This window comes from Desmodus rotundus, chromosome 4 (assembly GCF_022682495.2).
Source record: "Desmodus rotundus isolate HL8 chromosome 4, HLdesRot8A.1, whole genome shotgun sequence".
Taxonomy (NCBI): Eukaryota; Metazoa; Chordata; class Mammalia; order Chiroptera; family Phyllostomidae; genus Desmodus; species Desmodus rotundus.
The window spans coordinates 43539963-43684141 of NC_071390.1; the positions used below are offsets into that span (position 1 = coordinate 43539963).

Consider the following 144179-nt stretch of genomic DNA (forward strand, 5'->3'; position numbering starts at 1 on the left):
ACCTTTTAAGTTTTGGCTAAAGCAGAAAGGGCCAGCCTCTTCTACCTGGGTTTGATCCTAGACTTGGTCCTGCTTTCACCTGATGAGTCAGGAATGACAACTGAATTTCATCTTGCACATTAACAATCGGGGAAGAAAAATCCTATCAATGAGATCATTTCATAGGAAGGTGCCCTGTGGATCTAACAAGTGGTTGGACCAATCAGGGCCTTGTCAGGTCAGAAACGTGAAATGTGCTCACTCCTCTTCCCCTTCAAACATTTGCTTGCTCTTCAGCTCTTACTGCTCTGGCCTCTGACTCTGGATTTGGGCCCCTGTATTCTTATCTCACTCCCCTGCTATCTCTAATCATATTAATTAGTAATAGCCTTCTTACCTGTGTCTAACACTAACCTTCCTCCTTATTAAGAGTTGGGGGTTTATAACCTCTATAGAGCAGGGACTGTTTCAGTCTTGTTACTTACAGCTTGGCAAAGAGTAGGTGTTCAATAATTATTTTTAGAAATTGCTGCAGAAAGACCCTGCAATTTAAAAAATTGCTGCCCCCTCTCATGCAGGAAAATAAGATGCATGTACAAAATATCTTGGGAAGGTAAACAAAATAAATTTGCCAATTTCAATAATTTGTCTACATTATTGATGTAGAAAACAACTCTGAGTCTCTTCAGGAGACATAATATATTAGGGTCAGGAACCCAAGCTAGTTTGTGTTATATATAAGATTCCACGATAGATGTTTAAATTTACTATCTCTAACCCCCTCCAAGTAAGTATAATCCCCCTTTTACATGTTTAAAAAAATAATAAAAGAGGCTGTATTAGTCAGGAGTCACCAGAGCAACAACACAGTGTATGTATTTTTGTGTATCTATATTTGTATGGAGAGAGAGAGACAGAGAGATGTGGTGGTGCAGGTGAGATTTGTTACAAGAAATTGGCTCATGAGATTATGGAGACTAACAAATCTTAAACTCTGCAGGGTGAGTCAGCAAGCTGGAGACCCAGAAGACCTGATAGTGTAGTTCCAGTCTGAAGACCCACAGGCTTCAGACCCTGGAAGAGTGGGTATTCCGGTTCAAAGGTAGTCAGGCAGGAAGAATTCTCTCTTCATCTGCGAAAGGTCAGCCTTTTTGTTCTATCCAGGCCATCAACTGATTGGATGAGGCCCATGCATATTTGGGAAGACAACCTGCTTTACTTAGTCTATTGATTTAAATGTTAATCTCGTTTGAAAACGCCCTCATAGATACATTAGAAATAATGCTTGCTCAGATATCTAGGCATTCTGTGGCCCAGTCAGGTTCACATAAAATTAAGCATCAGAGGCCCACAGAAAATTATTTCTTTGAGGTCTCAACTAATTAGCGGCAGAGCAGGGATTTGAACTGAAGCGTGATTCAGAAGCCCATGACTGTTGCACCCGTACCCACTCCTCCCAGAGAGGTAATAAATGCAATTAGAAAGCCTTACAGACCTGGCTAGTGTGGCTCAGTGGATTGAGTGCTGGTTTGGGAATCAAAGGGTCACTGCCTTGATTCCCAGTCAGGGCACATGCCTGGGTTGGGGGGCCAGATCCCCAATTGGGGGTGTGCAAGAGGCAACCATATATTGATGTTTCTCTCCCTCTCTTCCCCTCTCTAAAAATAAATAAATATAATCTTTAAAAAAAGAAAGCCTTACAGAAGGATAAATGCCAAGCCTTCATAGCAGCTTTCTCCTCTCCCAAAGCAATGCCCACAGACTGTAGACACCCCAATGCCACACTTCTTCTCCCACTGAAGTATAATGCATCATGTGCTTACTGTCGTAAAACAAGCTGATCTGGGCAGCAGTAGTGTTTGTTTGCTGGGTTTCCTACTAGAAGTTCAGGCACAGAAGTATTAGACTGAATTATAGTCAATCTTGTCAAGGTAGGAAAGCTATACAGTAAATTTTCCTAGTAGGCATGTTCAAGAGTCTGTAATATTGGAAGTAGAGGAACAAACTTGAAAAACATAATCAGGGCCTGAGGGCAAAACAAGACAAAAAACTTTTTTAGCAATTATTTTTCGATTTTTTAAAAAATACACTCATGCCCTGCTGGCTGGTGGCTCAAGGTTGCAAATTCCATCCCCAGTCAGGGCACTTACAAGGACCAACCAATAAATGTATAAATAAGTGGGACAACAAATCTATGTCTCTCTCTCTCTCTCTCTCAAATCAACAAATAAGAAACATTAAAAAATACAATACCATTCAAATAAACAAGTACTTGTTGAGCACCTGCTATGTACTTGTAACCATTCTGGGTAAAGAATATATTGTTAATGACCAAACTTTGAAATTTTCTTTCTTAGTGGTTAAGAAAAAACGAGTCCCACGACATTACCAATGACTTAGCAAACCAGATTCACGTGGAGTCACAGATCTGTAAGCTGTAAGCTGTTGTTAAGTGACCAGACTTTTGGAGGTACAAAGGTACTTCAGGATTAGGGACTTAAGTGTATACTAAGAACTGTAATTTATGGCTGAAAAATTTCATTTTCAGACTCTACACACTAGGTGGCGTCCATGGTCAGGATGGAAGTAGTAACCAGCGAATGTTATTTTAGCTTTTGTGCTAGCAGCAGCTTCCAGGGGATCCTAAAAGAGAAGGCATGCTTTAAGTGATGACTAAAATGTTTCTTGTTGGAATGGATGCAGAGGTGAAGAAATAAGAAAGAGGTTCATGTGATAGCTGCAGAATAGACTGCAAATTAGAAAGATAAAGGCTGAGAAATTTTATTTTATTTTCAAGATTTTATTTATTTTTAGAGAGGGAAAGGGAGGGAGAAAGAGAGGGAGAGAAACATCAATCTATTGCCTTTTGTAGATGCCCCATCTGGGATCCAAAGTAACAACCCAGGCATATGTCTTGACCTGGAATCAAACCAGCAACCTTCTGCTTTGCAGGTTGATGCCCAACCAACTGAGCCATACCATTCAGGGCAAGGTTGAGAAATTTTAAGTAAAATCGTTAATGATATTGAGGTGAACACACAGCCTTATTGTCTAGAATGAGGGGGAGGAAGCCTGTGTTAAGCAGGGGGTTGCTCTGCAGATGGAGTACATAAATGGAACTCTAACTTCCATAGTTTGGAGATTTTGAAATAAATTGAACAGATTTGGCTAAGTTTACTGGATAACAGAACCGTAAGAGAACTCAGCTCTCATATCTATCTTGTAAATTGAGTTAGACGTGCCACTGCTTAAGCCAACAATGAAAATGTTGGTCGGCAGCATTATTGGCAATGGCCCCCCACAAAACCCCCCGAAACAACACAATAGGCCACACTATTAAGACAGGGAGCTAAAGCAGCTTTACCTAATATACAGACAAACACAGGGGGGCTGCTAAATTGAGGAGACAAAGAAATATGGCCCAGCCCTGGCTGCTGTGGCTCAGTGGATTGAGTGCCCGCCTGTGAACCAAAGGGTCGCAGGTTTGGTTCCCAGTCTAGGGCACATGCCTGGGTCGCGGGTCAGATCCCCAGTGGGGGCCGTGTGAGAAGCAACTACACATTGATGTTTCTCTCCCTCTCTTTCTCCCACCCTTCCCTCTCTAAAATTAAATAAAATCTAAAAAAAAAAAATATGGCCCAAATGAAAGAACAGAACAAAACTCTAGAAAGAGAACTAAACAAAATGGAGATAACCAACCTATCAGATGCAGAATTCAGAACCCTGGTGATCAGGATGCTCAAAGAACTCAGTAAGTATGGCAACAAAATAAAAAAGACCCAGGAAGAAATGAAGGTTACATTAAGTGAAATAAAGATAAATCTACAGGGAACCAACAGTGGAGGGTATGTAGCCAAGATTCAAATCAACAATTTGGAATATAAGGAAGAAATTAGCATTCAATCACAACAGCAAGAAGAAAAAAGAATTATTACAAAACAAAAACAAAAAACAAGGTTAGTCTAAGGAAACTCTGGACATCTCCAACTGTACAAACATCCAAATCATAGGGATGCCAGAAGAGGAAGAGCAAGAAATAGAAAACTTATTTGAAAAAATTAATGAAAGCAAACTTCCCTAATTTGGTAAAGGAAAGACATACAAGTCCAGGAACAAGTTGGACCCAAAGAGGAACACACCAAGACACATGATAATTAAAATGCCAAAGGTTAAAGAAAAAGAGAGAATCTTAAAAGCAGCAAGAAAAAAGCAGAGAGTTACCTACAATGGAATTCCCATAAGACTATCAGGTGATTTCTCAAAAGAAACCTTACAGGCAAGAAGGGGCTGGAAAGAAGTATTCCAAGTCATGAAAGGCAAGGACCTACATCCAAGATTACTGTATCCAGCAAAGCTATCATTCAGAATGGAAGGGCAGATAAAGTGCTTCCTAGATAAGGTCAAGTTAAAGGGGTTCATCATCACACAGCCCTTATTACATGAAATGTTAAAGGGACTTATCTAAGATGATGATGATGATCAAAAATATGAACAGTAAAATGGCAACAATTCACAACTATCAACAACTGAATCTATAAAAACAAACTAAGCAAACAACATGAACAGGAGCAGAATCATAGGTATGGAGATCAGTTGGAGGGTTATCAGCTGGGCGGGGAAAGGGGGAGAATGGGGGAAAAGGTGCAGGGATTAAGAAGCATAAATTGGTAGGTACAAAATAGACAGAGGGATATTAAAAATAGTATAGGAAATGGAGAAGCCAAAAAACTTATATGCATGACCCATGGACATGAACTAAGGGGTGGGAGGTTATTGGAGGGAATGGGGGCACTGGGAAAAGGGGGCTAAGGGGGAACACTGGGATAACTGCAGTAAAATAATCAATAAAATATATTAAAAAACACCCCCCCCCCACAAAAAAACAATTTACCATGCTTACCATAATGAGCATGTAGGGAGACGGTAGATGTTCAAAATTACTTTAAACATAAAAATAAAGCTGGGAATCTATACAACCCAAGTCTTGACAGAAATTGACTTCTGCTTATCCATGACAGGTTGGAAGAACTAGAAAGAAACTGAGTATCCTCAGGCATTTTATTACTGAAGGTGAAGAAGGTCTGTTTACACAATACCTACCTGAAACATTCTCGGCTTGGCACTTTTCTGTTCCAGTTGTTTACAGACCTAAGGGGTGACACCCTATCAATATCCCTAATTTATATCTTAATCATATTCATTGATTGACGGATTAAAATTTTATTGCCAGTCTTCCCCCTTTGGCAGGATTCCTGGCAACTTCAGTTAATATATGCAACTCTTTTATGAAGTACTTCTTCACTTAAATCCAGAAAAAATATAGACTTTCACAGGAAACGCAGATGTGCTGTTAACCATCCTTTGCAAATCACCATGTTAAAATTGTAGGTTGTGAAGGGTTTGGGATGGATTGGCATTATCCTTAGCTTGGATCCATGATGGTAAATAGAATTAAAAAACTATTTTTTAACATTAATCATTTTGTATGAAGTCTCAATGTTTGTGCTAATAATCATATATAACAACTAAGTATTAATATCACACTATGTTTTAATATCTTTATAAAACAGTAAGTCTGAGAACTGTATATAGGACCTTGCTTAGTCACTCCCACACTTAATAATCTTATAAAAATTAAATTTTAGTTGATAACCTTCTATCAGCCTTTATCCCCCCTTTGTGGATGCTGAAAATTTAGTCTTGGCCTACATTTTGGGAATAATTGCTTAAAATGCCATTTAGTCCAACTACTTCAATGCAAAGGGTGACAGGTGAGTGGCTTTGCTTGAAATCAGTGTTAACAGCAGGGACACTTTCTAGTAGACAATTAGTAGAGAATCCTCACAGACACCCAACACTAAACATGCTGCTAATTAGGAACTGTAATTGATGTATTTTATCCGAAAAACAAAGCCAAAATCTAATGCAAAAATCAAATAAATTCACGTACGTAGTAAAAGACTGTATACATCACTATACCTGCTGTAATTTGTCAAGGAAAATAAACACCAAATCAGAAGTTATATAACCTATGTCATAAATGATATAATCTAAACTGTAAGCTTTTAATTCTCCAGATGTTTCATTCTCAATTACATAGTCTAGGGTCTATATGCTTAATGCATGTTTGGTGAGACAAAGTCATTCTAAATCACAGCAAACAAGTGTCTTCATAACATTAGAAAATTCTCAACCTAGCCTAAAATCTTATTTTGGAAATCACTGGAACATAAATGACATGGAGGATAAAAAGATGGTGGTGCTGTGGGGAAGCTCCACTTGCCTGATTTCCCAATCAAATGAAAAACAATGAGGAGCTTTAGGATGCTTAAATGAAAGTGACTTTTGTGTGAAAACACATTAACTTAACCACACCCACTTGACTTTTTACAATAAGTAACATGAAAAGGTTTTAATTTCCAAAGAAACTCTAGTTCAAGAGCATGTAATAAAATTTTAACATGACCCCCAAAGTAAATTTACCTAATTATTTTGGACTTGATGCTATGGTAAATCTGCAGTAAGGTGATTATTTCCAATTTCACCATAAACACCACCGCCCCCCCCCGCAAATAATCTTACACCTTTGAAAAATAGTTTTGAGAATTGGTATTACTTTTTTCTCTTCCACTTAACTATAAAAATGCATGACTAATATTTCAAATTCAAAATTAAAAGTTTAGTCTGTTAAAAAATGTCCCCTTATCAGAAACTTTGGGAGTACATGGATTTTTTTTCTTTGAAACAACCTTTTAAAAGCATGATGCTCTTTTTGCTGATCCATTCGTACTTATTTTAAAAGGGGGGAAGGGCACAGAAAAAATTTTACCCTAAGAAACTGATAGGCAGAATCCAGGTTTGTGATATTTTAGATTTTGTGCTGAAGATGTGCTTTAAAGACATGCCCAAGTCAGTCACATGGGATACTTAAAACCAGGATACATAATCTGGGCATCAACTTTATATACCATAATACACAAAACTGTACATTTAAAAAGTATCAGTGGTCACATAAAAATGCTAATGTTCGGTTTCATTGATTCCTATAACTTCCAAGATAATTCTGGATTTTAGCAAGTGGAAGCTTATGATTTACTATTACTGAGAATTCAAGTATACTAAAAGAAATGATAAGAATGTTTATCTGGATGTGGCTGGTGTTGCTCAGTGGATTGAATGCTGGCCTGTGAATCAAAGGGTTGCCGGTTCGATTCCCAGTCAGGGCACATGCCATGGTTGTGGGCCAGGTCCCCAGCGGAGGGCATGTGAGAGGCAACCACACACTGATGTTTTCCTCTCTTCCTTCCCCTCTAAAAATAAAACCTTTTTTAAAAAAAAGAATGTTTATCTGATACTTTTGTCAATTTCAAGTTTTTTGCCTACATTACATACGTTTTACCATGTTTTTTTCTTCTTACCCATAATATCCAAAATTCTCTTAAAAAATGTTTATTCCTTTCTTCTTTTATTGCTCCTAATTACTTAAGTTTTACATTTTCATTTTTCTGAATTAGTAATGAATGTAATATTTGTGGGCTGAGTCTTTGGGAAATAAAAATGTTCTCATACCTTTCTTCTTGCCCTGTGATCACCCTTTGTCGGGGATGTGTGGCTTGGCATTCAGGCGACTTGACATTATGTGCTCCAATTAAATGTCCCCGTATTGGTGTGTGCCACTCCTTGGGCTATAATTCTGGAACATTATATTTTAAGGCTTCCTTCATGACTACTTTAAATCTGTTCCCTTTGTAGCCTAAATCGCTAGTGGGTGCTTTAATGGATCAATGAACTATCTTTGAAGATGACTACAAAGAAGTTACCGCCCCTTTATTATTGACCCGTCCCACTTCTAAATAAGCAGAATAACATTCAAAGTTCATTTTGATTAAAAACTGGGAAAACACAGAAGCCGTATTTTCTCAGTGTAATTACCATTGTCAAGAAGAAAATCAAGGTCATAACAGGTTTTTTCCTAGATTGTATTGCGATTAATGTAGCTCAACCACACCCAATTTACTTTCTAGGTTAACTAAGTAATAAAAGGTGATAATTTTTCTTGAAAATTATAAGTAAATTTGCATATTCACAATTTTGAGAATAATTTATTACTTTAACTTCAACATACAACTACATTCTAATGTGATTACATTGAATGTAAAGAAACGGATCCTTCCAAGACCAAAATAACCCACAGGCCATGATGTTGCTTTCATTTCCCTTTTTTTTTTTTTTTTTGTTTAAACAAATGTGTACCACGGTGGCTCAAAAAGTATGGCAAATGCCATGAATATGAAAGCAGCAGTTTGCAATGGATTGCATCTAGAACCCAGAGAAGGCGAATTAGACAGAAGTGGTAGTTATCTAATTAAACAATCAGGACAAGTTGGTTTGCAGCATTAAAACTGTTGATTTAGGTTTCTTTTCTCTTAATGATCAAAGGTCCCACGTTGTCTCCAGTCTCTTCATTGTGTTTTGTGTGAGATCCATCACAGAGTGGGAACTAGGAAGAGAGAAAGAGAATGTGAAGTGTCAAATCACAAATGCAGTATTATCTTTGGCAAGGAGGGGGTGACGTTCAATTCACATATATAATGTGGTAACTCAATATAAAATAGCATTTCCTTTTGTGATATTTGATTATGGATTTTGAAAACCTTTTCCATGTTTATATACTAGTAATCCTTTCTATGTCCACTGCTTATTTATGTGTAAGAGTCTAGGTTCATTTATTTAAAATCAATTTGTATATTATCCTTTGATTACTTTGTACAACTTTTTCCCTAAATCTTTTTGTTTTGCTTATATTTTTTATGCCCTTAATTCCTCCACTCTCATACATAAGGCCTTTTTAATATCCCACATTTCCCTTCATACATTTTTTTATTGTTATTCAATTATAGTTGTCTGCATTTTCTCCCCATCCCTCCACCCCACCCGAGCCAAACCCACCTCCCTCCCCTGCCTCCACCCTCCCCCTTATACATTTTTTTTTAACATGCTTCATGGAGACTTCTTTTTCTAGAAATGTGGTGGATTTACATTTGTTTTCATGATTAAACATTTTAGATATAACATTTTTGTGTCCAGTGGGAAGGAAAGGGACAAAACTAAATTTATACCAGCGTTTCCCAGAGTGTGATCCAATGAAGTGCTGCAGTATATTCTGATATGGTTTCATTATGTGATTAAAAAACATACATACCTATTTTGTCTCACAACATACATTAATATTTTGCAAGAGCTTCTGATATTAAAAAAACCCTATTTTAACCCACTCTTTTTTTATATCCATCGTTTATTTTTAAGTACATTTTATTGGTTATGCTATTACAGTTGCCCCAATTTTTTTTCTCCCCTTTATCCCCCTCCACCCTGCACTCCCCCCACCCTCCAAAATTCCCCACCCCGACCTTAGTTAATATCCATGGGTCGTACATATAAGTTCTTTGGCTTCTCCATTTCCTGTAGTATTCTTTTTTAAAAAATATATTTTATTGATGTCATTTTACTGTTCATATTTATCTTTTTTCTTAGATAAATCCCTTTAACATTTCATGTAATAAGGGCTTGGTGATGATGAACTCCTTGAACTTGACCTTATCTGAGAAGCACTTTATCTTCTGTTCCATTCTAAATGATAGCTTTGCTGGATACAGTAATCTTGGATGTAGGTCCTTGCCTTTCATGACTTGGAATACTTCTTGCCAGCCCCTTCTTGCCTGTAAGGTCTCTTTGGAGAAATCAGCTGACAGTCGTATGGGAACTCCTTGTAGGTAACTGTCTCCTTTCCTCTTGCTGCTTCTAAGATTCTCTCCTTATCTTTAATCTTGGGTAATGTAATTATGATGTGCCTTGGTGTGTTTCTCCTTGGGTCCAGCTTCTTTGGGACTCTCTGAGCTTCCTGGAAGTCTACTTCCTTTGCCAGATTAGGGAAGTTCTCCTTCATTATTTGTTCAAATAAGTTTTCAATTTTTTGTTCTTCCTCTTCTCCTTCTGGGACCCCTATACTTCGGATGTTGGAACGTTTCAAGATGTCCTGGAGGTTCGTAAGCCTCTCCTCATTTTTCTGAATTCTTATTGCTTCATTCTTTTCTGGTTGGATGTTTCTTTCTTCCTTCTGGTCCGCACCGTTGATTTGAGTTCCAGTTTCCTTCGCATCACTATTGGTTCCCTGTACATTTTCCTTTGTTTCTCTGAGCATAGCCTTCATTTTTTCATCTAAATTGTGACCAAATTCAACGAATTCTGTGAGCTTCCTGATTACCAGTGTTTTGAACTGTGCATCTGATAGGTTGGCTATCTCTTCGTTGCTTAGTTGTATTTTTTCTGGAACTTTGATCTGTTCTTTCATTTGGGTCATTTTTCTATGTCTTGGCGTGCCTGTTACATAAAGGGGCGGAGCCTTAGGTGTTCACTGTGGCGGGGTAACGCTGGTCGCTGCGCTGTGATGCTGTACGTGGGGGAGGGGACTAGAGGGAGCAATTCTGCTTGCTCCATTCTCTGCTGGATTTCAGTCACTCCCTCCGCTACCCACAATCACATTGGGCCCTTCTAGTGCTGATTCCCGGATGGGTGGGCTTGTGCATGTTCTAGGCCCCTGTGGGTGTCTTCAACGAACTCTCCTGTGATGCTGGGAGTTTCTCCTGCTACTGCCTCAACCCCTGTGGGTGTTTTCAATCAGAGATTTGAGGCTTTATTTCCCCTCGCTGGAGCCCTGGGTTGCAAGGTCTGTCGCCCGGTCCACCAGCTGCTGCCTTGCCCGCCAGCTGCACCTTTGCCCACCCCGTTCCACAATCCACCACCTCCCTGGGTCTGCCAGCTGCTGCCTTGCCGCAAGTCCTCTCTGCCCGGCTGCCTGTCTCTGCCCCTCCTACTGGTCTGGTTGAATGTTTCTTTCTCATCTCCTTGGATATCGGACTTCCTTACAGTTCGACTTTCTGTCAGTTCTGGTTGTTTTTAAATTGTCATCGTCCTTCTTTTGGTTGTGCGAGGAGGCACAGTGTGTCTACCTAAGCCTCCACCTTGGCCAGAAGTCTCCTATAATATTCTTAACGTCCCCCTATTTTGTGCCTACCTATTATGATTCTTATTCTCTGTACCTTTTTCCTCCATTCTCCTCTTCCCCCTCCCCACTGATAACCCTCCATATGATCTCCATTTCTCTGATTCTGTTCCTGTTCTAGTTGTTTGTTTAGTTTGTTTTGTTTTTTTAGGTCAAGTTGTCAATAGTTGTGTTTGTCATTTTAATATTCATAGTTTTTGATCTTCTATTTCTCAGATAAATCCCTTTAACATTTCATATAATAATGACTTGGTGATGATGAACTCCTTTACCTTGACCTTTTCTGGGAAGCACTTTATCTACCCTCCCATTCTAAAGGATAGCTTTGCTGGATAGAGTAATCTCGGATGTAGGTCCTTGCCTTTCATGACTTGGAATACTTCTTTCCAGCCCCTTCTTGCCTGTAAGGTTTCTTTTGAGAAATCAGCTGATAGTCTTATGGGAACTCCTTTGTAGGTAACTGTCTCCTTTTCTGTTGCTGCTTTTAAGATTCTCTCCTTATCTTTAATCTTGGGTAACTTAATTATGATGTGTCTTGGTGTGTTCCTCCTTGGGTACAATTTCTTTGGGACTCTCTGGGCTTCCTGGACTCCCTGGAAGTCTATTTCCTTTGCCAGATTGAGGAAATTCTTCTTCATTATTTTTTCAAATAAGTTCTCAATTTCGTGCTCTTCCTCTCCTTCTGGCACCCCTATGATTCAGATGTTGGAGCATTTGAAGTTTTCCCACAGGTTCCTAAGCCTCTCCTCATTTTTTTTGCATTCTTGTTTCTTCATGCTGTTCCAGTTAGATGTTTATTTCTTCCTTTTATTCCAAATTGTTGAGTCCCAGTTTCCTTCCCTTCACTGTTGGTTCCCTGTATATTTTCCTTTATTTCACTTGTGCAGCCTTCATTTCTTTCTTCATTTTACAACTGAACTCAATCAATTCTTTGAGCCTCCTGATCACCAGGGTTTTGAACTCTGCATCTTACAGGTTATCTATCTCCTCATCACTTAGTTCTTTTTCTGGAGTTTCAATCTGTTGTTTCATTTGGGCTGTACTTCTTTGTCTCAGCCCACCTGTAACATGGTAAGGGGTGGAGCCTTAGGTATTTGCTGTGGCAGGGTAAACCTCTTTGCACAATGGGGCACTGTCTGTGGGGATAGGGGTCAGGGAGGGAAGAATGGTGCTTGCTGGATTCTTGCTTTCCTTCCCATCACTACACTCGCTTCCCACAGATTGTGCCCTTTCAGGCACTGATTTGCAGGTGGGTTGGTGTGTGTACATTTTAGGACCCTGTGGGCCTCTCCAGTGAACTCTTGTGTGAGACTGGGGGTTTCCCCCACTACCACAGCCCTCACAAATTTCTTCAGCCAGGGATTTTGAGTCTTTAGTTTCCCGTGCTGAAACGCTGGGTTTCTGTCTTGCTCTCCTGTTGTTCCTCCCAGCTTATCTTCACGTGAATGTGGGATTGCCTGCGTGTTCTGCCACCTTGCCTTGCTGCGCATCCTCTCCACCCCGGCTGCCCATCTCCACCCCTCCTACCAGTCTGGATGAATATTTCTTTAATTCCTTGGTTATTGGACTTCCATGCAATGATTTTCTGGCAGTTCTGGTTGTTCTGTTTTAAATTGGTTAACCTTCTTTTGGTTGTGTGAGGAAGCAAAGTGTTTCTGCCTATGCCTCCATCTTTGCCAGAACTCCCAAACTCTTCTAAACTGACTAGATTATGGAGACTTTTGACTTTATACATTATCACAGTGTTCTATAGAGCATACTTTACAAAATGCTGTTCTAGACCTTGTTGCTTCAATATTATTAGAGGTTGCTTCCTAAATTGTTTTACCTTCATAATTTTATCAAAATAAAATATAAAGTGCCTATATATAGTTTCAAGATTATTATAGTCATCAACCTACTCCACTGGGATAATAATTGTGTTTAAAATATGCTTAAAATTGGGCTAGTTTTCCTTTATACTAATCGTCTTTACTAAACCTTTCCTGTTTCTCCTTTGCCTGTTTATTCTTCCAGATAAACGTGAGAATTTTTTTTGCCAAATCCTATTTTATACCTCTTGTACTTTTTGCTCTAAGGTCTCATGCATATTCTGACAAGATTGTTTGTTTTATTTCTTCAGTTATTATAATTAGGTGTATTTTCATTTGTGACCTCTCTTTATACGAGGCCTGTCCAGAAAGTATCCAGCCATGCACTATGAAAACTAGATATGCTTATTGAACAAGGTACAAGATATAAGAAACATTGTACACAGGACAATGAGGCCTCAGTCCTCTTCAAACTCAACACCTTAGGACCTTACACAGTTCTCCTATTCACCATCAGCTGCCCTGTTGTATTTTACTGAATCTCATCAATAACCTGAAATCTTTTCCCTTTCAAAGGTGATTTTAGTTTTGGGAAAAGCCAGGAGTCTCAGGGTGCCAAATCTGGGCTGTACGGGGCTGAGTCACTTCAATGATTTGATATTTTGCCAAAAAACTGCACCAGGTGTGATGCACGAGTGGGCATGTTGTGAATGATGAAGCTGTAAGTCACCAGTTGCCCATAACTGCAAACTTTTGAATCATCCGAATACTTTCCATGGAGGAATGTTCAAGCTTAACACAAAATCTGATGGAGATTCGTTGTTCTACTTGCTCAGTCACTTTGAATGTGATGGCCACACAGTACACATGCTCACTCAATGGCATCTACCAGCCCCACTGACTAGTCCCGTGAAGTCATCACTGTTCACACATGCACATTCCAGTCCACTCTCCTTGGCGGCCAGGTTATATCGATGTTGCACAAACCATTCCTGTTATATTAACAAGAGTTGGACTTTTTCTGGACATACCTCATATACATTACTGGTTTTTGCAAATATATCCTTCCTGCTGATAAATAAAAATAAGAATTCAACAGTGTTTTAGGTGTCTTCTCTAGATTTTACCCTTAGAAGGTCCAATTACCAATCAGTTATTTGTTTCTTTCTTTCTATATGCATAGCTCTTATTTCTATTTCATGTGAAATGATGATAGCTAGCACTTTTCTTTTATTTTTGATGTTTGGAATGTACTTATACTCTAGAATCTGGAGTCTCATGTTTATTATAAGGTACACTATTGTACTGAAAGAGTTTAGAAGAGTAAAGTAGCACGAATCTTGGCCGTAAGGGTAAAGTTGCTTTATTACTCACAGCGAAGAGGGGTCTAAGTTTCTAATACCTGAACCTAGACAATGATGTATATAATCTTAAACCTTGATATTAGAAGTGTCTAGTATAAAATTAAAATAATACTTGGTTGATGTTAAAGATACTCATTTTTAATTTTACTCTTTATATATAATTCTAAGTTAAAATTACAGAAAATGTAATGTTTTTCAGAATACCTTTTATATTCAGGTATAAATTACATGTTGGTGTAGATGGCAATAAAAATGTAATGTATATAAAGCTTATGCTATTTCTTTTTTTAGGTCAATAAGATACGGTACACAATTTATTCATATTAAAAACAAGTCCTTGCAGCAAAATTATAACCCCAAGCTTTCAGGTTATTTGGCACAGATGAGGAAAGAGGCCATAAAAAAAATCAAGCTAAAATGTATCCTACCACAAAGAACAGCATTTCAAAGTGACATGTGTTAGATAAACAAACAGATGATTATACAGTGAGAATAAAAGTTTACATTGTAAAATAATCCATTTTTATAAATAGCTCACACAAAACATGTCCCAGTAAAGTTTTATGCACAGATTATAAAACGTATTTCTAGAAAATGAAATATCTGTAAATTAAAAAGTCTCAAAGAATGTAGTGATGTAGCATGTTCCACTTTTATTTCTTTTTTAATCTCATTGTTAAAAATACTAGGAACTAATTAATTTTCTCAAATTATTTTCCTCCATACATAGAATCAAGAATGGGAGAGAAATCTCTAGAGAAATCAAGAAAATCTTATAAAAAATTAACAAAGCCATACATCAAAAATAAGAATATACTTTTTATAATCTGTTTCTGCCTAAAAACTAAAATTCATGTTTCATCATGATCTTAAAAGTGAATAAGTGAAAAGTAAATATTTCTTTAAAAAGTAGTGAATAGAGAGCCCAGAAATAAACCCAAGTCTATGTGGTCAATTAATATTCGACAAAGGGGGCAGAAGCAAGAAATGGAATAAAAATAGCCTCTTTAACAAATGGTGTTGGGAGATCAGGACAGCTACATGCAAAAAAATGAAACTCTACCACCAACTTAGATCAGACACAAAAATAAACTCAAGATGGATAAAAGGCTTAAATATAAGTCGTGATACCATAAAAGTCCTAGAGGAGAAGATAGGCAGGAAAATCTCAGATATTCCATGAAGCAATATTTTCACTGATATGTCCCCTAGAGCAAGGGACATAAAGGAAAGAATAAGCAAATGAGACTTCCTCAAAATAAAAAGCTTCTGCATGGGTAAAGAAAACATTAGCAAAATGAAAAGGGAACCAACTGTATGGGAAAATATATTTTCCAATGGTATCTCGGACAAGGGTTTGAATTCCAAAATATATAAAGAACTCACATGACTCCACACCAGGAAGACAAACCATCCAATTAAAAAATGTGCAAAGGACCTGAAGAGACACTTCTCCAGGAAGGACATACAGAGGGCCCAGAGACATATGAAAGGGTGCTCAGCATCACTAGCCTTCAGAGAGATGCAAATTAAAACCACAATGAGATACCACTTCACACCAGTCAGGATGGCCATCATAAACAAATCAACAAACAAGTGCTGGCGAGGCTGTGGAGAAAAGGGAACCCTAGTGCACTGTTGGTGGGAATGCAGACTGGTGCAGCCTCTAAGGAAAACTGTATGGAATTTCCTCAAGAAACTAGAAATGGAATTGGCTTTTGACCCAGCAATTCCACTGCTGGGATTATACCCTAAGAATCCTGAAACACTAATTCAAAAGAACCTATGCACCCCAATGTTCATAGCAGCACAATTTACAATAGCCAAGTGCTGGAAGCAACCTAGGTGCCCATCAGTAAATGAGTGGATCAATAAACTATGGTACACTTACACAAGGGAAAACTGTTCAGCAGATAGAAAGAAGGAGCTCCTTACCCTTTGTGACAGCATGGATGGAACTAGAGATCATTTTGCTAAGTGAAGTAAGCCAGGTGGTGAAAGACAAATACCATATTATCTCCGCCTCTAAGTGGAACCTAATTAACAAAATATACAAGCAAGCAAAATATAACCAGAGACATTGAAATAGACAACAAACTGACAATAAGCAGAGTGGAGGGGAGAGGAAATTAACGTGAGAAAGCACGGAAAGGGTCATAAATGAACATGTATGAAGGACCCATGGACAAAGCCAAAGGAGGGTAGGATTGAGGGTGGGAGGTGGGAGTGGGTAGGGCAGGGGAAAGTGGTGGTGGGAAAATGCAGACAATTGTATTTGAACATCAATAAAATTTTTTTTTTAAAGTAGTGAGTAGTAGATCCTATTTATTAAGGAACTTTCATACTTTCATACGTAAAGCTTTTTTGCCTTTAAAATGTAAACTAGTTATTAAACATCCGTTCGTTCAGAGGCACTGCTATCTTTTATTTATTTATTTTTATAGAGGGGAAGGAGAGAGAAGAGAGGGAGAGAAACATCAATGTGTGGTTGCCTCTTGTGGGCCCCCTTCTGGGGTCCTGGTCTACAACCTAGGCATGTGCCCTACTCTGGGAACTGAACCAACAACCCTTTGATTCACAGGCCGGCACTCAATCCACTGAGCCACACCAGCAAGGGCAAAATATTTGGAGTGATATCTTAATATTAATGATAATTTCTGTTATTGCTTAACCACAGAAATTATCGACTTAAGTCAGAATCATCTCCCAAAGTTCATGTGAAGATCAAGTATCCTCATTATATTTATACATTAAGGATTTCTCATTTTAAGTTATGAAACAAACATTTTATTTTCAACCAAAAGCCAAAATCAGTTATTTCAAAAGAAGATTAGTAATTTCTTAGAAATGCTTGGTACATGTCCATGGGATATTTTATTGAAATTACTTCATGATCCTTAATATAGTATAAATAAATGGTAATTAGTTGGCATTAAAATTCAAATAGTAAATTATGTAACAATATGTTTTTTAGAAAGTGTCTTATTGTAACATTTTTATTCAGGAGAAAGAAAATGAGTGATAAATACTTTCAAACATAATCTAGGTATAGTAGTTTTTGCAATAAATAATAATGTAATGAAAACATGAGAATTTTATTAAACTTACTGCATTTAAAATTTTGAAATTTGTTAAATTTGTCAAGCCAAGAGCTGAAATTTAAAAATACAAAGGGTATACTGAATTCAGTTCACGTAGTATCAATACTTAAAGATCAAATAATTGGTGAAAAAAGTTTAGCTCATAGTTAACTCTAAAATTTGTTCTAAGGTGGCAGTCTTTGTTTATTAACACATCCTGAAGAAAAGTTTGTGAATTAAATTGGCTGAGTTTCTTCAATGTCCAGAAAATATTCTATTGTTTGTTACACCAATGAAAAACTTATACATCTACTAATCTCAAATATCTTTAAAACTAGGGAAGAGTTACGAGAAGTTGGAATAAATGTTTGGGAGAAAAAAAAAACACCAGGATCCTTTTTTTCCACTTGGAAAGCTGACAACATTATCAGGGTCTTCATAAAAAACACAAGATTTGTTTCTTTTTAATGGTCCCGTACCTCAAGTTATGATATTTCTGTTTTTAGGACGATTCAAAATGGAAATAAATACACATTCCTCCTTGAATTCTCTCTTCTATCTGTAACAGCTAAGGACAATTTTTTATTTTCCTTCTCCAAACTTTGTATTTTTAATGAGAGTTTGGATTATATTTCCCAAGGAAGTTGTCTGGGGCCATTCTGGCTCATTACCATAAACCACTCTGTGAAACATGATTGCTTTGGTTGAGAAAGAAAACAAAAGCAGTGAGATCTTTGAACTTCCTGAGAGAATATGGCATTTTATACCATTTTTATGTACTCACTTTGGTAAATGTAAGATAGATATAGTAAGAAAATGTATAAACAGAAATTAAGATTTTACAAAACTGTCCTTTTGTGGATTGACCAACACTCAGAAAATATCCTATTAGTGTTTTTTAAAAAACTTACTGATTTTTTAGAAAGGGGGAGGTAGAGAAGGTAAGAGGGGGAGCGGGGAAGGAGGAGGGAGAGGGGGAGGAGAAAGGGGATGGGGGGAGGGAGGAAGAGAGAGAGAGAGAAACATTGATTTGTTGTTCCATTATTTATGCATTCATTGGTTAATTCTTGTCTGTGCCCTGACCAGAAATCAAACCCACAGCATTGGCATGTTGGGACCTATTATGTTTGTTAAATATTGTTTCTATGAAAAAAGTGGACTCAGTGCAACCCACTTCCAAACCATTAATAGGAAGGAGACTTTCTATAGCACATACACCCCAAAACAAAAACAAGCCCAACACTAACAAAAAAACCCCCAACTCAATCCCTGAAGTTGTAAATAAAAGAAAATGATTCTACATAGTATGTGAAGTAGCACATCTCTTCAATTTCAGTTGAGTTCTGGATGTCAACTGGAATGGCTTTCCTCTATTTCTAATTTCTTAGTTTGAATTCTTCTCCTGCCCTTGCTCAAAGTCTCTCCTGCCTTCCTGCTGGCCACAATACAACTGAGCAAATGATGTAACAACCTACCTGAAATAAGTGGAGGTGGGGTGGGAATCTAGCAAGACTATGTTGCATACTCTTCTCTTACATCAACGATCCTTTATCTTCTTGTTTCGAAAGTAAGACTATCTTTCTTCCTTTTTAAGTCTGAGTTTCACATTGTGCTTAGTCTCATTTCCTTCCACCCTGTTTCAAGACATCACTGTCTCAAAGTCTCAAATAATATCTTTCCCTGTAGTTGCTTTAATTATTTTCTCTATTAGTGTCTTTCCTTCTCACTTTACATATGGATATCCCTTTTGTGAAATATGGAACGAGAGAATTTCTGAAACAGCAGAGAGGGCATACCAATCTTGGGGGAAGAAGGAAAATGAGATGTGTTAAAAATTATTTTCTACATGTTACTAAGAGATCCAATTCATTAGGTCTGGGAAAATTGCTCATGTTAGATGCACACAACAAACCAGCAATTGCACCTTAAGAGTGAATTAGGATTAAAATAAAGTTTATATTGCATATAACATTTTTTGGAAATAGGTAAAAGAGGCATTTACATTTTATTGTAAACACAACTGGGTTGTATAAGGAAAAATTACTAAATATAAACTCAATACAGCTATCTAATCAAAGGTATTAATTACAAGTCTTTTGTGCATTGACATGTGTGTGACTTGGCACCTGTGTGATAATCTTAGGAACCTCAAGAATGTGGGGAGCTTCCAAAGTAGCATGAAGAAAAGAACATCCATTAACCTGAATATTATTCAAAGTGAACTCTTAATTCACTTTGGGAATAAAAAGTACTCAAGATTCAGTCAAAATTCAGAAGTGACAAATGCTAGATGTAAAGGGGATCACTAATGGCATAAAAGATAAATGAATAAAAAAGGCTGATAAGATTGAAAATAAAATGATTGGACTGGCATTCCTTTCCTTAAAGTCCACCTATGGGAAACAGAGATCCCTAGTTTAACCACTGGGAAACTCTAAATTGTATCATGCAAGAATAATCTTGGAATGTTATGTTGAATTATAAAGTCTAAATAACATTTAAATCACTAGCTCCTGTACATTTTTGTTTCTTCCTGAAATGCTTGAGATCTTAGTCCATGAAAAAATGTATTTACTTTATTGGCCCTTTACCTTCTGGGAAAACCCAACCAAGGTACTACACTTGACTTGACCTCAAAGCTAAGCATTAGAGCTCACTAAAGCTGTTTGTTATCTTCTCTTTCTTTCCATTCACTGTCACACTTACTGAAAGTTTGACATATACTCAGACTTCCAGCATTTCTTTATTAGTAATTTACACTTAAACCCACTTGGACACAGCTTCTATTCTATTCTTCTGTTGAAATGACACCAAAAGGTCAACTGACTAATTGTTTAATCCAACAGTCTTACTGTAATAGTCTATTCACCAGGTTGATTTTGCACAAGCTGATGTTGACAACCAAACCTTTGAAACTTTCCCCCCTTTCCACTGTAAAGCCACAATATTCTTAGTTTTGTTTTAACAGGCCCATTTCATCTCCTTTGTTAGCTCTTATTCCTCTTTCTAAAATGCAGAAAATTCTCGAAGTGTTCATACTTAATCCTTGATTTTCATCTGTATCAGGGATCTTTTGGTTTCATTCCTATGTTTGACTCATCAGTTTTGCTGATCTCTATCTCTCACCCCCATGCCTCAACTTTAGTCCCACATTTCAGATGGCCTGCTGTGCATTTCCACTCAAATGTCACCTTTAATCCACTCTTTGAAACTGAACTCCTTACCACTGTCCTAGGAAATCAGCTTTTCACCCTGAATTCCTTACTTCTGTTAATGGCATCCCCTCTTGTAATCCCAAGTGTAAGGCCTAGACACTTCCATGATCATCAGTTTTTCCCCCCAGTCCTCCACACAAAGCGGTCACTGCATTTGGCTGATCCTTTCTTCAAAATGCTTCATGTATCTATTCACTGTTCTCTGTTCCCACAGCTAGCACCCTGGTATAAGGATCATAACTTCTTATCTCAAATCCCTAACAAGAAGCTCCCCCACGTCTGGAGGCACAAACTCCTCACTGGTATACTCAAGACTCTCTTCCATTTGGCCTTGTTTCTGGGGGGAGACAGGTGCTAGGACCAGACTAGATTCTTCACTGATCCCACCTTTGCTCATATGAGTCTTTTTCCAGATTTTGAGAAAGTCTCCAATACTTGCTAGTTTATTCAAATGCTATCAATCTTTCTGGGGCAATTTAACTCCCATGTATATCACTATGCCTTCCCAGAAAATTCTCACCCACAGTGGAAGCTCTTCTTTTTATACAAAGTACTGTATAACCTGGTACTGTAACCACTATACACATCTATGATACCTACTGTTTCACTATTTAACTTTTGTCATGCATGCATCTATAGTAGAGATGAAATGAATTAATTAAAATCACTGACTAGCCCTGGCTGGGTGGCTCAGGTGGCTGGAGCATTGTCCCGTGCACCAAAAGGATGTGGGTTCAATCCACGGTCAGAGCACATACCTAGGTTGTGGATTCAGTCCCCAGTGGAGGTGCATATGGGAGGTAACTAACTGATCTCTCTTTCCCTTCCTCTCTAACAATCAATAAACATATCCTCAGGTGAGGATTAAAATAATAACAATAAAAAAATAAATAATATCACTGACTAAAGAACTATTACAACTCTGACTTAGAAATTCTCTAATTTATAAAGGTATTACTTTCTATATTTTGGTGAGTAACGAGAATGAAACCTATATAGGCATAATTTTAAAAAACAAATCAGAGCTAGTATACAGAATATTACTGAGGATTACTTTCTAGCAATCCTACTAGTACTTCCAAACAACCCCACATTCCTAATGAACAGTGTTCTTAAGCTATAACTTGTTGTAACGGCACTATTATTTTTGGTTCATACTCCATACGCTCATCAGGCGTTTTTGAGACACAATGTCATAATCCAAGCACTGTATCACTGGATTATACAACATCAATTGTATTGGCAGGAGAGGGTCAGTAGAATATGCTTCCCAGTGCCTAGTATGTGATATGTTGATTTGTGATAACGGCTCTCCACTGTAGGGAGGGGTCCCTCACATAATGTGCTTTTAGGCCTCACATAATGTGCTTCCCGAAATAGATACATTGTGTATTTTTTTTTTTTAAATCCTCACCTGAGAAAATGCTTCCTGATTTTTAGTGAGGAAGACGGGGGTGGGAAAGAGGAAAGAAGAGCGAGAGTGAGAGAGAGAAACATCGGTGTGAGATAGAAACATCACTCAGTTGCTTCCTGTGCACACTCCAACTGGGGATTGAACCAACAACGCAAGCATGTGTCCCAGCCTGGAATTGAACCTGCAACCCTTTTGGTGCGTGGGAACATGCTCCAACCACCTGAGACATCTGGCCAGGGCCAGATACATCATTTGTATTGTCTATTTTCTTAGTCCTAATGAAGTCATCTTTAGTGAAATCCATTTTATTTAAATGCTAACAGTGGTAATACATACAGTATTTTCACCATACACCAGAAGTTCTGAAGTCATTCAGTGTACAAAGCTTTTCAAGATGATTTTAGAAGAACATTTTACCATCCTTAGATCAGCGGCTGTCATCACTGTCTAAAAGCTGTGGGTATCAAAGACGATACTTCCCAACAGAACTTAATTAACTGCAATTCTTACAGAAGAAAATAAGATTTTTAAAACTCTAATGTTATAATTTAACTACAGAAGCTGCTGCTTAAAGAAAGCTTAGGATACAGAGTCAACGTTTACCAGATAAAAATTTTCAAGGCTAATTTACCAAAACTTTATCTTGAAATTTCTAAAACTTGTACTGGAATCCAGGAGCTAAAAAGCTCAAGAAAAGAATTTACCTCTTATGTTTCTCTGTGTTTACGCTGCATATTTCCCTCCATGGGATAGTGGAAGGCTAAGATCCACTTGAGGAGGAAATCTTAAGAGTAAAAAAGAGTTCTCTCTTCTTTGGCTAAGAATGTGGTTACATTCACCTAAACTCAGTGAGAACATGATGTAGTTTTACTTTACAGTGGTTATACATTCTAGTACCAATATTCCTGAAGAGTACATGAAAAACAGAGAAGAATAGGTTCCATTAAAAAAAGGGAAAAAAAAAGCTGTGTCTTAACAGTATCTGGTGATGCCAGTTTGATAGAATAGTTTAAAAAGAAATATTACATTAAAGATGGTACTAATATAAAGGACTTGTTTTCCTCACCTTTTTGGACCTCCAACAACGGCAGTACACAGCTTTATCTCCCAAATCCTCCATGTCAAAAGCATGTACGACCTTGGGGTTGTCTTTCTGAATGTTAAGGTTAACCATAGATTTGTTGCGATGATCTTTAACATAAAATCTTTTGTAAGCTAGATAACCAATTGCAGCTGTCCCAGCAGCAATGGTCACTGCTGCGATCCATTCAACTAGAGCAGGAAAGAAAAACAGGAATAATTATAAAAACCAAAATATATGCTAATAATCTAACACAGATGTTCAGGAAATCCAGTTTTCTGAGTATTAAGCATCTCAATAGTCAAAGTTGGTTTTTAATGTTAACTGAATGATCAGAACACAATAGTGTAAGACTTTGTTAAGATTTTCCCCAGCTCACATGTAAGCAATCGTGTATTTTCGGTTGAGACATGATAGATAAAATAAAACAGAAGAGGGAAACTTAAAAATCATTTTATAGGTAGAGAAAGAAAAACAAGGATTAATAATCTTTTTAAGAGTTCACGAAAAGACTTAAAATAACATGTGAGCCCTGATCAGTGTGGCTCAGCTGGTTGGGCATCGTCCCACAAAGCGAAAGGCTGCGGGAACCTGTCAGGGCACCTGCCTGGGTTGCAGGTTTGGTCCCGCTCAGGGCACATGCAAGAGGAAACTGACCTATGTTTCCTCTCTCACATCTGAAGTTTCTCTACCTCTTTTTCTGCCTCCCTTCCTCTCTCTCTAAAAATAAATAAATAAATAAACACAATCTTAAATAAAAATAACACGTGAGCCTGCAGATTCCTATTACTTAAAAAAAATTTTAAAAATTCAGATTACAAACAGGACAGACCCCCACCCCACCCCAAGTCAGGTGGTGATTATGTGAACAAAATGACTCCGAATTCATTTGAATAGTAGGTCCTTTAGTGGTTTTAAAATGTGTAACCAAAACAGGATTGGTATCCCTAGAAAAAAAAAAAAGGCCAATAAAACAAAATCACCCTTAACATTAAGCATTCAAAGGAATATATCTGGCATGATTCTGGGCTTCAAAGTCCTTCCAAATTGTTTTTTGTTTTTTTAAATTTCAAAGTGCTGTCTCATTAACATAAAAATCAGAATGTACTAATTTCATATTAAACACATTAATATTACAATTATATTCTCATTTAATAAATTCTAAATTTCCATTATCTATCAGTGGAAGATTATCCGAATTCCCAACAAACTTCATTTTAAATTTAATGACATTTTGGAGGCTTGGGGGTTGAGTGAAAAAAGCGAAGGGATTAAGAAGTACTAATTGGTAGTTACAAAATAGTCACAGGGATGTAAAGTACAGCACAGAGTATATAGTCAATAATACCATAATAACTACCTACGGTGCAAGTGAATACTAGAAATATTGGGAGGATCACTTCGTAAATTACACAAATGTCTAACCACTAAGCTGTGCACCCGAAACTAATATAAAATAATATTGAATATTAACTGTAATTGAATAAAAAAGAATAATAAATTTAATGACATTTTTCTACTCAATTATTTGCTTGACTAACAGGCCACCTATTTATTCTTTCAACAGAGCTTTTCAAGTAGTCCTTAGAAACCCAAGCACTTAACAACTACCCCATTTCCAGAGAATGCTGGAGAGGAGAAATCTCTGCACAGTCTGGTTAGCCTCAGCCTCAGAGGAGAGCTGTCTATTCCCAGCACGGAGTGGACTGCAGGAAGAAGTTGAACAGGGGTCAGGATAAACACACTGGACTGCTTCCCAGCACTTCCTGAGTCAGATCTTCACAGTGTTTGAAATAAGTTCCCAGACTATCAAATAAAGCCCTAGAGACATAAGTATAAAAAACACATTCCAAAGCCAAATAAAAACATATAATGAATAATGAACTTTATGGCTTAGTTTGCAATATTGAGTCAGATTTCTTATTACACTAATGCGATTAACCACTGTACCCAATAGTGCCTTACATAAAACTGGAGCTCGCCTTACAACATTCTAAAGGAAAGGAACAGCCATTCTCACACTTAAGTTTCTTTTATCTTGGCCTTCTCTTAGCTTATTTAATAATTTAGTTTTTATCAAGTTTCTAATTAGCATGTTCCTTGGATTCTATTTTCAACCACAGTATTTTTCTCTACAAAGTAATTTAGTGTGTTTTCCTTCCCTCAACATTTCTATTTCTCCTTGCTATAATCCCATAAAATAAACATTAACACTATGCCCTTTCCAAGTGCTGCATGACTGAGAAAACAAGTTAATAAGTCATCTGACAGCTTCAAACCTTTGGCCTTACTGGACGATGTTTTTTAACTGCACATTTTGTGAAGATTTGTCTTGAATTTTAGTACTGCTTCACAGTATTTCCCTGTGGCAATTCCAAGCAGGGCTGAAACTTCGCTCTGATTTCTAGCTTCATTCATGATCTTCCTTTTCGATGCATTATTTACCATGGAACCCCCTTGAGAAAATATTCTGTGTCAGGAATTATGGCAATCCACTTCTCCCATAGGAAAGCCACTCTGAACAGTTAACATACTTATCATAAAGTGGGCTAAAATACTGCTTTGTATAGTCTATGTTCAATTATGTTTGCTGAATGTTATCTTTAGGAAAAATCTGAAAGGAGGAATATCCCGAAAGACTAAAATAACACAATTCCTTAAATGCTGTTGATCTTAGTTACCTTACTTTTTAAGCAAATTATTAATTTGTCTCATGATATAAAAAAGAGACTCCGATAGAAATTTCTACCTTAAACTTAAAAAAAAAAATCCTCCTTATCCATTAAAACATTCTTCTATCCTCTTTTGTCTTATTACCAACTGAATCCACACGGTATGGTAAACTTTTTTTAAAAAAACATAGATTTACTTCCCCAGGATATTTTAATGGGGGAAGAAATGACAGAATAACTGACACAGAAAAGAGGCAACAGCAAATGAAAGAAATGGGAACTGACTCCATCCAAGATACCATCCAAGAGTGGCTGGCCCATGGGGAATGGGAACATGCGCTGTGACCCTACTTCTTAACAAGGGTCACTTATAACTCTACATAAATGTCACACACACACATACACACACACACCCATGCTAGAAAAATTTGCTCCAGTGAGTTTTTAAAATTACAGAAGACTGTCCAGTTCTTCTTTTTCCCCTTCCCAAATTCTAATTCTCTCATCTCATTAGAGACAAATGTAAAATTTCCCAGAGTAAGAAAAATTACTGCAGCTTCAATCAGTCTTTTCTGGCAAAAAGCTGTGGATGTTACTGACAACTAGGGAAAAGAAGGAAAGGAAACTGTATAAACATAGATAAGAATCAAAAGTCAACAATTATAAAGGAAAAAAATTAAGAACTCAAGTAACATTTAGTCCTTTGTAATATATATGCCTACTAAGAACCAGAGACAACAAAGGACAACCAAGACCCAATTTTTAAAGATATTTCAGTTGACATCCAACTTCCAGACATTCTGGAGTCCAGAAAAATCCTGATCATTATTTCTGTCTCTTCTGGTTTATACTCACTTGCATTTTCTATAGACATCTCTCAAGGCACGGAACTCCTGTAGTTAGATCAAACCCTAGCTTATCCACCCTTATTTAACAATGCTTTCTATCTACACAAATACCATGAATAAGCCAATAAAAAGAACAACATACAGAAAATACATTGCTAAATAATCCCTCCCTTTCTTACTCTTCCCTTGGCCTACTACTATGTAATCTCTGGCTTTCTCTATTAGAATTATTCAGAGATAGAGAAATGAACTTGTCCCCAAATCCTACACACTTGTTTATAACCTATTCCTCTGCTTTTCTCTAGTGTGGGAATTATTTTGCTAATCTCACCCTGCTTCTTTTCCTTTAGCCCCTTTTCTGCCCCAAACTGTCCTCTCCAGCCCAGTGTCAACTGCCACAAAATCAGAATGTTCCTTTCACCTCAGGAGAGGGGGAGGGGAGCTGTGTTTAAATCTTTCCCTCCCTTAAGTCTCCCGATTAGTAGGCTGTGACTGGTAATGTTTTCTCTCAAGGCCTGGCATACAGGTAGTGTTCAATATAAATTGAGTAAGAAGAAATAATAGATTACTAATTTGAATTTATGCTCCCCCTGCCCATCAGACCAACACATTGCTCTTACACCAAATAACTTATCTTTGGCCTCATCTTAACCTCTTGTATCAAAGTATGAAATGTAAGTATTTCCTGAGATTAAAAATAAAACTTTATTATGCAACATTTCAGATATACACAGGGAATATAATGAACTCAGCTCCACTGAACTCAGCTCCATTGACTCAGCTCCAAGGAACATCAACTCACCATCAGTCTTGTTTCCTCTGCATTCCTCAACACCCTCCCCGCCCTGTTATTTGTTTATAACCCATAGGAACTTCTTTATTCACAGTCAGATCTGCACTGTCTTTCTCAAAAAACCAAACCCTTAAATAGTTACTTTAAATGACTCAATGCATTTATTGAACCCAAATGAATTAGTTGTATAAAATAGACAAGGATATAAAAGTCAGAGAATAAGAATTTATGAAATTTCGTTTTGGTTACATACATTGTAGCGTTCAAGGTTTGGGATGAATAAGAAAGCACAAGGTAGACAGATGAACACCTATTTTGCAGCCTGAGGATAAAGCAAACTGGAAAAAAAAAGGGACTTGAAGGGGCAGCAGATTAAAGCAGGCCTAAAATATTTGGTTAAATTGGATTTTTTCTTCTGAATATAAACAAGAATTATGCATGCACACATATACCCTTTTATTTTTTATCTAACATATACAGCAGTTACCATTATCAAATACCATTCTAAGCCCTGTATAATTATTAATTTATTTAACTAAGTAGAGACATGGTCATCTTCTCCAAAATCAAATGATCTAAAATGATTTTCAATCTGTATAAACTAATAGGTTTGGTTTAAAAATTGAGAAAATAACTTGACTCTAATCATTATGAGGTGGATTCCCAAGACATTGTGTGTTCCTACTTTGCCACACAAATATATTTGAGAAAGAAGGTGCTGGAAGAAAAGATTTACAAAGGCTCACGACAGTCCTTACAACAACCTTTATGCTTTTAGGTGAAATAAAAGTAGCTGCTTCTCATAACAAAGTTGAGTACTTCAAGATTAATAACCCTCTTCACCAAGCAATTTCCCATCCCTTAGAAAATTGCAAACTAAGGGGAAAGTCACCTTTCCCCTAGGGGGGAGGGAAAGTCACCAGATTCCCCTATGGTTAGATTTAAAAACAGAAAACAAACAAATCTGTGGTGATTGCAAGAAAGATTAGCCTGTAGGTTGTATTAAGAAGCCCTAGGGTTCACCGATTTCATATTTCAATAGTATGCTGCTTCAATAGAGTTTAGTGCACGCTTACACAAAATGACTCCACATTTAAAAGACATATTTGGAATCTTTTCACCCATATCACAGAAGTGCAAACTGTCTTCCTACAATATTACCAGTGGCTCACATCACATGAATATCTTATTTTATACAATTGTCTTATTCCTGAGAAAGTACAGGTTTGGATTTTTAAAAAACAAAACATAACAGAAATCATTCCCTACTTTAAATATAGCAAGGTGCCTCAATTTGAAATTGAGGATATGATAAGTATCCTTACAAATAATTTTTGCAAATAATCACCTCCTACATGCCTCATCAGTAACTTAAAGATTCATGGACTCTGTCACATAACTTTTGACCACAGAAGTGGAATCCTCCAATTCATAGAAACTACTACAAAATTAAGGCTCATAGGAGTAGGAACCTTTTTACAGATTCTAGCACTGTTGATGCTCAATACGTACTAAATAAATTAATGGGCTACTTTTAATTCACTTCTAGACAACCTCTTTACCTTTACTTATCTACTGTTACAGGTGTCCAAATGTTGAGGTGTGGCGTTTTATATTGGGCAAAGAGATCACATATTATCACGTAGCTGGTTCACAATATTATATTAATAATTGTACTACCACCACCAATTTTTGTGAAATGAAGTTCGCATTAATTGACTTCTAAATTTGACCTTCTGTGAAGTGACGTTTCCAATAGCTAGGTACCAGCCCAAGGGAAGCAAGGCTGAAAAAACTGAAGGCTCAATGAGCTTGGTTTTCAAGCCTGTCTCCTGGACTACTGCCACGAAGCGCAAGATGCCAGAGGCATAATGAAAACCTGGGAAAACTTAAGATCCCGAATTGGGTTTCTTCCCTTAAAAAAAAAAAAAGTGCAAAACTAAGATGTGATTAGTCATACATCTCTTCGGGGTTGCTGACAGTACATGCTCTGACTACACAGTGATTTAAACGTGAGAAGAGGGAACAGGTTTTTTTTGTTTGTTTGTTTTTCCTTTCCTTTTTCCCAAGCCCCATGATTTCAGAACACAGAAGTGTCTCAAGGGAGAACAAGAAAAGCTAGCATTGGTATCATTAGGTTTTAGAGTTTGGTTAGTGCAAAAGTGATCCAGACCTGGGTAGATGCCTGCATGGCCCCCACGCCAATTCCGCCCGCGGATACCACCGATCCACACCACTTTCCCGGTTCGGCCCAGGGAGCCCGCAGGTCGTCCTGGACCATGCCCTTAAGCATCTCAAGGTTACAGAACCGGCGGGCACGCAGAGCAGCGGTAACAGCCCAGAGAGGTGCTGACGAAGCTGCAACTGGTGCGCAGGCCGCCAGCCTCACCCCCTCCCAGGCCCCACTTCACCTCGTACGTTGGAAGTCAGACTCATGGCGCAGTCGCTTGCAAGGAGTGCAGAGGACACTGAAAACAAACAGGATAGCGCTGACAGACCAAGTCAAGGTGCGAAAGGCGGCCTACGGGCACCGACTCCAGGCAACTACAGCGCAGGCGCCCCGGCAGTCCGTAAGCACGTGCGTATTAGCCACCCTAGCGGATGCTGAGCATGCGCGGAACTGCGTCCCGGGCCTCACGAAAGTCTACAGTCCAGATTTTGACAGCTGCAGGAGGTGGGAGGAGGAAGAGACCTGGAGAGGGCGCAACTGAGTTTGCGCAATCTTGAGGGGCGGGGTCCTGGAGCCCCGAGGCAGGGCTTTGGGAATAGATAATCCAGGCCAGGTTTTACGTGTTTCCGAGGTGTGTGGGGGTTCTGGAGGCTTTGTACAGGTGTTAGAAGGACAGTTGTCATAATCAGATATCTAAGATTTTTTACTTAAACATTTCGTATCCAGTCTGGTACCTGCAAGGCAAGGTCTAGGTTTCGTATAAAATGCCAGTGGAAGACGCAAGTCGAGCATAGTCCCATTCCATAATCTCTGCTTGCTCCCGGTGTACACCCCTTTCTCGGCCTTTGACCCAGTCATCGGTCGAGGACCTTTGAACCTGCGCTAAGGGTCGAGTGGGAGAGACTTTTACAGTCAGTGTCGGTTCCAAACTTTTTTTTTTTAAGTAAGAGCCGTTTAGGGGCACCAATTTAGGGAAAGGCTAGGATTAACTTGAAGGGTGTTTTGAAGGCGCGTCTTCTAAGAAGCTGCCTGGTTTTACTTCTGTCGTTTCTGCGTGGGGTGGGAGTTTGAGGGAGTTGATTGCAGTTAAGGAGTGGCCCCCCAGGCCACCCTTGGCGCTGCAGCTGCCTCCTCACTCTCCTGACACGTGACTGACCGCTCATCAAAACTAGAAGCCCCAGGCCTTTGAGCCTGTCCCCAGAACCGCTGAAACGCGCCCTGAATGAATGAAAGCACAACAGCGCTCACGGCCTCTTACTCTGGCCGGGGGTCTGGGGTGAAGGACCGCCGGTGTGCTCGCCCCAACCAGGTCTCCTCCTCCGCCGCGGCCCACCCTCCCGCGTCCTACCCCGCCCCAGGGGTCCCGTCGGGCGGCCCGCGGGCATGCTCAGTGGCGGCGGCGGCGGCGCGTCGCGCAGTCGGAAGCTCTCGCCCGCGGCGGTGCGGGCGGTGCTGACGCGCGCGCGGCTGCGGAGGGGACTGGAGGAAGGCGGGAGGGGGCGGGGGCGCAGGAGGTGGGGCCGCCGTCTCCGTCAGGGCCCGAGGGAGCGCCTCGGCTCGGTTCCGACGCTGGGCTGCGCCCGGGCTGGCGGCCGCGGCGGCAGGGCAGTGGGACCCGGGATCCGTGCTCCGCCGGGAGTTGGGCAGGGCAGCGCCCCTGCCTCCGCGGCGTCATGGGCCCCCTCCCCGGGCCTCAGCGGGCACCCGCCGCGGGAACCCCCGGGCCTCCTCACCGCCGAGTCTGAGCGACCCCAGGCTTCCCCGGCTCACCCTCCCTCCGCCCTATTTTTTTTTTCCTGCCCTCGCTGCCGCTATCGCTTCAGCTCTCGGTTATGGCAACGGAGCCACCATCCCCCCTCCCGCTCGAGGCGCCTGGTCCCCCAGAAATCCGGATCCCACCGGCGAGCGAGGCCGTTTCCGAGAGCGCCCCGAAACCGGCGGGTGGCAGGCTCCGCTTCCTCAACGGCTGCGTGCCCCTGTCGCATCAGGTGGCCGGGCACAAGTACGGGAAGGACAAAGTGGGTAAGTAGGGGTGGCGTGGGGCTCGCCGCTCCCCTTTCGTCTCCCTGAATCCCCGGCCGGCGGAGGCAGCCTGGCGCCCACTGGCCGGACGCCCCCCTGGTCTTCGCGCGGGCCTCTTCCGCTCTCCCCCAGAGCCTCGCGACCCGTGCAGCAGGGTGTCAAAAAGTGGGGCGACTCTAGGGTGTGGGGCGTCAGGCTTACGCTGTTAAGTAGAAGGTGGCAGGGAGAGGAGTGCTTGGTCCTCTCCCCCGGGAGGGTGGGTGTTGATTGGAGACAGCGTCTTTAGTGAAAATAAGGAACTTCAGTTTTACTGGACGGGGAAGTAAATTCTCCACCGAGCACGAGGTCTGTTTATTATAAATGGGTAGCTATTGCAAAAGAGAAGGAATGAAATGCAGATGATGCTAATCTAGTGCCTGTTTTTCAGTGCATAGCAGGAGGGGAGGGAAAAACAGCTCCCCGCCCCTCCCCCGCCTTTATTTTATTTTATTTTTTTGAGTTCTTGTCTTATCTGAGATCCCTCCCAGCCCTTGGGAGGTTTTCCTGATATCTCCAGGAGGCGTGGTTCCAGTAGCAGAAACTCGGATTCTTGGTAGGAAACTACACCCTGCTGTTGTACTAGAATGGTACTCGGGCAGGACATTCAGTTATTCTGGATCCATCTTTATATCAGATTATCGTGGCCTGTGCAATACATTTTTTTGAGCTCACAACGTTTAAAGCACAATGTAGGGCCTATCTCAGTTTATTATCTTGATGACGTACAGTTCAGTTTAGAAACTGTAGTTCACCTAGCGTACTCACCTTGCTTCCCCGGGGAGTCTGGTGGAGGAGTGTGTTAGTAAAACAGATCTTAGACCTGAAGGCCACTAGAGACAATTCGGCTTATGCTGGTAAGATGATTTGAGTTTAGGCTAGTTAAATAATACATTTTTGGATGACATAACTGATGCCAAGTCTGGTTAAGTGACAAGCCTTAAGCCGCACAACTGCAGTGTTCGAATCAGGAAACCAAGGGTCCTGCCTCAGAGCACGGTTTTTCCACCTTGTATTGTGCTTGCAGATGACTCAAAGAGTTTGAAAATGGATGAATACTTGTTTGAATGCACAGTATGTTATTTCTCCAAGAGCAGCATTTCCCACTACTTTTATCTTTTCCTCCTTTCGTTGAAAGCTGGGCCTTAATGATGTCATGTAGTTGATACGCTTTCTCCCCACCAAATTGTGAGTTCCTTCGGTTAGACACCCAATCTGTTTATCCCCTTGTACATTCAGCTCAGTTGAACTCCGGAAGGAGTGGAAGGGGGAAAATGCCCATTCCTTTAGTGCCCCGGGTAAGGAAGCAAACATCATTCTCAAGGTGTTTAGCACAGATGTAAGGAAACAACGTCCTCAGGATGCTTAGCATATATATTCTTGTGTGTCACTTCAGGTAATGAGAATGTGAGAGTACCTAAGGAATTATTGTTAATAGGTTTAGGTGCATACCAGTTGTTTTACATTGATGAATTGTAGTGATAATATTCCCGATACTATTCTAGAGGCCTGAACGAAAATTGTTTCCTAAGGGTCCCTAGAGATTGACTTCTGTGTAAAGGAGAAGAGAGGGAAAGATCCCAACATTAACACAAAAGCGATGACTGGCACTTAAGGGTGTAACTACTGCTAATCAGAGTATGTAATATGAGCCTTTTCAGAGAGTTATCTCTGACTCATTACAAATGTACCTTGAGTGTGACTTAAAACTACATGGCAAACAGTGGATGAAAGAATTTGTCACCCAAATTACCTAATTAGAGGAGTAGTTTAGATTCTAGAGGAAGGAGTCTAAACTTTAATTTATTGCATTCAATTTAAAATAAACTTCTTTTTCAATTTTGTAAGATTTTTTTTTTTGTAAGACTAAGGGACTGTCTTTGTATGACCAGTGCACAGTGCCTCAAACATTCTGTGTTAGCAATTTAATAAATATTTGATGAATTTAATTCTCAGCTATTTACACAGTCTTGCCTATAGTGTTAGAGAAAGGACACCATATGATAATCTTCCCTATTTATAAAATGGATAACAAGATAGTACTTCAGAGTTTAGGAAGTTATGTCTTTCCAGTATAATAAACCACTTACAGTTCTAAAGTACCTTATGTATTAAATCACAGTTTGGTTGGGCTATCAAGTGAAATTCTCAGAAAAACACTTTCTTAAAACGTTGTGTGGATATTTGCTTTTAAAAATGTTTGTTACTATCATTGAGTAACCAGGGTTTTTCGATTTAGGATTCATATCTTACCTATTTCCAAAAGAGTTGTTGGTGTGGATGAAAAAAGGGTTCTGGAAAGTAACCTCACAGGGTGATCTGATCATAAAAATGGGCAGGCAGGGTGGGTATATAACTTAGTAAAAGATTTATCTTTGCGTTTAGCAAGCCGTGTCCATTGTTTTTTGCATCTAAGATTAACACACCTTTGAAATACCCAGCTTCTAGAGGGCAGATAATTTTGTTTACTATCCTATAATTCAATTTTCTTCTTGCTTTCTTCCACCTTCATGTAATCGTCCTTAATTTCAAAAGCATACAAGAAACTGCAAACTGCCATTCTGAGGAGCATTTGAGATCTTGCTTCCCAGCAACTGTTACCAGTTTGGGCTGAAATAAACTCTTATAATAAAAAAATCCCTACTGGTTTGGTTATTTCTTACATCAACATTGGCTTTGTCAAAAATTAAAGACATAGAACCAATAACAGTACTTGAACAGAAAAATAGATCTTGTTATAGTTAAGTGACAACAGTGTTACAGTTCTGATATCTATTATATTTTATGTTCTCCACTGTAATCATATTTCATCAAAGTACATTGAAATCTTATTTCTCAGAATACAGTTTTTTCCCCCCCGCTTTCTTTAAAATTATAAAACTAGTACATGATCTTTTAAGAAAAAGAACTTGAAGAGTAAAACAGTATAGTAGTGCCCTTCCCCCTACTTGCTCTCTCCCCAGGGCAATAGCTGGTAACTGTATCGGGTGTGTCCTTTCAAGCCTTTGTTTCGGGACACATACATGAACACAAAATACAATTCTGGTTTTTCGTAGAAACATGTATATCAGCAACTTTTTGTTTCCAGTCTGTATTATATCATGTAGTTCATATATCCATATTTTTATATTTATGGTATACTTTATTCTTTAAAAAACTGTTATATTCTATAGTGTGGGTATATTTTTTCCTCTAGTGTTGGATTTTTAGATTTTCACCATTTTTTTGCTATTATGTTATATATTAAACATTATTGTTTATTATATACCATGTGCATTGTATAACCTTTTCTATAGGAAAGTTTAGCAAAAGTGTGATTGCTACCAATTAAAATTCCCAAAGCTCACCAAAGTTAGCATAAGGGTCCCTTTTGTTTTAATACATGACATGTACCATTAATTTCTTTCAGAAGTCCTTAAAGATTAAGACAAATAGTTGAAATCTGGTATTTGTGTCCAGATCCAATTTAGGATATAGAATGAGGTAGTCTATAGGGAAAAGGGATTTAAACTGATAACTGTTTTTTGGGGAAAAGCCATAACTTTTTTGGTTTACTGGCCTATGTTATTAGATATCCTCTGAAACTCAATTCACTTTAAATGATTTCAAACTTACAGAAAAGTTGCAAGAACAATACAGAGAACTTAACATTTTTCTGAATGTTTGATTTTGCATTTATTTTTTTCCTGAACTATTTGGAATAGGTTGTATGCCCCTTTATACATTAGTACTTCAGTGTGTATTTCTGTAACCCTTATAAAAAATCCATTTCATCTCTTGGTGGACGTTAGGTTGCTTCCACCTCTTGGCTGTTGTGAATAATGGATGCAAAGAACAGGGGTGCAGCTGTTTTGGCTGGGGTGGGGGGGATTTAAATGATAGTTTTCTGAGACTGATGCTCCATAGACCTTGGATACTTGCTTATGATTTTTTCCACTCGTTTTTTTTTCTTCTTTGTGTTTCAATTCGGAAAATTTCTGTTGACTTGTTATCAAATTCACTGATTCCTTCCTCTGTTATTTTGTGTTTACTGATGAACCCGCAGAAGGCATTTTTTGACTCTGTTATCTTGTTTATTTCTTTTTATTTTAAGATTTTTAAAATTATTTTTAGAGGGAGGGGAAGGAAGGAAGAGAAAGGGAGTGAAACTTCGTGTGTTTGCCTCTTGCACGCCCCCTACCAGGTCCGACTGCAACCCAGGCATGTGCTCCTGTTGGGAATCGGCAGTGATCTTTGGTTTGTAGGCCGGCTCCACTGAGCCACACCAGCCGAGGCTCGTTTTTTATTTCTAATGGTCCACTTGACTCAAATTTTCTCTCTGCTGAATTCCCCATCTTTTCATGCATTTTTTTGCCTTTTCTAATATAACCTTTAACATATTAATCATGCTTATTTTAAGCTCCTCTGGTAATTTATAACATCAGTGTCATCTCAAACTGTTCCATCCACTGCATTAACTCTTGACAGTGATTTTTTTTCCCCTTTTTTGTATGTCTTGTAAATTAAAAAAAAAATTTTGGACATGATGTATAGGACTGAAGCAATTTACGCACACAGTATTTTTGCCTGAAATTAATACGCCTCTTCTGCTAGGCTGTTAATGTTGGTGTTTGAACCAATCTAGTCAGTAGTAGAGTCAAGTTTGAATTTTGTTACTGTTACGTTTATCTTCTGTTATGGACTGAATGTGTGTCCCTTAAAATTCAAATGTTAGGGAGAAAAAAAACAAGCCTCAATATGATTGTGTTTGGACCTAGGGCCTTTATAGAGGTAATTAAGATGAATGAGGTCACAAGGATGGGGGGCATGATCCAGTAGGATTAGTGTTCTTATAAAGAGACAGGAGAATGTTCTTGTTCTTGTTCTTGCTCTCGCTCTCTTCTCCCCCTCCCACTCCCTCCTTCTCTCATTTCCTTCTCCCCCGCGCATGTGAGGACAAAGTCAGGAGGCTACAAGCTGAAAGACAGCTGTCACCGGGAGCCAACATGACTGGCACCTTGATCTGGGACTTCTAGCCTCTAGAACTGTGAGAAAATAAGTATCTGTTGTTTAATCCACATATTTATGGTGTGTTGTATAGAAGACCGAGTAGACCAATAAACCTTTAGTGCACCATGGGCTTGAAATTCCTCTGTTGCAATCTTACTTTAGGGAGGCTGACTTGTGAAAGGATTTTTTTTTTTCAGTATTCCTGTTTAACTCTTTGTTCTAGGTCTTTTTAAAAAATTTCAATTTCTCTCCTGAAATACCTCATCTATTCAGCATTTATATCCATTTTTCTATAATTTTTACATGTTTATAATTGTTTTAACACCCTCGTTTGTTAATTAAAATTACTTGATCAAAGAAAAATTACTTGATCATTTGTCAGTTTCTATGTTTGTCAGTTGTCTGTTTTCTCTTGATTATGCATCATATTTTGTTGATTTTTTGGACGTATCTTTTATTGTATTTTTTTATTGGATTTTCACATTTTATTTAAAGAACAGTGGGGAACGAAGTGTACTCTTTTTTGTTTTGTTCCACAAAGACTGAAAGTCCTTCCCTCTGCTAGGGTAAGAGGCTGATAGGTCATATTCTTTCTAGAATTTAGTTAAACTGATCCTGGGCTGTGGTCTTAGATTCAGTATATCTGTTACTGGTTCAGTCTTTCAAGATGCTTTTTTTTTTTTTTTTCCACAGTTTTTCAGCTGGGAGGGATTTGTCTTCAGTTTAAGATACTGTTGGTTTACGTTTGAATCCTTGAATTCACGTCATAGGGAGAATGCCTGAAATTACTGTCTTCTCTTCCATCCACTTCTCTTCTCTTCCACTTTTTCTGAAAACTTAGATGGGATGTGTTGCAGAGTGAGTAGTGTAGGAGAATAGCTGGACCAAACAGTCTGTTAGGACTGTTGTGTCTAATCCATCCTGCCACACCACACTGTTGACTACAGGCAAGCTCATTGTTGCTTACCTGATAGAATATTTGTTTAATGGCAGGTGTACCTGTATATAGACTAGCTGCCTGCCCCAAGAGAAGCTGCCAAGGTTCTCTCCTCATTTATGAATTCTCCATGTTCTCCACCTTTTGGAATTAAGTTCATCAAGGTTTCTTTTCATCTACCACTCTTCATTGGCCCATAGAAATTATCTCTTACCGTGGGAGAGAAGATCTTTCTTGTTCTACATATCACAACCTTCAGGATTATAATTTCTCTTTACTAATTTTTAGTTATATTAGACTACATCTTAAAGTCCCCAAATCCTACCAACCAGTCTTACCCGTATGGATTAATATTTACCTATCCTATATCTAGGTATTAAATAACTTGATGGCTATAGTCTTAAATTGAGACTCTCTGCTTCTGTTGATTAAATTCTGCATTTTTATCATAATTAGAAATTCCCTACACTTCAAAAGAGTAGAGTGGTGGGGGAGGGTAGGGGGGATAAATGGTGATGGAAGGAGACTTGACTTGGGGTGGTGAACACACAATACTGTGTACAGATGATGTGTTGTGGAATCGTGCATCTGAAACTTGTAATTTTGTTAACCAGTGTCACCTCAATAAGTTCAATTTAAAAAAGGAAGAATAGAAAGAAAAAGAATTCTGACACTTGTCAATAGCAATAGAAAGTGGCATACTTTATTAAAGTTATAAATAGGTTTATTTGAGCCTTATTGTGTTCTAACTGGCATGATTTTGTGAAAACTCAATATATGGAAATTTGAGATTTTAACATAAATTTGGGAATGAGTCTTCATGGTATAGGGATAGGGCCAGCACTAGTACATATATAGTGACTTTAGAAAAAGGCTCCTTCTTTTAGAAAAAGGGCAGATTATAAAAAGATGCCCTTTCCTGCTCCAGGCTTGGTGCCCTGACTTTTCCCCTTGGCTAGGTGCCCTTAGTCTATCTCTACAGCTGTACACTGTGCATCTAAATCAAGAAAAAAAATTGTTTGCTTTCTTATAACAGATAAGAGAAATAAATACAAAGCAGCAGATTCATATAGGACTACTGTTAACATTTTTTTCTCTTTATAAAGGTGAGATGAGTTTTTGCTGCTGCTGCTGCTTTTAACTTGCTTCTTGTTAAACTATAAATTAACATCTGAAAAGTCTGTTACTGAAGAATTTCTATAAAAATTTATACACATTTATTAGAAAGTGGCTAATAGGGAAAAAGTGGCTATAAGGGAAATAGTTGGGGACAATGAAACCAAGCTATTTAGAATTTATTCTGGTGCTTTGCATATAACAAGCACTGAAATATGTTGGTTGAATGTTAAAATTTCTGAAATAAGTAAAAAGAAACCCTTAAATTTATGAAAGTGGTTTATCTGTAACTTCAGGAACAAATCTATATCTATCCTAGGATGCAAGGTACACAATTATTAAAGCATTAACAGATATCCAATTTTTGTTCGCAGGTATCTTGCAACATCCAGATGGCACGGTTTTGAAACAGCTGCAGCCACCTCCAAGGGGTCCAAGAGAGCTAGAATTCTATAATATGGTAAGTGAGGTAAGATTTGTTTTGTTGAACTCGAAGTGTTTTTCAGTTTTCTGGTGGGGCAGACGTAACATCTAATTACACATATGACTAGGGCATTTTAAGGTACATTTACATTGTAGTTTACATTTATACCGTGTTCCTTTTTATGGCTAATATTCCATTTACTTACATACCATACTTTGTTTATCCATTCATCCACTGATGGACCTTTGGATTGTTTTTTGGCTTTTGTAAGTAGAGCTGCTTTGAACATTCAATGTACAAGTATTTATTTGAGTGCCTGTTTCCAATTTTGGGGGATACATAGCTAGGACTGGAATTGGTAGGTCCTATGATAATTCCATATTATCTTTTTGAGGGACTGTCAAAGTGTTTCCCAAAGTGGCTGTACCATTTTATATTTCCACCAGCGATGTATGAGGCTTATGATTTCTCTACATCCCCATCAACACTTGTTAGGTCCCCCCCTCACTGTTGTACCCCCTTAATGGCTGTCCAAGTGAATGCATTTCTCTAATGACCAATGATGTTGGACATTTTTTCATGTATTTAGAGACTGTATGTAAACCTTCTCTGGAGTAATGTCTGTTTAGATCCTTTGTTCATTTCTTCATTGGGTTGTCTTTTTTATTTAGTTGTAGGAGTTCTGTGCATATTCTAGATACAAGTCCCTGATCAGGTTTTGACTTGCAAATATTTTTCCCCATTCTTTGGGTTGTCTTTTCACTTTTTTCCTAGTGTTTTTCAAATATTTTTAAATATTAACATTTTTAAATATTAAAGTTCAGTGTATCTGTTTTCTTTTGTCACTTGTCTTTTGGTGTCATATCTAAAGTCATGAAGATTTATGCTTATGTTTTTGTCTAAATTTTATGGCTTTAGCTCTTAAGTTTAGGTACAAGTAAAAAAAAATACATGCTAAAATAAACATACAAGTATTGTTATAAATGCTTTACCATTATTAAGTCATTTAAGCCTCACAACTCTCTGTGAGGTAGGGACTGCTATGTCCCTCATTTTATACATGTGCACTCTAAGGCATAGTTTGTTTAAATAATGTGATCACGATCATGCCAAAGTACAGGGCGGTCCCAGGGTTTGAATGCAGTTTGTGTAGCTCTAGAACATATGCTTTTCACTGATACATACTGCGTGTTTTTGAAGAAATTATTTTATATTTACTCTGTAGAAGTCTTGTACAGAATTTGTCAGATTTATTCTCGGTACCTTATTTTTTGTTTCAATTATAAACAATATTTTTTGAATTAAGTTTTCAAATGATTGCTAAAATATAAGAATGAAAAAGATTATTTGTCTAGTGTTCTTATATCTGGTAGTCTTGCTCAACTATTTTTAACTTGTATTTATCTGAGATTCTCTTAACAATTTTGATTATTTTCTGTATAGACAATGATGTCTTTTGTGACTAGAGGTTTTGTTTGTACCTTTTGAATCTATATACTTCTTATATACTTCTGTCAAAGACTTCCGGTCTAGGGCTCAATAGAAGCTATGATGGGGGGATATCTTCCTCTCATACAACAAAGTGCTTTTAACATTTCCCCGCTAAAGTATGCCTCTCTCTTTGGGGTTTGATGGATACTTCTTCCTAGGTTAAGGAAATTGCCTTTTGTGTGAGTCAAGGTTCTGTCAGTAAACAAATGATGTACTCTGTTAGTTTAATGAAGGGATTTTTGACAAAGGTGTTGTCAGAGTTTAAGGTCGCCTGCATGAGAGAATGCTGTAACATCCCTGGGCCTGTAAAGGCAAGGAGAGGGTGTGGTTACTGGAACCCAGGGAACATAACTTTATGAGAAGATAGGATCTGATAAGGAGGGAACTAGAGAAGTAAATAACCTGACTTCAACTCTTCTATCTTCCACTCTTGCACCAGTAAGAGACAATGACAAGAGGGCAAGGGACCCTATTGATGCCTTTGATTCAGGTCAGCTTCTTGGGTAGAATATTGTGGAAGTGGAAGAGAGAAGGTATGCAGCATCCTTTCTATTTTTAGTTCAGAAAACAATTTAAAGTATGACTAGGTATTGAATATATTCCAGCTACCTTTTTTGTATCTATTGAAATGATCATATGTGTTTCCTCCTTCAATCTATTAATGTCATAAATGCCATAATAAATAATCTAATGTTACATCACCTTTCATTTTTTGGAATAAAACCTACTAGGACACGTCTTTTTATTTTTAATAATACACATTACTGAATTTTGTTTGCAAGCATTTTATTTCAAATTTTTTAGAGTTATGCTTTATAAATGAGCTTGAACTATTTTCTTCACTTATTTTCCTTGTTTGGTTTTGATATCAAGTTCCTTTTAGCTTCGTAGAATGGGTTGAGGAGCATTTCGTGTTCTATTATGTGGAAGACTTTGTATCGCATAGGGATTTTGTTCATTAAAGGCTTGATAGAACAACTATAAATTCATCAGAGTCCTTTTCCCATCTGTTTCTCTTTATTCCTTTCCTCCTTTCTATCCTTCCTTTTTCCTTTAATTCTTTTCTTTGTTCCTGGCAAGGATTATATTTTTAACCAGTGATTTGGTTTCTTAAATGTCCTGATTTTTTTTTTTTGTTAATATGATAGTAGAAACATAGTTAATTAGATTTTTATACAAGATTGCCCAGTTGGTGAAGTTGTTTATAGTATACTTAAAAATCTCTGCTGTGTCTAGTTGTGACTCTTTTTATTTCTTAACTTGTTGTGGCTATTTCTCTCTTTTTATTCCTTATCTTGTTGTTGCGATTTCTCTCTTTTTCTCAATCAGCGTGGCCACCAGCTTTCTTGCAGTGTGGTGGGAAGGGAGAAGGATGCCAAGGTTTTTTTTTTTTAATCCTTACCCAAGGGGAGATATATATATATTATATATATATAATATATATATTATATAATATTATATATATATAATATATATATTATATAATATTATATATATATAATATATATATATATAATTTTAAATTGATTTTAGAGAGAGAAGAATGAGGAAGAGAGAGAGAGAGAAACATTGACTGATTGCCTCCTGTACATGCCCTGACTGGGGATCAAACCCACAACCTTTTGATATACTGGGATGATGCTCCAACCAACTGAGCCACCTGGCCAGGGCACATGCTAAGGTTTTTAACTATTCAGTATTTAGACTTTTATTTGATCGCCCTATTTCAATATAACTCTGTCCTCATCTATGCCTGGACCTGAAGTTCAGAGACCCTTTGATTCAAGTCTTAAGTGTGGACCTCTATGAAACCCACACGTCATTGCTCAGGTTAACAGTTTGGTTTCCTCTTAATTTTAAATGCCTATGAATTTCCTTTCTTCCCTTGGGAGCTCAGCTATGCACTTTAAAAATATTTGTTGTATACTTTCCTACATTTCTAAGTAGAAAGGTTTTTAGGTTACCTTGTCTGGCATGTTGTAGTAAATGCCAGTTCTAGTACTGTAAAAAAAATATTTAAAAAGAACAAGTTCACCTCTCTATTGTCTAATTCTTTTATATTTTTCACTTATAAATGTATCATGACCTTCTTTAGGTCAGTACATAGAGATGTACTTGGGTCCTCCATCTTGTTACATCGTGAACATTGCCCTCACTGTCATTGTGCCAGGAACAGAGGGTAATAAAGTACACTCTGCTCTTAATTACCTTGGCCTGGGAGTGACTACTGTCGCTTCTGCTCACTTTTCAACAGGGGAGGCTGGGAAATACAGTGTATCACGTGGGTATTTGGTGAGTCACCTGAGTTTATTCTGTGGAACTCTTGTATGTAACTACTTGACATGAATATGGTTTCACATATGTAAGAATTATAATCATTAAGATTTCATAAGCATTTTACAGCAGTGAACTTCAATGGCTTTAGATAATAGGTAGACCATATTTGAAAGATTTAATTAAATAAAATATCTTACAAGTTGTTTTTAAAACAAAATATTTTCTCTCCTCGTCAAGGAAGAAAATTAAGAATCTAGTTCCAGGATATCTAGACATTTCTAGTATTTTCTAGAATTATTACTGCTTATAAATTGAGGAATTAGATGAACAATGATTAGATGTACAATACATTGAGCTAATGGATATGTTTTTTAAAAGGGTAAAATCACAATTCTCTTACAGGTATAAAATAAGTGTGTGGTATAAAATAAGTGTGTGTTAAAGATTTTGTTAAACTTATTATTTAATGAGGGAACCAGGTAGATGGTAAAATTGGTTCAAAAGAAAAGTCAAAGAAGCAGAATTTTACGTGGACTAAAGGGAAGTTGAAATGAAGTCATGTATGGACACAAAACTCCTCCCTTCCATGGGGGTGGAGGGAAGTCCATTGAATTTTCTCTGGACAGAATTTATTTGCAGGTATATGGACAAGAATTACTTTGTATTTGCTAAGAGTTATTTACAGCTTGCTTTGTAAAATAGTTCAAGGACGACGAAAGGCTAGAATTAGATCATCAAGAATGTGCTCTAAACAATACATAGTTTTCATTGGAAACAGAGTACTCTTTTTTTACTTGTTCAAATTTACTTCCAGTTGAAACTTCATGCCAGATAAATTATGATCATCAGTATTATTTCAGTTGAGAAATGTGTAGGATAATTATAGAGCATTATAAGAAACTAACATGCAAGTTATATTTTCCTATTTCAGGTTTATGCTGCTGATTGTACTGATGGTGTTCTTTTAGAGCTACGAAAATATTTGCCAAAATATTATGGCATCTGGTCACCTCCCACTGCACCAAATGGTAATTTCTTTTCCTAAAAATTTATATTTTAGTTTTAATTCAGGAGAGTGGCTTTTTAAGAGGCTTTATATAAAAGTAAGCCTAGTATTATAAAAACAGAATACATGTGTGTTTTCCTTCCTAATCATTCTCTACTTTTGCCTTCAAAACCAGTTTATTAAATGGCATATACAAATTAATGATCAGTCTAATTAAATGAAAATAATGTATACCAAATACTATATTAATTTACAGATGTTATTTTTATTCTACTATGTGGGCAATTTTCTTTTTTGCATTTTGAAGAGGAAAAAAATCAGGAAGTGTATTTTCTTTGCTTAACTCCCCCCCTTCCCTTGCCATCTCCTATCCCACTCTTTCCTCCTCCCCCCACTGGGCTTTAAATTGCAATATTTTAAAAAATACCAGTAAGTTTCATAGAGGGCAAACTGTGATCTACGTAAGGGCACAGCATTTCTCTCTCTTAATATTAGTTAGTACTTGAAGCTGTATTTGCCACTTCAGGGCCTTTGACTGAGCAGACAGAATTTAATTAAACAAACAGTTTCACTGTGTAGCTATTGAAAGTTCATGAATAGGGTAAGAGTTTCAAAGTTGACTGAGTTGAAGAATAACCCATAGGCCGGTTAAAATGCAAATTAATAGGCTTAACGCCCAGACATTTTGATTATGCAGATTTATGTTGGAGTTCAGTGATATGCTTGTTAAATAAAAGCTATAAGCTTTTTAAATGTAGATAGTACTTGAACTCTATTTTGAGAATTGGAAAGAGGGGAGCTCCAGTTTGACCTTGTTCTTTTCCTCAGTTCTTTGTCTTCCTTTGATTCATTGTGTGTCAAGTTTCATTAATAGGGAATCATTGTATCTCCCTGTGAGTATCATCAGATAGTATTAATCCATGGTTCCTCTGGGTATTTAGGATTCTCCTGTACTTCAGCCATATGGAAGGGGGAAAAAGTAAGCCCAGGCTTCCTCTCCTTCCCTTCCTTCCCCTCCCTTCTTTTTTGTCTTAGTCCCAGGTACCTGTTTCTGATACAGATCACCATGTTGCTTAGATTATTTTAATTCTCATTATGATCATAGGAATTTCCATTTGAATGTAGGATAGCTGGATTTCAATTTACTTTGCTACTGATTGATGTTTAATTTAGAGCAAATCATTATTCCTCAAGAAAGTGACATTGAAAGATTAACAAAGGTTGCCAAGGATGGTGTTAGATATCTAGATAATTAAATGCCCAGTTTTAAAAGATTGTTTAGAAGAGGTAGAATAACTGAGCAAACATCATCTTTATTTTGAAAAGTAGAGTATACAGAAAATTTGGATAAGAGAAAAAGTCTTATTAAAAATCACATTTTATAATTTAGGATTAGTAGCACATGATTTAAAAATCGATGGCTTGTTAGCAATCAACAACCTTTTTTTGTCTTCCATACTAAATAACCTTGAGGAACACCTGCGCTAATACAGAAAGAGCAGTACCACTGAAGTCAAAAGACTTGTCTTAGTTCTTGCTTACTTCCAAGTTTTGTGAACATGGCTAATTTATTGACCTTTTTTGAGATCTACTTTTTCATCAATACATTGACTAATACCATGTAGAGTTGTGAAAATGCAGGTTATGTTATATGAGAATGCTTTGCAAACTCTAATACTCTTATTTCAGTATGACTGGAAATATTGGTGCTGCTGAGATGAGAAGATGAAGTGAGGAAAGTGAGAGGAGAAAATGGAAATAGAAGGGGGGAAGGGTAGGGAATAAAAAGTACACATGTATTATAGAGTGGTTCCATATAAGAACAGTTGACTCGGGATTTTCCGTTCCTTTCCTATTTTGTGGGCTCTGGTCAAGAAGTTGGATGAAACTGTTGCACCATGCAGGTTGTTTAACTTTCATTTTGTTGGAGAGCTCATGGACTCATCTTTCTGTTTTTTTCCTTTTGATTATAAATGAAACAAATAGAAAACCAGAAACCTTTTTACATGCCTAGCCCACAGGATTATGAAAATAAATACAGTTGACCCTTGAACTATGTGAGTTGTTGGGGTGCTGACCCCAACCCCCACCTTCCCGAACAGACAAAAATCCGTGTACAACATTTTTGACTCCCCAAAACTACTAATAGTCTTCTGTTGACTAGAAGCTTTACTGATAATGTAACACATATTTTGTATGTTATATGTATTATGTACTGTATTCTTACAATAAAGTAAGCCAGGGGAAAGAAAATGTTATTAAGAAAGTTGTAAGGAAGAGAAAGTATATTTATAGTACTTACTGAAAAAAGTCTAAGTGGATTGACCTGAACACTTCAAACCCCTGTTGTTCAAGGGTCAACAGTATATTCTTTAATTTTAGTAGGATACTGTTGTTTGTGTTACTGTACTTTACATAGTATTAAGTTAATGACATGATTTATTTACTGATCCTTTTTATTTGGCCATCTTATGTGCTTTTATAAAGCTTGAAATGGTCCTTATAATCCAAAGTAGTAAAATGTAGAAAGTACCTACCAATTTTTTGAGTAAACTATTGTAACTTGAGAGAAATTTAAGAATGTGTTGTCTTTTAAAATTTTTGACAGTTTTACTGAGAGAAAATTCACATACCATAAAACTCACCCCTTTAAAAAAAAAAAAAAAGAATGTATTTGCTAGAGGGGAAAGGAGGTAGAAAGAGGGAGGGAAACATCGATAGGCTGCAGCCAGGCATGTGCCCTGATCAGGAATCGAACTGGCAACCTTCTGGTTTGCAGGACAATGTCCAACCCACTGAGCCACACCAGTTAGGGCAAAACTCACCTGTTTAAAGTGTACAATTTAGTAGATTTCAGTATATTTATAGAATTGTATAATTATCACTATTAGCTACTTGTATAACACAGCCAATGGAAGTCTCTTTTAAGAGAAACATTTATTGGAGATTATCTTCGAAGATTTTGGGCTAGTTTAAATGTATTAAATCTTATTTGTACCTGTGTATAAGCACACAAATTCCTAGTACATGTACCATCAGCGACCTTTTGTTGATAGTTATTTGGAAGGTAGAAAAAGCATTTGTTTAAGCAGGTTTAAGCAAATTGAGAATTCTCAAATATAATGTGCAGCCTGATTGATCGTAGGTTTCTGGATCCAGTAACTCGTCAGGTTTAAGGAAGCATGTACTGACATTAGGCGGCCTACATGTCTGTTCCCTCTCTCCCTCTTTACCCCAAATTTAGAGGCTCAGTATCTCCATTTATTTTTTTAAGATTTTTATTTATTGATTTTTAGACAAGGGAAGGGAGGGAGAAAGAGAGGGAGAGAAACATCAGTATGTGGTTGCCTCTCATGTACCACCACCCACGGGGGACCTGGCTGGCAAGCCAGGCATGTGTCCTGACTGGGAATCGAACTGGTGATCCCTTGGTTTGCAGGATGGCACTTAATCCACTGAACCCCACCAGCCAGGGCTCTCCTTATTATTCTCCTTTCATCTGCTGCTGCTCTCAGAACTGGCTGATTATTGATGTGAAAAGCACAGCAAAGCTTTCTGTTTTTCCATTTGGCTTCGTAGTTGGGCAGGTGTTTCCCACCTGGCCTTTTCTTCTTCTTTTTGGGAGCTGTAGAAATAAAGATGATATAGTCAATGCCTGTACACTTTCTAGTTATGGTAGGAAGAGCTCAATGAAACTTGGAACCCATATTCTTCTAATTTATACAATCAGTGATACTCATTAATAAGACACCTAAATAAGCTTTCCTTCAACTCCCTAAGTACCCTTTTCCTTGTCTTTCTTTAAAGCAGGGGTGTCAAACTCATTTTCACTTGGGGCCACATCAGCCTCGTGGTTGCCTTCAAAGGGCTGAATGTAATTTTAGGACTGTACAAATGTAACTAACTACTCCTTAACTGGGTAGAAAGAAGGTGGCGGGCCTGATAAAACAAGGTGGAGGGCCGGATTGGGCCCGCAGGCCTTGTGTTTGCCACGTGTGCTTTAAAGCAACTAGTTACTCATCTTTACTATGTAGTTATTTGTAGTTCTTTTGATTTTTCCACGATGCTTCAAATGTTTACATTTTTTCCTCCTTTGATACTGGGAAATTGTCTGCTTCTCAGAGTGTAAGGACTGTATTCCAACAGTAGAAAATTTGCTATAGGAATTTTTTATGATTAATATATTATAAAACAATAATTTCTGTACAGGGCGGGACCGAAGTAGGTTTACAATTGTGAGTACATGGAACACAGTTTATTCTTGTATTATTATTTATTAATTGTATTATTTTCATTTGAACAACTGTAAACCTACTTTTGTCCCACCCTGTATTTAATTTATATTCAAGATAATTACATTTAATTATATATCTTAAATAGAAATTATATTTAAAATACACAAGCTTCCTTCATTCTTAGTAGTGTATAATCTTACACTGTGATCAACAGCATGAAGTATATAAATCTTTGGGCATGATAACCATGTCATTGGTAAAGCCACTGAGAAATCTTACTTAATAGTCTGCTTATAACAGCATGAAGTAGTGTATTTTGCCTTATCTGGTAGTTATTTTCATGATCTTTACCTCAAAAAATTAAGGAACTATAGAAATTCTGTACATACTTTCCATAAATTAATAGATAAATAATAGATTTATCTCTTACAGCCATAGCCTCTTAAACTTAACTATATTTCTTGTTAGTGTAACCTCTTGTAATGAACTTCATGTGTTTATGAAAAGTAGATGTCCTTTTATTTCTTACACAAGTACCAAAACTAAACCTTTTAAAAAATATATTATATTGATTATGCTATTACAATTGTCCCCACTTTTTTCTCCACTTTATTTCCCTCCACCCTACACCTTCCCTCCTACTAGCATTCCCCCCCTACCCCTTAGTTCATATCCATGGGTCATACATATAGTTCTTTGGTTTCTCCATTTCCTATACTGTTCTTAACCTCCCTCTGTTTATTTTGTATCTACCAATTACGCTTTTTATTCCCTGTACCTTCCCCCCCGCCCCATCCCTGCTGCTAACCCTCCATGTGACCTCTATTTCTGTGATTCTGTTCCTGTTCTAGTTGTTTGCTTAGTTCACTTTTCTTTTTTAGGTTAAGTTGTTGATAGTTGTGAGTTTATTGTCATTTTACTGTTCATATTTTTGATCATCTTCTTTTTCTTAGATAAGTCCCTTTAACATTTCATGTAATAGGGGCTTGGTGATGATTAATTCCTTTAACTTGACCTTATCTGGGAAACACTTTATCTGCCCTTCCATTCTAAATGATAACTTGGCTGGATAGAGTAATCTTGGATGTAGGTCCTTGCCTTTCATGACTTGGAATTCTTCTTTCCAGCCCCTTCTTGCTTGCAAGGTTTCTTTTGAGAAATCATCTGATAGCCTTATGGGAACTCCTTTGTAGGTAACTGTCCTTTTCTCTTGCTGCTTTTAAGATTCTCTCTTTATCTTTAATCTTGGGTAATGTAATTATGATGAGCCTTGGTATGTGTTGCCTTGGGTCCAACTTCTTTGGGACTCTCTGAGCTTCCTGGACTTCCTGGAAGTCTATTTCCTTTGCCAGATTGGGGAAGTTCTCCTTCATTATTTTTTCCAATGAATTTTCCGTTTCTTGCTCTTTCTGTTCTCCTTCTGACACCCCTATGATTTGGATGTTGGAAAATTTAAAGTTGTCCTGGAGGTTCCTCGGCCTCTCCTCATTTTTTTGCATTCTTGTTTCTTCGTTCTATTCTGGTTGAATGTTTATTTCTTCCTTCTGGTCCAAATCATTGATTTGTGTCCTGGTTTTCTTACCTTCACTGTCTATTTTCCTTTATTTCACTTTGCATAGCCTTCACTTCTTCCTCTGTTTTATGACCATACTCAGCCATTTCTGTGAGCATCCTGATTACCAATGTTTTCAGCTCTCCATCTAATAGATTGGCTATCTCTAAGTTCTATTTTTGGAGCTTTGATCTGTTCTTTCATTTGTGCCATATTTTTTTGTAAGGGAGCATTAGGTATTTTCCAGGGCGGGGCAACCCACTTGGCTGGCATGTGGTGCTATATTTGGGGGAGGCGTCAGAGAGGGAACAATGCTGCTTGCTCAGCTCCTTTCCAGCTTTCAGTCACTTCCCCCGCTAACCACAAGCAAATTTGGCCCTTGTGCTGATTCCTGGGTGGGTTGGCTTGTGTACATTCTAGGACCCTGCAGGTCTCCCAAAAGAACTTTCCTTTAAGGCTGGGAATTTTGTCTGCTGCCACAACCCCCATAGGTTTTTACAGCCAGAGGTTTTGAGGCTTTATTTCCCTGAGCTGGAACCCTAGGTTTCGTGGTCTGTCTCACTCCCCAGTTAATTCTCCTGGTTTATCAGAATGCGAATGTGGGACCACCTAGTCTGCCAGCTGCTGCCTTGCTGTGGGTCCTCTCTACCTGGGCTGCCCGTCTCTGCCCTTCCCACCAGTCTAAATGAATGTTTCTTCTTTAACTCCTTGGTTGTCAGACTTCCGAACAGTTTGATTTTCTGGCAGTTCTAATAATTTTTTATTTTTAAATTTGTTGTCTTTCTTTTGGTTGTACAAGGAGGCAAAGTGTATCTACCTCTGCCTCCATTTTGGCCAGAAGTTCAAGACTAAGCCTTTTGGAATGTTACGGAATAGCTCTCTTAAGATCTGAGGTCACAAATGCCAATCCCAATCCTTGGGCCTGTGGCGACCAACTTCATCAGGATCTGTTGTACTGAATAGAGCTTTCTAGAATTTGAAAAAGTAAATCTAGTTATTATGCTGTCTATCTTCATGATTTATATATACATAGATGTGTGTATATATGTAAAACCCTGCTCTCTTCATTTTTTTAATATTCAAAATTCTATCTTTATATGCAGATTATATATCAAGTAATATCAATTATTTTCTAAGGTATTTTCCAGATATCAAATTAGTGTAATTTATTTCCTTAACCTGAGAATGAACCTAAACTATTCCAGATAGGACGTTTATCTTATTCCATCAGACTTTTTGGATGAGTTTTAGAACTTATTTTCTGTTTGCCTAAAAATTGAAAAATACTGCAACAATATATACCCAGAGAGACCTAGCTAAAAAAGTGTCCCCTTTTGTCCAGTGTGTGGTATTGCCTTGTGAAGCTTCCCTATAGTAAAATGCCTTAAACTCTAGAGAGATAATCTCTATTAGCAATATTAGTATTCAGATTTATTTCTAGTGCTGATGACCTGTAGAAAAATCAGTAAAGATCTCAAGACTAATATCATGCTCCATTTTCCTATTTAGTACCTATTTCATTCAAAAGCACCTGTGGCAAGTTGCTAGATACATAACGTCATACTCTTTCTTAAAAACTCTACATCTCCAGAGCTTTTGGTGATTATAACCTAGAGGGTAAGATAGAAATGAGGATCTGAAATTTTTTACTTTCACTTTAAAAAAATTGAGGCTGGAGATCTAAAAGAAAACACTAAACCAGTTCTCAGTAAACCTTAACCTAAGGGTCATTTCCTTAAAGCTATAAACAGTAATCTAGCAGTTCTTTGGGAATTCTAATCACATAAAACATATCAAGAACCTGAAAGTAAGGTAAAGAAAAACACATTTGGCTAGTCAAAAAAAAAAAAGTTAAATAAACCACTCAGGTTTAGTTACTGAAGGAGTGACTCAATTATTATAGTGTGAGGAAGGCCAAGCCCAAAGCTCGACTGGGCAGTAGGAATGAGAAGGGCAAACACTCATTCAATGAACATAGATTGTATCCCTGTCATACAAGGGAGGACCCCAAAAAACCAGAATTATTTTCTGGAGGGGGGCGCCTTGTAGTACAGGCTTCCCCTGCTAGGTGAGTGTTCTAAGAACCATCTATCAGTGTACCAGCTGGCATTGTTGTGAGAGGCTGTGTTTACCTTCAGTGATTTTTTTTGGAAGATTCTTTCAATGAAGTTACCCATTTTATGATGGGTGATTTACAAATATGCCTGTCCACACGGTGATGAGTGTTCAGCAGTTTTTGACCAAAAACCGGCATGACCCCTATGCCCCACCCTTCCTAGTCACTCGATCTCACCCCATACAACTTTATTTTGTTTCCCCTGGATGAAGAAGGGGAATCGTTTTGCTGATGTGGAAGAGGTAAAAAAAAAAAAATAGTAGCAGCACTAAAAAGCATCAGAATTGATGAGTTTGAAACCTGTTTTTGAGACCTTTCGAAAAAATGTCTCGATTGGTGGATTGCATTAAATGGAGAGTACTTGGAAGGTGACTGGCATTGAAACGTGTAAGAATAAATACACAATTTTTTATAAATTCGGTTTTTTGGGGAGTACCCCTTCATATATAGAGTTTGCATTTACATTTTCCTTCTTCCCAAGGAGAAAAGGAAGAAGTAGGGAGAAGGAAGAAGTAGTATTTTTTTATATTCAGATTTTCTCTACTCTACTGTAGCTTTTGTTATTTCTATCTCATTGTGTAAAAAAAGTTTATTGTTTGTTTTTAATCACTATCAAATTGGCAAGTAGAAAATAATGATGAGTAGATAATGAAAGCTGTGGTACATTTACACAATGGAGTCCTATTCAGCCATAAAAAGAATGAAATCTTGCCTTTTGCAACAGCATTGATGGACCTAGAGGGTATTATGTTAAGCGAAATAAGTCAGAGAAAGACAAATACCACATGATTTCACTTACGTGTGTAATCTAAAGAACAAAATGAATAAAAGAGAAGTAGATTTGTAGACACAGAGAATAGACTGACAGTTGTTGGAGGGGAGGGACTACGGGGGCTGGGTGAACAACTTGAAGGAATTAAGCAGTACAAATGGGTAGTTACAAAATAGTCCCAGAGATGTGGATTACAGCACAGGGAACATAGTCAGCGGTGACGTGATGACTCTGTGCGGAGTCAGCAGGTGGGTGCTTGAGGCATTGGGGGGAGCACTCTGTAGAGTATATGATTTTCTGTCCACTTTGCTGTACACCTGAAACTAATACAGAATAATATTGAATGTAAACTGTGATTGGAAAAAATGTTGACTTAGAACAAATACTAAGTAAATAATATAGGTGGTTTGTAAAAAGAATAATTATAAGTCTCTAGTGGGATAGGGGAAAAGATATTAGAGGGTAAGTCTTTTTTTCCCTGGTACCTTTTTTTTACCTCATGCAAAATGTACATATTTTCTAACTTTATATGTTACTTTCATAAAAGCAGATACAATCTCTCCTGTCTTTGAGGAAAGTTTTTAGGAAAAATGTTTCTTATTATAATCATAACTTAAAATCGCAATATCATTCAGAACTTTGGGCAGATTCTTTCACCCAGGAATGGGAGGAAGAATTTTTTTCCTTACTTCCTTCTCTTGGTGCACGTGGACCCTTACTTTCAAGCTAAAGTTGTAAATAGTTCAGCTAGTGTGATAACTGAAGCTTTTATAATTTTTTACTTGAATTGTCATTTGTGATTTTCTGTAGGAAGATGTATGCAGGTTGGCAACGTGGTTTATAAATGAATTTATGAGGGTTGAGGATATTTGTATTCTAAAAAGCAAGTTATTTGTTTTTCTTCTGAGACTAGTGAGAGTGGAAAGTATATTTGACAGTGACCATCATTGGGATTGATTTATTTTTTTTTAAGACTTTATTTATTTATTTTTAGAGTTGGGGAGAGGGAAGGGGAGAAACATTGCCTGGTTGCCTCTCATTCCTAACTGGGGACCTGGCCTGCAACCCAAGCATGTGCCCTGACTGGGAATCTGACCGGTGACCTTTTGGTTTGTGAGACATAGCCCAACGCACTGAGCCACACCAATCAGGGCCGATTTACCTTTCTTAACCCATTTTTCTATTGTATACTCTGTGGGAAGGATTTATTCCTGTTACTAATTTTAAATGAAGAATAAGCTTTTTAAAAATTATTAAAATGCTAAGAAATCTGCTAAGGCATACATGACATAAATTGTATTTAAAAGGGGAATTCATTCTATAACAACTTTTAAAGTAATCTCATTGCCTTTTTAATGTCCTTGGAAACCTTATATCTACTTCATACCTTTTGCTTATGGTTGTATTTGTTTAAACCACCTCTTGCAAGAGTTTCTCTGTGATATTTATATACTAATAGTTGAATGTGGAGTTATTTTGACTTTTTTCTCAGTTTTATGTTTTCCTCATTTTATTTCCATAGAAGTTACTTGAGTAGTAAAATGTTTGCCTATCATTAATTAAAGTTTTTCTTTAATAACAGATTTATACCTGAAACTGGAAGATGTGACCCATAAATTTAACAAGCCCTGTATAATGGATGTAAAGATAGGGCGAAAAAGCTATGATCCTTTTGCCTCATCTGAGAAGATTCAGCAACAGGTCAGCAAGTACCCATTAATGGAAGAGATTGGGTTCTTGGTGCTTGGCATGCGGGTAAGAGTGATTATTAGTATAATACACACATTTCTTTTACATGTTCTATTCTTGAAAACTATAGATATCATTATAATACTGAATCAGAAAATGATATATTTTAGATTTTGGTTGTCTGTAACTCCCCAGTGTGGGCAGAGATTTTTATCTCTTGTTCGCTGATATGTTCAGTGTCTGGAATGACTGTGACACTCAGTGTGTGATTAACAAATAAATGAGTGAATGGCTGACCCTCAAGACTCCAACTCTGGTAATTTTGTTGTAAAGAAGCTTTAAGTTTAGCTGTAACACAAATAACATGATAAGTAAGTGTTATTTATGATTTTCCCATAAGGAAAGTCCTAAGTTTATATATTCAGTAATTTTTCTGTTTTTAAAATAGGAAAGGGAAACTAAAATTCAGTCACTGTTTCAAACTGGTTTAAAAACAGTTATTTTATTTGCTCATGATTCTCTGGGTTGGCATTTGAGCTGATGTCAAGCAAACAGTTCTGCTGATCTCACCTCGGGTCCCTCGTGTGGCTGCGTGCGTCTGATGGCTCGCCTAGGGCTAGATGGTCTAAAGTGACCTCACACTTGTGTCTGGGAGTTTGTTCTAACTTTTGGATGGGCCTTTTCCCATGTGGTCTCATCCTCCAGAAGGCTAGTTGGAACTTCGTCATGTACCACATTCTGAGAGGGCAAGTGGGAGCTACAAGGGCTCTTGAAATCTAGGTTAGGAAGTTACTTTCTGGAATTTTATAGGTCCAAGTATATCACCGGATCAGCCCATATTATTGGTTGGGAGGAGAAATAGACTCCATTTCTGATGGTGGGAATAGAGAAGTCACAATACAAATGGCAGTGTACACAAAGATAAGAAGGATTATTAAGGCCATCTTTGCAAATGATATACCATGATTAAGATGTAGAGCCATGGCTGGGTGGCTCGTTTGATTGGAGTGTCCTCCTATAAACCAAAGCATTGCGGGTTCGATCCCTTGGTCAGGACACATACCTGGTTTGCAGGTTCCATCCTGGGTCGGGGTACGTGTGAGAGGCAACTGATTGTTGTTTCTCTCTCTCGCCCTCCTCTCCTCAAATCAGTGAAACATTCTTGGGTGAGGATTTTTTTTTTAAAGACGTAATGTAGAACAAAATTATCTAAACAAATGGTTTTCAGTATATCTTCTAGAGGTGTGGAGGTTAAATTTGATAAATGATTATGTACCTATATAAGCATGGTGAGGTAGTTTTAAAATTCATAATAAAAGATGATATATGGATCTCTTGAGTTTTAAACAGGAAAGTTAATAGGGAGCATTATAGATGGATTGTCAATGTGATGGTTATAACAGCACAGTTGAATTTGGCATTCTGATCAAAGAAATTGTTGATGTAGTTATTTCATTTAGAAAACTATAAATGTGAGTATATAGTAAAAGGGGGAAAGGTTAATGGCATAATGTTAAAACAAACAAGAAATAAACACCCCACAGGAATCTGACAGGGCAACTGTTTAAACCTTAATTGTTTTCAGATCTTACCCTCCCAATTTCTTCCTCACTTTTAGCAGAGGACTTTACCTCCTGCTACAGAAAAAACAATTAAAGCCATCAGTCAGGAATTCCTTTAACTTCCTGCCAACAAATGTATATATCTAACCTGCAAGTGCTTCCATTCCCTCTTTATTCCTTCCTGTCATATCGAAGAGCCTTCCATCCTGTCTAAGCAGAGCTCTTCCCTGTGCCCTCCAGATCTCATTCCCTTCCACCTCTTCAGGAATCTAATACTATTGATTCTCTCTTGTCTTTTATCTTCAACTTCTGTCTCTCTTTCCTGACTCTTTTCCTTTTGTTTTATATATGTTCAGATCACTCAATTAAAAAAAAGCAACTCCCATATCAAAACCACTTTTAACCTGTCTTCTCTTTACAACCAATCTAGTTATTTCTGTTGCCTTACTTCCCATTTAGTATTTTTAACCTCCAATCTGGCTCTTGCACCATCATGCCACCAGATTATCTCCTGACTAAGGTCCCGAATGACATCTTCATGCCACTAAATACAAATGGCATTTTCATTACTCACCTTACTTCACTTTGAAAAGCAACTTCAAAGCTAACTAGGTCTTTCCTCAAAATATTCCTATTGGTGTTCATGACACTACACCATCTCCTGGTTTTTTCCAAAGGCTACTTGTAGTTTTCTTTGCCAGCTTGTTTATTTTCCATTTATTCTTTAAATATTGAGGTATTTCTCTCTGTTCCATTTTACTGACTCCCTCTCTTTTGTTTCTCCCTTTGTTCTTGTTGGTCCAGTTTCACTTACACTAATAATTCCCAAAGGCATATCTTTAGCCTCAGCTTTTTTTTCTTTGATCTCCTAACCTGTATTGCTATGGTCCTACTAGAAATTTTACTTGGATGACTTAAAAACATCTAGAACTAATATATAAAAAAGTGATCCACTCATCTCTCTCACAACCAACAGCAACAATAGCAACAATCTCTATTATTCCTTATTTCAATACATGGCATCACTAGTTTTACAAACTGGAAACCTTGTAGCTACCATATCCTCTCAGAGCCATCCATCAATCCTATTGATTTTAATTCCCAAGCATCTGAAATCCCATTATCATCATTATTCTTCTCCAGACTCTAGTTTCTTAACTGATCTCTCAAGTTCAGTTTTTCTTTCTTCCAGTCTGTTCTCCAAACATTGCAAAATAATCATGGCATTCTCCTATTAAAACCCCTTCAACTGGGTTTGCATTGCCTTATGGTACATACACAGGGTGCATAAATAAGGCATTGCATATGTTTCCCCAGACAAATAGAGGGTCCTCTGTGTGATGTATTTTTTAAAATAGCATTCATATGATTTAACTACCATTCAATCCACTCATTTAAAGTATACAATTCATTGGTTTTAATATATTTATGGAGTTAGGCAACCATCTCCATATTCAACTTCAGAACATTTTTATCACCCCCCAAAAAATGCTGTACCTATTAGCATTTGAAATCCTGCCATTTGAGACAATATGGGTGGACCTTGAGAGCATTATCGTAAGCATAATAAGCCAGACAAAAAACAGCAAATACTGTATGGTATTACTTTATATGGGAAAAAGAAAAGAAAGAAGAAGAAAAGCTGATTTCATAGAGACAAATTAGAATGGTGGCTTCCAAGGGTTTGGGGGGTGAAGCTATGGGAAATGTAGGTCAAAGGGTGCAGATTTTCAGTTATAAGTTGAATAAGTTACGAGTACAGCATGGTGACTGTAGTTAATAATACAGCATTGTATATTTGAAATTGGCTGAAAGTAGATCTAAAGTGTTCTCACCACACACATGCACACAAGATAATAGGTGTGTTAATTATCTTGATCTCAGTAAGCTTTACACAGTGTATATGTACACCAAATAACCACATCGTACCTTTAAATGTGTACAATTATAATTGTCATTTATTCCTCAGTTACATAAATGAAGTATATTTTAATATCTGGTAGGATGGCAAGGTTAGTCCCTCCCTATTAATCTTACTTTGATTTTTCCTGTCTATTCTTGCTTTTCTGTATGAACTTTAGCTTATGTGGCTATACAAATTGTTGATGTTTTATTATAATTTCATTTTAGTTGTAGATTAATTTACTTGGAATTCATACCTTTTATGTTGAGTCTTCCTCTCTGAGACCATGGTGGTGTGTGTGTATGTGTGTGTAGGTCTTAGGAATTTGTTAAAAATGCCTTTATGTAGATTATACTTTTATTTAGTTAATTTCTACATTTTGTTTCTTTTTTGCTGCATTTTTGTAAATGGGGTCTTAATTACGTTTCTAACCAGTTATTAGTATACAGCTGTATATATACAAATCTGTATACTAATATGTATTAGTACATAGCTTATTTCCTGTTTACTAATTTTTTTTAAAGGTAATGATTTGGTTTCCTTTCTTTTCTTTCTTTCTTTTAGATTTTATTTATTTATTTTTAGAGAGAGGGGAAGGGAGGGAGAAAGAGGGGAAGAGAAACGTCAGTGTGGCAGAGAAACATCAATTGGTTGCCTCTTGAACACCCCCAACCAGGGATCTGGCTGGCAACCGAGGCATGTGCCCTGATTGGGAATGGAATGGGCGACCTTTCTGTTTGTGGGATGACGCCCAGCCAACCAAGTCACACTAGTCAAGGCTCTGTTTGCTAATTTGTATTCATTCAGCATTTCAAGTTTTTATTGTTTGTATTAGCTTTGTAGTTGATTTTTTAGTATATAGCCATTGTTTATACAGAGTAATATTTTTATCTCCTCCATTCCAACTTATCATACTTCTAATTACTTTTTCTTGTCTGTTTGCATTTGCTAGAGACTCCAGAACAATATTAGATAGTAGTGATGATAAGAGACATTGTGGTAGAATACTTTTTTTGGAAGCTTTTTATATCTTAGGACAAGGGCTTCTTTATACCCACTTTAAACTTGAGGCTAACCTTTGGTGGATTGAGGTAGATGATTTTTCATATTGGAAATACTCATCTATCCTTTTAAAGAGTTTTCATTGATAGTGGATATAAATTTGTTAAATGCCTTTCAGAATCTATTGAAATGATGACATGGTTTTTTAAAAATCCATTAGAATGAGTCATATGAATAGATCTTCCCATCTTTAACCATTGCTGAGACAAATTCCGCATGGTCAAGGAGTATTCATTTTTATATTCACTACTTTTTCTGACAGGTTTATCATGTTCATTCAGATAGCTATGAGACAGAAAACCAGCACTATGGAAGAAGCTTAACAAAAGAAACTCTAAAGGATGGTAAGCATTGAAAAACCCCATTTCAGTGCTTTTATTACTGCACAGTTATCAAAAGTAATTCTGAAGTGATTTTGGTTTTAATTCTCTTTTGGTATAATGATTGAATTCACAGAATTGGCCTGATCATAATCCCTAGTTCATGATACACCAAAACCACGGATCCATGAATGGTCCTCTTACATTTTCCTTCCTCTTTTAATTTATTAATGTAATAAAAATGAGCATCCATGAAACAACCATGTAGTCCAAGCACTGGAACTAGAGGTTGTCTTTAAAACCATTGTCTATGGATCATAGTATATTAAAACTAGTTGCTACATAAGAGACTTCAAAGTGTGTGTTGTAGCATGTAATTTATTTTTATTGAAATTTCCCTTTTATAGTTGAGCTATATATTATTAGCTTCTAGAACTACATTATGAATAAACAAGTAGCATTAAAAGTAGTTTAAATAAATCTGTTAACATGTGCTTCTAAACATATTTATGGACTAGATAAAAGCAATGATATCCTATATGTCTGCAAATAATATTATATTGGAAGTTTATTCTTAGCTCTGCCTAAGGTGGGGAACAGGTTATGTGTAGTATAAAGAGTTTGAAGAAGAATTTTTATTTTATGTGTAGAAAACAGGCATCTTACAGTATGATCTTAATTAGTATTTGCCTTGGCCAATAGCAAGATAATAAGAAAATTGACTCTGTATTAAAATAGTTCCCAAGTTAATCTGAATATACTTTTTAGCAGTTTCTGTCCCAGAGTGGGGAACATAAATAATTTTAAAAGAGGCCTAATGATCTGATAGGTTAAAACATTTAAAAGTCTCAATTTTGGATAATACACTCAAACTGGAATAGTGCTAATCCCCAAAGTGAGCTTAACTTTTATGAAAAGACAGGCTTAATCAGTATTATTGGGAACAGAAAAAATTCAGGACAGCTATGGTTTGGTATTTTGGTAATGGGCTGTTCACACCATTCAGAATGTTATGATTTGACTCCAGGTTTTAGATTAGCTCTTAGATGTGACTCTAACAAACAAACAAGCTTTCTATAAAATCCCTCACAGCAAATGAAGCAAATCTTGGAATACATTCCTTAAGAGAATATATGTAGAAAGAACTAAACTACCAGTCTATCTGTAATAAATACTTCTGTCTAAACATGATATTGCACTCTACATAAGTGTCACTTAAATGTTTTCTAGTAAGAGCATCTTCACCACAAATTAAGTTGAGGTCAAGGTTTCTATGTCTGACTATAGTTCCTACCTGTTTGGTTAATTGCGAGGGATGATGGGAAAAATTGAAGAATTGTATCTAAGATAAGTGTAGTTCCCAAGTGGTAGCTGTTTTAAATTATAATCATAATAATATATTACAATATTATTATATTTTCCTTTTTATAGGAGTTTCCAGGTTTTTTCATAATGGATTCTGCTTAAGAAAAGATGCTGTTGCTGCCAGCATTCAGAAGGTTGAGAGTATTCTGCAGTGGTTTGAAAGCCAGAAGCAGCTTAACTTTTATGCAAGTTCATTACTGTTCGTTTATGAAGGTTCATCTCAGTCAACTACTACAAAATCAAATGACAGAACTTTGGCGGAAAAGTTTTTGTCCAAAGGACAGTTCTCAGACACAGATGTACTGGAGTATAATAATAATTTTCGAGTGTTAAGTTCCACAACAAATGGAAAAATAGAGGCTTCAGTAGGCAAAAGCTTGTCTAAGATGTATGCTCGTCACAGAAAAATGTATTCAAAAAAGCATCACAGTCAGACTTCATTGAAAGTTGAAAATATAGAGCAAGACAATGGGTGGAAAAGCTTGTCACAGGAACATTTGAACGGAAATGTACTTTCCCAACTGGAAAAAGTTTTCTATCATCTTCCCACTGGTTGCCAAGAGATTGCAGATGTAGAAGTGCGAATGATAGATTTTGCTCATGTTTTCCCTAGCAACACAATGGATGAGGGATATGTTTATGGGCTGAAGCATTTAATTACTGTACTGCAGAGTATTTTAGACAAATGAATCCTTTTCTGCAGTCTTTTTAAGGGGTGGGGCAATCATTGTGAAGAGCAGCAGTCTATCTCTGCACTTGTAATGCTATGTAAAAAGTTTATATTGTGAGTCTACATTCTATTTGTCTTTATACTTTTGGTAGAAGGGTTAACTTTTTTATAATCTTACTCAGGAAAACTAATTATTTGTTCATTAGAAAACTATGAAGAATAAAGAAACTTTGGAATGTTAAGCAGGGAATGTGGTGGTACATGGTTGAAACATCTATTTGGCTCAAGTAAAAATGCAAACTATTATTCAGTCATTAAGTGCTTAGTTTTCTGTAGCCAGTTTATCATGGAATCTCTGTCCACCCAGCTTTGACAATGAGCCATATCTAAACTTATTACATTACGAGAACACTTTCAAAAATCAAGAAAGCACAGGTTGATGTCGTTAGTATTGCTATACAAAGTAATTAAAACTGGAGAAAATTCTACTTCAGAAATAAGTACTATTTAGGTTTTATATTAAAGTTTAGATCAGCATACCAAATGGTGCTTCTTATTGAAATGATTTTGAATTATTACATTTCAAAAGCAAATTTTCTTTTTAATTTTCATTTGTGTTCATATTGGCAACATGTTACATTTCATGAAAAGGATAATTGAAATGGACAACAACAACAACAAAAATCTTGAAATTAAGGGCACTAATGATTAGTGTTGCTGGGGCAAGAAGAAAGTACTTGGAAAGAACAACATGTTTTTCCTTTAAAATCTTTCATTTATGGGCAAATTGGAATATGTATTTACCACTTTGTGAAAAGTGTTATAAACTGTATAATACCTTTTCTTTTAACTGCAGCTTCAAAATGTGGATGATTGAAGGTTTGTCTTATATCTCCTTTAAATAACTTGAATTTTTAAAAAAGTTATATATTTTTATGTGTCCATGTAGTTAACCAGTAGTGTAAATGTATGTTGCTAAAAATGGTGTTTTTCAGAATACTAATAAGCAGTGAAGGACAACATCCAGTATTGAGTATTATCAAAAATACTATGTAAATTAATACATCATAGAGAATGGTGCATATCTAAGTCCACACTTCTATTTCATTCTTACTCAAAATAGTTTTTTATTATATTCAAGAGAAATTTTGATTTAGTTTCATGGGGAGGGGGCAATGCTATTTTTTCTGGATAAATTAGATTCTGTGTTATTTGTGTTTCACATTCACCATCTTTTTAAAAAATAAGCATTCATTATTGGTAACTTTTAAAACTTTAAATTTGCAAATATGTTAGTTGTTTATGCTGTCATTGTTTGCATTTTGACTCACTAATAACACAACTAAGTTGTTAACAGTTTTGTCATCTTAGAGAATGCTTGAGAGTTGGGAATTGTTAGCCCCTCCTACCCTTTCCCTAGAATTACAAACTAAACTTTTAAATTTAAGCACCTCTTTCTGGTGTGGAGGAAAGTATCACAATATATGTTTATGTTACCTTCCCAAACCTCTCTGAGGGTCACTTTGCAGGTATCTGAGCACAAACAGAAGTACCAAATGCACTGTGAATTCTATGCTTAATAAATCTATTAAACCTGAATAACTTTAAAATTCATATGCATTGTGTTATAGCAAAATTCAGTTGTTTTTGATTTTTTATTTAGAGTCATTGTAAGTTTTCTGTAGGGACTTCATTTTTTTTTTCTACTGCCTAAATGGATATTGGCTTTTGCTTTTTGTGTAGGGATGAATTTCAAGTCATAATTAATAGTCAGAAATTTTCTAATTTTACTTGATTTCTCCTACAATACAGACTTTTGTTGTTGTTGTTATTTGGAGAGTGGTTCAGTAAATCTTAAGTTCAGATAATTAGACACGATTTTGAATCTGAACAAAACAAGAGGCTTTTATTTTTTATTTTTTTGTAGGGAATGGTATCAGCCTGTGTAAAATGAATTTAATACATTTAAGTATTATCAGGGTCTTTTTGCACATTTTAGCTCAATAAAGTGTGAGTCAACTGTTCCAGATTTTTCTTTATCCATATTTGGAAATACAGTTTTGTAAAATGATGTTTTATTTTAATAAAACAAGAAGTGCTTTTTATCTTTTGTTTTTCAGGGAAGGGATTAACATTTAATTCTGTTTACATTTTTTATCACTGTTATCCTATGCTCATTTTATGTTGCTTTATAAGTAAACTTACATATAACAGAATAAGTGTCTGTTTATGTAATCTACATGTGACTGTTTTACTATGTAGTCTAGTCATGTAGCATTATGCTGAAATATACCACTGTGGGAATAGAATGATCAGTATTCACCAAGCATATTTAAACATATAAATGTTTAAGAAATAAGCATAATAAGGATATAGTTTGGGTTAATAAGGTTATCAAATTTTTTCACTAGGAAACACAAATAATGGTTTTAGTGCATTTCTTATGGAATGCACTCATAAAAAGAACTTCAAGAAATTATGAGTGAATAATACATTTCTCTAGTAAAATTTTAAATTGTATAATAGTTTTATAATAAAGTATTTACATTAATTGATATTTTAATACAGATGGACATTGCATAGATTCAAGTAAAAATTGATGATAAATACTAAATATTTTATCTAAATAGTTTTTCAAGAAACAGTTGTGAAAATGTGTATATTAAATAGCTCTAACTGGAGCTTATGGTATTCAACTCAGTATTCATTATTTATGTGTCTGGAAAGGTAGTACTTACTATGTATGTCTCTTACACTACAGTTTGCTGTTGTGGGGCTTTAGATTGTGCTAACTGAATAAGAACTTTTTTTCTGATTTTGATTGAGTATAATTTACTGTTTTATGGTTTTCAAGATTATATTCTTCATATCTATGACGTCTATCAAATTTATAACATGACTTAAGAAAAAAGGAATTTTCAGAGTTATTTTAATTGCATTTTTTGTTTCATGTAACTGAAAACATTTGTTCCTAGGAATTCAAATATTGTTGAAGATGTAGGATGAAAGAAAATGGTAAAACAATGAAAGAATTTTATTTGTGAAATTACAGAAATTTTTTCCTATAAAACTATTTTAAAGCATTGTCATCATTTTAGTACCATTTTCTAATAGCATTTCAGCATTTGATACTTTAAAACTTGATTTGCTTTACAAATTGTTTACAATGCTTTGTAATAATCTTTCTGATCCAGTGCCTTTAACCTTGGTTTAATGTATGTGTAGCCTCAGTTGTCCTTCCATTACATTCTATGTTATCATAGCATAGACATCAGTTTCTTGTCACTTTAGTGTGTTAATGCTTTGGGAAAACAAGTAGAGTTGCCCGTGGAGGCCAGGCTTCTTAGTTAATTCAAAAATATTTACTGGATATCTACCATGTGCCAAGCATTTTTAGCCCCTGAATATACAGTTGTGAAGCAATCAGACAAAGCTATAACTACTTCCAGTATTCTGTGTAGATGAGGTGGGGTTGGGGCTGAATTAAAATAGGGATAGTATAGAGAAATATTCATTTTGAGATGATAAAATTAACTAGCATTTGAGCTTGTGTAAAGATAAGGTAATTATTGAGTTGAAATGAAGCAACTAACAATGTTAGGTTGAAAATAATACTTTGCAGCATTGTAACCTCTATTTGACTTTGAGTTCATGAAGTAACTATAGATAGCATCCAAAGGCCTTAATTCTTCGTTTTCCTGCTGGTAAAGGTACGTTTACTTAGAGTGTCCATTTAGAGTAGTATTTTAACATAACATTACTGTGAAAAATGTTCCACTATATTTCCACAAGCAAATTGCTGCACATTTTTTATATTGTATTTTATAATTTAGTACAAATGTTTTTGGCCCCAATCTTCAGATCACTGGTATTTTAAATTTGGCGATGAATATGATATTTGTGACTTATAGATGATTTTATCATTACCTAAAGTGCTGGTTAATATTTTAGGAAGGTTAGAGTTTCCATTTTAGGGGAGTTAATGTTTAAATTTTTATTTTGATAGCACCTAGTAAGAGGAAATAGTATTCATATGATTAAACAAATTAGATAATACTCAAGAATTCTTTTTAATTGTTAAACTTTCTCATCATCGGGGTTAAATTTTGGCCTGGTGTTCACTTATAATATATATTAACAAGTTTAGTTAGGACGTGAAATAGTCAAGTATGATGTGTGACGCACCTGCATATGAAAATGGCGTGCACAGAGACACTTTACTGTGGGAGCTGTACTGGAAGACTTACGAAAGCATGTGAAATTGCACCTGAAATTGTGTTGTTAGTGACTATGCTAAGTTTATTGTACTTGATGATTGAATGTATTTAGTCAAAGTTACTTTGGTTTAATGTCTCAAATGTGTTTGTAATTTGTACTATCAATGGGGGGTATTCTTGGACTGCAGGGGTTATTGTCAATGTGTGATTTTATTTTATAGAATCATAATGTGATATACCAATTTTTATAAGTGATATTTAGATAATTCTAATACTGTATATTTGACAGCCTATTAAAATGTTTTGCATTGGAGCTCCTTTTTTCTTTAATTGTAATATACTAACAAACTCATGGTAGTTTAAAAATAACTTATTCAAATATTTGAGTGCATAGAAGGTACCAGAAGCTATAAGAATCATTAGGGATTCAAAGGTGTTAAGACAGGATGTTAACAGAAGCATATGTATTGGAAATGGAAAACTGTGTAAACCTTTACATGAATATTTGTTTATTTTTCTATCATATGGACTGAAATCTTTGGAATCAACCCAATAGAGGTGGACTATAGGAGAAACAAATTGACTTGGCTGTGAAAATATATGCTGTAATTTTAAAACTTTAGAAGTAAGTCAGCTATTCTAGTAAGTAAGGGCACTAGTGAAATCCTGCCCTTTACTGGGCAATGTGTTTGGTTTTGGAGATTTTAAAAAGTTGATTAAGAGATTCAGTACCCATCTTCAAGATATGTACTGTCTGGTAGGAAGGAATAAAACCCCATATATGTATAAAATGTTACTGGGGCTATGACTGATTTCTCAACATACAGTATTGTGTGAAAGGGGAGTCAGTCTGATGCATATAAGAGGAGGAAGAATCCTGACTGGTGTGGCTCGGTAGATTGGGTACCAGCGTGTGAACCAAAAGGTCAGTGGTTCAATTCCCGGTCAGGGCACATGCCTGGGTTGTGGGTCCATGGTTGGGGCTTGTGGGATGCCACTGATCAATATATCTCTCACCCACTGATGTTTCTCTTCCTCTCTTTCTCCTCCTCTCTCTAAAAAATAAATCTTAAAAAATCCGAGAGGAAGAAGAGGGTGTGTGGTTCGAGGCCTCAGTAGTTGTGAGTCAAGGCTCCAGAAGGTGGTATGGCTTTCCTCTTGTGCCTGCCGTGTGCACTGTGGGGAGGAGCGATTTTGTGTGAAGCAGTTTTTTTTCTCTTTAAGACCGGCCGCTTATTTGCTGAAAAGAGCAGGGAATCCCACAGCCATAGTCTCCAATAACCACTTGGGGGTTTTGCTTTAAAAAGTAGGTTCTGATTCAGCAGACCTCGATGGGGTCTGCGATGCTCCTTGTCCGTGGACCACACTTTGAGTAGCAAGATTTTGAAAAGTTCTTGGAGAGTGGAGTTTGCAGTAGAACTTGGATCACTTTGCTACAAGCAAGCAGAACCGTTTGAAAAGTCAGGAGAGAATGCTGAGAAAGAAATGGATTTAGAATGTGGGGAAATACAGCTAGCAAATAGCTTAAGATGATACCATTCTCCATTGGAAGAAAAATTTACCAGCTATGTCAGGCCATTAAAGCTTCTGCAGCAGTCCTTAAGAATCCTATAATACTAGACTTGTCTTCTAAAATTATTTGTACCATTGACCTTTTTGTGTGTGTATGGTGACTATGCCAACTGAAGAAAGCATTTCTGCATATGCTTGTTAACTTTGCTGTACTAGCCTTCTAACAAAAATCTAAAGGTGATTTAGGTATCAATGACATGCTATAATTGGTTTGGATATTCCGAAATGTTTTAAGTCAAATCTATGGAAGCATCATGTGGACACTTGTTAGTCTGTGGAAGACTAAGTATCAATCACCTCATGCATTTTGAAGGTTGTAAACTTATGGTAAATAGGATTAATTTATAGCTTATATGGCTTGGGTCCAGTTCAAAAAATATTGTTATTGTAATTTGTGAGAAAACAATACCATAACTTTTCGTTCTCATCAGTCTTCCTGTCCATTTTCCACTCGCTATTATGGTTGACCCTAACCCATTTAGGTTATGCCAGAGGCAGACAGGACAGTCTAAGTAATGGGCTAGCCTGACCACTCTGTCAGCAGCTAATGCTGCGCGACACCCCAAACTCAGTTGGGTGGTTCTGCTGCTCTTGGCTGGACTTACTCATGAGTGTTTCCAGTCAGCTGGCAGGTCACCTGAGTGGGGACGGGGTTGCTGGGTGCCAGTCTCCAATCTCAGACACTCACATAGGGCCCCAGGAAATTGAGTCTTGGCTTGTCGTGACCATGGTTTAATCAGGCAGCATTGTCAGGTCAAAACTAGATATTTAATTCAGCTGATCAGCACAGGCAGGACAAGCAGCATATACAAATTAAAAATCTCTTACTCTATTTTTTAAAAAGTTTGATCAATGTTTCTACCCCTCCCCTTTCCTAGGTAGAAATCACTGGGTAGTTTGCACAGTGTTGCCATCTTCAATTTATATGACTATGTTGTTATAATCTTGGGAGTGGCTTTGTATCTGAAGCCATCTTATCTCGTCTTATTCATGCGCTTCTTTGGTGAAAACTTGAATGACAATTTTCTTTCAAGTGTGTGCAGACTTAATGTTTCTATGACAGAAATGCAAAACCAGGTACTTTCTATTATAAAATATAGATACCACTTCAATTGATGTTAAAACATTTTTTCATTGAACCAGTTTGGGCTCAGTTTTTAGGGACGGGCTACTTAATTCTAAAATACCACTTGAACCTGAATATGCTGTTTTATGGTCAGTTTAGTTGCATTTCAGTTTCCCTATATCAGAATTTCACATCATTAATTGTCATTTTCTCCCTACTATTTTTTTCTATTATTGATATATAATATACCAGTGAGGGTGAGAATCCTTGGGAAGATTGTCTGTTTACTTAGTAATTTCCTTTTTCTATGCGTTTTCCAATCATTTTACCCAGAGGGCTTACTATTATGTTTTTTACTCTTCTAATTTGTTCTGAATATATTTCTTGGCAGAAATAAAATTAGTAAATCTTTTAAAAATGAAAACACCTAACACACTGGACTTAACTTATCCAAGTGAGTTTATTACTAATTTCTAGTTTCTAGGTCTATGGTAATTCTGTGTAGCCTCAAGTAGGATGATTAATCAGACATGTGCTCAGTAACTTCATAAATATATGCTATGTAACTTTTCCTGGCTGTTTAATTTTTTTTTTCTTTACAGCTTTTATAGACACTTTGCTTTTACAAAAGGGCTCAAGTATTTGTTTGAGTATCATATTTATTACTTTTCAATTAAGCCATAAATAATATTAGAAGCATGGAAATCTATAAATAACTTCAAGTATCACAGTGTTTTTAAAATATATTTTATTGATTATGCTATTACAGTTGTCCCATTTTTCTTCCCCTTTATTCCCTTCCACCCTGTACTCCCCTCCCACCATCATTCCCCCACCTTAGTTCATGTCCATGGGTCATACATATAAGTTCTTTTTAAAAATATGATTATTTTATTGTTCAATTACACTTGTTTGCATTTTCTCCCAACCACTCCTCCCCCACCCCAGCCAAACCCACCTCCCCCCTTGCTTCCATCCTCCCCCCTGGTTTTGTCCATGTGTCCTTTATAGTAGTTCCTGAAAACCCTTCCCCTTGTTATCCCTTCCCACCTCCCCTCTGATTACTGTCAAATTGTTCTTAATTTCTATGTCTCTGGTTATATTTTGCTTGTTTTTTTCTTTTGTTGATTATGTTCCAATTAAAGGTGAGATCATATGGCATTTGTCCCTTACCGCCTGGCTTATTTCACTAGCATAATGCTCTCCAGTTCCATCCGTGCCATTGCAAAGGGTATAAGCTCCTTTGTTTTCTCTGGTGCGTAGTATTCCATTGTATAAATGTACCATAGTTTTTTGATCCACTCATTTACTGATGGGCACTTAGGTTGCATCCAGCAGTTGACTATTGTAAATTGTGCTGCTATGAACATTGGGGTGCCTAGGTTCTTTTGGATTGGTGTTTCAGGGTTCTTGTGATATAATCCCAGCAGTGAAATTGCTGGGTCAAAAGGCAATTCCATTTTTAGTTTTCTGAGGAAATTCCATACTGTTTTCCACAGAGGCTGCACCAGTCTGCATTCCCACCAACAGTTCACTAGGGTTCCCTTTTCTCCGCATCCTCTCAACACTTGTTTGTTGATTTGTGTCTGATGGCGATTCTGACCGGTGTGAAGTGGTATCTCATTGTGGTTTTAATTTGCATCTTTCTGATGGCTAGTGATGCTGAGCATCCTTTTATATGTCTCTGGACCCTCCGTATGTCCTCCTTGGAGAAGTGTCTGTTCAAGTCTTTTGCCCATTTTTTAATTGGGTTTTATGTCTTCCTGGAGTGGAGTGGTGTGAGTTCTTTATATATTTTGGACATCAAACCCTTGTCTGAGGTATCATTGGCAAATATGTTTTTCCAAATGGTTAGTTTTCTTTTCATTTTAATGCTGTTTTCTTTGGCCTTGCAGAAGCTTTTTAATTTGATGAGGTCCCATTTGTTTATTCTTTCCTTTATGTCCCTTGCTTTAGGGGATGTGTCTGAGGATGTTGCTGCATGGAGTGTCTGAGATTTTCCTCCAGGACTTTTATGGTGTCACAACTTATATTTAAGTCTTTTATCCACCTTGAGTTTATTTTTATGTATGGTGTAAGTTGGTGATCGAGTTTCATTTTTTTGCATGTAGCTGTCCAGATCTCCCAACACCATTTGTTGAAGAGGCTATTTTTACTCCATTTTATGCTTCTTCCTCCTTTGTCAAATATTAATTGACCATAGAGACTTGGGTTTATTTCTGGGCTCTCTATTCTGTTCCTTTGATCTATGTGTCTGTTTTTATGCCAGTACCAGGCTGTTTTGATCACAGTGGCCTTGTAATACAGTTTGATATCAGGTATTGTGATCCCTCCTGCTTTGTTCTTCTTTCCCCAAATTGCTGCAGCTATTCAGGGCTGTTTATGGTTCCATATAAATTTTTGAAATGTTTGTTCTGTATCTGTGAAACATAGATATAAGTTCTTTGTCTTCTCCATTTCCCCTACTATTCTTAACCTCCCCCTGTCTATTTTGTACCTGCCATTTATGCTTCTTCTTCCTCGTACCTTTTCCCCCATTCTGCCCCCTCCCCCTCCCTGCTGATAACCCTCCATGTGAAACCTATTTCTGTGAATCTGTTCCTGTTCTGGTTGTTTGCTTATTTTGTTTTTGTTTTTTTAGGTTCAGATGTTGATAGTTGTGGGTTTGTTGTCATTTTACTGTTCGTATTTTTTATCTTCTTTTTCTTAGATAAGTCCCTTTAACATTTCATATAATAAGGGCTTGGTCATGATGAACTCCTTTAACTTGACCTTATCTGGGAAGCACTTTATCTGCCCTTCCATTCTGAATGATAGCTTTTCTGGATAGAGTAATCTTGGATGTAGGTCCTTGCCTTTCTTGTCATGGTGTTTTTATACTGTTTATAGCTGCCTTTCCACATGGCATATGTTGACTATCTCCCATGAAATATAATTTAATTGTTCTCAATGTCAACTGGTCTTACTGACCGTGGAACATTGTCCACTGAGAAATCTCCAGCACGAAACTGTGCAAACCATTTTTGACGTGTTCAATCTGTTACAGCACCTCTCCATACACTGCACAAATCTTTTTCATGTGTTTCACTTGTGTTTTTACCTTTCTTGAAATAATAAAGCATACTATGCCAAAAATGTTACTTATTTTCTTTTATCTTCAATATTACTGTAGCTACAGAAAAATTCACCCATTGTTAAGTTTTGTTTTTAATGCATGCTGATATGACAGCTGTCATAACCCAATCTAACAACATTGTTTTGAGTGAAGTTAAAGACAACTAAGTGCTACTAGAGCAACATTACGGAAAAACCAAATGAACTTTTTGGCCCACCCAATGTTTTCAGGAGAGGATACTGGAGGTAAGTGGTGGTTGTTTCCCCATACCTAAATACTTCAGGCCAGGAGGTGACAGGTGTTCTGTAGCTGCTGCCAGAATCATGGTTAGTCCTGCCTCCCTCCCTAAACAAAACAAAGCAAAAGCCCAACTCCTATGAATGACTGGCTCTCCTTCCTTATTGCAGTCATGTCTTCACTGTCCCTCCAGTGATGTGACATATGGCACCTGGCTTACAGTCATGGTGTCCACCTGCATTTTTTGAAGTTATTCTTGGTGATTTCCACGGGCACATAATTTTCCCAATACCCTGCCCTCTCAGCCCCTGACCACTTCATTATGATTTTGTTTCCACCCCCACTTCAGCCACCACTCCTTGCTATGGGCATACCCTAGACATTACCGAGTACTATCCCACTCTGACTACTTCCTGTACTTTCAGTTTCCTGTCTCTACTACTTTTAGGTCAACTTTTTTTCCCCTCCACTAGGAACTCTGGTGCATTGATCCTAAATTTCCCTTGTCCATCATCTTCACATCCTCACTTTCATCCTTACACAACAACTTGGATTCCAGAACCCTTCATACACACAGCCACAAACTCCCTAGCCCAATTTCTGCCCTCATATTCACCTGGCAAATACTACCTTCAGTGTTCCCACCAGCTCAATATCTGTACCTCAGAGCTAAAAATGGTTAAGGAAAAATACAGTACAGCTATGGGACTGGTGCCACTTGAAATGCATGTGATTTCAGCCCCCACGTGGTCTCAGTACTGTCAAGGCAATCCTACAGCTCCCAAGTCCATTCACTCCACCACTTTTCCAGACAGCTGATCATGCATCCCCCCTCAGCTCTTAGTTCATGATTTCACTAAGTTCACGTTTACACTAAGAGTGGAAGCAACTAAAAGAAATTTCACATCATTTCCCCCCGAAGTTTATCAATCAATCTACTTCCTTCTAGACCCATACATTTTTTAAAAAACATCCCTGGTGCAATTGTACATCCTCCTGAAACTTGAATTTGTCCCTCTTTATTATTTTCATCAATACACAGGTGAGCTCATCCACACGTATAATAACCCTACTGAAACATCTTTTACTGACTTCCTCCTTGTCTCTCCATCTACCACCCCCTTCCCTTTGTCCCTTTTCAGCAAATTCCTCAACTTATCTCTAATTCTCCTCCTAGACTTTGCAAACACACTCCATTTAGGCTTCCTCTCCCTCCCATACACTCATACCCACACTTTGCCCTATGTGTCTCTTTATAATAAAACTCTAGTCATATCTTAGTGCTTTCCTGAGTTCCATGAGTCATTCTAGTGAGTTATTGAACCTGAGGGGGTCATTGGAACCCTAAAATTTGTAGCCAGTAGGTCAGAAGTGTGGATGGCCTGGAGCACCCCAAACTTGTGGCTGGCGTCTGAGGTAATGGTTGTGTTACTGGGGACTGTGCCTTTCACCTTTGGAGTCTGACACTAACCTGGGGTGACAAGTGTCAGGATTGTACTGCAGCACCCTAATGAGTGTTTCTGTTTAAAGACACCTTAGTTAATATATGTTGTTGCTTTATTAACACTGAAATTATGGCCAAGAGCACTATAACTCATATCTGAGGAGAGCTTATCTGACGTGTATTTTCTGTGTGATGCCTTCTTCACTGAAGTACACTCGACAGCAGTTCAGCACTACGCTTTGGGGGCCATTTTAAACAGCAATATCACCCCCCAAAAAGCACAAGAATGTGAAAAATGTAGCACTCAATAAACCGCAAGAGACGCATATTATAAGAGCTGAAACAAGAAGGCAGAGCATTGCCATGGTTAACCTCAGCTGGGAACATAAACATTGGGCGACACAAGTTTTTTCCTGCTCTGTGATGTCTGCAAATGACCGCAAAAATGCCACACGTTGTTTGGAGCTACAAGTGAATTTTAGTGAGTAGGTGATTTCACAGATATAGAATCCCTGGGTAGTTAGGCTCAACTGTATATGTATAGTGTGTGTGATATCAGCTACTGTACTAGTAATTTATGATTCCATCTATAACCCAATTCTTTTAGTTTGGGGTGTAAATATAATTGATCAAAGTCATCTATCCCACATCCTATATAAGAAATTCAGTGTGCTTCCAAAGACTTCTGTGAAATCCTGGAGGCATGCATTTGATAACTGGACCGAGGTCATCTTCCTCCTACGACTTTCATCTTGTTTGTCCCTGCGGCTGCTTTCCTCCATACCAGCCCATGGTGTTATTCAGCTTCTTTGCCTTGATTTTCTCTGAAAGACTCACACAGGCCTTTCGTTCATATAGCAGGCTTTGGGGGAGGCTTGGGAATGAAAAACTTGGTTACGTGCCATAACACAAACAAATTAGAATATTAAACATCCTTGTCTTAAACTTCAGTGCTTTAGTCCCTGCACCCCAGCTAATGAAAATTTTAATAGTTGCTATATCTGAGTCTTTGTTAAAAAATGAGAGGCTACTTACCTATTTCAGATTGTAACCTTAACATCACTGGCCAAAGCTTTCCACCTTTTTTTTCATCTTTCCTAATAGTATCTGTACATAGAGAACAGATTTAGTTTTACTAAAATGGATTATGATCGCTGCTCTTTGAGAGACATAATTGCTATGGTAGTTTTAGTAACATTTTTTTCTTCTATGTTACTGATGTCAAACCCAGTTAATCCTCATGAAATATCTGAAAAAGTTTAATTCCAAATTTATAGGTTACCTAAAGGCCCAGACATGTTAAGTAACTTGTCCAAGTTAATAGAGCTTATTACAAGGAATTCATGCTAGGTCTAAGAGGCCAAACCACCACACTGGATTTGCTTACTTCCCAGTTCTCTAACTTCCCAAACAAGGGCTGTCTGGGTTAGTAGGAATATGCTGCACCATGTACTATAATTACAGAGAGACATCTATGATCAAATTGAATGCTGAAAATATCCAAATTAAAAACACAAGTTTACTCTTCCTGTTCATGAAGATATGTTACTCTTCATGATATACATGTTAAAGGAGATGTTGAAAGGCCAGAAGTAAAAATTGAATTGTCGCTCTTTATACAGTACTACATAACCCAGGAAAAGAGATTTTAAGTGTGTACTTAATTATACTGGTTAATTAGTTACATGCAGCATTATAGTGGTGGTCTGATATTGTAAGGCAACTTTGAAAAGATACAGATTAAAGGAATAAAAGTAACAATGGTTGAAGCACTTCAGGTTTTATCAATGAATTTAAAATTTTAACTTGTAGCTAAGCACAGAGCTTTCTTCTGAATAGATATAGTATAGGAATGCACTTTTTTGTTTTCACACTTTTATTCAACTACAAGTCAGGGCTTCTTAGTAAGTTTGTGATTTAAATTTGTGAGCTATCGTCACAATCCAGTTTTAACTTTTCTGTCACCCCCACCCCTTATTTCCCTCAAGCTTATTTGCAATTCGTTCACTGTTCTGAACAGGCCTGAGAGAGGGAAGCACTTAGTGACACACAATCATTTTACTACTTGAAGAGAAAAGAAGCATCACCTGGTACCACCTGGTGTGGTTTAAGTGGACAGCAAGTTGATGTCTGAAGTCCTCAGAGTTGAGATTCTTTCCATGGGCTCACTAGATCAGCTACACATATTTATGGTATAAAACTGAAGCTCAACTTGAAAATATCCACAATTTACCTAAAATCTTCACCTGATAAAATTTTAAAGCTTTAATTTAAAAAACTAATGATACCTTTTCTTCCAGTAAGAGTACTTGGAGCCCCAACAGAGCTGATCTATGCTTAACAACTTAGTCTGAAGCAGGGGTGGGGTGGGGGTGCTTCAGGATCGTGGTCCACCTGCTCCCACACTCACCACCATTAGCTTTATAAAGAAAAGACTGTGGCTAAAGACACACAAATAGAAAGAGTGGTTATCTTTGGGAACTGGAAAATAAGGGAGTTTTTCCTTTTGACTTTATTTTTCTTGCTAGTATGTATTTATAATGCAAAAATTGTAATAAATTTTATTTTAGAAAGTAAATACTAAATTTCAAAATATTGCCAAAATGCCTAGCGAAGTCCCTGAGTTCCATGGCTATCACTGCCCTCCTGGAATCCGCCTGATTGGTGGCAGTAGTTCATGGGCTAAGTCGGAAGGCAGTGCTTCAGTGGGGGAAGCTTGCCTTAGGCTCAAAATGTGGCTCCCTTCCGGGGACTCCACCTGTTGTTACCTGGCTTCATGGGAGCTCAGTGCCTCAAGATTAATTACATTTCAACCAACAGTGTCCATATGGTGAAATGCAAAGTCATTCTGATAGTGTTACTAGAAAATAGTGCTTTATCACAGAAAAATTACTCAGAGAAACAAGAATTTGGGCAAGCAGTTGTGCAATTACATCAAATTGAATAAAAGTAATAAATGTAGAGTTTATATTCCAATTCTGGCTCTGATTTTTACTATCCACGTGACCTTGGGTAAGCCACTTGATGTCCTTCTGAATTTGTTTCTCAACTATAGGCTGGGGGTAATAAAAACACCTACATTGCAGGTTTGCTATGAGAATGATGTAAGCGTGGGAAAGGTGGGGCGCCGGTGCTGTCCTTGGTCCTGAAGCTGCCATCAGCAGTGCGAGACTGGAAACCTCAGGGAACGCGGGCGCGCAAACACACATTGCCGAGCTCGGGACCCAGGAAAGTATATTGAAAGACGCGGATTCCCACTGGCTGAACGGAGATCTATCCCTATGGCATAATAAATTACCGACCTGGGGCTGGGCATTGGCTCTGGCAGGCAGCCCATGGCGCCCCAGTGAAGACATAGCGTTGCCACTTCCTATATTCTTCTCCCTTTCGTGCTCTTCCCGAGCAAATGCAGTGTTTTAGATTGATTTTACTACATTTCTTTGAGTGGTTGAGGGAGTACAGAGGAGAGGTGTAATAGCAAATGGTATTTCTTCCCTGTGCAGACAGTGGGGGGAGGATCTTGGGCCTGATGAACTGTGGAGTGATTATAATGATCTTGAACTCTAATACTGGCACCCAAAGCAGAACAGCTGTTAGCCTTTTATCACAACCCTCCTCCCTCTTGGCTTTTACTTTTCTCTGTATTCATTCTCATTTTCCTGCTTACTTCTGTCTATCACAAATCATAGTTGTCAAAACAGGTTTCGTAATTCTTTCAGCCTTTGACTGAATTTTAAGCAGTTGGCTTAAAGGTTGGAGAAAAAAGTATTTCTGAATAAAGAAATTAGGCTATTATAAATTGGTAACCCTGGGTCATCTTGTTTCTTGGAACATAGCTGAAATTATTCTGTAAGAAGAAATTAGGGCATTTCATCTGTTGGTAGGAGTCAACTCTTCCAAAGAAAATATTCTACTCTGAACTTAACTAAAAATTAATTGATTTCAAATGTCCATTCAGTTTCCAGATTGTGTTCTTGACACAAGAGGTATTAAAAATCCTTGTCACTGCACTTGAGGAGGTTTATATTCAACCTCCTTTTTATAGTTTATTGCTTCTAGTTCTTTTTAGCATGTAAAGAATTGAAAAAGATGAAACTACTAGTAAATCATGGAATATCATAAACAGAAATGTAAACATTCTGATTTTTAACTGTAAGTGCTTGGCTGCCATCTACCCTCCAGGCTTTGAACTAACTATCATTTCCACCTTTTAAGGCCAGATAGCATCACATCAAAAGCTCCATAAAAGATACATGCTTTAAAAGTTTCAATTAATTAAATACTAGATTAAATAAAGTTAACAATAATTTCTTAAAGAAAGGTTTGCATGCATGTACTTTTTTCTTTCCAAGCTACTTTTGGCCTATTTCTGAAATTCCAGATTTTGAGCAGCAAAGACTTTTTCACAACCAAATGAACAATTGAGAACATGTTAGGGGCTGGCTCCCCCATAGAAGTGTGAGAGTTCAAAAAATTTCACATGAGCATATCATATGTGACAAAGGATGTTGGCTATCCATTCAGTGTCTTTTCTCTCTCTCTTTTTGACAATAAAAGAAATGTTAGTTTTCCTCTTGGTACATGGGAGCCTTGCAACAAAGTATACATTTCCCAGACACCCCGAAAGCTGTGAGGTGTTGTTATGTGACCAAGTTCTGGTCCACGGGATGTGAGCTGTGGTTAGGCATGCATTTTTCAGGCCATGCCCTGTTAAAAGGACGGGGTTTCCCTTTATTCTCTACTTCTTTACTTCTTTTTCCAATGGCTGGAATGCAAATATTATAGTAACAGCCATCTTGGACTATGCAGAAGCATGTAGCAAACTAGCCTTTTACCTCGCTGTTTTTCATTTACTTATCTTTGAGTACCAATGAAGTTGCACATCTTTTTTTATATACTTACTAGTCATTCAAACACAGTATTTAACTCAATGAGTTGAAAATGATTAACAAAGTACATCCAAAGAGATAAGAAAAAGAATAACAAAGATGTTTTTTTAACCTTTCTTAACTCCTAATGAGTGCATGTAAAACAATAATTTGTTCATAAGTACTGTATTAACTATGTCAAACAAATTTTTATATGAACTATGTTTCATCTGTATTCAGAATTACATAGAACTTAATTTCCTTTAGGATTTATTTTTAATCCTCTGGGTTGTTTGGTCATATGTTATTTGGTCTCCAAACATTTGAAATGACTAAATAGCTATATTTGTGGCATTAATTTCTAATTTTATTGAAATATAATTGGAGCAAATAGTCTGAATTATATACTAGTATTTTGGCATTTATTGAAATTATTCCAAGGGACTGAAATGGTTTATTTTTATAAATGTTGTAGGTGTATCCAAAAAGCCTATATTCCTCATTGTCTCTGTGTGTGTTTGTGTATTCCAATATATATTTAATACATTTAATATATTTAATAGATCAATTTGATATTGATTATTCATGTCTTTGATAGATGCTCTTTGAAGAATAAACAAAGACAATCTTGTCTCTTTGTTATATCAGTTTCTGAGAGAATTGTCTTATAAATCCACAACATAATTTTATAATTATAGTTGTTCTTTATAGGGTAAAGCTTTTTCCATTTATTTTGAAGATGTCTTATACTTATTTTGGTGTTTCCAAACAATTTCAGAAATTTATTGCCTTTACATTTTGGCTTGATTAGGTTTTTTCAATTATTGTGGCATTTGGAGTGCATTCTTATTTTGAGAGGGAAGTTTTATTTTAGTTATTATTTCTCTCTCTCCTGCTGTGCTCATCTGTTCTCCTATAATTGTCTTGTGACTATAAAAAGAAGGGTGGAATTTCAATACAAAGAGACATTTTCAAGGAGTTTCACCCAGAGAATCCAGAATCACCAAAAACTTCTGCTGAAAATATGGGACAGTGCAGAATGAAGGTGTAATTATGCAGGAATCTCTGGGAGGTGAGTCTGGAAATGGAGGCTGGAATCATAATGGTGAGAATCTTTGAAACAGAGCTCTTCATTTTATTCTTAAATACTTTGCTGTCTTGGCTTTGGTTCTTTACTAATAAAACAGGAAGAATATTTACTTAATATTATTCTCAAAGTTGCCATGATTTGAAGATCTGAAATTATACACTCTCAATGTCTAAAAAATTATCTCATTATTTTTCTGAAAACTGTATCTTCGGTAAATGCCTAATCTATGTAAGTGGTGTGCTTGACGTCTCTGGCTACCTCAATTTTACTTTTGTCATTATTTAGCAGTATCCTAAAGCTATTCAAGTGATGTGCCTAAACCAGATGGCTGCCACAATTTTACTGTTATCATTATTTAGTATTCTTTTGTATCAATAATTACCTAATTCAGCAGTGTTATCAGGAGACCAATTTGAATTTTAGCTGCTTAGTATTCCAGATATATAGAGTCAAACACTCCATCTTCTTATTTTGTCTTATTAGCACTTAATAGCTTGTATTGTATTACAAAAGTTTATTTAAATTTGTGTGGTAAAGACTTTTAGTTTTCCCCAAGTATTTATCCTCCTCATCTTCAATAGTGATATTAAACCCCAATTTTTGGTTTGGTGAATGGTTATACAGAATAAAGATCATATTTTCCAGCCTCCTTTGTAGCTAAATATGGCCAATAACTATGTTCCACTCAATGGGTTGTAAATGGAAGTTATTTTTAAAGGTAGGAAGGATCTCTACTTCTTGTACATGTTCTTCTATAGGTTGGGCAGAGTAAGGATGTGATAGCTGGAGCTGCAGCATCCATATTGAACTATGAAGTGATCGTTAGAATAGAATGGAAACCCCACAGTGGGTAGCAACAAATAATTGAGCCTGGATCTCTTATGTTCTGGAGTGCCTTAACAGTTCAGACTACTATTGGGCTTCCTGAATGTGTGAGAGAAATAAGCCTCTATTTTTGTTTAAACCACTATGATTTGGGGTTATTCTGGCACTCACATCCTAACATAATCTTAACTAATACTCTCACACTCTACAGTGTTTTTGCATGTCCAGCAAATTACATTTCCCATGCTTCAGGAACACCATCCTGTATTTATGCTATGAGATGAGACTGCCCTTAGTACCCCAATTTCAGGGAAGGGATTATGAGCCTTGTCTCACCAATCATAGCATTCTGTCCACTGGGCTTCAGTGATTGGTTCATGGATGGTCACATGAGTCATACCAGACTAATGAGATGTAATCTGTGGCTTTTATTACAAGTAGTAGGAAAGAGAAGCTCTCTTTCCATCACAGTTGCTCAGCTATGAGGACATAAATGTAAGGCTCTAATTAGCACAAAGGAGGACCCATCTGAAAAAGCAGTCAGTGTAGGAAAAATGCTGGAAGGGAGTTCACACACACAAACACAGAAACAGACTCTGACGGCACTTGAGCATTTTGATCCAGCCATTCCTGAAGCTAAACATTCCTGTGCTTTGATCACTTCAGTCAGTAAGGCTCCTCCCCTTTTGGTTGTTTGTTTAAGCCAATTGGGGCTGTCATTTGTGACTAAAAAATTCATGACTATCACTTCCCCTATTTATTTAGATTGTTACAAAATGTTTCACATGTGTCATTTTACTTTAATTCTCAAAACATACCTATTCATTAGGTAGGAAAACAAAGACCGACTCTTACCATTTTCATCCTTCTCACAGGGCAGAACACTGTTTGTGCAAAAGAGCAGGTGCTCAGATGATCAACAGCCTGCTCGACTGTTGCCATACATCTAATTCTGTTTCAATAGGCCAGAGCTGATGGAGTGCCTGTGATTATTCTCAAAGTATTACCTTGGGGCCTTTCAATAAATATTGTTGCCAAAGTTAGTGCATTTTGAGAAATAGTCTTATGAATTACCTTCAAAAATCAGAGGCATTTTTTTTCTTTTTAACTCCATAGTGATAAATGGTCATCCTATGAAAATGACTTCTCTTGTCAGTAGCCAAAGCTCGGTTGAAATTAAGCCTGGTAAGTCTGGAAAGAAGGCGACTGAAGGGTAAAAGTTAAATAAGAGGAAAGCAGAAAGGAAATGAACTTCTACTAGGTTTTGTTAAAACTCATGAAAACCTACCAGTAGGCACTATTTTCTCCAGTTCACCTGTGAGAAGGTGTATGACTGGCTTAAGGATACACAGTCCCTGCTCCAGGACTCAACCCCGGACCTGTCTCACTCCAAAGGCTGGGGCTTTTCCTTTCCCTGCCATTCTGCCTCCTGAAGGCTGACTCTATTTGGAATAAAAACTACCATAAAGTGAGGAGACTTAGTTCCTCTTGAGTTTTGTTACATAACTGTCACGTCATAGATCTGGGACACACACATGGGGTAAGGTGTGTGACAGAGTGAGGTTAACTGGGGAAGGTTTAGCAAAGGTCAGCTCATGTGGGTAGGGTGCGGACTTGAGGCACAGCCGGATGCACTTGGAAATGCGCTCATGCGAAGAATCCCGCCTCGGTATCACTTTACATGGATATGGAGAAAGATGTGGTCTGAATTTCTGTGTCCCTCCAAAATCATGTTAAAAACTTAATGCCCAAGGTAACAATACAGTAAATCTTTACTTAATATCGCCAGTAGGTTCTTGGAAGTGGAGACTTTAAGTAAAAGGACATATAATGAAACCAATTTTACCACAAGCTTATTGATATAAGCAAGAGTTAAATTCCTAGGGCATATTGATAGTCACAAAAACATCACCAAACTTCTAAAGAAAGGCCCAAAACCCTGCTAATAGTAAATATTGAAATAAATGTGAGCTACACGTACATTTAAGAAAGATGAATAAGTATTATTCTCCAACTTGCTTATTCCAGTTCAAGGTCAAGGGTGATCAGAGCCTGTCCTGGAGACCCAGGAAGCCACAAAGTGGAACCAAGCCTGGACAGGATGCCCTTCCAAACCAGGGCCACGCACACCCATGCCCACACTGACTCAGATGGGTCAGTGTGGACAGGCCAGTTCACCTCATGTACACAGTTTTGGGACGTGAGAGGAAACCAGAGTCCCAGAGAAAACACACGCAGACATGGGGAGATCATTCATTCAAAGACCACACAGATGGTGACTCCAGATGGGAAGCTATTTTTTTTCTTGTCAACTGTATAAGGAAAAACGTCGATTGCACCAATGTTATTTGAGGAAGTGCTGTATTTAGGAGGTGGGGCCTTTGGGAGGTGATTAGGTCATGCGAGCAGAGCCCTCATGAATGGGATTAGAGCAGGAATAAAAGAGGCCCCAGAGAGCTAGCACACCCCTTCCCCTGGGCGAGGACACGGAGAAAAGTGGGCAGTCTCCAACCCAGAAGTGAGCCCTCGCCAGAACCCGACCATGTTCACATCAACCTTGGACTTCCAGCCTCCAGAGCTGAGAGAACAATTTCTGCTGTTTATAAACTTCCCAGCCTGTGCTGTGTTGTTACAGCGGCCTGAATGGACTAAGACTGTTCTTCTGGTCACAAGAGGAGGCCTTGCTGACAAAAGGGAGTGTCCAGAGCCCAGAGGTCCGCAGTTTGGGGGGTTCACATTCCCACGCTTGTATGAGCCAGTTTCCTTGTCTTCAGCAGAGCCCACTCAGTCCCACTGAGCTGCTCCTGCCTAGACCATCCAGAGGGTGGGCTTGGTGAGGGGGACAGAACGGGGTCAGGCGCAGGCAGGGCCACCGCAGCCATCCGGCAGGCGTGTGGTTCGTCTCTTTTTGGCAAGTGTGTAGTTTCCTGATGCGACTATTTTATTTCAGTGGACATGTTTGTCTTTTTTGGGAGTCTCATTCATTTTCATCTTCTCAGAACATTTCATCTTAATTTCATCAAGTAATTTCTATTTCATCTTAATAGAAATTAAGTGACTTCACAATGCATATTTCTGGGGTGTGCCTCTAGGTGGCGTTAGATTCAGTTCTCTTTGGGAAATGAGCTGCTGCAGAGTGCCTTGGGCGTACTGTGCCTACCCAGGCCTCTCAGTTTGCTACTATTATATTTGAAGAGTCTCACAGGAGATTCATCAGAGGAAAAGAGTATCTCATTCCTACCTTGAGCATCCATAGTAATGTAATGGGGTAGGCCAGAGCAGGGGGAAACCCTGAAAAGACAGGGGAACCCCCCAAAAGCACACAGGCAGGGGGGCGGGATGGGTGCCATAGGAGCAGAAGGCACAGTACTTAAGGCACGTTGCTTAACAAAGGCAGATTAACAAAGCTGGAGCCTTCCTGAGGGGAGAGGCAGAGGAAGGAGGCTGCTGCCTGGGACAAACTGTAAACAAAGACAATGAGACTGTGCGAATGTATGCTTGTTGGGGGGCAGGTGAGGGGAAGGGGTGAAGCTCACACAGAATGCCTGAGTGAGCTGTAGGGGCGGGGCTGGATGGAAGCACACATGCCTGTGTGTGGCTGGGAAACCTTCGTCCTGACTAAAGATGGCAGCCAAAAGAAGGCCAGAGACACTGGGGAGCTGACAAGAATGGGGGACACTGACTCACCATAGGAAAGCCTGGACACCCCCACTGGCTTCCTGTGCATGTGGGATTTTGGGAGGGCCTTTTAAAAGTAAAAGGTGGAAATGCTCTCACTCTTTTGCTCCCACTCTTGGTAGGGGTGCTTGGTACAGAGAAGTCGCTTTCTTGGTACAGAGGCCACCACGGGCTTAGTTGTCACATGGGTGGGAGCTCACTCCTGGAGGCAGGGTCCTACGCAGGGGCGTGTGCTCCCTGGCTCCAGCCTCTGGGACACTATGAACCACTGCAGCACGGCACACGGTTCGTGGACAGCTACGTGGAGACTGAGAGCCGTGCATCCCAGATCCTGAAAGAGAGAGCTGCTGGGAGAGGATGGCAACTCTGAAACCCACGAGTGCACATTCCCGACAGGGTGGAGATCTGTTTGCATGACCAGCTTATAGACAGATAAGGAAATGGAAACTTCTGGGCATGGTTTTGGCCTGTAGTCTTTTGACATCCCCAGAAGAGGATTTCTGGGTGTCTTGGGAGAGGAGGGCTCAGAGCAGGAGTGCTCTCAGCACCCTCAGGGTTGGACCTCTGTTAATAAAAACCTGTTTCCTTCAACACAAATTGTTGGGTCTTTTAAAAGGGTGCTGAGTGGCTGAAGCCCAGTTTGTACAGTTACAGTGATAATCCGTAGCCAGAGCATCCCGGGTTAACAAAGACACAGGCTTCACTGATAGCATCACATTCTCTTCATTGACTTCTCTGAAACTAATCCAGAGACTGGAACAGCAGCTAAGAGTCGGGTTTCCTGATGGATGCACACGCTGTTCTCTGCAAACAAAGGTTGATGTTATTGTATAAAAGGGCAGCAAACACTATGGCAGGAGGCTTTCATTTCACCTGCTTCCTCGCTTCCACTCAATGAAACAAATTTCCCTGTGGTGACTATTGAAATGGAGCACTGTCACCTTCCGTAACACTGTGTGTCTGCCTGTCAAAGAAGCGGCTCGGAATTGTCTGTGGTTGCAGCGTGTGGAACACAGCTCTGCTGTGGTGCCATGAAGACAAGGACGGGCCAAGCTGCTTCTGGGTGTCCATGCTGACCACAGGGACACCGTGCGGGGAAGGGTCTGGAAGTGGGCAGTTGGGAGATGAAGGGGGGTTAGATGGCCCTGGCTGGTTTGGCTCAGTGGATTGAGTGTCAGCCTATGAACCAAAGGGTTGCCAGTTCGATTCCCAGTCAGAGCACATGCCTGGGTTTTGGGCCAGGTCCGCGGGTGGGGATGTACAAGAGGCAACCATACATTGATGCTTCTCTCCCTCTCTTTCTCCCACCCTTCCACTCTCTCTGAAAATAAATAAATAAGATCTTCAAAAAAAAAAAAAAAAGGAGGTTAGATGTTATGTGCTAACAGGTACATCTAAGATGGAGGCCTAGGTGGATATACATTGCTTTCTGCCAAAAGAAGGATAACAACCAATTTAAAAACAAAAAAACCCCCAGAACTGCCAGAAAATCAAACTGTATGAAGTCCGACAACCAAGGAGTTGTCATCCAGACCAGTAGGAGGGGCAGAGATGGGAAGCTGGGGCAGAGAGGATGAGCAGCAAGGCTGTGGCTGGCAGACTGGGGTGAGTGAGGGGGTGAGCAAGGTGGTGGCTGGCAGACTGAGATATCCCACATTTGTGTGAGGATAAGCTTGGAGGAACATTTGGGGAGTGAGATAGATCAGGGTTCCATCACAAGGAAATAAAGCCTCAAAAGCTGTACCAGTGAAAACCTGTAGGGTCTGCAGTGGCAGGAGAAGCTCCCAGTCTCACAGGGACTCCACGGGATCCTAGGATGTACACAAGCCCACCCACCCACGAATCAGCACCTGGAAGGGCACAATCTGCTTGTGGGAAGCAAGAGAAGTGACTAAGAGTGGGGTGAGAGTCTAGCAAGCAGCATTGTTCCCTCTCTGACCCCTCCCCCACAGACAGTTCACAACAAGTGAACTGGCTTGCCCTGCCCTGGCGAATACCTAAGGTTCTGCCCCTAACAACTTAACAGGTGCACCAAGACAAAGAAATACGGCCCAAATGAAAGAACAGATCAAAAGTCCAGAAAAGTAACTAAGTGACAAGGAGATAGCCAACCTATCAGATGCACAGTTCAAAACACTGGTAATCCGGATGCTCACAGAAATGATTGAGTAAAGCCACAAAATAAAGGAAGAAATGAAGGCTATGCGAAGTGAAATAAAGAAAAAATATACAGGGAACCAACAGTGAAGGCAAGGAAACTGGGACTCAAATCAAAGATTTGGAACAGAAAGAAGAAATAAACATTCAGCTGGAATAGAATGAAGAAACAAGAGTTCAAAAAAATGAGGAGAGGCTTAGGAATATCCAGGACAACATTAAACATTCCAATATACAAGTTATAGAGGTGCCAGAAGGAGAAGAGGAAGAGCAAGAACTTGAAAACTTATCTGAACAAATAATGAAGGAGAACTTCCCCAATTGGGTTAACGAACTACACATGCAAGTCCAGGAAACTCTGAGAGTCCCGAAGAAGTTGGATCCAAGGAGAAACACACACATCATAATTAAATTATCCAAGATTAAAGATAAGGATAGAATCTTAAAAGCAGCAAGAGAAAAGGAGACAGTTACCTACGAAGGAGTTCTCATAAGACTGTCAGCTGATTTCTCCAAAGAAACCTTGCAGGCAAGAAAGAGCTGGCAAGAAGTATTCAATGTCAAGAAAAGCAAGGAATTGTGTCCAAGATTACTCTATTCAGCAAAGCTATCATTTAGAATGGAAGGGCAGATAAAGTGCTTCCCAGATAAGGTCAAGTTAAAGGAGTTCACCATCACCAAACTCTTATTATATAAAATGTTAAAGGTACTTATCCAAGAAAAAGAAGAAGATCAAAACTATTAACAGTAAAATTACAACAAACAGACAACTATCAATAACTGAACCAAAAAACAAAAACAAAAACAAAACAAACTAAGCAGACAACTAGAACAGGAATAGAATCACAGAAATGGAGATCACATGGAGGGTTATCAGCAGGGAGGGGGTGAGGGGAGAATGGGGGAAAAGGTACAGGGAATAACAAGCATAGATGATAGGTCAAAATAGACAGGGGGAAGTTAAGAATAGTATGGGAAAGGGAGAAGCCAAAGAACTTATATGTACTACCCATGGACATGAACTAAGGCGGGGGGTGGAGAGGCCATAGGGAGTGGGATACAGGGTGGAGGGGGTATAGGGGAGAAACAAATGGGACAACTGTAATAGCATAATCAATAAAATATACTTAAAAAACAAAACCAGGCACATCTGCTTTTGTTGCCATTATTTCCTGGCCATATGATCCTGTACAAGTTACTGAACCTCTTTCTACTGAACCTACTGCAAACTGAGATGCAGGAAATGTTTAGAAGAGCTCAGCCTGCAGACCACAGAGCAGAGCAGGAAACATTTATCTCAGGGAAAACTCTCAGGGCTGAGCAAGTCAAGAAGCATCACATGTCAGGCACGCACTTCTGCAGACAGGACCAGCCCTTCTCCAGTGAGAAAGACTCTACAGCTGCTTTCCTGAGTTACTACGGAAGCATTGGTGGCCTGCCCCGCATGTCCCCCAGGCCCAAATGAAAGCTTGCTGGTTTGTTTTATTTCTAACCCCACAGCATAGATCAGATTTGAAGAACTTACATTCCTTTTTTATTGTTTTTCAAAATTTTATTTATTTATATCTAGAGAGAGGGGAAGAGAGGGAGAAAGAAAGAAAGGGAGAGAAACATTGATGCACAAGAGAAACATAGATCGGTTGCCCTTTGCACACCCACAACCAGGGACCTGGACTGCAACCCAGGAATGTGCCCTGACCAGGAATCAAACCAGTGACCTTTTGGTTTGTTTGATGACGCCTAACCCACTGAGCCACACAAGTCAGGGCTGGAGAACTTACATTCCTTATGAAGCTTTCACAAAACAACACTGCCCACAACTCACCCAACTTATCTCATTTGCTTGTGTCCTTCCCTATAATATCATTTTAATTTTTTAAAGGAACTTTAAATTTTATTTTTCAATTATGGTTTACAGTCAGTATCATTTTGTATTACATTTAGGTGTATATCACTTAGAAAAATACCACATCCTTCTGTTCTCCACCAATTCAATTCAATTTACCCTATTCCTTTTGCTCTAAATATGCTCTTCTCTGAAATGCCTCTGTTTGGTAAATTTCCAAAACTTCATTTTAGGTGGTAACATCTATGAGCACTCTTTGTTTTATTGCTCCTGTCTTGCTCTTTTTACAATCCCTCAAGATCAGAATATGGCTCTTTGTAACCAGAGTCTACTGGCTACTTCAGGCTCCATCCAAAGACTTGGGGGGATGAACGTGGCAGCTTATCCATGGCACATTTGTAGTTCACCACTGCCTCTGCACAGGGACTGGGAATCTGGGTTGATGGAGTCCCGGGAGAGCAGGGCTCCTTTGGGTAGGTTCTCTTCTTTCTATGGGCCTGCCTTGAGGCAGGACTCAGATATATCCAAGCTCCCCCTGCACCCACGAGAACTGAATATTCTGCTGAGGATATGTGGATGAGGATGTACCTGGCACATCAGAATAATCAAATCCTGCGTTTGTTGATTTGTTCTTGACCTTTGCATCTACTTTATGCTTCATCCTTTAAAAAATTTTTTTTATTGATTGATGTGTGTGTGTATGTGTGTGTGTGTGTGTGAGAGAGAGAGAGAGAGGGAGAGAGATGGATTAGTTGTTCCACTTAAGTGTATGCATTCATTGGTTGATTTTTGTATTGGTTTGCATCCCAACTGGGCTTGAACCTTCAACCTTGGCACATCCGGGCAATCCTCTCACCAACTGAGCTACCTGACCAGAGCTGCTTCATCTTTCTTTCATTTCTTTTATCTCAGAGCCTCTCTGTGATCCCAAACAACTCATTTCTCTCTCCAGCTCACGTACTCCACTCAGCGGAACAGAACCCCTGCGTATAACTGAACAGTGCCCAGGCACCTTGGGTCAGTCTGCAAAGGGAATTTTTTATTTACTCCTGTTCTCGCTGCTATTTCTCTTAGTTTGGCTGGCTATGATCCCAACCCTGGCAGGGTGTGTCAGTCTGGGTCCAGTCAGGCGATAGAAACCACAAAATGATTTAAGCAGGGTAAGTATAGTACCAAGAATTATTAAATTTTGATGAATGTGCAAGTATAAGATATAAGGAAACCTTATAGGGTACCCTAGGGTTGAGAGAGAGTGTACAAGAAAGACAAACTTGGAAGAGGGGCTCATCCTTAAGGCTGGGTTTCAGATTTGGTGGGGAAGGTGTAGTTGTGCCCGCTGGATGGAAGAGAAATTTGCTGGTTTTCATGGGCCAGAGTAGGTCTGCAGAGCTGGGCAAGGGGGAAGCAACTTTCCTGCAACATGCGGAGAACGGAAGAGCTGCAGCCAGTGGCTGCGCATGGAGTGGGGCAGAGGGAGTCGGGGCACCATCGCAGGTTGCTATCAGTGTTGAGAGCACTCTGAAAGGTGATCGCTAGGCCCGTCTGGGGCTGCGAGGGCTTTGAGGGACTGTGTGTGCTCAGGGCACATGGCTGGGGCCAAGCACGGCCTGATGACCTCCCACCAACACCACTGACTGACCCTGCAGTGAGAGCAGAAGGCCTCCTCCTTAGTCTGTACCCTCTATTGAAAAAGCTTAACCCTGTGCTCACTGTACAAGAGAAATGAGGAAGAAAATCCATCCGTTACTGCAGAGCATGTATTGAGGGGAGACTAAAGCTGAGAAACAAGTGCATTGATAACTGGCACACAGAGCTTCCTTGTCTCTGCTCGTAGTAAATGTTCAGTAAATGCTGGCTTGGTCCTTTGTCCCAAGTTGCTGATGAGCTAGTAGATATTTGACATAAAGCACTGGTTTGAAAGTTAGGAGACATGGAGTTTTAGTCCCTCCTTGTGGGGTCAGTACAAGGCTCCCCCACCACCTATGACAGGGCTGCCAGGGGGCCCCTGGACAGAAGGGGTGACTATTGTTTTGGGAATGGATTGTAACTCCTTTCTTATCTCCTTTTGGGAGCAGCTTCTTGTTTGTCCCGTGACTGCTTCTTGCCCTTTTCCTTTTGCATGTACACACTGACACAACGTAGCTCCGGGCCACCCTCGGGTTTGTGCAACCTGGACCTGCGCTGCCTTCGTCTGGGACCCCTTCTAACGAGCCTCAGACTGGAGGAAGTGCGGTCTCTCCCGTACCAACCCGCTCACTCCCCTGCAACATGAGTAATAAATAGCATGTCCACATCTGCTAGGCAACCGGGTGATTATTTTTCAGAATATCATGAACACTTAAGCAACTCCCTAGTTTGGGGCTCCTGTGCTACACTCCTGTAGCATTAATTTTGTACACTTGAATAAATCACTTCACTTTCATAAGCCTTAGTTTCCTTATCTGTAAAACAAAAGTGGTGGACTATATAGATAGCTCAAATGTCTATCTTTAATGTAAAAATAATAAAATACATGGTCATTTTAATAGCACAGTTCCCTTAGAGTTGCTGTGACGTGATGTTAGAGCAATTGTCTAACTGAACATGATCTGGAATAGATGAGGATGCTGACTTATTTTCTTTAACCCTTAACACGCCAAGGAGTTTTCTTCACACATAACACTACTGGGGTAGTTGTAATCTTGCTTCTTGTGACTATGGAATAAAAATTTTACTCTTTCCTTCTTATCCTTTTTTAACAATTCATGCAGAAGAAGCATAAGAATGCAATGCATTTGTTCTCGTTACCATCTCTCAACAGTTGGCTTACTCTCTAGTCATGGGGTGTCCAAATCGCGGCCATGCGTGGCCCAGGTGGCTACGAATGCGGCCCAACACAAAACTGTAAATTTAGTTAGAACATTATGTGATTTTTTTTTTTGTTTTCGTTAGTGTTTGTGTATTTAATGTGTGGTCCAAGACAACTCTTCTTCCAGTGTGGCCCAGAGATGCCAAAATGTGGGATACCCCTGCTCGGAAGAGAGATTTAATGAACAGCAAAAATGATTTAAAAGGGTTCCTTTTTCAACAAGTTCATAAAAAAACAGCAAGTTAGTTAAATTTCCATCCCTCTAGACGTGACTAGATATTCTTTATGGGTTGAGTCCACTTTGGATTAAGAGGATATCAAAAAGGTAATTAGATTTTATGCTGTTTTATAAAGGCATCAAGCAATACATTTTTTATACTAAAGTGGGAAAAGTACATGAAGGAATAAATTTTTGACACAAAAGAGGAATAAATTTGGAATTTGGTGGAAGAATTTAACTTCCAAATGTTTGAAATTATAGTGTGAAATAGACTCTAATGGTCCGAGTGAGATATGAATATTTCTGCTGATAAGGTAAATCAGTGGTCTTCCATTCGGATGAGCTGATCAGTATTCCTACAGGTGAAAATACATTCTCTCTGGCAGTTAACGTGTTTTCTTCACCTCTTACATGAAATTGGGTGATATCCAAATTTCCCATTAAATCATAACTTGCTTGGGTTGCCATCTTGCCACATAGCTTAAGAATAGCAACGCCTTTGCTGTAAGTCACATTTAAAAACGGCAGGATCAAATCCTTAGTGACCCTCGGTAAATATTATACGCATATGCATAACGTATTGAAGTCACTTATTGCTAAATATTAGCTGCAAGGTAGACAATACAGGGTGGGACAGTTGTGACTGAAGAAACACAGTTTACATTTGTATTATTTACTAATTATTGTATTATTTTCCATATAAACAACTGTAAGTTTACTTTTGCCCCATCCTGTATATATAATTGCTCTTAGTTAAAGGAAAGTGGAAAAGAGCGATGTCACTAATTTAGATGAACTGGGCGGAAATGTCTATGTAAATTGATAAATTTATGAAGCAATTGTAACTGAGTTCAGTTGAATATTTTCAAGCACTTGCTTGCATTCAAAGCTGCCTGGAAGGCTTACTTTAAGGAATAGATAAGTTTGTGAAACTACCAGCCTATATGTGTTATGGTTGCATTATATATATAAATATATATATATATATACACATACAATATATAATATAAACTAATACATCATATAATCTATATAGTATGTAAACTATATGTAATATAAACTATATACATACAAAATAAAGTGAAGAACAGTGAGGTATGTTAGTACTATGTTTCAGTTTTGATTGGGCTGTTGCTAACCAATTCAGGGCATAGTTCTCACCAGCCCAGGACCATCTCCATATTAGTCAGTGAATTTACTCCGTGTTGGGGCTGTTTTTCCTTATAGATGAGTCCCGCTGGTCAGTAGGAGGCTCATGGGTGAAAATGAGAATGAGTCAGAGTACACTCACTATAGTGGAAGGAACTCTTTTGATGGCACATCAGGACTTTCCTTGTCTCTTGCTACTAAAAAACAGCATATGGATGTTTATTTGTAATAAGGCTACAGTGTTTGCTTCATTACTTTTTACAAAATAATTGTATAAAGTGTTTAACACTTTTTATTTTTAAAGTTAAGAAGCACTCTCCCATATACTCATATGCTATTAATATCATTGATTTTCTTCATAAACCCCTTCTCCCCATAGATAAGCAAATTAAAAAACCAACCACCGTGTAAAATATGATCAACTTCAAGTTGGTAAAGTCAAGTTTGATGTATGTTGGTTGCACGTATGGTAGTTACACTTTGATGGAAGATGTTTGTAACATTCAGAAGCTGTTGATTCTATCTCTTGGCATCAGAATTGCTTCCTGGTGTAATGATTCTAACTTCTTTTCTCATTGCTCCTTCACTAGTACCCTCTGAAGCTCTTCGTGAAAACCTCCCAACACAATTTGGGTTGAAGAGTTTTAAAAGGTGTGTTTAGTTCTCTACAAAAAATCTATTTGGTTCTATAAAGAGTATTTATTTTTCTTATTTTTAAAAATTGAATATTTATCATATTTTTTCCCATTACCATTTAGTCCCCTTATACCCCCTTCCTTCCAGCAATTACCACACTGTTGTCCAGGTCCATGAGTCCTTTTTCCTTTTTGCTTAATTCTTCAACCCCCTAACTCCCCTCCAACCCCTTAGCTGTCATCTGCTCTCCATCTATGAGCCTGTCCCCATTTTCCTTGTTAGTTCAGTTTGTTCATTAGATTCCACATATGAGTGAAATCATATGGTATTTGTCTTTTTCTAACTGGCTTATTTCACTTAGCATAATGTTCTCTAGGTCCATCCATATGTCACAAGGGGTACAATTTTCTTCTTTTTTACCGCCAATTAGTATTCCATTGTGTAAATGTCCCATAGCTGTTCTATCCACTCGTCTACTGATGGACACTTGGGCAGCTTCCATATCTTAGTGATGGAAAATAACACTGCCATGAACATAGAGGTGCTTATGTTCTTTCAAATTAGTGTTTTGTGTTCCTTTGGATATATTTCCGGAAGTGGGATTGCTGGGTCAAAAGGTGGATTCATTTTTAATTTTTTGAGGTATCACCACACTGCTTTCCACAGTGGCTGCACCAGTCTTCACTCCCACCGACAGTGCAAAATGGTTCTCCTTCCTCCACACCCTCGCTGTTTGTTGTTGATTTATTGATGACAGCCATTCTGACAGGTGTGAGATAATATCTCACTGTAGTTTTAATTTGCATTTCTCTGATGATTAGTGATGTTGAGCATCTTTTCCTGTCTATTGTCCATCTGTATTTCCTCTTTGGAGAAGTGTCTATTCATGTCCTTTACTCATTTTTTAATTGGGTTGTTTGTTTATTTGGTGTTGAGTTTTGCAAGTACTTTATAAATTTTGGATATTAACCCCTTATCAGATGTGTCGATGAAAATATTCTCCCATTCTGTGGGTTGTCTTTTTATATTAGTGATTTCCTTTGCTGTGCAAAAACTTTTTAGTTTGATGTAGTCCCATTTGTTTATTTTTTCTTTTGCTTCCCTTGCCTGAGAAGATATATCTGATAAAATATTGCTGCGAGCAATGTCCGAGATTTTGCTGCCTATGTTTTCTTCTAGGATTTTTATGGCTTTGGGTCTAACATTTAAGTTGTTGATCCATTTTGAATTTATTCTTGTGTGTGGTGTAAGAAGGTGGTCTAGTTCCAATTTTTTCATTTTTCTGCATGTATCTGTCCAATTTTCCCAATATGATTTATTGAATAAACTATCTAGAGCTTATTGTATGTACTTGCTTCCTCTGTCAAATATTAATTCACTATAAAGGTGTGGGTTTATTTCTGAGCTCTCTATTCTGTTGCATTGATGGATGTGTTTATTTTTATGCCAGTACCAGGCTGTTTTTATTACTATGGGCTTCTGCTTTTATTATTATGGCCTTGTAGTACAGTTTGATATTAGGTAGCATGATTTCTCTAACTTTGTTCTTCTTTCTCAGGATTACTGTTGCTATGTGGGGCCTTTTGTGGTTCCATATACATTTTTGAAGTATTTGTTCTAGTTCTGTGAAATATATCATTGGAATCTTGACAGGAATTGTATTGAATCTCTAGACTACTTTGGGTAGTATGGAATTTTAATTATATTAATTCTTCCTATCCATGAACATAGTATGTGTTTCCACTTATTTCTGTCTTCTTCAATTTATTTCTTCAGTGTCTTATAAATTTCTGACTAGAGATCTTTTGCATCCTTGGTTAGGTTTATTCCTAGGTATTTTGTTATTTTTGAAGCAAATATAAGTGGGATTGTTTTCTTAATTTCCCTTTCTGTTAGTTTGTTATTGGCATATAACATTGCAACTGATTTCTGGATATTTATTTTGTATCCTGCTACTTTGCTGAATTCATTTATCATTTCTAGTAGTTTCTTGGTGGAATCTTTGGGGTTCTCTATATACAGAATCATGGAAATAAAGACAGTTTTACTTCTTCCTTTCCAATTTGGATGTCTTTTCTTTTTTCCTCTTGTCTGATTGCTGTGGCCAGGACTTCCAGTACCATGTTGAATAAGAGAGGTGAAAGCGGATATCCTGTCTTATTCCTGATCTTAAAGGGAACAATTTTAGGTTTTGCCCATTGAGTATGATGCTAGCAGTGGGTTTGTCATATATGACCTTTACTATGTTTAGGTATGTGTCCCTCTATTCTCATTTTGCTGAGAGTTTTTTATCATAAGTGGGTGCTAGATTTTATCAAGTGCTTTCTCTGCATCTATTGATACGATCTTCAATTTCACTAGGTGTACTGTACTCTGTCTATTCAGATTCTCTGATTATTCCTGATTTAGTTTTATAAAATTATATGTTTCTAGGAATTTATCTATTTTATCCAGGTTGTCCAGCTTGTTGGCATATAGTTCTTCATAATATTTTTTTTACAATCCTTTGTATTTCTTTGGTGTCAGTTGTTATTTCTCCTCTTTTATTTCTGATTTTATTTATTTGGGTCCTTTCTCTCTCTCTCTGATGAATCTGGTTAAAGGCTTGTCAATCTTGTTTATCTTTTCAAAGAACCAGCTCTTACATTCACTGATCTTTTGTTTCATTTTTTTAGACTCTATTTCATTTATTTCTACTCTGATCTTTATTATTTCCTTCCTTCCATTAACTTTAGGCTTTGTTTGTTGTTATTTTCAAGTTCCTTTAAGTGTGAAGTTAGATAGTTTATTTGATATTTTTCTTGTTTTTTTGAGATAAACTTGCAATGCTATGAATTTCCCTTTTAGATTGCTTTCCCAGTGTCCCACAGATTTTGGATTGTTGTCCTCATTTTCATTTGTTTCAAGGTATCTTTTGATTTCTTCCTTGATCTCATTTTTGATCCATTCATTGTTTAATAACATGTTATTAAGTTCCATGTCTTTGTGTGTTTTTCAGTGTTCTTGTGATTGATTACTAGTTTCATAGCACTGTCATCAGAGAAGATGCTTGATATGATTTCAATCTTGTTAAATTTACTGAGGCTTGTTTTTTGTCCTAACATGTGGTCTATCCCAGAAAACATTCCATGTGCATTTGAAAAGTATGAATATTCTGCTGTTTTGTGATGAAATAATCTGAAGATATTAATTAAATACATTTGATCTAGAGTGTCATTTAAGACTGCTGTCTCTTTGTTTATATTCTGCTTAAGAAGATCTACCTATTGAAGTCAATGGGGTGTTAAAATCCCCAACTATGACTGTATTTCTCTTGATCTCTCCCTTTATGTCCATCAAGATCTGCTTCACATATTAGGTGCTGCTATGTTTGTTGTGTGAATGTTCACTAGGGTTATAGCCTCTTGTCAGATTGTTCCATTTATCATTAACTAGAGTCCTTCTTTGTCTATTACTACAGCTTTGATTTGAAAGTCTATTTTGTTAGATTTAAGTACTGTTACCCCGGGTTTTATTACCTTTATATTTGCATGAAATATCTTTTTCCAACTCTTTACTTTTAGTCTGCGTGTATCTTTCAATCTCAGATGGTTCTCTTGGTTGCAGCATATATATGAGTCTTATTTTCTTATCCATTCAACAACCCTATGTCTTTTGGTTGGCATTTAAGCCATTTACATTTAAGGTGGTTATTGATAGATATGTATTTAGTGCCATTTTATTGTTAGACTACTTTCCTCTGTTTTTGTTTCTTTCTTTTTTTCTTCAAGTAAGCCCTTCAACATTTGTTGCAGTATGGTTTGGTCATAACAAACTTCTTTAGCTGTTTCTTGTCTGGGAAGCTCCTTACTTCTCCTTCAATTTTAAATGATAGCCTTGCTGGGTAAAGTAGCCTTAGTTGTAGGTCCTTGCTTTTCGTCATCACCTTGGATATTTCACACCACTCCCTTCTGGCCTGAAGTGTTTCCGCTGTGATATCAGATGACAGTCTCATTGTTGCTCCCTTGTAGATAACTACCTGCTTTTCTCTTGTAGCTTTTAGGATATTTTCTTGTCTTTAAGCCTTCATTTTAACTATGATGTGTCTGGGTGTAGGCCCCTTTGGGACCAACTTGTTTGGGACTCTCTGAGCTTCCTGGACTTGTGTGCCTTTTTCCTTCATCAGATTAGGAAAGTTTTCAGTCATTATTTCTTCAAATAGGTTCTTGATCCCTTGTTTGCTCTCATTTCCTTCTATCATTCCCATGATACAGATGTTGTTATGCTTCATGTTGTCCAAAATGTTTCTTAATCTCTTCTTATTTTTCAAAATTATTTTTTCTGTTTACTGCTTTGCCTGAGTGTTTTTTTCTACATTGTCTTCCAGATAGCTGCTTTGATCCTATGCTTCATCTAAACTACTATTTATTCCTTCCAGTGTATTATTTATTTCAGATATTGCATTCTTTATTTCTGACTGGTCCTTTTTTGTAGTTTCAATATCTTTTTTCATGCTGTTGAGTATCCTTATAATCATTACTCTAAACTCTCCATCTGATAAATCAATTGCCTCCATTTCTTCTACTTCTTCTGGAGTACTCTCTTGTTCTTTCCTTTGGGGTCTATTTCTTTGTCTTCCCATTTTGGCTGCTTCTTTGTATTTTCCGCCTTAGTAGTAAAATTAACCAGTGATATAGCCTTTAGCTGTAATCAGCAGCCCTGCTTAAGCACCACTGGGTGGGGCAGAGTAATTCTTGTGGGCAGGGCTCTTACTTAACCTCAGGCTGATACCACTTGGAGGGGCCTGCTCTGCCTGAGAAAGATAGCTTCTGCAGTATGAGCAATGACTCAGCACAGGGATCCTGGTAGCTGTTCCTTCAGTTCTCTCCCTGGAGCCACCAACCCCAGATTCTCCTCAAGCATCTCTAGACCACTCTCCCCTACCTCTGCTGGAGCCCAGGGTAAGTAGCTGCAAATGAAATTTGTGCACTGACCCTCTAAAAGTTTCTCTGCATCTCCAGCTCTCCCTCCCTGTGTAGACAAAAACCCTGTTGCTTTTCATAGCTGGATGTTATCTGGATTCCTTTCTAGCTGTGGTGCTTAGGCTTGGAGTTTGGGACCCATACTTCTCAGAGGGAACCCCCTGGCTGCTGAAATATCCCTCTGTAACTTCAGCTGCTGCTCACAGGAGCCCAGCCAGCCCTCTCACACCTCCTCTACACTCCCTACCAGTCATGTTGTGCTGAAATACTTTCTTCTGTCTGTCCGTGGTTATAAGACTTCTCTCCAGCTAGTGTTCAGTTAGTTATTAAGAATGATTTCTCCACAATTTAGTTGTAATTCCAGATTGGTCCTGGGAGGAGGTTAGTGTAGCTTTCACTTAGTCCTCTGCCATTTTGGATCTCCCATAGGAGTGTTTATCTTTCAATTGAAAAAAATTTGGACACATTTTTTAAAGTGATATAAAACTGCCTCGATTTCTACCTGCAGGGTAGTGATCTTTTGTATAAAGAAAGCTGATATAAAATAGGAGTTTGAAGTATTTTTTTATAGGAATCTATAAAAAATTATTTGTGTGCTATGGGAGAGAGGAAAGAAGAGATAGGAGGATCACCTCTCTACCCCCCGATGCTGGTGAATTTGGCTCCATTCTGCAAAATAACAGAGAGTGAGAGAGTCTTTTTTTTGTTTTGTCCCCATATTCCCTTTATTTTTATACTTCTAACCAATGGGTCCTCCCTGGCTATATTCCCTAATCTGGACTTCCTGATGCCACAGATGAGGTTTGGCAGAGGCAGTCCAAAGGGGCACCCTTCACAAAATTCTTGCCTGCTTCCAGGTTCCAACTTTTTTACTTTGGGGCCCATTGTGTATCCACTTCTTGATTAATGGCAAACTATCGTGTGTCAGTATGCAAAATATCAACAGGTTGAGAAAATGCTCTGGAGAGTGGCAGTTTTGCACCTTATTTTATACACTACAATCAAAAGAAAAGACACAAATGGATTACATGAAAGCCATTGGTGACAGATGAGGGAAGTGGGAGAAAGCAAAGCGGGGAAACCTTTGGGACTTGATAAAAAGTAAAATCGCAGACACATACTTCTTTTACCCAGGTGGTATAGGATAGTTGACAGTCAACAATTAACATGAGAACAATAACAATGAAGGGATTTGTGGTCTCTCTCTAGTTTGGTGCCTGTGCTTTGAAGGTCCCAGAAAAAGGCAATTTGACATTTCAAAGGTATGTTATTGTAGATGCAAAAAGATAATAGAAAGGCTCAATTAGGGTCAAGATCAACTTTTGTCAGGGAAGATTCTAGCCTAAGACATGGCTTCCCATCATGAACTGCTTTTAGCTAGAAAGTTTTAATTTCAGACATCCTATGTGATTACTTTAGCCCTCTGAGTTTGTATGCAGGCCTCCCCTGAGCTTGTCAGGTGGAGTATGTGGATCTTTTTTGTCCATACGTGTGACTATTCAGATGTGTTTTGGCTTAACTCCAGGTCATTGGCACCAGAAGTTCTGGAGGAGCTGGTGAAGAAGTAGGTATAAGAACCAAGTGAGAATTAAAATGCAGGATCCATTTTGTTATCTGTGCATGAACCTCGTTTTACCTACACCCAGGTCTAGACCATGGGGCCTGCATGTAGGGGGAGTTGGCTTTGTAACATAGATGCTCGTGTGACCAGACAATTTAAGGGTCACAGCCTGCTCATAGACCTTCAAGTTTAAATAGACAAAAGTCAGAGGGCCAAGAGAGAAGCCCAGGAGAGAGGAGCATATGCGCCACGGTGAGCAGCTTGCTCGGGAGAGAACAACAACTAGAACCTACTGGACAGACCGTGCAGGATCAGTAACTGTCCTGCAGCATTTCCAGGCAGGGCAGGTCAGGCCTGTACCACGTGGGAACAAGGGAGGGGAAGAGGAACCAATGGCTGGCAGAAACGTCTTCCCTAAAATTCAAAGTGGAAGTTCCTATTTCATGAGCCAAATAGGAACAGAGAGAAAGGAAGAGAATGGCCCCTCCTGCTGTCCAGAGCAGAGGAGTTCAAACCTGGCCAACTGCTAGAATCTTTAGGAGTTTTAAAAAGTTACAAGTCCTTAGGTCTTACCAGAATCGGATTCAGATGCTCCACGGTGAGGCCCAAAGCCTGTAATTTTGAAAATCTGACCAGGAAGTTCTGATGATCAGTCAGGTGCTGAACAACTGACTTAAACCTGGGGTGCTCTGTCTTCCTAAAGCTTTCACAAGGGCATTTCACATGGCAGAAATACATTTTGTCTGCTGGCAGGAAATAGTCTAACTCACATGCATTAAAACAATAGAACATGGTTAGTCATTGATTTAGATTGTTTTTAAAATTTTTGTCATAAATGGCTTGAAAAATTGTAAATGTTTGCTAAGGTGTAAATCAACATGTGGATGCATTATTACCAATACTGACTGACCTAGTAGAAAGGAACTTCAGTGCACTGGTGTCCAGCAGTGTGGGAGCTGTGATAGCCACCCAGGCTGGCTGATGTCAGTGATGCTGTCCCGGAAGTGGCGCTGTGGTTTCATTCTTCATCGTGGCACTGCGACATGCTTTCAGGAACCAGCTGTCAGGAATATTTATGCCACTGGGAAAGAGTTAGACATTTCTATCATGGTTTTCCTGTTTCTTTTTTTTTTTTTCTCTTGTTGGGAAAAGTGAAATTGTTTAGTTTCTGATTTAGGTTTAAATGATGTCACTTTGAGATATTTCTTTTACGTTTCAATTGGGCTGAGAACAAACTGTCACGGGAGAAGGTAGAATGGTATGTTGCTGAGGACAGTTTAACAGAGTGTTTCTGGGCCCAGATTCTTAAGCGGACTGCAGACCGCCGGGGTTCAGTCCTGGCTCAGCCACCGACTGCTGTTCTGTTGATCTTATTTCCACATTTCTAGGTTTGGCTGATCGAATCCTCATCATTGCTCAGCTTGTCCCCAAACCCCCATGTTTTTCATAAACTGGTAGTTAGGTCTAGAAGTTTAGTTTTTAGGAAAGAATTATTTATATTACCACATTCTTAAAATTCAAACATAGTATTTGTGCTAATATTCAATTGTTACTTTATTATAACAATATTGCATCATCTAGTTAATAACTTAGGCTCAGATACACCAACTAATTTAAGAGACAATCAGGTGACTAAAGGAAGAATACTCCGATAAGATGGCATTTATTTGGAAGCCTCAGTTGTCCCTCAAAGAAAAACTTTCTTTCATGGGATCTCTTGCCAACAAATGTTTACCTGTGACAAAGATATAACATAGTGGGAAAAAATTCGGAGACAGGAACAACTAGCTTTGGTCCAAACTTAACCACGTTTTAGGTGACTTTTGGTAAGTTTTTATGATCTTAGAATATTGGTTTTTCATGTACAAAAATTGAAAAATGCCTTCTTTCTGGGGCGGTTTTAGGATCAATAAAATAGTGCACATAAAACATCTCCTATAGAGATATGCCTTAAAAACTCATAGTTTCCTTTCTCACAAATATTTCTTGAATGCCTACTTTACATCAGCCATCTGTCAGGGGTATTATGTTGGGGATTAAAAGAGGTATAAAATAGCATGGAGCAGCGCTTGGCACAAAATAGGTTCTCAATAAATGTAATTTAAATTTAAACCGGAAGCATGATCTTTGCCCCAAAGGTGTTTCAGCGTGATGGGAACACACACACACGCACACCCAGTTCACTAGGTGATGCTAACAATAAGGGCTGGAGGAGACCCAGCGGGGAAGTTCTCATAAAGGAGGTGAGAGTAGATAAATGTGGGAGCATTTGCACAAGCAGGGAGGTTTGGCAAGTTCACTCCAGAGCTGAGGAACATGGGGAGAGGAGCAGAGAAATGTAAGCCAGGGTATTCTCCTCATAAGTAGATATATGTGCCTGATTAAAGGGAAGATTCATGGAGTGGAGTGCAGAAAAGGCTGAGCTAGACTGTGGCGAGAGCAAGGAAAACCTCAAGTGCTGCTTTAAGTGGGTTAGATTTTATCCTAAGCCACAGGAAAAATATAAAAGCTTGAATGTGTTTTGATGAAGTAGACAGGTAGAAAAATTAATTTAGAGCATAATGGATTGGGGGGAAACCCTAATAGACTGAGAAACATCAGTTAGGAGACTATTGTTAAAAGCCTGGCATGAGGTGGAAGGATGTTGGGCGAGTTCTTGTCCATACGGGTTTATATTATGAAAGGCTTGGTACCAGACTGTATAAACACGATTAGTAAGTAATATTTGAGGCCTATTGGTTTGCAGTTCTCATAACCTTTTTCCCCTTGGTCCAGAGCCAAGGGGACTTGTGGTACCAAGGACAAACAGAATGCTGCAATTCCCTGCGTGTTGGGAGGAGGACCCGCGGCTCCCTGCAGGAGGGCTGGTGCAGGGTGTTGGAAAGAGAATGGGCTTTGGTGTCAGACAGTCAGTGCATCTTACTGGTGAGGTGGGAGTAGCAATGTGGGTAAACCATGGTGCCTGGCACATAGTAAGTGCTTGATTAAAGCCAGTCAGTCAGTTCCCTTTGTGGCCAAATGCAGTAACTAGAGGAAGGGTCAGGTTTAGACTACTTTCACAGTGGTGGCTGGATAATTTTTTTTGATGGCCCTTAGTCCCTTATTTGTTCCCAGTGGGTCATAGCTATTTTATTTTTTAACTTGGGTGAATGCAAAAAGAATAGACTGCATTATAGAGGTGGAACCATGAGGAGGAGAAGGCTGGTTATTCTCACAGGCTCCTCTCTCTGAATCCATTACCTGGTGATCCATCCCCAGTCATGTTAACTAAAGCAGAGCTCCTACTGTGGCTGGGGGGCGGGCAGCGTATCACAGAAGGTCTGTCTTTGCTTCCACAAGACCTTTTACTCTTGCATATAACAGCTGTTTCTCTGTAAGTGGGTTCAGGCTTGTTTTCCAGCTGAAATAAGGTTGGGAGAATAAGCGCCTTTACTATATCACCTGGGGAGATAGGACAGTTAGGTCCACTGATCTGTAAGCCCAGGCATTTTGCAGGAACAGGCCATTTTGATGTAAATTGTGTTTTGTGAAATGTGGATTTCAGCACCAAATACGGCAGTCCTCACTGTTACCTTCTTGTTGAAACTTAAATTACTGTAATGGGACAGACTGCCTTAAGCCAATTAGGAGCGAAATTTCTCAAGGCTACATACATGCAAGTAGAAACCACAGATTGCTCACCTGGGCAAGTCTGGCTCTGGCAACACCAGGTTCTGGTTATCGATATTGCAGAGACAATTTAATGAGAAGGAGGGTCAGGCACATGGATCGTGACTGTTACGATTAATTTCAGTCGTCTTCAGTGGCTGAATGCACGAGTAATGAGTGCAAGTGTTTGTGCTTTTTATAGGTTTCACTCAGAAACAATACTTCTCCCTGCCCTGACTGGTGTGGCTCAGCGGGTTGGGTGTCGCCCTGCAAACAGACAGGTTGCTGGTTTGATTCCTGGTCAGGGCACATGCGTGGGTGGCGGGCCAGGTCCCCTGTTGGGGATGTGTGAGAGGCGACTGATGCATGTTTTTCTTGTACATCCATGTTTCTCTCCCTCTCTTTCTCCCTCCCTTCCCCTCTCTCTAAAAATAAATAAATAAAAAATAAGAAAAACAGAAATAATACCTCTTCCTATAATCCCCAAACAGTCCAGAACTGACCTTAGTTAAGGAAAATAGAACTGAAGTTCTGAAAGGAAGGCGCTGCCTTTCTGTGATACTGACAAGAACGTAATGCCGCCTTTGAACACTGGGTGGCAGACGTGCTCTTGTTAAGATTTGAAGATCAAATGGGGAGAGTGAATTTGTCCTGATAGGGACGTTATTCTCTCTTAATTAGTCACCCCCTCAGGCGCCAAAACCACACAGGGTGTTCCCATGGAAATAGACAGCTATTTTGCAATCCACGAGGAACATGATTTTTACATTATTGATGGCATGGTCGGGATGCTTTCTTGAAGCCTTTCAATTCATTTCAGTAATGAAGTCAGTGAGACCTTAACCTCTCATTCACCAACGGTGAGTATTAGGAGAAAAATGGAATCTGATTTAAAACCTGAATGTCATATTTGCTGTGAAGAATCTTAGATCCAAAAGAGGCAAACAGATCAAACAATGGGATGTAATTTTCTCCTCCGATAGTTGAGAGAGAAATGTTTCCTGTGGGTCACAGGACTTCAGATTCAGGTTGGCCCCAATAATCATCTAATGACCAGAATCCTTTAGAGAGGGAGTCAGCCCTGGCTGTGGCTGAAGCTCACCTGGGTGTTTTCAAAAAGTGCAGATGCCTGGATACTGGAGGGGCTGGAGGTGGGGAACAGGTGTGAGGGCCTTCCATTTGAAAAGCTGCGCAGTTGATCGTGGAGTGAAGACTCCACCACCCTTAGAGTAACATTTATTTCTTAAGCATAAGGTAAACGGATTCCAGGGATGAGCTTTACCAGAGTAACAGCCCACATTGGTGGTTTCAGGAACAGAGAAAGGACCCTGGGCCCCCAATCCGTTGTCCCCTTCAGCCTAATAGGGAGTTTCAGAATGTTATCACTGGTTCCTCCTTTGCGTCTCCTAGACTGAAGTGTAACAGCAATGTGGGGTGATATTCATTAACAGCCTTTGGAGATGTAGTTCTGAGCTGTTTACAATCAATAAAGCACTGGGCATAAAGCACAGGTAGTTCAGAGTTGAGAAAGGGTTAGGATTTTGGCGGTCTCTTGGGAACCACAGGACCAACTACGGGGAGGCCCAGAAATTCACTGGTCACCAGAGTGTAACAAGCAGGAGAAGGATTCCAGTGAGCAGATTTAAGGTTCTCTGGAGCCGCCTCTGAATGTTTTCCAGTTTTGTGGTGTGCTGCTCGGGCTCACTGCTTAGTGTGGGAAGCCATTCTCGATGGTAGAGTTCCTCCCCAGGCAGGATCGGAGAGGTGGAGTCAGGTGGTGTCAAAGGCAATTGCTAATACCTGAGCGGTGATGAAGATGAGGCCAGATTTCCGGTGGTGAGCACAGGGCTTCTCTTTGTGGAGGCCTTAGAGTTTGATAGGATTATGCTGAGGTTAAAACACTGCAATACTAGATTAAAAAGTAACAATTTTGTCTATCAGCCAAACGCAGGAGAACATAATCTACTTGATCATTATTTTCCTTCTGGATTGATTGGTTATTTCTGTGTTATATAAACAAACCCTGAATTAGTAGTCAATTCGAGTTAGTCATGTCTAAAACTAGTCATGTATGTGAAAAAAAAATCAGCTGAACCTTTTATTTGGCATGTACGCAGCAAAAATGTAGAGTACTAAAGAATTCTGACTGATTATAGTTTTCACTCAGCATTGGAATGCTACGTCTAGGATTGCATGGTCTTAGCATTGGTAGCCAGTCTAGGCTTTAAAGTACCTGGGAAGATTGAGCCATGCGAACTGGGTTTTGGCCCCTTGGTGCCTTTTTGTATGAGTCAATGATTTGTGTTGAAGGAAACAGGTTTTTATTAACAGGGGTCCAACTTTGGGGGGCGGGGCTGAGAGCACTGCTGCTCTGAGCCCTTCTCTACGAAGACACCCAGAACTTCCCTTGCTCCCCAAAAGGCTACAAGCCAAAACCATGCCCAGAAGTTCTCCATATCTTTACTGTCCATAAGCTGGTCACGCAGACAGATCTCCATCCTCTCTGGAAAGCGCACTCATGGGATTCGGCAGCTCTCTCTCTCAGGATCCGGGTGCAAGGCTCTCAGTCTCCACGTGGCGGTTCAGGAAACCACGCGCCTGCTGCAGTGGATCGCGGTGTCTCAGAGGCTGGAGCCCAGGAAGCATGTGCCCCTGTGTAGGACCCTGCCTCCAGGAGTTGTCTCCCTTCCATGCAGGGTGTAAGCTCCTGGTGGGCCCTGCATCTCACAGTTCAGCCCTAAGCATCTCCTATGAGTCTGTGTGCACCGGCCTGAGTCTTACTCGCAGCATCTGTTTCTGTCCTCCTGAGCTGCCTTTACTGCAGCTGTCAGCTCACCAGTGTGCCTGTGTGCTTGGCCAGGCAGGTCCCCCACAGCGTTGCCACCTCTGTCACTGTCTTCTATGAGGGAGGGGAGCTGAGGGCCTCCAGACCTCCAGCCCCACAGACAGCCCTACAGCAGACCTCCAGATCTCCCAGGAGACCCCATTTTTTTTGCACGCTCTAATTTTAAAGGCTTGGCTCAGAATTTTCTGTGCAGCTGAACATCTGACTCGTCCTATGGTGTTTTACTGTCCACCATTTTTATCACCTCCCCAGTGTCTTTTTCCCTCTTTTCAGCTGCCATCTTTAGTCAGGGCAAGAATTTCCAGCCACACGCTCAGGCATCCAGAGTGGGTATCTATCCCCCACAGCTCACACAGGTGCTGTATGAGCTTGTTTCCTCCTCCCCCCAACCCAACTATGTCACTAGACACTCTCCTGGCACATGTGTTCACAGCCACATACACAGTTTTCCCTGGGTAGCAAGCAGCCTTCTTCCACAGCGCCTCCCTTCAGGAAGGCACGGGCTGTTCATCCGCCTTTGTTATGCAATGTGCCTCAAATGCTGTGCCTTCTGCTCCTCCCTGCCTCTCCACCCCATCCACCCCTCTCCCCTGCTGCCCTGTGCTTTTTGCAGGATTTGGGGGGATGGCAGTGTTCCTCTACTTTCCAGGGACCCCTGCTCTGTTCCACCCTGTTACAAGATGATCCTGTATTATTCACTTTAAAAATGATTAATTTTGTTATATATTTTACCTCAATAAAAAAACACACACCACACAAAATAACTGAATGGGCAAAACTTCCTACTTGGGGGGAAACTTCCTATCAATTTTATTTTTTTAAGATTTTATTTATTTAATTTTAGAGAGAGGGGAAGGGAAGGAGAAAGAGAGGGAGAGAAACATCAATGTGTGGTTGCCTGTTGCACGCCCCCTACTGGGGACCTGGCCCGCAACCCAGGCATGTGCCCTGATGGGGAATTGAACCAGCAACCCTTTGGTTCACAGGCCCACACTCAACCCACCGAGCTACACTAGCCAGGGCCTATTATTTTAAAATTAGCCATCTATCCCATTAGTTTTATTATAAATCACTAGAGGCCTTCTCAGTTGTGGTCTTTATCACACTCTGGGAAAGAAAACACAAACCAGGATATAGAATGAACTGTGTGCTAGTGACATTTGCTATTGTCTGGTTGCCCATGTGGTTGATCAGCCTCAGAAATATATGCTCTGGAAACTGATTTGCTTAGGCTTCCAATATTCACAGCGATCTTGTTCTGGTTCCTAATTCGTGGGCAGGTTTTAGTAACACTAAAAAGAACCAGGGTCTATCAGAGAACCTTCAGCCAAGGCAGCCAAACAAGCTCTCAGCGCAGCCAAGCCTCTAAGTTTTGCATGTGGCACCCAGGCAGTTGTCAAGAGTGGAGAGAAAACTCTAGGACCTCTTGGACCACAGATTCCAAAATTTTATGACACCTTAAAGAAACATGTATTTCCCATACTCGTTTGTTTTTTTTTTAACAGACATTTGGTGATTGCAATTCTTTCTCAGGGGAAAATATCTCATAAATATTCCTTTAGAATTTAGTTAAATATTTATAACTTTAGCTCAGAGGCGGAATTGTTGGCAACAGTTTATAAACATTTCTGACATTCTGCCTTAACGGTTCTGATAAGGGGCTCAAGGGTTGGAAAATTTTAGCTTAAGGTAAAAAGTTCTAAGTCTAGCAAGTAATGTATATGTTAAAGCTTTTGTTTCAGAAACTACAGATAAGGCCGGTTCTGGCTCCTGGGAAAACCGCTGACCTCCTGGGGCGCTGCTAAAGATTACCGCCTGGGGACAAGTGGAGGCATCCTGGCCATTATGTTTCAGGGAGGGGCAAAAGACCACCTGCCCCTGGGAACAGCTAACCACCCAGGACAGGAATGTTGTAGTTTCTTCTACCTGACCCTCCCTGAATTTCAAAACCGCTTACCGAACCTTGTTTATTCCCTGCTATAAAAACTTTGGCCTGGAAAGAAAAGACAAGATGGTCTACTAGGGTATGAACCTGCCGTCTTCTCAGATCGCCGGCCATCTGAATAAAGCTCCCATAAAGATTCAATCGCTGTCTCTGCTTACTGGGTTTGGTAGTGACAGGCAGCCCGAACACCGGTGTCTTTTCCAGTTTCAGTTCCCCTCTTCAAAGTCACAGGAAGTGCGGTCCAGCGCTGCCATGTTCTCTCTGGAAAGAGCAGGATGCAAAGCTCATTGACTACAACAGGGATGCAGTGGGATGGTTTGCAGTAGCCACTGATAAGATGAACCAGGTGCCTGAAAAATCCGTCGCTTAAAAAAATATGAAAGTGATTTACTTTGTTCATGGAGAAAACAAATTTCTCTCTTGTTTTTGATGTTCAGTGACTAATCGTTATAAATAAAATTAGGTAATGGGGCATTTTCAATTTTCTCAGGATTGATTGGATAAAAAGAGTTTTGCTTGGCTCTAGGCCTTCACAGTCAGGCTCCTTTGCTTAATGAAAGGTGCTTTCCGTGATTAACTGATGGAAATACCACATTTGACAGAAAAGGTTGAGGTATTTGCATAGTGACTCTGCAGCTTTGCCTGATAAATGTGACCTGCTTTATCTGGGTTTCCAGAAGAGAATTTGCCCATATTGTAATGGAAATGATAATGGAGTGTCCTGAATGTTATGCAAATGTCCTGTTCACCAGGAATTATCTAGGTAATTGCAAGAGTTCTTTGCATTGTGCGAGCTGTAGTGATGGGGCCAACAGGTACTTTGCAAAACAGAAATTTGCTAATATAAGTTGACTGGGAAGTAGGGAAAGCTGATGATAAATAGTGAAAATCTTTCTTCCCTAGATACCCATTAATCATAAAGCACATTATGGCCTAAGAATTAATTTGAGCTTAGTTTTGTAGTGAGTTAGAAAGTTTACTGTGTTTTGCATTATTTTCTTAATTTCATCCAGTTTCAAGTTGTTAGTGTGTCCAAATCCTCCTACAGATGTGCTCTTTAGTCTCTGTTATTATCTTACAGAGTTTTCATTTATTACCATCTTGCTTTTCTCTTGCAGAATAAAAGGGAAAATGCAATTAAGACTTACGAATATTTTTCCATCAAAAGTAGAATAATAAGATACAAACCTAGAAGGTCACAGCTCTTTTAGAAAAATCAAAGAACGTTGTTTTGTGTGCGTGAAACCGGAAGAGACGCCGGAGTTTGGGTTGCCTGTCACTACCAAACCCAATAAGCAGAGACAGGGGTTGAATCGTTATGGGCGCTTTATTCAGATGGCCAGTAATCTGAGAAGATAGTGGGTTATGTAACCTAACAGACCATCTTGTCTTTTCTTTCCAGGCCAAGGTTTTTATAGCAGGGAATAAACAAGGTGCAATGAGGGGTTTTGAAATTCAGGGAAAAGTTAATTGGATTTGAAAAAAACAATTTCAGCATTCTTGTCCTGGGCACTGGTCTTTAGCTGCGCCCCAGGCAGTGGTCATCTCACCCTGGAGTACAGTGGCTCAGATATCACCCTGAGTTGCTTGCAGTGCTTCTGAGGAACAAAGGTGGAACTGCTTATGGGCTCCTGGAGTCAGGGTGGGTCACACCTTCAGTTCCTGGAACAAAAGCTTTTACATGCATGGATTACTAAGCTTATTAGCTAATACTTAAACTAAAATTTTCTAACTCTTAAGTCCCCTATCATGTGTTTCTACCTGAAGAGTCGTCTATATGCAAAGGGTATCTTTTTCAAAAGGATAAACTCAAACTACCATAATGTGATAAGCCTTGTCTATTTCTTTTCTTAATAAAATCTACCTGGACCATGTAAGTCATTTTGGTTTGAGAACACTGTTTTAAACAGGAATGGGGTTTTCTACTGATGTTTTGTACTTTTTTTTCCCATTCCTGCTTTCTTCAAGTTGTTTGTCTCTTTGGTAAAAAGCAATCTTTCAAAAACAATGTCTCAATTTATTATTTTCTTCCTAATGCCTATGCTGTTTATAGTTGTCCTAGGTCCTGTGACACTGCTTAGAGCAGCAATTTTTAACCTTTTTTTTTTTAATCTTATGGCACAAATAAACTAATTACTAAAATTCTGCAGCACACACACAAATAATATTTTTTGTCAACCTGACAAAAAGTAGGTATAATTTTGATTAATTCACATCAGACAGCTATTGTATTGGCTGTTGTCATTTTTTAATTTGACAGTCCAAGGGAAAGAGGTCAGTGTCCCTGACCAAATAGTTGGGTATTTTGTGTTTTATTATTATTTTTTAAAAAATATTTTATTTATTTATTTTTAGAGAGAGGGGAAGGGAGGGAGAAAGAGAGGGAGAGAAACATCAGTGTGTGGTTGCCTCTGGCTTGCCCCCTACTGAGGACCTGGCCTGCAACCCAGGCATGCGCCCTGAATGGGAATCAAACCAGCGACCCTTTGCTTCCTAGTCTGGTGCTCAATCCACTGAGCTATACCAGCCAGGGCAAATAGGTGTTGCGTGTTTTAAAAATTCTCACGGCATAGTGGTTCAAAAATCGCTGGATTAGAGTATTGGGTCTCAATCTTGGCTATATATTGGAGTCCTCTTGGAAGCTTGAAGGGCACCACCCCCCAAATAAAAACAAAAATCCTAATATATGGGTCTCATCTTTTTTGTTTCACGGTGCACATAAATAGAAGTTTGGGCTGACCTATTATATTTCTCTTCTTGGTACTTCAGGGAACCATATCATAATTTGATAGAACCTAATTTCCAGCCCAAGTGTTGCTGGAGACTTGAAGGAATCAAGAAGGGGAAAGAGCATTATTCAAATTAGAGAAAAGTGTGGCCTCTGCAATTCATGACAAATATTATGGAGTAAGATAATGAGACTTGTCCTTGACCCAAACCCTGAAATACTATTCCATTTAATCATCCCCAGTCCCCAAAAGGATTCTATATTAACAGGATAAAATGTGGAGTCAAGGAGTATTCTTTACTATGCTCTGGTCCTGAAAACTCCTATAGAATTTTAATGGTCTATGATGAGCCATATGGAAAACTTTTTTTTTTTTTTCATTTTAAGGTCAGTGCTGAGGTCTACAACCAAAACAGATTATTTCACTAATTGCCCATCGGAATGATCTGGGGTTTTAAAAAAATAACTATTGCTTGGGTTCTTTCCCCTGCTGCCAGAGATATTGGCTAAGTTGGTACAATATGTGGCTTGATCAAGGGAATTTTAAAAGTCTAACAAGGTAGACTTTAATGTGTAGTCAAGGATAATAAAAACTAGTGTATTCCTTTCCCATTACGTGCACCCCCAAGTCTCAGATCCTTGTACTTCAATGGCCAGAGCACCAGCAGTGAGTAAAGAAACGAGTTCTAGAAACCCTCAGGAAGGAGTCATCTCCAGACTCAATTTTTCTCTCCAGTTCGAGGTAGGTCCAGAAAGGGAGAAGAGGGCCAGGAAGAAACAGGGATGGACAGATTTTCCCCCAGGACAGAGCAGGCTCTGTTCCTGTCTTCCTTCTCCAGCTTAAAGGAGAATACAAGGGGAGAACATACATTTATGCACTTGATCTTTATTTAACTCCCTTCAAAATGCACATTCAAGGATGGTGGCCAATCCAGAGACAAACTTTTCAACCTTAAGTGTAGAATGTGAAGGTCACGAGACCTTCACATTCTAAGGTTGAAGGTTACAACCTTAAGATGCGAAGGTCAGGAAAAGATCAGCCTTGGTCCCCCTTGCAGGAGACTGCTCACTCGGGCACTGCCTGTACGCCTGAGGCCGTGAGACGGGCAGCTTGGTCTCATTAGACTTTCATGGACGCCTCTGATGTTGCCCTGCAAGCCTTTTGGGGGTGAGCTCAACATTGCTCTCTGTACATTGCCTGGAAAGTCTTCTGCTTTTTAGTCTTGACTTGAATTATGTTTAAATAGGTTTTATTTGATTCTTGTCGAGATGATAAACCGTGGAGTCACATCGCCTGGGTTAGTATCCTACCATCACTAATTATTGTCTGTGTTGACCTTAGTAAAACGCTTAGTCTTTCTGAACCTCTGTTTCATCATTTGTAAAGTAATGGAAACTACTCCATAAAATTGTGGTGAATAATAAATAATAAATAAAAATAAAAATACATAATAAATGAATGATAACTAAATTAAAAACAGAATAATCTATGTCCTAGCAATCAGTATAGTGTCTAGTACATAGTAAGATGTACTATGGGTCTGTGCTAGATGTTTCTCCTCCTCTCCTTTCTCTACCCAACCCCCCCAACCCTGCTCACCACATAGTATTTACTATATGCCCCAGAGCAAAGTTCAGAGAAAGGTAATAATAATGGTATCTAACATTTATTGACTATATACTAGGCAGTTTTGGGGCATTATTTAACTCAATTTTCACATTAACGTTCTGCAATGCTTAGTATCATTGTATATCTCACTTTATAGGTGAGAAACCTGTGGCTTAGAGATGTTAAGTAATGTGCCAAAACAGCATGTTCATAAATATGGATATAGGATTTTTAACCCGGGCTTATCTATTTATAATGATACAATGTAAGAAACCTAAAGTTGAACAATAAGAATTTCCTTAGTTAGTCAATTTGTTTAATCAGAGAAATTACATCTCCTTTTTTCTTACTGCCATAGAAAAATTACAGTCCTTAAATATGTATAAAAACAGTAATTTTCCCCATTTTTTTCTTGGTTCACTTGTCAGTGGTTGCTTGTTTGGAATTTGGGTTTCTTTTCTTTCTTTCTTTTAGAGAGAGAAGGAAGAAGGAGAGAGAGAGGGAGAGAAACATCAGTTTGTTGTTCGACTTATTTATGCATTCATTGGTTGATTCTTGAATGTGCCCTAACTGGGGATCGAACCTGCAACCTTGGCATATTGGGGCAACAGTGCAAATGAGCTACCTGCCAGGGCCTGGAACTTGGGTTTCTCGTACAGCAGCTGCTTTCCTCTGGAACTGCTCCTTCAGCACTACCAAACATCTGAAAATTTGGGTTAATTTAATTCCAACTTCCATGTGTCTTACGGCTCTAAAATCCCAAGAATACAGAGTACGTAAAACAGGAGCAACAAATAATCCTGTTTCAGCAACTGCCAGCGGAGCAGCGTTCTCCTCATACAATAATACATCCTTTGATAAAGTATTAGTTGGAACTTACCATATTCTAGATCTGCATTGTTGATAAGGGCTACAGACAAAGAAGAGATTTCTCTGGGAGAAGTTGATTGATAGAGTGAACAGAAGAGAGCAAAAGAAAGATTTCTGTGTTGCAGCTCTACCAGGTGGTAATCAATCTATGCCAGTTGTCTGGAGTGGAAGACCTGTGAACTTACAACTCAGTTGCCAGGAATCCCCCACCAGGAAGTTAATTGTGACAATAACTCTTGTACTCTGGAGGGCAATCCACCACTGTTACAGATTGTCTTTTCTCCATGGGTGGCATCTAAAGTTCCTGTCTTTTTGCTCCCACTTACAGTTCCTATAGTGGCATTGGCCATCCTCATATCTTTCCTGAAGTCTCCTTCTTTCTTTTAGTGTTTTGTTTCTTTAAAACTCCCCAATTTTCTTTCCATCTCCCTTTTGATCTCCTACTTTCTTGGATTCTATTGCTGAATGAATGAGTGTATTAGTAAACTCAGGCTGCCATAACAAGGCACCACAGCCTGGGTGTCCTTAGCAATAGCAATTTATTTTCTCATGGTTCTGGAGGCTAGAAGTCCCAGATCAAGGTGCTGGCAGATTTGGTCTCTGGTGAAAACTCTCTTCCTGGCTCAGAGACAGCTGCCTTCTTGCTATGTCTTCACATGGCTTTTCCTGTGTGTGTGTGAGGGAAGAGGGAGAAGGAGGGGGAGAGAGACAGAGGGAGCTCTCTGGTGCCTCTTTTTCTTCTTATAAGGTCACCAGTCTTACAAGGTCAGGGCCTACTCTTTGACCACACTTAACCTTAATTACCTCCTTAAAGGTCCAGTCTCCAAGTATAGCTGCAATAGGGGTTAGGGCTTCAACACACAAATTTTTTTTTGAGGGGGTGGGGATACAAAACAGTCCCTAACAGCGTAGGTTCTCTCTAGGGACATAGTGCTCATTCTCTTGTAGCAGGCACTCTACATTTAATTCTTACTCCTGTAGGAATAGCTCATGATCTGTGTATTTTTTTGTCTGACATGCTTCTAAGGCTTTCTGGGCCTTGCACTGCTGTTATGCCACAGTACCTCTTCATCTGAAATTCCCTAGGTCTGGGAGGAGTTTATCACGAAGAAGGAAACCCCTTAATATACTCCTCCTGATGTGCTGTCTTCTCCTGTTTTCTCCAGTTTCAGCATTATTCTTGTCTTTTTCCTAAATTTCCTTTTATGCACACCCGTTCATTGTGCAAAACTAGAAGCTAGAGGTCACTCTTGCTTTTTCTCAGTGCAAAATAGAGGATTTAGACCTTCTTTGAGCTAACCCTACCTCTGCTTTCTTTAGCCTCTAGGAATAAAGTACGTACATTTAAAGAGAGACCGTGAGACCTGACCGGTGTGGCTCATTTGGTTAGGTATCATCCTGCAAAGAGGTCGCCAGTTTGATCCCTGGACAGGGCACCTGCCTAGGCTGCAGGTTTGGTCCCTGGTTGGGGTACCTGCGAGAGGAAACCAATCAATGTTTAATTTCTTCTCGTTCTCCCTCCCTTCTCCTCTCTTTAAAAAGAAATAAATAAAATTTTTAAGAGAGAGAGAGAGAGAGAGAGCATGATTACATACACTAGAAATTTAACCCCTTTGGAAGCTCTATCTCCTGGAACGGTAACCCAGGAACTTGACTAAATCTACAACAGTATTGCTTAGTCTTTGGGATAAAGTTAGAAGCAGTTATAGGCACTACAGAGGATAAATGAACTTTTCCCCAATTAAACCTCAGAGCACAACACAGATCCTGAGCCCATCCATCAGTGGGAATTTAGGGATTTGTGGGAAAGCTCAGCCAGGCTCCTGTGCTTGGGACCCTTTCAGACCCTGCCATTTGTATCTCTTCATTTGGTTGTTCATCTCTGCCCTTTATCATAGCCTTTACCATGGAATGATCTGGCAAATGTAAGTGTTTCCCTGAGTTCTGTGAGCTGTTCTAGCAAATAATCGAATCCAAGTACGAAAAGGTCATGGAAACTCCTGATTCACAGTCAAGTTGAACAGAAGTTGTGAGTAACCTGGGGACTGACTGGTTGTGATTAGCATCCGAAGTGGGTGGCAGTCTCACGGGACTGGGCCTAACCTATTGGATTTGATGCTATCTCCATGTAGATAGTGTCAGAATTGAGTTAAATTGTAGGACACACCCAGCTGGTATACAGAGAATTGCTTGGTGTGGGAACCCGCCCCCATCCCCATACATGTCTGGTGTCAGAAGAATTGTGAGTGCAGTAGTATGGAAGTAAAGGAAAAACACAGGAGGGAGCAAACTGAGTTCTTTCATTACCCAATTCCCCCCAGGATCAGCTCTTTTCATTTCCACAACCCATGTTCCAGAGATTAAACCCACATTATATCATCAGAGTCTTGTTTAGAGGCTTACATGGTTTGTGCCCCCTCCAATGTTCCCTGTGTCTTCACATGACTCCTGGCTCATAAAGACTCTCCATTCTTGCACTCACGCCAGAGGTTTGTGCTCTGCCTATTCCCTGTCTTTCCTTCTCTTCCTGGTGAAATGGGTCTTCTTCTCCTAGGCCTCTGTTATTGAAAGGGCCACACTAATTTACACCCAAGCACTGAAGCAGTGCGTCCTCGCCCTGGCAGCGACATTAGAGACCCCTGGGCGGTTTTTAAACTTATCCACACTGAGTTCCACCCCCACCAATTAAACCCAAATCTGGGGGTGTGGAGCCCAAACAGCAGGAATTCTGGGAGTTTCCCTGACTGGCGTGGCTCAGTTGGTTGAACGTCATTCCACAAAGCAAAACGTTGCTGGTTTGATTGGTGGTCAGGGCACACGCCTGGGTTGCAGGTTGGGTCCCTGCTCGGGGGAAGGGGCAACTGGTTGATGTTTCTCACACTGATGTTTCTCTTTCTCTCTTTCTCCACCCCTTCCCCTCTCTTTAAAAGTAAATAAATAAAATCCTTAAAAAAATTCTAGGAGCCTCTCAGATGACTCTCATATGCTGTCTGGACTGAGAAGCACTCTGGTAATTGTTCAGGCAGGCACACGTAACACATTTGAATCAGGACTGAGGCTCTCGACACCTAACTCCAAAGGAAGAATTTGGGTGAGACTTTCAGTATTCAGGAGGAGCATTTACAGGCTCAGGGCATGGGCTGGGGCAGAGGAGAATGGAGGCTCCCATAATCCACGCCACTCAGGGCTTGATCAAGGAAGAGCGTGGTGGGGAAGCTGGTGCTGGCTATTGGCTGCTCTCTTTCCTCTGTAACGAGATGAAGAAGAATACAGAGGGGCAGCAATGGGCCAAGTAAGGACTAAAGTTTGCTGTTTTGGGAGCACATGTTCTAGAGCTACGTCTTTTAGCATAGCCCACAGGGTTATGTTGCATATATCGCACTTCCTTGTCGTTCCTGAGTATGTCTACATATATGTGTTCTTGTAAAAACAGATTCTGTTTGGTTCTCCCCCTTAGCCATAGCCAGGAAGACTCCCAGAGAAGTTGGACTTCCTAAGTAACCAGCATCGTCAATAAAATACGCCTTTGTGGATATCTGGCTGACTTGTGAAAACAACCATCCGTCAAGTGAAGACATATACATAATAATTAGTGACCAGAGAGGCAATATTCATGTCTCCTGTGGGGTATTGTTCTTGCTTCTGCTAACATTGTTGTGATTATTTGTTTTATGTGCTTCTGCACAACTTAGGTTTGGGCCCTATTTTTAAAAAGTGTTTACTTATTTATCACCTCTTCTACTACAATGTAAGCTTCATGAAGGTAGGAACATGTTTATCTTATTCCCCACTGTCATCCCAGCGCCTAGCATAGGCCAGTGATGGTGGACACGCACATAGTCCGTGAATGAATGATTAAGGCATTGACCCGGAGCTGGTTTTCTTGCTCTTTCTATAAATCAGTAGAAAGTAGTGGAAGTAAAATTGCCCAGCCATCTGTTTTTCTCCTATTTCTGTTTCGTTAAGATGCTTACATTTGGGGCATCTTTATTTACTCCAGTACAAAGCTGCTTTCTTTGTCTCTAAGAGGGATTTTCTATCATGTCTTTCTTTTGAATTGATTATGCTATTAGAGTTGACCTGATTTCCCCCACTTTGCACCCCTCCACCCAGCATCCCCTGCTCCCTCAGGCAATCCCCCTACCATTGTTCATGTCCAGGGGTCATATGTATAAGTTACTTGGCTGTTACATTTCCTATACTGTAGTTTACATCACCATGGCTATTCTGTAACTACCTATTTGTGCTTCTTAATCCCCTCACCTCTTTACCCATTCCCCTCCCCCCTCCTCCCATCTGGCAACCATCTGGTAACTAACTTCTTTTCTCTTGCTGCTTTTAAGATTCTTTCTTCATCTTTAACCTTCGGACTTTTAATTATGATGTGTCTTGGAGTGGGCCTTTTGCATCCATCTTGTTTGGGACTCTCTGTGCTTCCTGAACATGCATGTTGTAGGTGAAATGCAGTCAGTCAGGCTCCCTCATACTCGGGCCCGATAAGCAGTATTCCCGTAGCCTTGAGAACGGGCCCACATGTGCAGAATCATGCTTTGTTATGTAATATTTCGGCATCCTGCCAGCTTTGTACGCATTTAGTATATAAGGGAGCTGGGACTTCCCATGGTGCGTGGGTCACCCCACCCTTGAATAAAGGCATGCCAGGCATTCTCACGGCTCTGTGAATTTTCTTCTATCTGCCCGCATCGTGTGTGAACCTGTCCGGCCTTAAAAGGCTGCAAGACACATGTATATTTCCATCACCAAATTAGGGAAGTTTTCTTTCACTGTTTTTTCAAATAGATTTCCAGTATCTTGCTCTTTCTCTTCTAGCACCCCTATGAGGTGAATATTGGACCTCTTGAAGTTGTCCCAGAGGCTGCTTATACTGCCCTCATTTTTTTTGGATTCTTTTTTCTTCTTCTTGTTCTGAGTGGTTGTTTTTTGTTTTCTTATGTTCCAAATCATTGATTCTGTTCTTGGCTTCATTCACTCTACTGTTGTTTCCCTGTAAATTGTCCTTTATTTCAATTAGTGTATCCTTCATTTCTGACTAGATCTTTTTTATGCTGCTGAGGTCCTGACTAAGTTCCTTGAGTATCCTTTTAACCAGTGTTTTGAATTGTACATCTGATAGATTGCTTATCTCCACTTTGTTTAGCTCTTTGTCTGGAGTTTGGATGTGTTCTTTTATTTGGGCCATGTTTCTTTGTCTCCTCATTTTGACGGCCTCCCTGTATTTGTTTCTGTGTATTAGGTAGAGCTGCTTTGATTCCATGTCTTGGTAGTATGGCCTAATGTAGTAGGTGTCCTGTAGGATCCAGTGGCACAGCCTCCCCTATCACCCAAACCGGGTACTCAAAGTGCTGCCTTTGTGTGGGCTGAGTATACCCTCCTCTTGTAGTTGAGCCTTGGGTGCTGTTGGTAGATCAATGGGAGGGATTTACCTAGGTCAGTCAGCTGCAAGGACTAGCTGTGACCACTGACCATTGACTTCCACCCTCCGTGGAGGTTTAGCTGTGTGGAGGTACGGTGGTGGTGCTCTGACAAGGTCTGTAGCTGCCCACTGGGTGCGCTGGTCCTGGGGTTTCCCAGGTGGTGCATGCTAAGGTCAGTCCCCACCTGTTTTGCCTGGTGTACCCTGCCTGAGCTATTAAGCAGTCTGAGATGGCTGCTACTTGTGCTGGACTTGGAGATTGCCAGGTGAAGCCAAGCTCTGAATTTGGGTTGGCCGTTGCCGGGCTGAAGCAAGCTGGTGCTTGTTTGATAGGATTTAGGGAACTGTGAAGCAGTAGCCCCGACCAGCCATTCATATGGAAAACCAACTTGGGTGGGCCCCTAAATTGGGTGGAGCAGAGTCTCTGGGGATCTCCAAATGCAGGTCAAACAGGGTTAGCCAGTTTGATGGAGTCTCAGATATGGCACCAGCTTACTGGCTCTGTGGGGGGAGGTTTAGCGAAGTGACAATGGCCTATGCTTGCCTCATGTCAAACACTTCAGCTTTTCTCTGTATACCACTGGTGCCTTTCAAACTGCTATCCTGGGGCTGGAGCTCAGAGGGAGTGAGTCTGAGGAAGTGCTTGGGGCTCCAGCAGTTTCTTCCACCAACTTTATCCCCACCAGTTTTTGCAGCCAGAAGTTGTGGGGACTTACCTTCCTGGCCCTAGAATCCTGGGCTGGGGGCCTGGTGTGGGTCTGGGACTCCCATGATATCCCTCCTGAATTTTTATCCAACACATGTGGGTGTGGGACCATCTTGCTCCACATTTGCTCCCCTCCTACCGGTCTGGATGGATGTGGTTTCTTTAATTCCATAGTTGTCAGACTTCCATTCAACTCAATTTCTGAGAGATCTGAGTGATGGTTGTTCTGTACTTAAGTTGTAATTTTGACGTGGTTGTGCGAAGAGTTAAGCTATGTCTGCCTACACCCCCATCTTGTATCATGTCTTACTTTAATTGTACATTTAAGAAGCCTAACTTCATCAACCTCCCTTTGTTTCATTCCGAGTTTTGTGGTTCTTCACGTTTAATTCTTGCAGTGGTTTGTAGGCTGCGATCAGCCAGGACCCGAAATCTAAAGAGCTGGAATAAGATAGCCCTTAAAAAACATCATGACAGACAAGCAGTGACCATGGTGTTCACGTACCTGTGAATGTACCTTCAGAGCTTATTCCCTGTGCAGGTTTCCCAGTGTTACATTCTTATTTGAATAAAATGTAAAAATAGGTTTACTGCTTCCCTTTTTCTCTGCTCTTCAGTCTTACATGTTTTTTCCAGTCAGAAACAAACATCATTTGAATGGAGGTCCGTGCACCAGAGTACTGAAAGGCCTGCCCGTCACCGACTGGACCTCTCACATTTTCTAAGATGGTGAGTGTCGTGATGCTACAAACCAAATCTCCTGTGGAATATCCCACGCAATGTTCACGATGTGTGCTTTCTTATCCTTTTAATTTCCTTGCATAAATGCTTAGTTAAAAAAAATACATGCATCACAGTTTATTTCAATGTCTTGCCAGCAGAATTAGAGGGGTAAACTCTCCCTTCTTCACTCTTCCCTGTTGAGGTTCTTTTCAATTTACCAATTGTTTTTAATCAAGTTATTCTTTGGCTAATTGCTTTAGTCCCAATATATATTCAAAGAAGACTGCTAGCAGCTTGCTAGTTATTCTCTTAAGAATTGTTTGTATCACTTCTAAGTAATGATAATAGCAAGGAATATGGCTTGGTGAGGTTGATGGGGTGCAAACATTTGAAGGAGTAAACCAGCGCTTATAAATTGAGATGCCGTTCACTAGTGAGTTAGTCTGTATAAACAGCTTCAGGCTTCTATGAGCCTTGGGGTGAAGTCAACAATTTCATTTACTATATGATGCTGTTTGATGCTGTGTTGAGCACAAAAGATCAATATCTAATAGGATTTTACCTCAGGGTGGGCCCCCCGACAGTGTGTTTGGATGAGTTTTTAGTGCCGCTATACATCCTTCTTGTAAATGACATTTATTAAATGGCAGTTGCAGCTACCTGACTGTGATCTAGGTCACGGCTTTTAAAATTGGTATGGAATTGGAAACTTTTAATGAATTTGCAAATATCTCTTTCGAAATTTGCATTCGACCTATTTATTAGGAGAGAAGTTGTCTTGAAGAGCTGAAGCTACTCTCTTGGGTTTCCTTACAAAACCGATCATTTCTAAGTTCTGGAAATACGAATTGGTAATGGTTGCGCAACACTGTGAATATACTTAATGCCACGGATTTGTTCCCTTACAAATGGTTAGAAGGGTCGGTCTCACCACCGTACGTAGAAGGACAACAGCCACAGAAAATAGTAGAGACTAACAAGAGCAGAACTGGTGGATATTTGGCAAGATCAACCAACAAAAAGACTAGAAGATAGAAAAACAAAAACAGAGTGAAAGGGGGGAAGGAACTGTAGATACAATAGATATTTAAAAATAAAAATAACTTTGTTTGGATTCTGGTTTGAACAAACCACTTGTTAAAAGGTATTTTGAAATAAGTGAAGGTAACTGAAGACCAACTAGTATTGAAAACTATAAATGAATTATTTTTATTTTTTTAATTGTACCGAATGTTATTGATGTAGTGGATATATCTATATCTATCTATCTATTTATCTATCTACCTATCATCTATATCAAGACCTCATTTTTACTGATAAAAGCCAACATTTAAGGAGAAATTTATATGTTGGCTGGGATTTGCTTGAAAATAATGGGAGGTATATGGAATGATATTGTCAGAGTGTCGGTAACTGAAAACTAGTGATGAGTAGATGGAGTTATATTATTCTTTTGCTTTTGTATTTATTTGAAACTTTCTAAAGTCAGATATAAACCAAATAATAATAAAAAACCATTAGGAACAACTAAAACAATTGTATATTTCTGTTCTTTTCCCCCTCCTCCCTGAAGACAAACTCCAAGGGAGGCAGAGAAAGTTTATTTATATTCAGAATGTTAACATTCGATTTCATGCTTAAAATAATTGTTTCTTTGGGCAAAGCTTTCCAAGTGAATTTTAAGGAAAAATATACTTAGCTTTTACCAAACACGTTCATTTCTATGATAATTCCCCGGCTCTGTGCATCAGTTGGAGAAGGAAAACTACCTGCATGAAAGGAACTGTTGAAAATTACTGGTAGCTGGTACATTTCAACAATTCTTCTGTGGGAAACAGAATGAGCAGGACAATACTCTTGATTCTTTAAAATGTTTGAAATGCCTTAGCTGGTGGCATTACCTTAATTATGATTGGGAAAATAAATCAACGTTATTCTAACTTTTCCTCCACAAATCCTAAGCAGGTATGTGTTTAGTGCTTGTCCCTGTAGATGGTAAGTTTCCGTTGGCTCCTGTGGAAGACTGAACAGTGACCCCCTGAGATACCCAGGTTCTAATCTCTGGAACATGTGAATGTTAAAGGACTTTTGAGATGGGACATTATCCTGCATTATCCAGGGGGATCCTAAGAGTCCACCAATATCTTTATAAAAGGAAGGCAGAGAGAATTTTATGATACTAGGAGAAAGTAATGTGACAATGGGCAGAGAGGAATTTGACACAGAGACAGATGATGGCGTGAGAATGGAAGCAGAGAGAGATTTGAAGACACTACTCGGCTGCCTTGAAGAGCAAGGGGTCTTGAACCAGGGAATGCAGCTCTAGAAGCTGGAAAATGAATCGGATTTTCCTGTAGAGCCTCTGGACGAGTGAGGCCCTGCCAGAGACTCACTCATTGTTGAGACTCATTTTGGACTTCCGGCCTCCAGAACTGTGTGCGAATAAATTGTGTTGTTTTAAGTCATCAGATTTGTGGTAATTTATTATGGTAGCCATAGGAATCTAATACATCATGCTAACTCTTCCTCTTATGACAGTGATTGGGGACATGGAGTGGAGGACCTGGCCCTTGGGCTATATGTAGCAGAAGCACATGAAGGTGAAGTCATGGTTTGGTCGATGTGGTGCAGCACGGTTGTTCAGCTGGGTGGGAGGTCTGTTATGTTGGTTCCCACCTGAACCACAGAGGCTGTTTACAGGTTCCGTTTTGTCATTCACCTGACTCTATTCTCCAAGTCCCCTGGTTCTGAAAGAAGGATTTAGGGATTAGAGTTACGAATGAGGACTTCATTGTATGGTTCTGGTACAATCCTAGACTTAGGGATCTAATACCCTGGACTGTGCCCACTTGACAATAAGGACCTTGGAGATTTTCAACTTTTTCTAATCTGTACGATGGGTTAAAATTATATATCCTGCCCATGTCATAGTGTCTTTGAAGGCTTAAATGAAATGGAATGGTCATTTCAAATGCACAAGAAAAGCCCTTCTCCCTGAAGTCACTAGATGATGCTGAACAGGTAGGCATCTGTTGGTGAACTATGGTGGCTCAGAGAAGGGTGTTGGAGACAAAGGCTGAGCAGATTGTCCATCTGGGTGGACAGTGGTGATTGCTCACCATGGGTGTTTGAACTTGAATGAGCACAGGAGTGTGACAGCACAAGTGTGGGCGTGGTGAAGATAGTATTAAAAGGTTGGTTACAGTTAGGGAATTGATCCATATATTAAGGTTAATGAACCCCAAATCTCTATTAAGGTATAAATATTTCTTTTTTAAAAATTTTATTTTTATTGCTTATTCTGTTGCAGTTCCCGCTTTTCTCTCTTTCTCCACCTCCTCTCAGCACCACCCCGTGCCCTCCCAAAGCCAGTCCCCACACTGTTGCTCATGTCCATGGATTATGCATTAATGTTCCTTGGGTAATCCCTTCACCGTCTCTCTTCCGATCTCCTCCGAAGTATAAATGTTTCTATTATCCCAGAAAGTTTCCTCATGCCCCGTCCCTGTTAGTTCCTGTCTCCACCCACCAGAGGGAACCAATGCTCTGAATTTTTTCCACCATAAATTAGTTTTGCCCATTTTAGAATTTATAAAGCCTTTATATAAATGCATAACACATGGATTAAGAACTCTTTCTTTTAGGTCTCTTTCACGTAGCATTTTTTTAATATTTATCCATTTTTGTGTGCATCACAACCCTTTCCCTTTTCATTACATTGTATATTACAGTATTCTATTTTGACTATCCCATAATTTGTTCATCCATTCTTCTGCTGATGGTCATTTAGTTTTCCTTTTTTTTCCTATTTGAATACAGTTGCTATGAATAAAGTTTAAATAAAAGTATTATTTATTTGAGTATATACCAAAGAGTGAAATTTCTGGGTGATAGAGGAGTGGTATATTTAGTTTTGTATGAAGCTGCCAGACCATTTTTCAAAGTTGTATGAGAGTTCTCATTGCTTGATATTCTGGCCAGTATTTTTTATTGCCAGTCATATTTATTTTACTCTTTCTGGTGGGTGTTAAGTGCTATTTCACTGTGGTTATGTTACCGAACAGCAAATTGGGGTCCTGCTGCCCGCTGCCACCATCCAGGCAAAATTCCAGGGGCGAAGTTTCAGTGAGAAAGGAAAGGCGTCTTTATTCAGAAGCTTCACAGTTTGGAAATAACAGCTTTCCATAAGAATTAGTCACTGAGGCCTATCAAGTAAGGCTAACACCTGGGTTCTCCTAGCATTTCCCCTTTGTTAGTTTTTAGTTATCTTATTTCTATATGGTTAGTTTACAAATTAAAACAACATGTGATACAAAAGTTACACAATTTTGGGAGAACGGCAGGCTTCTGCCTCAGAGCTCCTACCCTCTAGAACATGCAAAGAACAAATCTACCACCCTCTACCACACAGCCCCATCTGAGACTGTGCCCGGAGCTCCTTCCCATCCCATATACCCCTGTTACATTCGGCCCTTTGAAGGCAACTGCGGGGCTGATGTGGCTCCTGGTGAAAATGAGTGTGACACCCCTGGCCTCAGCCCTTTATGAATGTATCTTTCAACCTCTCTGAGCAAATGACTGAGCTGTGTATAAAACAAGGACCACAAAAATGGATAAAATAGGTAGTTTCTTCCCCCCTGACACATTTGTTTTGTTTTCTGCCTAGAATAATATTAAGGAATAATTGAATTTTACCCCCACTGGCTTTTTGGCCACCAGCTGGCAAAGTGCCTCTCCTTGAATAATTTACACAGCAGTGCAGTGGGGACCACATCCATGGTTCACTCATGGTTAAGCTCCATGGGTATAACCTCAAGATTTTCTGTTGGTTTCCAATTGGCCTGCCCCCCACTTTTAAACCAAGATGATGTAAAATGATGATATTATGTGAAAACATTTACTTTCTCATTTCTGCAGAGGCAGGCTTCATTTTCTTTACAAATAGAAACATTAGAGGGTATCAAACATGCAAAAATCCCTGTGATACTAGACAGAGTGAGATGTGAGACCGAAAAACTGATCATGTTTTGTTTCTTCTATTTCCTGTAACTTGTGGGAACAGACTGTCCTAAACTCCATGGTGTCGTACCCTTCTACTGAATGTTTTTCTTTCTTTCTTTTTTTAAAGGCTTTATTTATTTACTTTTAGAGAGAGGGGGAAAGAGAGGGAGAGAAACATCAAGGTATGAGAGATGCATCAATCCGTTGCCTCTCATACGCCCCTACCTGGGGACCTGGCCTGCAACCCAGGCATGTGCCCTGACTGGGAATCGAACCAGTGACCTTTTTGTATACAAGCCGGTGCTCAATCCACTGAACCACACCAGCCAGGGGTGAACGTTTTTCATGTGCAGGCGTTCCCAGATGAAGTGAGCTTCATGATATAACAGTGGCCGTGGCCTCAGGAGGCTGAAACAGATTATCCAAAGGCTCCCAGAAACATCACTGTTTCATACTATCTTAGTAATCACATTAATTCAGCTCAACAAGCTTTTCTTGTCCACAATATGAGTCTGATACTTGGCTAGTGCAGGATGTGCAATAGTAGCCATGACACAATTTGATATTCAAGAGTAAAGTTTCATAGTGTTCCATATGAAGTATTGTTATTTTTTGTACAATTGGGGCATTTATTTTCAGTTGGACTCCAATTAGTCTGTGACTGGCCACTGACTACCGACATGCCAAAGAACACAGAGAAAGCAGAGTTGACTTTAAAGAGCGTCCCCTTCATTCCCATACCAGTGAGTAAAGTAAGCAGGTCATGTTTACGGGGAATAATAGTGGAAGAAAACTATTTGTAAAATCTCTAAAGAGAACATGATGTATTTGTAGGTTCAAAGTGTAAAAGTTATATACAAAGAATTACAGGGAATCTGAAAGAAGAAAATGGCCTCCTCACACCAAGTATCACTGGAAAAGACTTGGGGAATACCAAGGGTGATAATAACGAGGACATCAACTTGAAATTGATGTCCTCCTCATCATCACCACATTCGCTTATTTAGTACTTGCTGTGACTCAGGCTTTGTGCTGATTTATGTGTTTTAGTTTACCTAATTTTTCAAAGAACTATGTGAGATAGGTCCCCTTATGCTGGTTTTATAGATGAGGGAACTGGAGAGGTTAACTACTTTGCCCAAGATCACACAGCCAGAATGTAGTAGAGCCATTACTCAGCTAGATTTTCTGCCTTAAGATCTTAATCAGCATACTACAGGTGCTTACCATTAAATACTCTATACCATATAATTTTCATTTCACCATCTGGGCTCATCCTTTCCACAAAATCTGGTTGTTATCTTGCATTTCAGAGTTAAATATGCCATCCAGGTATATTTGTATACAGATACCCATAATGAATGCATGCTTTTTACCCATTAATTTCAGAATTCTGGTAACTAGAGTTGATACAAACAACCTCTTTTACAAAATGATGTGCTTACAAGACTTAATTCTTTCTGGACATGCTGGTATTATAGTCTATTACAATAATTTGATGCCCTTTCCATTTCCAAAGGAAACTACTAAGGCAAGCATATAAAGTCAACCACAAAAACATCTCTTCTGTTGAAGCAATAGAAATGCCTTTTAAGGTGAGAATACATTGAAAATCTCCAACACTTTCGCTTTCCTGGTTCTCTTTTCCAGCTGGTTTGAATTGTCGTTATAGTGTCTGGGGTCTCTGAAAAGAACTGCCTCGTATTAAACCAGCTTGACAGCAGTTTTCTTGTTTCATCAGCAGTGACAGCCTGCCAGAGGATTCTGCTCTGTGTAGAATGCTCTTGCTGGCTTTCTAATCATCATCTTCTAAAGATTATTCCCCCCCTCTAAATTAAAAAAAAAAAAAAAGAATCCTGTTTGTTTTGTTGGCTTGATGTGTTTTGAGTATGGTTTTGAACATGTCATTTAATATGATTTTATTGAAATGATTACCTTTGGGTTTTCTTGTCAGAACTAGTGATGCCTGTCTGACCATCTAGATCTTTTGGTTATTCTCCCCCCTTCCCCTTCTTTTAAAATTGTGATGTTGTGGCCTAAAAACAGCAAAAAAAAATTATTTTCACAGCAAACTTTCCCTTTTGAGTTTTGCTTTCCCCTGGAGGTTCAGGGACAAAATGATCCTCTTTTCTCTCTTTGTATTTTGTAAAAATTATGAAATAGCTATTTTTTTCTTTTTACTTTGTCTTTTTAGTTTTTCATCTCTATAATTCATCTTATTGAAACAGGTAGGTATCACTGCTTTTCCCTTAGGTATTCAGAGTATTCTTCATTATTTTGAAGGATAATAGAGAGAACTAGAAAGGACTATGTTTATCAGTGGAATCTGAGATCACTGAGCAATTGTTATTTGTGGGTGAAGTTAACTGTAGCCTTCTCAAAGGTGAGAGTTAAGTTTGTCCCATTTAACACCCATGATTCTATAATATTTTATACTGGCTTACATTTTATTTTGTGTATACGTTTTATTTTAGAGTACATTTTAATAATTTGTTCTTAGCACTGTCTCGTTTCCTGGAGCTGTCTTCCTCTCTCTAGAAGACAGTTCTACTTATCCAGGGGCCATCTGACTACATTAGGAATATTTGAGAGGAATAACTAATCATGTAGCTCTAAAAGTCTTTTGACTTTGAGAATTTGAAGAACCTCTAAAGACAATTGACAGGAGGATACAGAAACCTCACTGAAACGAGTACCTATAGATATTTCCTACAAAGTGTGGGGACAGCTGAGCCATCCATTACCAAGGCAGCTACTCTTTCCTCTCGCTCTTGAACCACAGGGTCTCAGGTGTCCGCCTCCTTCTTTATATTGCTCCCGTCCACTTTTATGCAGATTAGTATACTATTTACACATCTCTCTCCACCAAAATGGTGAGCTCAGAGTCACGTGTCCTTTTACTTCGATTGTACCACTGAGTACAGCTGAGACAGCTTTTGATTTAATCTTTTTTTTTTTTTTTTCCGAAGGAGAGTTTTTAATTACTTTTAATGTACAGAAACCTCCACAGTGCACACTCAGCCCAGCGTGGTGGCCAGTTCCTTAGTCTTGGCCTTTTCCAGTTTGGTGATGTGAGCCACCGACTTTGGATCCAGGGCACTGCCTCCCCAGTGGCAGCGGATCTCACCATATCTGTCCTTGTAATTGGTCTGGAGAGCTTCCACCAGCTTAGCCAGAGCTCCTTTGTCTTCAGAGTTAGCCTGTGTGAAGGTGCTTGCGGTGCAGGTCTTCCTGTGGACCAGACACTGCAGCCTGACCTCCCCCCTGGTGATGCAGTAGGGAGCCCCCATCTTCTGACACAGGGTGGGCAGGAAGACAACCAGCTGATGGGATCCACATCATGTGCCGTCACTGCCAGCTGGGCCTTCTTGTTCTCCACCAGGGTGGTGACGGTGTCAACCCCTGCTCGGAGGACAGGTGGCCTCTTGGTAGGGTCATCACCTTTGCTGGCAGCATTTTTCTTGGCCCAGGCCAGAAATCTCTGCTTCTTCTCTTGCTTCGTCTCTGGTTGGTACTCGTGGGCCAGCTTTTCATTTAATTTCTTAAAGAAGTATTTTGATGGGGTGCTGGCTAGACAATGGATTGCCAGGTCCCTAGTGTCTACTATTGATCCAATCAATCATAGCAATTCTGCAATGGATAACTTGTGCACTTTAGACTGCCTCAGGGTCAAGGGCAGAGAAGGCATATTGACTAGAAGTTCTGTGATAGGAACTGTGACTGGCTAAGGAGGTAGGTGGCCTTGAAAAAACCTGTTTTGTTTACAGACCAAATCACCCTTCTTGTTTAATTTATAAATAAACTCAGCTGTGTGTATTAAGACAAATACCTCATCATATCTTTAATCCGCTTTCACTGACTTAGGCCCTTTCAATTATATTAAAAGCAATTGTCTAGGATCTTCCTTGCTGTGTTGCAACCATTCAAGGCCAGGCAGGTTCATGTTATTCGCACAGACAGAATAATATTCACAGAGCCGTTGGGATGCCTGGCATGCTTTTACTCATGGGTGGGTGAGCCACACACACTGCAAACCGTGTATCCCAGCATGTCACACGTCATGGCCCTTGCTTCCCAGCGTGTCACCCATCATGGCACCTGTCCCCTTGAGTGTATCTCATCATTGCACCCAGCAGGGAGTCCCTAACTATTTAAGTTCTAGAGGGGAACAAAGCCCCCCAAATGCCAGAACATTACACAACCTAACATAATTCTGCACATGCAGGCCCACTTCATGTTAAGGGAACAGTTTACTGGACCCAGTTTCAAGGCTATCAGAACAGTAGTTATCAGGTGTCTGCAAGGTTATGGGAACACAGCTTCCCTTAGTTACCCAGACACCTGGGTGAGGAAGCCAGACCGGCTCCATTTACCCAGCACTTGCTTTCTCCCTATTTTATTCTTGGCTTTCTTTCTGCCTGGCTTCTGGCCGTCCCTTCTCTCTCATGTAGGTACCAGCACAACCCCTTTGGCTATAAGGCAGATCTGCTGGTTTTTCTGGACCCTGACTCTTCCCTCTTCTAGTGCCTCAGGAAGGATATCCCACTTTAAGTTTTTTCAACCCAAACTCCAGTACCAGATTATTGGTATTTGGACTCCCTTCGAGGTATTGTTTGCATGTTTAGTTTACTTGTGGGATTCTCCAGTGTCTTTCTAAAAAGAGTGGATGGAAAGTTTTAACTGGCAGAGCAGACAGTTTCTTGTAACTGTGTTGGTCATGTCTCAAAAGTGGGATATACATTATTTTCTGAAACACAAATGAAAACTAAGTTAGCAGTTAGGAACAAGTAGGGCTATTGCGGTGAGAAATCCAGATCAGTAATCTCGTCTTGTTGGAAGCACATCCTAACCGGGAGGACCTCTTTCCGGGTTAAAGATATTAGTTATTTGCACTTGTAAGTTCCTTGTGTTCAGATTTTTGACTTTTTATCTTAGCTACCTTTTAAAAAAAAAAAAAATCCTCACCTGAGGACATGCTCACTGATTTTAGAGAGAGGGGAAAAGAGGGAGGGAGAGAAGCATCTATTGATTTCCTCTTGTACACATGCTGACTGGAGACAGAACTCTCAACCTAGGTATGTGCCCTGACTGGGAATTGAACCCACAATCTTCCAGGTTTCTGGAGGATGCTCCAACCATCTGAGCTACACTGGACAGGGCTATCTTGTCTATGTTTGAGGTCTATATTAGAGTTTTATTTGAGGTTCAGAGAAATCACTCACTTCACAGTTATTTTGCAGGCTTCCTGATAAATTCACTATTGGCCTTTCTATCAAAGGAGGGTGTAAAAATGAATCTGCATCTTTTAATGGCAACATCAAAGCACAGCTGCTCTTCCTCTCCTGCCCAGGATGTATGCCCTGACACAGGACATTGCGTTCCATCCTGATCCCAGTACACTGAGCAGTTATCTAGACAGCAGCCTGAGGGAATCACTTTATCCGTCTTCGAAGTCAGAGTCATGAGAAGAACTGCTTATGGAAGTTTCAGTGTCCGGCCATACTGCACAAAATGATTTAAACTGGAGGTAGAGGGCAAAATTTGGGGACTGACATCAGCAATGATGAGGTGTCCTACATTCCTCAGGGAACATGGCTAGAACACAGGAGGCCAGGTATGAGGAAGAATGTCACCTCTGGTGACATTTTGGCCTCCATTTCCTCAGTAAAATTAAAATGTTGGGTGGGATTAGCAGTTTCTAACTCGGCCAGTGGCTTGCTCGGGTATATGGCGACTGGCTGCAAGGGTGTAGCAGGTAATGGGTTACAAATTACATTGAAAATAGTGAGGTTTGGGAAATAATTTTGTTTTTAAAGAGTGAACTCAGGCTGTTCCTATAAAATTATTCTTGCCTGCTTGCATTATGGTATGCTTTCATAAGTAAAACACCAGAGAGGTGTATTAGTTTTCTAGGACTGTCATAACAAAAGTAGCTTAAAACAAGAGATATTTATTCCCTCACAGTTCTGGAGGCCAGAAGTCCAAAATCAAGGTGTTGGCAGGGTTGTGCTCCCTCCAAAGCCTTTAGGCGGCAGCCTGCTGAATCACGAATCCTAACAAACATCAGTCGCATCAACAGCCAGTGGGGAACTGTCCAGGCACTCGCAAACAGTGAGCTAACGCTGTGTTTGCTTTCTTGGAGACACAGCTGTCTCTTGAGAAATGAGTGAAACAGTATCCCTAGTTGAGGACTTTAACTCCTCTCACTTCTGGATTTTTTTTGGAGGGTCCTTGACTTGGCTTTGTGGCCCAACTGTCAGAGCTGTTTAGAGGGACCTTACTGGAATGATCCTAGGGAACTGGGATTTATCCCATCTTCAAGTTGTCCAGGGAGTGCATTCTCCTTAAGATCCATTCCAATGCTCAACACTCCCACTCTGGATAGCTTTTGTTCAGCAGTTAATATTTAATGTGGTAGGCTAAGAGGGTTTTCCTCTGTTCATGCTTAGAGGAAAGAGTGATCTGCTTTTCACACTCCTTAAAATGAGCAACACAGTTCACTGCAGGCTTCTCGCGGAGGGCCCATAGTTATCATAGGCAGTTAACCAGGTGAGCTGGGGTGGCAGTGGCGCCAGGCCTCGAGCAGAGACCCACCTTTCTCCGAAGTCAGGCCCTGCAGTCTGCATGGGAACCAGCACACATGACTGGCGGAACCTGTGCCCCGCGGTCGTGACCCCTCCCTTCTCCCCTAAAACCTTTTATGAGACTTTGTGGCACGGCTGCTTTCTGAGTAAGCATGCTGGTCCTCGGACGGTTGCGAGTTTTCCATGGTCTCAGCCTGCTTGAAAGATGCAGCCCTTGCCCCCCACTGGCCTCTGCGGCCTTGCCGACTGCACCCCGGGGGCAACTCCCGGTTCGGTGTATCAGCCTTCGCCCAGTCGCCTCTAACCACCAACAGCCTGTACATCAGCAAGGGTGTGGTCGCCAAGCGCAAGCTCAAGCTTTTGTTCATCAGATCACCTTGGCTATCAAACCTCGGTGGAGGCGGAGAACACTTTTAACAGGACAAACAAGCTCCCCTCGCGTCTCTGTGACTTCTGGGCCCACGGCAGAGCGTGCCCACCATATGCAGACAAAGAAGGGCCGCCTGTGCTGTGCTGCGCTCCTGTCTCTTCTCTGCATCCTCGGCCACCGCCCTGCTGGACGCCCCGCCAGGACCAAGCCACGCCTGCCGCCGTGTCCAGCCCAGCAACGGCTCCGGAGCAGCTTGTCCACTCCGAGTTCAAGCTGTTTGGCAACAACACTGTGCTCACGGTCGACTCTCCGTGGGTGTGATCCCTGACGCCTACGAGAAGGAAGTCGGTTTGATGGCAGCCAAACGGAAATCGATCCTGGTCACCCGCTGCCCCGTGGTCAGAGGTTCGGGTCTGCCGTTGATCCTACACCAAGATCTGAACCAGAACATTCTACTTTAGTTGATATAGAACATCTGCTGATGGCTTTTATAAGGACAAGAAAAAAGGGAGGGTGACTGCAGTTTTTAACCTTATAATCCATATCTTTGAAGAATAAAACACTAAATGTGAGATGTTTGTGAAAATAAGTTTCCTACCGTGTGAGCGACGGCATAACCGCTGGGGCCAGAGAGGAGATGAGGCGGGTGGAGGCCACTCAGTGCTCATGCGCGTAGCACGTGTGGAGCAAGTCTGCCAGCATCCCACGCCATTCTTTGGAACCCCAAACCAGACCTTAGGCACAGTGGCACTTCCTGTACCTCACAAGTTAAGTGCCAACGTACTGGATAAGGGCCTCCCAGTGGTGCTGGGAGAGCCCTGGGAGACTGAGGGTGCCTCGGAGCACCTTCTTCAACTTTAGTGGCCCAACTCTGAGTTTATAGATGGGACTCAAGCATGAGAGCACTTAAAAGAAAGTATTTCATTATGTAAAATTAAAAATTTTTTCTTGAGCCATTCCAGATGGCAAAGTCTCAGGCCTTTGGTGAACGATGGCATTAGTCCATTTCCCTGCGGCTCATGCTGAGACAGCAGGCCTCACCGTCAGGCCTCAAGGTTTCCTGGAAGGTTGGAGCGCTGGGCGGGGCCCAGCTCTGTCATCTCCTTTCGGGTAACCTGGGACCTCCTGGAGGTTCAGTTTCCTCACCAGTTAAGGCAGGGACAGCCCTTCTCTCACAGGGCTGTTGTGAGGATTGAACAGTCACCAGCGGTGTGTCTGATACATGGCACGAGCTTCAAGAAAAGGGCAGCTCTGGTTATTACTGAAACTCTCAGGCCCTGCTGGTCCATGGTCAGCACACTTACTCTCACCACAACATCTGTGTGCAGCTTTTTATTTACCAAGTGCTCTTCCAAAGAGTTATCACTCGGGGGGAGGGGGTAGTTTAGACCCTTTTCAGACCCTATGTCAGGGAGGCCTAGACTTAGCAGACTTTCAGAGTTCCCATTGTGTTTAGTTTGTGTGTGTCTGCAGGCTGTGAAACAAGGAGCCAAAACAAGCAGCATCATTCCAGCTCCCCCTCAAATGCCTTGTTTAGGGTCACTGACCATTAGGACTGGTGCATCAGTCTTGCTAACTACTGACACCCATGGGGGCACTTGCCCAAGGTACAAAGCAGTTGGCCCCACGACTAGGCAGGCCTTGGAATCCTGATTGTTCAAACTCCCCATGTGCCTGGGATGTGGCTTCGGACCAGCTGTTCTAATTGAGAACAATTAGAAAAACAATATATGAGCCAAAGTAAAGCACCACTGCTCCAGCTGATGCAGAGCTGGGGGTCCAGAGCGCAGAGGAACTGAATGCTCTGTCTTTCCAAACGTGCCCCTGCTCACTTCCACAAATGGATTGTCCAGGGGTGCAGTTTGGGAGAACAATGAATGGAAAAATCACTGCTCTGGATGAATGTCATTCTATGGAAGGAAAAACAGGCCCCCAGAATACCAAGGTAGGTGTGGCAGAGCCCCCTAACAGTGTTCCTGGCGGAAACTCGGGATTCTGTGGATTTGCCTACGCGTGATGTGACCTCTTCGTGCTGGGATCTGGCTTTTTTCACTGGGCATACTATCTCTGAGGTTCATCCATATTGTTGCTTTTTGGTGGTGTTCCCATTCATTTTTCTCCCCATATCTGTTGGGGAGAAAAACAATATATCCATATCTGTTGTATGGATATACTAGTTTGTTTTACATTCACCTATTGAAAGATAGTTGGGTTATTTTCATATTTTGGTGAGTGTGAATAAAACTTCTATAGACATTTATGTAAAAAAAAATTAATGCATATCAGTATTTATTTCCTTTAAATATATGGCAGGTTATTTCTAAGTGGAAATAAGAACCCTGAAATGTTTTTTGAGAACATAATAGTAGGGGTAAGAATCAAAGTTTCTCACCTGTAGCACATATGCTAGCTGTTCCATTAATAGGGCTGGCGTCATGGGTATGTGGCCTGTGCAGCTGCACAGGCCCTGAGCCTCGAAGGGTTCCTGCCTGGTTTCATGCTCTGCTGTAACTGTCTTGGAGCTCCACAAATGATGTAGTCAGATTAATAAACATAACCGATGGAAAATGTCAAATCTGCTACCTTCCGCCAGTCTTGCATATTCATATATCTTAGTTATTTACCCCTTTATTCTTTACTTTCCCAGTTAATGGAACAAGAGTATTCTGTTTAGGAGCATACCCTCTGAAGACAAAGAAGTCTGTAGCTGAGAAATTTAAGAATAACAGTTTTCCCCACTTGGTAAATAGGCTCTGGCAATTGGCACTTTTGAGGTTGTGTCCAAGTTACCAGGGAGTCTGGCCATGACTGACCTGTAAGGATTATTAAGACGCCAGATAACTTTTTAGGACAAAGAAGAATACCAGCAGTAAACTGCTCTTCCCTTTAAATTTCATCTGCCTCCTACACTATGATTATATGTGGTTATTGTGCTACATAATTTTCCAAGTTACTATTTTGTAGCTTTTAGAATTTTGAAAGCTTCTTTTTTTTTGGAGTCCAATTTGACCAGCACTGTTTGTCATGAGGTAGCATATTAATTTCTTAAGGCTGTTATAATAAATTATCACAAACTTGGTGGCTTAGAACAACAGAGACTTATTCCCTCACAGTTTGGGGACTAGATTTCTGCAAGGTTGGTTCCTTCTGGAGACTCAGAGGCAGAACCGTTCTGTCTCTCTCCTGCCTTCTGGTGGCCGCTGGCAACGCTTGGCATTCCTTGGCTTGTAGACAGATCACTCCAATCTCTGTCTTCATCTTTACATGGCCTCTTCCCTGTGTCTCTGTGTATTTTCTTCTGTCTCTGTCTTCCCTCATAAGGACACTGGTCATTGGATTTAGGGCCCACCCAGATAACCCAGGGTGATCTCATCTCAAAATCCTTAATTCCATCAGCAAAGACCCTTTTTCCAAATAAGACCATAAACATTGGTTCCAATTGGACATATCTTTTGGAGGGACTACCATTCAACTCACCACAAGTAATATATACCTTTTGGTTAGTACGCTCCCTGATGCTCCTGTGAGACAAATGGTTTCTGTATTATTAAATAATGTTGCCTAGGTGTTGTGGCCATAGTGAGGGATGAATCCTGGACTTACTAGTGTCCACGGTACCAGCTGTGCCAACATATTCAATACAAAAGCTGACTGTTAAACTTTCAGGAATTTTGCACATGAGTTTTACAGAGTTATTATTAAAATTAAATGATAAAAAGTTATAGTTAAATAAGTTAAAACCAAACTGACATATACTCAAAACTCATCACTTCCTAAGTATTTAACTTCATTTTGCTATTATGTTCTCTTGAGGTTAGTTACAGCTATTACATCTGTGTGGTGCATTAGTGAGCATCTCCTCCTCGACTCCAAGGGCGGTTACATCGATAGCTTGAAGTTAGTTGTGGAGAGAGTATTTACAGCGTGGATCTGGCACGTGCTACACATCAGGACCAACCGTCTCCCCCAGAGCTGGTTGTTAATGGAACATTTCTTAGCACTCTGCTAGTCCTGGTAACCATGGCAGTGTACTCCAGAAACTTCCGAGCAGGAAGCCAGCCTATGACTATGGATACTACATGCCCTGGATGTTTAAAGTTAACTATGGTTTCAGTGAGCAATTCATGAAATGTGTATAGTTAAATGTGACTTACAATTTTTATACTTATGTATGACTTTACCTGTTCCTAAATGCACAAGTCAAAAAAATCCTTTGCCAGTCTACAAGTCCTCAGTTTTCTTTTTGAAAATAATTCACTGAATTTCAGATAATAAATGTTTCCAAGAGTGGACAGCTGATAGTTTGTAAATACTTGCAACCCTTTTATTTGGGCCAGCTCAGGGATACGATGACAAAGATGCTCTGTGAGGCTTGGCTTTGGCCAGGCTTTTACCTTGCTGTGATCTAATGAAATAGTTTAGTATTATCGACTTTTTGTTTTTCTTTTGTTGTGCGCTGGCTCCCCAGGCATTAGCTGGAAGTGAATTAAATGGCCCCGAAGGCCATGATTGTGCAAGCAGCAGGATACTAGAATAGAATTATCTGGAGGTGTTTGCATATGGAAGCAGCCCTCCTCCCTTTTCATTTCTATTTGAACCTAAGAGGTCTGTCGGTAGCTTGTTAATATCCTTAGAGGGTTTGATCACTCTGCCCATGTGGCCTCTGAATCTGGGATGAGTACTTAAAACCCACAAAAGGAAATCATAAATACAAACAAATGTGATGGAGGAGAAATATACTTATCAAATTGTTAGAAACTATCACCTTAGGCAGTGCTGAATAAAAAAAGTAAATCCAGGCCTAGGCTAAGGAGGGACTTTATTTGAAAAGACTATTGCAATTAGAGGAGGGGATTGTTACAATAGGAGGAAAGGAACTATTGCAATAGGAGGACACTGACCATAATATCTACAATATCCATTAAAAGACCAAGCAGAAAGGGGCCATTCTGTAACAGGGAGGAGTAAGGCTAGAAAGAACTGGGTGTGGGGAGTGGGATGAGCAGGTGGTGTGACTGAACAGTTGAGCAGAAAATGGCTTTGTTGTGGTTACTTAATTCTTAGAAGAATCTGTTAAGGGTGCTCCTCTCCCCGCTCACTAAAGCTCCCAATGCTTGCTTAAACTCAACGGTGGGACAAAGTATAAGGGCCTGGGGGAAGGAGAGGAGCCTGAGGAAAGTTTGTCAATGTATATCTCCAACTAATTCTGTTTCTCTGAAGAACCCTGACTAACACAGTTTCTATGAACATTCGTGCGCATATATTTTTGTGTCTGTGAATATAAGCTTTAGATTTCTGGGATTAAATGCCTAGTAGTATAATCATGGGGTCATATGGTAAGAGAAGGTTCAGTTTTTTATTTTAACTGCTAAATTGTATTTCCAAGTGGCTATATTATTTCACATTCCTGCCAGCAATGTATGACTGATCCAGTTTCTCTTCATCTTTACTAGCATTTGGTATTTCACTATTTCTTAAGCCATTCTGGCAGGTGCGTAGCGATATCTCATTGTGGTTTTAATTTACATTTCCATGATGGCTAATGATATTGAATGCCTTTCATGTACTTATCTTCCATCTGTATGTATATTTGGGGAAATGTCTATTCATGTCTTTTGCCCATTTGCTAATCAGATTGGCTTTTCTTTTTTATTGTTGAGTATTGAGAGTTCTTTATATATTATAGATATAAGCCCCTTGTCAGATATGGGGTTTACAAATATGTTCTCCTAGTCTATAAGTTGTCTTTTCATACTTTTAACAGGGACTTTTCAGAGCAAAGTTTTAACTTTTGATGAGGTTCATCATTTTTTCCCTTTTATACATTATGCTTTTGCTGTCAACTCTAAAATCTCTTCACCAAACACTAAGTGCTACAGATTTTCTCCTAAAAGTTTCATAGATGTATGTTTTATATTTGATTCTATGATGCATTTGAGTTTTGTATAAGGTGTGAAGTTTAGGTTGAGGTTTTTTTCTTTCTAAGGATATCTAATTGCTCCAGTACCATTTGTTGAGAAGGCTATCCTTCTTCCTTGATTGAACTGCTTTTGTACCTTTGTTAAAACCCAGTTTGACATATTTGGGCGGGTCTATTTCTGGGTTCTCTGTTCTGCTCTGTTGATCTATGTGTCCAGCCCTTTGCCAATACCATGCATTTTTGACAACTGTAGCTTGACATTAAGTAGAGTGATTTTTTCCAACTTTATTATTTTTCAGAATTATTCTACTAATTTTAAGTTCTTTGCCTTTTTACGTAAATTTTAGAATAATCTTGTCTATGTCTATCAAGAGAGCCATGCATTATTTGGAAAGCCATATGTGTTCCTCATTGAGAATTTAGAAAACACAGATGCTTACCTGTACTTAGATGCAGATATAGCACTAAGAAGAAATGTCCGAGCAGATCTCCGTGGAAAGGTTACTGAAGCGACAACCAGGCCTGGGGCACTGCCCTGCTCTCCCGATTAAACTAATATTTCCTGATAGCCTTTCGTGTGCTGGGCGCTATGCTAAGAATTTAACCAAACATTATCACATTAAATCCTCAATAGAACACTGGAAGAAATGATCTGTATTTGATTCTTGAGGAAGCTGAGACTCACAAAGGTTAAGTAATTTGTCCAAAGTTATCCATTTAACAAGTGTTAGAGCCCCAGTTTTGACTATCATCATACAACGCCCACCGTAACTGAATAGCTGCCGCATGTCCCATCACCCTCTCACATTTAATGTGCTCCCCATGCTGAAGCACCTGTGTCTGGCCTCTAGGATTTTAAACATGAGGTTTCCTCTGCTGGAAATGTCCATTTCCCTTTTGATTGCCTGGGAATGTATTTTTCAAAATACAGCAGGTATCACCTCCTCTAACAAGCCTTTACAAGCAGCTTCTATGCCCCACCTCCCACCCCTCTACTTCGGCTTTATTCAGTCTCTCCTAGTGATTGGAACTACCTTGTAAGTCGCTCTAATTGCACTCACTACTGTTCCAATTTATTTATTTATACGTGTGTCTCTGAAAGGCTTTGGACTGCAACAAAGGCAGGAACTGTATTTTGTTTGTGTTGCTCCAGCAAATAGCACATTATCTGGCCACTAGTGACATTATAGACTTATTAATTAAAAAAAAAAGAGGAGGCTAATCACTGCCTGTAGGCACAAGGCATAACTTGGTTGCATATAGAGATCAGGCAGGTAACAAGTATGTGAGTGGAATGAAAATTAGACTCTAAGGAATGGTGGGGCCTATTGTGAGTGAAGAAGCTTCACTTAGAGACATTCAAATTAAATCTGAAAAAGCACCGTGCCAGGTAAGCCAAAAATACCTGTAGGCAGAATAGGCTCATGGGGTGCAGATTTCAAATCCTGCCTTGAGGGTTTAACATCTCATTGGGGGGAAATTTTTCCTAAAAGGAACAAGATATGACTGGAGTAACAAGAAAAAAGGGCTGGTCCACAGAGCTCCAGCCCTGAGCAACCCTCAGCAGCAGAGCAGATTATCGGGAAAGTCACAGGTCACATCTTTTAAGTGGGTTCCCTAATCAAAAGCATTTGTATCTACTTTATTTAGTCAAGTATTATTATATTTTTAATAATACATAATAAGCATGTAATATATAATCTATATAGTTTATGATATTTATTAGAATATAAATATTCTTCATTCAGGATATTATACATTATTGTTTTGTAGATCTCCATATATACTAGATAATAATCTTTTTTTTTAGTTATATGGGTTGCAAATACCTCCTCCAAACTGTAGTTTGATTTGTTACTTTGTTTATAGTATCTTTTGTTGGAGAGAAGTTTTAAAATTTTACACTCAATTTATCAATCTTTTTTCTTATGGTGTGAATTTTATTTAAGGTCATAAAGATATTTTGTATCTATTCTAAAATTTTTTCTAGTTTATCTTTTACATACTGTCTAAATTATATTAAAATCCAGTTGGGGCCTGAGGTAGTGATCTAGTTGTATTGCTTTCCTCTAGGATATTTGCATTGTCAGGATAAGCTAGTTACTCTGCAGTGACAAATTAAGCTATGAATCTCAATGGCTTAACAAAAGCTTGTTTCTGAGTATACCTGTCCCGCTCTGGTGACCAGTCAGGGGTGGGGTGAGCACAGTGGGTTGGGTCTCCGCTCCGCAAAAGTCTCTCAAAGACCCAGGTGGAAGTGGCTCTGCTGTTTTCTTCCAGAACGCACAGCCTCCTCTGTTGGCACTGCAGGAGAAGAGAGTGCAAAGGAGATCTCACCCCTGCAGTCCTAGAAGTTTCTATCCCTTCTGCGCGCAGGTCATTGCCATAACCTGTCATAGGCCTGACTAGCTTCAAGGTGGTGTGGAAGTGTGGACTTTCGTTGGTCCTAAGGTTGAGAAAAATTGAACATTGTTGAGCACTATTAATATATACCAGATTAACTGTTCCAGCATCAGTTATTGAATCACCCATCACTCCTTTGATTTGTGATGTCATCTTTGTTGTGTTATATAATCTTGTGTCCATTTAAGCAAGAATTTATTTCTGAGCTCTCTATTTTGTGCCATTGCTCTAATGGTCTATTCCTGGCAAACACTGTAGTTTTGAAATTGCTATCCCTGTATAATGTCTTTACGTTAGGATGGTCGGTGATGCAGGCTGTGAAAGAATTCACAAAGAGAAGTGCAGAAAGCAAAGTTTTTTTATTTTTACTTTCCCAAGACAGGGAAAGTGTTCAGTGGGGAGAAATGCACCAGCACCAGCCCTGAGGGGCAGGGCTGTGAGTTTTTATCAGGTAATGAATGGGGCAGCTGTAGAGCACGATGTTTCAACTGGGCTGCAACTTGTTTCGATGTTATCTTTGGGTGCAGGGTCCAGTCGTTGTGGTCTGGTATGTCCTGTTTCGTGGGTTCTGGAGCCTTCAGGGTGCTTCCAGGAATTTTCTAGTCCTGAGGATAAAGACTCATAAAACAATTAGGGTCAGTCATGCTTTGTGGGGTCCAGCCAGCTCTGGGAGAGAGGACCTGAGAAAAGGGCTTTATATATAATATGGTGAGTCACCTACATTGTCCCTTTTCCTCAAAATTGTATTTTGCTTATAACTGGCTGGTTTCTTCTATATAAATTTTAGAAGAAGCTTGTTAAGTTGAATGAAAAAGCCTATTTATTAGCTTTTGACTGGAAGTTACATTTAATTTATAGATTAATTTGGTAATGTGTGACATTTTTAAGATTTTGAGTCTTGCCATCCATAAATACTTAAATTTTAAGACCTTTCATAGAGTTTTGTGTTTCTCTCGATACAATTCTGGCACTTCTTTTGGTAAATTTATTTCTAAGTATCTTATAGATTAAATAATTTAAATGATATCTTTAAAAATTACATATCCTATGTGTGATTTATATATTAGAATGTAGTTCTTTTTTAATATTAATTTTATGTTCATCAGACATCTGAACTGTATTTTTGTTCCTAATTTTTGATCTACAATCTCCTGAATTTTCGGTATAGAAAATTATACTATTTGCAAAAAAAAAATGATGCTCTTCTTTCCTCCCTATTCTTATACCCTCTCCTTCCTTCTTTCTTTCTTCCTTCCCTTACTCACCCTTCCTCTCTCTTACTTGATTCTCTCCTACCATTTTCCTCTTTCTTTTCCCCTCACTTTCTTCTTTCTGCACCTATATCCTTTCATTCAAATTTGCTCAAGCACGCAAGCAGGCCTCTTCCTACTGATTTCAAAAAGGAGGCTTCTACCATATTGTTTAGTTTGCTGTAGTAGGTGCCTTTGCCATGGAAAGGAATTCCCCTTGTCTCCATACTCTGCCTAGAGTTTTTGTTATCAAAAATTTGTGCTGAATTTATTATATTAGGTTTTTGATTAAAAAAATCTGTACCTTTTACTTTTCTTCCAAAACTTTTGTACTTGGTCTTTCCATTACCCTGGAGTTGATTTCCAGAGAACGTTTTCAGCTACTTATGATTTCTTTAATCACAAGCAGATGTCTTAATGATTTGATGTCCACAGACGTTTCTTTCCCTATAACTTTCATTCATTCTATGTTCTATATTTAAAAATCTGCCTCTTATGTTTGAATAAAATCTATGTTATCACATGAAATTTTTGGCCAACGATAGTGCTAGGGACCAACTCAGAAGACAGAACAATAAGTTTAGGCTGATCTATTTATTTCAAACTGATGACAATACAATAATTGATTTTCATAATAGTATCAGAAAGTTTTAACTTATGTCCATGAGATAAAGCCTCTCAATATTCAAACACCATTTTTTCCTTAGTGAGTGAAAATTTACAGAGTCAGCCAGGAAGGGGTTAAGAGGACAGCCACTTATTTTCTGTTTCTTTTGCAATAGTAGAAACTACCTCTCAGTACCCCCACCCCTGAGGCTTGCAGATTTATCGTAACTGCTCAAAGGCAAGGGCACCCTATCTAGAATTTCACTTGTCAGCAAAGATTGTAATGATTCATCTGTGTCAGTTCCTCCACAGCTACTCTCACACTTGTTCTATAACTGTCAGTAAGACTTCTTAGTTCACCATATAGCTATTTAAGTTTTTAAAAAATATATACTTTATGGATTAGGCTATTACAGTTGTCCTCAATTTTTTTCCCTTTGCCTCCCTCCACCCAGTACCTCCATTCCCTCCAGCAATGCCCCCCTACCTCCCAATTCATGTCCATGGATCATGCATACAAATTCTTTGGCTACTCCATTGCTATTGAAGTTCTTCAGAGAAAAAAAAAGATGGATTTTCTTTTATAAAAAGAATTAAGGTTAAATCAAACAAGAGTTCTAAAGCTAAGGTAATGTCCCCTCAGAGTTTATACCCAGATATTTCAGTGTGAAGGGCAGAAGCTTCTTAGACTCAAGTTCCTGGCTGGTTTACTGATTCGGTTGGATTACGTGGGCGATAAGCTGTGGTGACCCTTTTACGACTGAGAGCAGACTCTATCTGTGAATCTAAATTGGTGACTATACGGCATTTAATCCTAAAGATCGCCCGGGTAATAGCAGTTCGCTATCTGAAAATGTAGCCAAATGTCCATTTGTGCACTTCTGAGGCTTCACGTCAAATTGCTACAGCGCCGAGTGCTTTGAAAGCTTCTAAACAAGTCATAAAAATATTAGTCCTTAACGATCTTCTTGAGAGAAAGTGAAAATGACCATATATTAACCACTTTTCCTTTCATAACAAGTTGAAAAATGAACTCCTACAAAAAGTGGATCTGACGTGGAACCAGCTGAGAGGTAAGATGCTTCCCCACTCAGTAGACTGAGGAATGTTGCCCATCCCTCAGTCTGCCGGGGAATATATCATCACCAGTTTCATCATTAATAACTCATCAGACATTTTCAGGTTGCCTTCCCAACTCTATTCTTCTGTAAGTAAACTATTATTAGAAGATAGCGGGGTGTTGAGTATACGTCCTGAAGTGATTATTGAAGCAGAATTCTCGCTTCTCAGCAGAGAAGCCAGGACAGTGACTTATTGCAGGCCAGCAGGACTGTAAATCCCCAAGCTTGAGGACTGCTGGTGACACTGTTCATGGTAGAGTCTTGCCAAATCTGGAAACCTCAATTATCGCTCCATCAAAAATTGTACATAACGTTTATAGCATTCCTTGTCCTAGAACAGAACATGAGGGAGAAAGCAGAGTTAATGCTCATGAAACCATAAGTAATATTCTTTCATCCAGTTTTCTAGGCTTTTAGAAAGCCCATTTCTCCAAAAGTACATTGGAGAAATTATTTCTTTGGCTCTACAGTTCCTAATAGATTCTGAAAGTCTAGAGGGTAAGCACTTGCTTATATCCATCTCCCTATTTCCAGTTCTTGGGCATATAGATCACTCAATAAACCTTGGGTGGGAAAATGTCATACATAGTTATGGATGCCTCACCTCCCCCGCCCCCCCCGCCCTTCCTTCCTTTGGGCAGCTAAGCGGTCTGTCTTAATTTCCTTCTTAAAGGAATGATGAAGAAGATCATGGTAACACAGGAAAAAAACGTGAGTCATGAGGTTCAGTATCATGGGCCCCAATGCACAGGCAAAGATTTGGAGCAGCACAGGAACGACGAAGATTCTCCTGATTGTGACCGGAGCAGCCAGTGCGTCAGAACCAGCCAGGTCCACAGAGGAGTCCTGCCCCCTGCCTACCCTCCCCTTGTCTGACCCCAGATGATCCCCAAGTATCAGAGAGGGCGGTGGACATAGTTCAGGGGTGACTTTTGGGGCCAAACACATTCAGTGATGGATGGATGACGGCATCAAGGACCAGATGCTTCCATATCCTTAGTATTGTCGAACCTCACTGCAGTACACACAGACAGCATACCCCAATATCCTGAGAAAAGGATCAGAAGGACCTGAATCTACTTAAATAATGTGCCCAGCATTCAGTGGAATTAAGAAAATTTAAAAAGTAATAATGTTTTTACTCTTAAATTTGTGGACTAAAGTATATTTACAAGCTACATGTATTTGTCATGGTGTGAATATTTACACATATACTTTAAAAATATTTCATTTCTAAGGGCAGAATGAATGTTTTCTTGGTGAAATAAGGATATACTTAGCCCTGGCTTCTCAAGCTGTCAGCTAGGGCCAAGGTGAGTATTCAGCAGAAATATGATGTGCCCCAGGGATACTATACTATAGAAAGGTGGGGTCTTCAAGGAACAAACTTAGGGCTCCCTCATGAAGCCTTTTCTTGACTCTACTCTGAGTCTGAGCGGGGTGGCCTGCTTTGTTCACCTGTGATAGCCTGTTCACTTTCCATGACAGTGTAGAGCAGTGGCCAGTGTGTGTGTACCATGAACTTGGGACAGTCACAGTTACCCCTATTGCTAATAGCAAGTCCTTTCTTTTTAAAACTGCTGCAGGTAACAGAATAAATTTGGGGATCACTATTTATGCAGCTATTTGTACCCATGTCTTAGTTATCTTTCTACCTTCTGCATGTTGGACAGAGAAGCATATTGTGGGCGCATAGAAAGTTTACTGATTTGGCAAAAACTTCATGAAATGTCAAAAATAATTCTCTGCATAAGCCATAAAGAAGGAGAGATTCCAAGCAGCTATATCAATCAGGGTCCTTGCAAGAAACAGATGACCCATTCAAAATGGGTGATTTGAGGAGAGTTCAATAAAGGACTAGTTACAAAGGTGTGGAGAGATTTTGCTAAAACT

At 39.3% G+C, this 144179-nt stretch overlaps 2 protein-coding genes and 1 pseudogene across 4 annotated transcripts; 1 reads left to right on the top strand and 2 right to left on the bottom strand.

The window, feature by feature from the left end:
- Window positions 1-8061: 8061 nt before the first annotated feature.
- On the bottom strand, window positions 8062-29937 carry CISD1 (CDGSH iron sulfur domain 1). The gene is made up of 3 exons (XM_024561313.4): window positions 29731-29937; window positions 22992-23197; window positions 8062-8479 (listed from the first exon to the last, which is right to left on the bottom strand). Exons 1-3 carry the CDS (start codon window positions 29753-29755, stop codon window positions 8390-8392), a joined length of 321 nt encoding a protein of 106 aa, XP_024417081.1. The 5' UTR covers window positions 29756-29937; the 3' UTR covers window positions 8062-8389.
- Window positions 29938-30370: 433 nt separating this feature from the next.
- IPMK (inositol polyphosphate multikinase) lies at window positions 30371-65563 on the top strand. Of its 3 annotated transcripts, none has more exons than XM_045196131.3 (6): window positions 30371-31511; window positions 38964-39058; window positions 43713-43809; window positions 54045-54163; window positions 58941-59022; window positions 60430-65563. In XM_045196131.3, the coding sequence occupies exons 1-6, from the start codon at window positions 31322-31324 to the stop codon at window positions 61050-61052; spliced, it is 1206 nt and encodes a 401-aa protein (XP_045052066.1). In that variant the 5' UTR covers window positions 30371-31321; the 3' UTR covers window positions 61053-65563. The 3 variants fall into 3 exon arrangements, with proteins under 3 accessions (XP_045052066.1, XP_045052065.1, XP_024416990.1); XM_045196130.3 differs by having other exon boundaries at window positions 30872-31511; window positions 54045-54217; XM_024561222.4 differs by having other exon boundaries at window positions 30888-31511; window positions 38964-39049; window positions 54045-54217.
- A 61486-nt stretch (window positions 65564-127049) lies between these two features.
- On the bottom strand, window positions 127050-128094 carry LOC112305330 (large ribosomal subunit protein eL8-like; annotated as a pseudogene).
- Between the last annotated feature and the right edge of the window lie 16085 nt (window positions 128095-144179).

What these genes read in the sequence shown, in the direction of transcription:
- CISD1 (XM_024561313.4), bottom strand. Translation starts at nt 29,755, where the DNA reads ATGAGTCTGACTTCCAACGTACGAG. An exon ending in TCTGACTTCCAACGTACGAG is followed by an intron (nt 23,198 to 29,730) that starts GTGAAGTGGGGC and finishes TTCCTGCTCTAG; the next exon opens with TTGAATGGATCGCAGCAGTG. An exon ending in GTTGTTGGAGGTCCAAAAAG is followed by an intron (nt 8,480 to 22,991) that starts GTGAGGAAAACA and finishes CTCTCTTCCTAG; the next exon opens with TTCCCACTCTGTGATGGATC.
- IPMK (XM_045196130.3), top strand. Translation starts at nt 31,322, where the DNA reads ATGGCAACGGAGCCACCATCCCCCCTCCCGCTCGAGGCGCCTGGTCCC. An exon ending in TCTATAATATGGTAAGTGAG is followed by an intron (nt 39,059 to 43,712) that starts GTAAGATTTGTT and finishes TTCCTATTTCAG; the next exon opens with GTTTATGCTGCTGATTGTAC. An exon ending in AAAAGAAACTCTAAAGGATG is followed by an intron (nt 59,023 to 60,429) that starts GTAAGCATTGAA and finishes TCCTTTTTATAG; the next exon opens with GAGTTTCCAGGTTTTTTCAT.